At 45.9% G+C, this 144,179-nt stretch overlaps 2 protein-coding genes across 3 annotated transcripts; one reads left to right on the forward strand and one right to left on the reverse strand.

The window, feature by feature from the left end:
* Nucleotides 1–4,477: 4,477 nt before the first annotated feature.
* SYN2 (synapsin II) lies at nucleotides 4,478–116,640 on the reverse strand (the record flags this gene model as incomplete). Its single annotated transcript, XM_080718030.1, has 13 exons — nucleotides 4,478–4,613; nucleotides 7,585–7,834; nucleotides 11,966–12,026; nucleotides 25,127–25,276; nucleotides 26,727–26,829; nucleotides 27,294–27,368; nucleotides 29,801–29,943; nucleotides 30,388–30,450; nucleotides 41,550–41,639; nucleotides 49,000–49,156; nucleotides 51,496–51,587; nucleotides 53,019–53,076; nucleotides 116,303–116,640. 13 exons carry the CDS (start codon nucleotides 116,638–116,640, stop codon nucleotides 4,478–4,480), a joined length of 1,716 nt encoding a protein of 571 aa, XP_080574156.1.
* On the forward strand, nucleotides 32,182–38,960 carry TIMP4 (TIMP metallopeptidase inhibitor 4; the record flags this gene model as incomplete). Of its 2 annotated transcripts, none has more annotated exons than XM_080718020.1 (5): nucleotides 32,182–32,320; nucleotides 33,394–33,491; nucleotides 33,856–33,970; nucleotides 37,707–37,831; nucleotides 38,763–38,960. In XM_080718020.1, the coding sequence occupies 5 exons, from the start codon at nucleotides 32,182–32,184 to the stop codon at nucleotides 38,958–38,960; spliced, it is 675 nt and encodes a 224-aa protein (XP_080574146.1). The 2 variants fall into 2 exon arrangements, with proteins under 2 accessions (XP_080574146.1, XP_080574147.1); XM_080718021.1 differs by having other exon boundaries at nucleotides 38,782–38,880.
* Nucleotides 116,641–144,179: the final 27,539 nt, after the last annotated feature.

A 144,179-nucleotide genomic window follows, 5' to 3' on the forward strand; every position in this document is an offset into this window, starting at 1 on the left:
TTCAAGAAGCAGAATTACATTTAATCAGAGTAAGATAGTGTATGTTACTCATAGTTTTAGGACAAGGGGTCAACACTGGTAACTGGTTCTCTAACCTTCTCCCATCCCTCCTTGCCCTGGGCCAGGGATAGATAGAGAGAAGGCCAAGGAAGGAAGCAGACACGAAAATGCAGAATTTTTATGTACACCTCTTTTTTGTGTGGTCATATTATGTAACATTCAATAACATCATATCCTTAACTGGGAGGCTAAGACAGGAGGATCTCAGATTCACGGGCAGCTTCAGCAACTTAGTGAAGGCCTCTGCAACTTAGTCAGACCGTGTTTCAAAATAAAAAATAAAATAGGGCTAAGGTGAGCCAGGCATGGTGGTACACGCTTTGTAATCCCAGTCCTTGGGAGGCTGAGACAGGAGGATCGCAGTTTCACAGCCATCCTCAGCTACTTAGTGTGGCCCTCCACAACTTAGTGAGACCCTGTTTTAAAAAGAAGAATTAAAAAAAAAAAAAAACAGGAAGAGCCAGGAGTGGTGGTGCACGCTTGTAATGCCAGTGCTTGGGAGGCTGAGACAGGAGGATCGCACAGGTTTGAAGCCAGCCTCAGCTACTTAGTGAGGCTCTCAGCAATTTAGTGAGACCCTGTCTCCAAATAAATTATAAAATAGGTCTGGGAGTATAGCGCGGAGGTAGAAAGCCCCTGAGTTCAACCCCCAGTACCACACACACACAAAAATAACAAAGAATAAAAAATAGGGCTGGAGGTGTAGCATGGAGGTAGAATGCCCCTGGGCTACATCCCTAGTACCGCAAAACAAAAACAAAACCTTTTAGAGCCAGGCGTGGCAGCACACGCTTGTAATCCCCGCGCTTGGGAGGCGGAGGCAGGAGGATCGCGCAGGTTCAAAGCCACCCTCCGCTACTCAGTGAGGCTCTCAGCAACTTAGACCCTGTTTCCAAATAAAATATAAAAATAGATGTGGAAGTATAGCCCAGAGGTAGAAAGCCCCTGGGTTCTACCCCCAGTACCACCAAAAAAAAAAAAAAAATAGGACTGGGAGTATAGCTCAGAAGTAGAATGCCCCCAGGTTCAATCCCCAGTACTAAAAAAATTACATATATATAAAATATATAATATATAATATATTGCCTCTGCTAAAATATATATTAATATGATTAATATAATTAATATAATATAATTAATATATTAATATATATTAATATATTCATATATATTGCCTCTGCTAGATTAAATAAAAGTAATATGGCACAGTAAGGCCATGAGTTTTGCTGCTAACCTGGCTTAGGGTTAAATTCTAGCGACGTCACTTGCACAGCTGGGTGACCGGAAGCAAGTTATTGAGCTCTGCTGTACGTCCATATCCGTACATGTAAAATAATAATAGTAACTGTCCTATCAGCTAATTGTAATAAATAATTAACTTGCTATATGTTAAGTGCTTATAATAGTACCTGGAACTTAATAGGCACTATGGAAACGTCTATAGGCTGGTGGTAAGAAATAATTAAGTTGCTATATGTTAAGTGCTTAAAAATGCCAGGTGTGGTGGTACATGTTTGTAATTCCAGTACTTGGGAGGCTGAGACAGGAAGATCGCAGGTTTGAGGTCAGCCTCAGCAACTTAGTGAGACCCTGTTCCTAAACAAAACATAAAACAGGGCTGGAGGTATAGCTCAGAGGTAGAATACCCCGGGTTCAATCCCTAGTACCACAAAAATAAATAAAAATAAAAGCAAACTGAGCATAGTAGCACATGCCTGTAACCCTAGTACTTGGGAAGGTGAGGAGAATCGCCGGCTTAAGGACAACCTCAGCAAGTGGTGAGATTCTCATCAACCTAGAGAGAGCCTTTTTCAAAATAAAAATAAAATTAGGCTGGGGGTGTAGCTTGGAGGTAGAAGGCTCCTAGGTTCAATCCTCAATGCCACAACATCAAAATAAATACGTAGGTAAGTAAATAAATAAATAAATAAATAAATAGGGTTGAGGTATAGCTCTCAGGTAGAATGCCCCTGAGTTCAATCCCTAGTACTCCTCAAAAGTGCTTAGAATACTGCCCGGAACTTAATAGGTACTATGGAAATAATAGTAAATATTTCTTTTAATCCATATCAGTATTTGTAAGTACTCAACGAATGCTTCTGAGTAAATGAGTGCATTTTATGAAAACATATTTGGAACTAAGTGGAGGACCCCTGGAAGCGAAGAAATAATTAAGTTGCTATATGCTAAGTGCTTACGATGGTGCTTGGAACTCAATCAGCAAAGTGCTTCTTTTTTTTTATTTTTATTTTTTATTTTTTGGTGGTACTGGGGTTCCTGGAAGCCCTTCTACCTCCGGGCTACACTCCCAGACCCATTTTTACATTTTTATTTGGAAACAGGGTCTCCTAAGCCAACGCGGGCGGCTGGCTTCGAACCTGCGCGATCCTCCTGTCTCTGCCTCCCAAGCGCGGAGATTACAAGCGTGCGCCACCACGCCCGGCAGCAAAGTGCTTCTGATCTGCTTGGAACTCAATGGTTTGTCTTCTCACGTTAGTTTGACTCTCAGCCCCAGCCACAGTATGTATATAAGGGTGGAAGGAAGCGTTGCTTCCCCTACCTCCCCTACCGCTGGAACTGGATAGAACCCTGAAGATCAATTACCTTGAGCCGTTTGGTGTGGTGGGTTCGATTGTTCCTTGGTTACATGTATTGTGCCAGGGCTACCACCCCTCGGGTGTGACTCCATGGGAGGTTCTACTTCCTGTATTACACGTCTCAATCCTTGATCCCTGGAAACATGGGATGAGTGTAACTTAGAAAGGAGATATGGTATCAGAGAAATTTGTCTCTGGCGTTATTATTATTATTATTACTGTTATTTTGGGGTCCTGGGGATTGAACTCAGGGGTGTTCTACCTCTGAGCTACACCCCCAGTCCTTTTTATTTTTTACTTTGAAATGGACTCTTTGCTGAGGCTGACCTTGAACCTGTGATCCCCCGGTCTCATAGCTCTGATTTGTTAGTACATACTCTTGTGAGGAGGGTAGGCGGATAGCAGCACTGGAGGAGTGTTGTCTTGTTGAGTTAGTAGAGGGAGTACCGTGTAGGAAATTATTTAGGTAAAATGTTAGTAGAATGATTTTTTATTAGTGTGGTGTGGTATTTAGCTCCAGATATTCGTGGTCTTTGGGAACATACCCTTAAGTATCAGGGAGTCATCATGAAAAAGACAGTACAACCCCCCTCGAAGACCACCCTCAACTCAGGCTTCTCCATGACACCGGGGTGGGGCTTGCGGGACCCCATCCATCAAAGCAGGCCGGCCTGCCGCGTTGGCATCACCAAGTGGACTTAAGCTGAGGAGCTTGACACATCAGAAAAGTGGCTCTAACTTGGCTGTCGCGGGAGAAGCGCTACGCTTATTGATGAGACTGCGAATTCATAAAACCAGGTAGGCATGCTGAGGTGCTGAAGGAAGACCAGCTGTCCCGGAGTAGACTGATTTGCTGAGGAGTGTCCAATTTGCTGAGGGAAGCCCAATATGAGTAGCACGTGAAAGAGGGACACATTCTCCACACATCCTTGCAAATTCACCCGGACACCTGCCAACACACACGCGCGCGCACACACCCACTCTAACACAGCGGCTTCGTCCTCCCGGACTTCGGTCCCCACACTCACACACACACATGCACATCTCACAGATACTCTCTCGGCCAAAAGGGTGGCTGAGGGGAGACCCCATGGCTGACTCAAATGCCGGTTAACGTCGCTGCTTTTATTACACCGAAGGTCTGACATTTATTAGGTGACGGACACAAAACTGGGCATACTGGCCATGCAATCTCTCCAGTACAGCTTTGGGGCTCAAGGTCACTGAGCTCAGACAACAGGACGGCTCTCCAGAGGGGAGAGAGCAGCTACCACAATCCTCGGGATATCACAGATTTACGGTGCGTCACTGCCCAGAGCAGCCTAGGGATGGTGGGCAGTGGGTGAGGGTTTGAGTAAGTTCCTAACACTTAGTAAGACGGTAAGTGTATACTTCCCACACTGGTGACACTGGCTACAGGGCATCATGCTTTGCACTGTTATCTGGCTAGGTAAAGTTGCCAGGAGTCCTCAACTAAAGCGATCCTGGCTTCACAGGGAAGAAAAAGACTTGACGGCGCTGTTGCGGTAAGGCCACTAAATGCACGGCAACGATGATGTCAGGAGGAGGCTGTCATGACTACAGGGAAGCAGCTCTTTCCTCTCTGGTGTGAGGTACCACACCTTCGGGGTGGGCACCTGCCCTGTGTCTGTCACATGGTCCTTTCTGGGCTGCACAGCGTCACTGAGCACAATGGAGCAGAGGAAGGGGCCACACATGTCAGAGTCACGGGACAACACCACCAAGCGTGGCTCACTGTTGCTGGTGAATGTCAAGATGCCTTTCCTGGCTGGGTCGGGTGCCCCCATGTGTCTGAAGAGCTAATCTGAAAAGAGGCTGGCAAAGGACTTCCTCAAGCTCCGGATGGTCTCCGCTTTGGCTTCGTCCTCATTGGCTGAAGACCGGAAGAAGGAGGACTCAGAGAAGCTGAAGGCATTTGTCAGAGACTGCGACTTGCTTGAAGATAAAAACCAGAGAGAACGTGAGAGGGCGGTGCTCCCGGGGAGGGCGAGGAAGGGCGGCGGCGTGAGGGCACCCGGCTGGAACCCCACTCCCACCCCAGGGAGAGCAGGGTGACAGAGGAGAAAGCTAGAAGCACCTGTACTACCCGGGAACTGAGAGCCCCCTGCTACTTCCTCACCTTCTGTGTTGCTAAAACAGGAAGGGATGGGGGGGGTGAGCAGCAAGGGCACAAGAGAAGGGAAAAAAGAGAGAAGGAAAAGAGAAAGTGACCCAAAGGCGCTTTTATTTGTTTATTTATTTATTTATTTAGCAGTACTGGGGATAGAACCCAGGGGCATTCTACCTCTGAGCTACACCCCCAGCCTTATTTTTTATTCTTTATTTTGAAACAGGGTCTCATTGAGTTGCAAAGGGCCTCACTAAGTAGTAGCTGAGGCTGGCCACAAACCGCCATCCTCCTGTCTCGGCCTCCCAAATGCTGGGATTACAAGCGTGTGCCACCATGCCTGGCTTCTTTTATTTCTTAACTTAAAAAAATATTTTGTAGTGCTAGGATGGAACCCAGGGACTCACACATGTGAGGCAAGCACTCTTCCCACTGAGTTACACTCCCATCCCTCTTTCTTTCATTTGATGATAAAACGCCCAAGGGCTAAATTTCAGAGGCCCTCAATTTCATAAGCACCAGTGTAGGAACCTCACACCCATCTCCTCTAATGAAAGGCAGAGACTAGGGGGCCTATGGGCTCTAGCACTCTCCCCCCAAACCCGACCACCACCCACTCAAGTGGTGAGCTCAGCATCAAAAACCCTGGCTCAAAGTTTTGGTTCTGCCACTTGCTCAAGTCTGACTTTGGGGCAAGACACAAGCCTCTCTGGGACTCGCTTTCATATGTGACATAAAGATGTTTGGGGAAAATGATAATCTCTAGTCCTATTGGTTCTTTCTTTTCTTTCTTCCTTCCTTTCTTTCTTTCTTCTTTCTTTTTTCGGTACTGGGGATAGAACCCAGGGGCATTCTACCTCTGAGTGACACCCCAGCCCTATTTTTTTGTTCTTTATTTTGAAACAGGGCCTCGCTGATTTGCAAAGGGCCTCACTAAGTAGCTGAGGCTGGCTTCGAACCTGTGCGATCCTCCTGTCTCAGCCTCCCAAGTGCTGGGATTACAAGCGTGCGCCACCGCGCCCGGCTTCCTGTTGGTTCTTTCTATTCCTCTCTGTGCTCCGATTCTAAGAAAACATCCTACTGCCTGCTCTTCAAATGGGTCATCACCCTTGCAGTCCTCCTCAGAGAAACCCTAATATGAGGTCTGTGGGGTTCAGGGTGTGAAGAAGCAAAAGAAAGAACTCATCAGGTCATGATTACTAGGCAGTTTTCTAATCACACACACACACACACACACACACACACACACACACACACCACATTTTAGGGACTTATTTTTCCTTTCTGGGAATAGTGAGTGATCCTGAGAAAAAACAGATGGTAAGAAACTAGGGGGGGTCAGGCCCATACTCTAGGAAAGGCTGTCAGGTCTGGCCTCTCCAGTGCCTGGCTATCTCCTTGACTGCCACCCGGTTTCTTCATGCTGCTTTCTGAATACAGAAGTGTTTTCCTGGTGTCTTGGGTCTCCTCTCCCTCTCCTAAGTGCTGGATGCAGCCCAAGAAAGTTGCTTCTACGGGACCACCTCGGGTAACTGAACAGATGCCCGGCCTTCTAGTAGGGCTGGGACGGGCCCCAGCGTGCTGGCCTTTTGAAGGAAAGACTCCTCTGCCTGACACAGGGGACAACCCTCCAGCCTGTCATCAAAGGCTGTGACAACCCAAAGACCTGCCCGCAGACTCCAGCTGCAGCTGGCCAACGAGAAGATCTAAGACTCAACGTGCAGAAAATGCCCACGTTGAGGGAGGTGACGGGCAGGCAAGATGGGAGCTGAGAACAGGAGTGGACGATGCCCATCCTATCACATAGGATCAGAAGGCCCAGAAAAAGTGACATCTAGACACTGGCTCTGCACTCCCGAGAGGAGTGGCTTGGAAAAAGAAAATTAATGGAGTCTCTGAGCAAGGCTTTCTCAACCTGTTCGCTGACGAGATGATCTCAAAGGGGTTCATTTGAACTCTAAAAATCTACAGTCCCCTTTTTGCCTTCCCCTCCCTCTGAGAAGTCCAGGTGGCTCACTCCCATCCCCTTAGGGCTAGGGCTGTCTCTGTGACAGTCTGTTTGGGGACACATAAATCAGCCATAGACGTGTCTGGTTCCAGAGCAGGGGGGCAGGAGGAACTGCCCACATCTACACCCAGCTGCGGCCCCTCCCAAGCACAGCTCTGCCATTCCCCAGGGGTCCTTGGGAGCTCTTCTGTACAGCAGAACAGGATGGGGGACTTCTGCGCTGACCGCTAGGAATGAGGGAACCCAAGAGAAGGGGCCTTCCTAAGGCGTCTCTGGGAACTCCTCTGCTGCCTACACCTCCTTTGGACAGAGATGGACTAGAGTTAACTACTTTCTCCTCTTCCTTTTGGGCGGCTTTACTGATTGCACACCCTGAGCTGTGAGTCAGAAGAAGGAAATCATGTCTTATTTTTAGGACAGAGATGCACACAGAGAAGAGAAATGAAAAAAAAAAGAGTGGGAGACGGGGTTAGAAGACAACAACAAAAACCCCAAACCCTAAGCTAATACTAGACTAGAGATGGGACCGCGACTCTGCCCGTAGGGTCTGAGCTTCTGGCTAGACCTGAGTCTTCCATTTCCCACTTTCCTCCCCTCCCTCGTCAATCCTAAACATTCCCCTCACCAAAACCAAAAGCAAACCCATGCCTAAAAAGCAAACACAAACAACCCCCCAAATCTGTGTAGGAGGCCTGCTTGAAGGAGCTTTCCAGCAGCTCTGGGGCCCAGGGTCCTCAAGAGGGGCAGGAAGAGGGGGAGAGGAGGGGAGGAGCTGCGGAGGTATCTCTTACTTGAGCTGTGGGTGAGGCTGGGGCTTCTGTGGCGGAGCGGCCGGGGATGGCTGGGCCTCTGCCAGGGAGTTGCTGCTGGAGGGTGCATCTCCGTGGGTGGTGGTGGGGCCGCCCGGCTGCTGAGGAGCCCAGGAGGAGGAGGAAGAGGAGGAGGAAGAGGAGGAAGGTGGCAGTGATGGTCCAGGGGAGAGCCGTCGTGGAGGCAGCACCTTGCCTGGGGGCTGCATTCCTTGGGATTGCCCAGGGCCCCCTAGGTTCAGTACAAGAAAAACTTCATAATTTAACCATATCAAAGGTTTCTTCAGTAGAATCTATGTCTCAAAGGGTGTGGTTAATTACTAAAAGGATATGCTCTATTGCAAGAAGCCACATGAGGCTCAGAAGGGCTTCAAAGGGAGTCCCTGCATCATACATCATCGGTTTCTGCTCTTCCTCTGAGGCCATGCAACTTACTGAGTCACAGCCGAAGTCAGGAGGACAGAGAGGAAAGCAGGGGCGATCAGGCCCCAGAACAGGGTGATTGCTTTTCCGGAAGAACCCCACCCCTTCCCTGGTAGTTCCTCAAGTACAAGCCACCCTGCTCCCAGCTGTACTAAGGATTCTCAAAATCTCCGCCTCACACACTAGGGAAGACAGTGGGAAGAGCCCTGGACTGCACATCAGAAAATCAAAGAGAAGAGTCTCTCGGTGATTCCCCGACCTTCTCTGGGCCTTGATTTTTCCAAACATAAAACCATTAAAGTTGGGCCTGGTGGCCTACATTTGTCATCTCAGTACCGGGGAGGCTGAGACAGGAGGATTGCAGGTTCGCAGCCAGCCTCAGCTACTTAGTGAGGCTTTGTTTTCAAACATAAAGAATAAAAAAATCAGGCTGGGGGTGTAGCTTGGGGGTAGAATGCCTCTGCGTTTGATCCCCAGTACTGCAAAAAATAAAAATAATATATATATATATATATATATATATATATATATATATCCTAGTCCTAGTTATCTTTTAAGAAAGTAGTGTTTTTCAAAGATGATAAGAGATGAGAGAGTGCTTTCAAAAGTATCTGCCTTGTTATCCTCCCCAATGATCACCGACTTGCATTGTGTTCAGGGAGACACCTGCTCAGAGCCTGCAGGTATCTGCCTGCCACACCCACCCCACCTGGAGCGCTGTCCCATCCCACCGCCAGGCTCAATCCTTCCTTCCTCCCCAGGTGCTCCTGCCTCTCAGCTCCATCCTTAGGACCTCCAGCATGAGGCACTTCTCAGGTGCGTGGGGAAATCCTCCAGACAGCCAAACCACCTTTCTCCCCCGGGGATATTGTGAGAAGCCACTGGCACAGAGCCCTCCTAAGAAGGAGACATAAAACCACCTGGTGGCTTTGAAAGGGGGCGGAGGGGAAAGCCCTCCTTTCTCTGGCATCAATAGGCAGTTAAGTGTGGCACCCATTTGCTCAGATTTTTGCTAAAGGGGGACAGTCTCTACACTCAGAAGTCAAGATGACCCCGGTGAGCAAACTCTGATCGGTGCAACTGGCCTGGAGAATCCAGTTTCTCCGTTTCTTAGCCTCAATACCTGAATCCACCATCCCTAGACCCGCCGGAAGGGGTGGCTTACAGAAACGCGACGGAAACTCAAAGTTGTATTGTGACTCGGTTTTCTAGGAACACCAGAACGCTTGCACCCTCTGGAGAGGCAGAACTGTGTGTCTGTGCTACCGCGCTCTCCTGATTGTCGGCCATGTCCCCACTCCAGGGCCTGGGCTCCCCTCTTATCGCCAACAGCCAATGAATACCAGGGTTAGTTACGCATAAATAAATACATAAATACGCGGAATTCTGCATGTGTAAGAAGTTCCAAGTTCAAATCAAACAACTAGTGAGGGCGATAGGTTAGAAGATTATTTCAGGTTAGCCAGCTTCTTCCCAAGTTCCCCATCGTTCGTATTAACATTTTCCTGTAGAGTAATTCAGGTTGATCTCAGCCTCTTGCACCAGAAACCTGAGTGCTTTCCCAAGACGTGCACAGAGTTATTTGCACAGCCAGAAACTTTACGACTTAACACTGAAAACAGATAGAACTTTTCCTTTATTGCACATTAAGCTGTACAAGAGTCACAAAAGAGAGGTACTCCAATCACACGTCCAACATTGGCTGAAGGTCTCCCAGTTGGATCAGTACAAAAAAAGGGGGGACGACATCAGAAAGGAAATGTGTACAAAACGCCTGAACAGCAAACCTATCCTGTGACACGGATGTCCCCCAGGCCACAGAGTTGCCCCTTAGCATGCTGCCTGAGGGCACGGGACAGTCCGGTGATGCTGTCTGCTTGCATTTGGCAGTGGGGGGCCCTCATCAGCTTCTCCCCTGACCTGAGAGGCCTTGGCTGACACCACCTTGCAAGCCTGACTGAATTAAAATGGCGACGTTGTACTCTGTATTCGTGGCTCACAAATGTCACGTGTAAAGCACCTGGATGTACCACTGGTAACATGCAGAGAAGCCACAACATCATCGGCTCATCACTTGGACAAACTTTAAACAACAACAACAACAACAACAACAAGAAAAGGAAAATGCGTTCCTCCATTGGGGGAAATGTCCCGTTCCATCATTCCATCGGATTGGGAGGTATTTAAGGGCCTGATTCTTAAGCAACCCCCCTGGAAGTGCACATATATGCATACTATGTACATATATTTACAACAGACGGACTACCATCATTATCTAAGGCAGGGATTACAGATGAGAACATTTGCACTCTGTACATCTCTCTAGGGCCTCAGAATTTGCCAGCAACCATAGGAGAAACCAGGGCACCTGCCCCTTGCCATATAGCTTATGCTATATATTACCAAGGCTACTCACGCCTCAGACCTGGGAGTCGCGAATGGGACCATCGCAATACAGAGGTGGGAAGGAATGTAAAAGTAGAGCCAGAAGCATCTCTTCTCCAAGGCACACTGCTGGCATGAACTCCCACGGGTCACGGTGCCAGAGAAGGCCACTCGGTACCCGTTCCCAGCCCCACCGGGGGTCACAAGAGGAGGCACTGACTCTGAGCCCTGCTTTAATTGATAGCACATCGTCTGCTCAGGTGAGGGGTCTTCAAGCAGTGAGCCTCTCTCTAAACACACGCACACAAAGCGACACCTGAGACCTGTCCTCGTTCTCGGGCCCCTGGAGGACAATTAGCAGCATCTGAGAGCTAAAACTGGCGTGGACCTCAGATTTCTGGAGGCGGAGTTCCCACTCGGGTCACGTGGGGTCCTTTATGATTTGGTCTCGTGTTATGATGCCTCGGAAACTGTCAAGTCCCTTCCAGACCTTCGGGAGCTCCCTTCCATCCTCTGTCCAACATTGCTAAAGAATCATCTCTGTACACAGGTCAAGCTTTGGGAAATCCACAGCAGCCCCGGGACCACAAAACGCACATATGGCCAGTTTCAGGAACAGCAGCAAGAAAGAAACAACTTCAGGGGACTGAGATGAACACACGGAAAATACAAGTTTACCTGGATATTGCACATTGGCGGCCTCATTTTTTTTTTGTTTTGTTTTTGTTTTTTGTTTCATCAAAGTGTACACTAGGATGTAAGCTACAGAACACATTCCTGGAAGTAGCTTGATTTTTTCTTTTTTTTTTTTTTGTTGTTTTATATTTCATCACTAAAAACACAAGCGTAGATCAGCCTAATTCACATAAACTCAAACTGCACCAAATTTTAGCAAATGGAGAAAAAAGCAAATGCCTTCGAATTCAATGGCTGAAGCTATGAAAATCAGACCTGGAAAATCTCTTAAAATTCTATTTACCCTAGTCATGCAGAAAGGAAGCAAAAGCACATTTCACTGAAGCTCCTAAGCATACTCCTGGAGATTAGGGGTGGGGAAGTTAGTGGGAGCCAGGAGGAGGAGAAGAGGAATTGGGTTTTACTCTCGCGTTTTCTGTGTGTCTCCCCTGCCCATCTCCGGCATCATGTAATACTTGAAAAGCTACTATCAAGCCACCCGGAAGATCGAGTCACGCTGGACTTGGGAGAGGCACCATTCTTTTGTACACTGTTGACAAACAGCCCTGGAATCACAAGTTATACAGAGAAACCGAAGTGAGCATCACAAGCACATACAGGAACAGGTAAACAACCAGACAGAAGAGCTGACACTGCATAGGAGAAACACAGTCCAGTCAGCAGCGGCGACGGCACCGGCGAGAGGGTCTGTCGTCTCCCTCCCTGCTTTTCTTTCCTTTCTTTATTTTTTGTTTGTTTGTGTTTGTTTTTGGCTTAAATTTTCTGCTTTGAGAAATTAACTGCCCATCGCTTTAAGAAGCTTGGGCTTGCTTAGGCCCTACCGCGATGCCATTACAGTCGAGAATATACTGTAAACAACCTTGGGGGGGTGGCCGCTGAGGTGGGTTCTTGCTGGGGTCCGGATCCTTAAGCGTTCCACTCTGGAAGAAAAAAAGGCAAATAGATAAAAACAAAACTCCAAGCCAATTCCAAAGAGAAACCCCGGGCTCCGCAGCAAGGCTGCGGGGGAATCCGTGGGAGCATGCGGGATGGTGGTGTGTTCAAAGGGACCCTCGGCCGCTGCACCGCTGCCGGGGCAGGCTGTGGGCCGAGGGGGCTGGTCCTTTCCGAGTGTGCTCTCTTCAATCCGCTCGCTCTGGGAGTCTCCTAACACCACCCGGTTCTTTCTCTGGTGCCTCTCTGAGGTCTGGCTCCGGCTTGCACTTACAAGTCTAGCTTCCCCAAGAAAAAGAGAGGCTCCGTACCCAACCCAGACCCTGGGTTGGGCTGGGGTGGCTCCAGGGGTGGGGGCCCGAGGGCGGTGGCTGGAACAGGTGACTAGCCTAGCCGAGACTGAGCTAGGACTTGTAGGAAGGGACAGTCCTGTGCTTCCCAGAACCCTTTTGGAATTCCAGAAGGAAGGAACAGGGCAAGAACGTTTGCGAAGTGCTCAAGGACAAACTGCCCTTCCTACTCAAACAGCACAACTACATTCTGCCCAACAAGAAGGCTCCACTCTTAAGCCTCTTCCCTATAATCTATAGGGATCAAAGACACTTGTGCCTTAGTCCGTCTCACAATCGTATCAAAGGAGCTTGATTTCAGTACAATGGAAACACCAGCTTGGGCATGATGGTGTACACCTGGTATCCCAGTACCTTGGGGGCCTGAGACAGGAGGATCGCAAGTTCAAGGCCAACCTGAGCAACCTAGTGAGACCCTGTTTCGAAATATAAAATAAAAAGGGGCTGGGGGGTCTAGCTCAGAGGTAGAACAGCCCTGGGTTCAATGCCCAAGACCACAGACATACACAAGGGCTTCCTCACGCTTCCTGTTCTAGTTCTCTGGTGTTCCTTTTCCCTCTGGACGTGCACCCAACTCTATTCCCACATTAACGCTGTTTCTTCTCCTGTTCCCCGTTCTCCTTCCCTGAGCCTTAGCTCTGGCCATCTATCTCAGCACCTGCCTATTATGGCCTGTTTTTGCCCTCACTGAAAAGAGAGTAGGAGTGTACCTTTCCCAATAGCAGTCTTTTGATAACAGCATTATCTCAAACTCTTTTTTTTTTTTTTTTTTTTTTTTTTTGGTGGTACTGAGGATTGAACTCAGGGGCATTCTTCCTCCAAACCACACCCCCAGCCCTACATTTTATTCTTTATTTTGAAACAGAGTCTCACTAAGTTGCAGACGGCCTCACTAAGAAGCGCAGGCTGGCTGTGAACCTGTGATCCTCCTGTCTCAGCCTCCCAAATGCTAGGATTACAAGTGTGCACCACCACGCCTGGCTTCTCAAACTCTTTTCTAAGAGGAGGATTTGGAGTAATAACAGGCAGGGGCCTTTTGAAATGTCTTTAGTGCCACCACATCAGAGAATGCCCATTCTACCTGTGACCCCCAACCACTCATAATCACAGAGAACACAATGCTTCCTTTCCTTTTTTTTTTTTTTTGGGACGGGGGGTGGTACTGGAGATTGAACCCAGGAGCATTTTATCTCTGAACTACACCCACAGCTCTATTTTGTCTACTTGAAACTGGGTCTCACTAAGTTGCTGAGGGCCTCGCTAAGTTGCTGAGGCTGGCCATGAATCTGTGATCCTCCTGTCTCTGCCTCCCATGTACTGGGATGGCAAGGGTGCGCCAGCACCCTTCCAAGCACTTGGGATTGCTGGGATGTGGTCTGATCCCTGATGCTGCAAAACCCACATTCAGTGAGCCAGCTGGACACCACTCTGTCCAGTCAGCCACTGAACTCCTCGGCTATTCCCTCTTGGCACCTAGGAGTCACCATCTTCTGTCTGCCAGCCTTGATCCGGCCTGTATCAAGTCTTGCTTAGACTAGAGCAGACTCCTAAGTCTTTCAGCTCTTCTCCTGCCTATTATCCTCCTAACGCTCTCCCCAGTTGTGCCACATTGCGTGTGTACGTAACGCAGACCTAACGCTCACTGAGCGCCGCCCGTGTGCCTGCTGCCATGAGGCACTTTTACGTAGCATCTCCCCCCACACCCTGCAAAGGCTTGGTGAGGTAGGTCCCATTTTATCAGCATCACTAATTGTATCAGCATGGCTGCAATGGCCTTTATTCTTCTTGATTCTCTGAACACACTGCCCCACCCAGTCCTGATCTTACTGTTTATTCTCTAGTTTAGGCCATTGGCGTCCATGCCCAGGCCTCTCACTGCCTGAGATGGATACTCAAGCGTGGGACAGCACGAGGCACAGAGCTTGTCTCCACAAGCTACACTGGCTCTTGCCAGCCTCGGTCCCTGCCCCAGAGCCTCACTCCAGGATCCACTGATGACTGTCAATGAATCACGGCAGACACGGTCAAGAGGACTTACATGTGCTCTAAGAACTGGTGTCCTGAGAGAGAGGGAGAGAGAAAAAGAGAAAGAGAGAGAGGTACAGAAGATGATGAAGTAAGAGAGAGGAACCAGGGCCAGGAGACCAAAGCTCCAGAAGGGCAGACTTTCACTCACAGGAAGAACTTTCTAGAGTAAAAATGGGGTAGGCTGTCTTGGGAGGTGGACGCTTTCATACAGAAGGTAGAGTATTATAGAGAAAATTCCCTCCATTTAATGAGATGGATTAAATGAACACTAAGGTTCCTTATAACCCTGATAACCTATGATTCCAGAAAGAAACTTTTACAATCCCATAGGTTAATCTTTAATGGGAGAACTTGGGCCACTCACAGAATGAACTCACAGGGGTGACGGTGCTACCATGCAGGCTGACTCTGGCTCTCCTCAGCCATGGAAATAGCCACGTGAGACACTCAGGGATGAACTGGGCCCAAAAGTGCCCTTTCCAAAGCTTTGGGGCAAAGCTCCCAGAGGCTGTCCTTTGGGCTGGATCCTGGGAATGTGCCTTGGCCGCCCTTGATGGCGCCTCGGGAGTTTCTCCTGTCCCTGGCTCCACCGAGGTTGTGGACTGAAGACTTCTCAGGGGCTGTGGGAGGCTGGGAGGAGAGTCCCCAAGGACAGTCCCTTGCCAGGCTGAGACACTCCGACTCCGCCCACGAGCCTGCTGTCTGCTAGGGGCTGAGGGCGCATTCCCTGTGGGGTTTGGCTACCATGGGATCTGTCTCCAGTCACCAACAACCTCCTGGGATGCTGAATTCCACAGAAGTCTGGCCACTCCGGCGTCACTGCCGAAGTCTGGCATGTAGCCAACCAGAGGCAGGAACTCGTGGTCAGCAGAGTTGGTCTCAGGAAGCCGGATTGACTCAAACAGGTAAGAATGTGAAGTCCAAGTGATGATGACCAACCGCACATAAAATAAACAAGGTGGGGCGGGGGGTGGCCTTATAGCTGCTTAAGAAAACAAAACAAAACAAAACAAAACCCCGGATTTACAGAATGGCTGCACGCTCAGAGTGTCAGTTTGTGATGCTGCTGTCAAAAGTGTGCTCTGGCTAGAGGTCCCCTCTTAGGGTCTTAATAAAAGGAGACAAAGGCCTCACGTTTTGTTAAGGCCTTGCGACCGCTGCTGGGACCTCCTTTAAGGGGCACACCGGCAGAATAAAACAGATCTGTGGAGCAGGTGAGAAGGTGGGAAGTCTGGAAACGACATCTTTCCTCATGTGACCTGGGGCAAGCTACTTCATCTCTGAATGTGTCTCCCAAACAGGCAGTTGGTAAGGATTAAAAGAGGTAATTGTTGGGGCACCTAGGGCTCACGGCGCATGGAGGAACGCAGCCCGGTGTAAATCTGAATCATGCCAAGGGCTGGCTAGGGCGGTAGTGGGCTTCCTGGCACGACAGAGCTGTGGGCTCAGCAGAGAAATCCTGCAGGCACAGGCCTTGAGGAGCCCATGCAGGAAGAGTGCGCTTCGGCTCTCCAGGGATCCCAGACCCTCTGTGCAGCATGCCTGGGTTTTAGTGATGGGAGAAGCCGGGGCACAGAACAGAGCTGGTGAAGCTTAGCCACGCCCCAGGTTGGTAGGTCCATATTCAGCCATCAGAGAAGGGGAGCAAGGGTTTTCCTTAGCCGGGACCACAAATGCCCGGCTCTTTCCACTCTCGCCCTCTTCTGTGTTCCAGGGGGAACACCAAAAGGGCAAAGTGTATGGTATTGAGTAGCACTCCTTGGTGTGGGGACCAGAAGATGCAGCCGTCTTCCTTGGTGGCCCTGTGACTTTGGGCAAGTCATTTCTATTCTTTCTCTCTGCTGATATGCAAACAAAGAATCACTAGCCCAATCCATCTCACAAAAGGGTTATGAGGCTTAGCATAATGAAATTGCTTTGCAAACTGTAAAGTGCTAGGCCAATAATGATGGAAGTTGGCATCACTATTATTATTTATTAATAAATTCAGATACGAGCCGGGCATGATGGTGCATGCTTCTAAATCCCAATACTCAGAAGGCTGAAGTAGGAGGATCACAGGTCTGTGGTCAGTCTCAGCTACTTCGTGAGACCCTCCGCAACTTAGTGAGACTCGTTTCAAAGAATAAAAAATAGGGCTGGGGGTGTAGTTCAGAGGCAAAATGCCCCTGGGTTCAATCCCCAGTTCTGAAAAAATAAAATAAAATAAAATAAAATGTGTGAGGGCTCATGCCGTAATCCCAATACTTGGAAGAGGCTGAGATGGAAGAATCATCACAGGTTTGAGGCCAGCCCCAGAAATTTAGTGAGGTCCTCAACAACTTAGCAAGACGCTGTTTCAAAATAAAAAATAAAGAGTCGAGCATGATGGCACATGCTTGTAATCCCCGTACTTGGGAGGCTGAGACAGGAGGATCGCACAGGTTCAAAGCGGACCTCAGCTACTTAGTGAGGCTCTCAGTAACTTAGTGAGACCCTGTTTCCAAATAAAATATAAAATGGGTCTGGGAGTGTAGCCTGGAAGTAGAAGGGCTCTGGGTTCCATCCCCAGTACCACAAAAATAAATAAATAAATAAATAAATAAATAAATAAAATAAAACAGAGTTGAGGATGTAGCTCAGAGGTAGAATGCCCCTGAGTTCAATTCCCAGAACTATAACAATGAATATATTATCATCCGAAAGAAAAGCTATAACTTAGAGTTGCATGTTTCAGTGGGTGGCTTCCTGTCATGTGGTGCATGGTAGTTTTGTATCTGTGTGGGTATGGACTGGGCCATACCTTGTCCTCTGTATAGCACCCACTTAGTTCCAGCAAGGTCCCTGCAGATGCAGAGAAGTCAGTTAAGAAAGAGTAAATATTAGCTCTTGAGGTGACCAAAAAGAAACTCGCTGGCCTGGAAGAGAAAGCCGGCCCACAGATGAGGGTCTGTGGGTCGCTGTCAAGGCACCTTTCATTTGCCACGTGGTGGCTTGTGGCAGGCGAGCTGAGCCAGAGGCCCCAGCAGGAGGAATGGCTGAGGAAGGAAAGACACGGAGTGACTCAACTCTTGAGAGCTGTTGGCCTGGGACCAGCTGCCCCCACCGAGGAGGAAGGCCTGTACTTGCTCAGCATATCTGAGACAGGAAATTGGGAAAGGGTCCCAGGGTCTGGCCCCAGGAAAGTGGCCAGGCCGAGCTCCTTGCCGGACACGCCGCAGAACTATTCTGATCAGCTCCCCGAGGCCCCGCTCCCCCGGTCCAGGACCCTTGGGAGCATGAAGCAGCAGGAAGGAATGTGGTCAGGAGGTTGTAGGTTTAGTCAGAGCAAAGGGGACTGTATTTTCAGCACCTTGGGACCTTTCCGGACTTACACTTGCAGTTACCAGCGCCCACCTTCCTTCCTCTAAAAGGTTATATAAAAGGTGCCGAAGAATGAGCTGCTCTTCTTTCCTTCTGAGGGGAGTCACTGCTCAGGGGAGAGCTCAGCTCCTGCATTGGGCCCTCCCATAACCTCGGGACACCAGAAATGCCCCATGGGGGCAGCCCACAAGTCCTACGGGGGCCCCGAGGGTCAGGTCACCCCAGGTCAGAATGTCAGCTTCAAGTGATTAAAGATGTCCCTGAAAGTCAAGCCAGTCCCAAAATAGTCAGTTTCTCTGAATAGTCTGTTAAGGGATCTAGTCACTAGTGGCTTTATCTGAACTTACCCCGAATCTCCTCATACTCTCAGCTTCTGCTCACTGGGGAGCGGAGTCTAAAGCCAGTCCTGCTGTGGGAAGCAGGAAGGCCTTTTGTTTATCCTAAATTTACCTCTTCTAAGCCCAAGTGAAGCCCAGTCCCATGTTTAGGATCTGAGGGAAAGTCGAGTCCTCTCCCTAAGCCCTCGGCCCCGTAGGTTCCTCTTCTCCAAGTGGAGAGATCCCTTCTCAGGCCTGGTCTCCTTACACTCAAGAGACCACAGCTTCTGGACCCTTGGTAGTTGCAAAGGCCTTGCTGGAAATATTTCAAGTCTCTCTTAACACAAGAGATCCAGTATAAAAAAAAAAAAAAAAAAAAAAAAGGTGGGCAGGATGTGTCACCAGGGGCCAGAGGTTACCTGGCGTCATCCTCCCATTCAGAACTCTCACCACACCCTCCCAGGTCCTGTGGACTGCACACGGCCTGGATCACAGCATCAGAGGTCAGAAGGAGGTTTCAAAAGGCACCTGTCAGCCGGGCGTGGTGGCGCACGCTTGTGATCCCAGCATCTGGGAGGCTGAGATAGGAGGACCGTGGTTCGCGGCCAGCCTCAGCTACTTAGTGAGGCCCTTTGCAACTCAGCGAGACCCTGTTTCAAAATAAAGAATAAAAAATAGGGCTGGGAGTGTAGCTCAGAGGTAGAATGCCCCTGGGTTTCATCCCCAGCATGCATAAATAAATAAATAAATAAATAAATAAATAAATAAATAAATATAAAAGGCACCTGTCCCCAAAGCTCAAGTCCTAGCCCACACTTTCATAATGTCCCCAACAAAGAGCTCATCCTGTCCTTGCCTGGACATCAGCAACCAAGTCACAGCTACACGCCACCTCCCAGAGCAGCCTTTTCCTCTCTCGGTGTTAGTAAGCTTGCTCCTTACACTGGGTCAAAACCTGTCCTCCAGCAGAGTGGCCTGGAACCATTTCTAACCCATGTCAGCATCTAAGGGACTAAGGCGTGGGCTCTTTGAAACGACTGCAGACCCACAGATCTGCCACATCCCCAACCTTCTGGTTTCTCTCCGCCAAGTACCTTCCAGTTAGTGTCTCCTGGTGGCAGGCAACCCTCAGACCAGAAACAACCTTCTAGGTGTGGCCCAGTCAGCTCAGGGAGGAAGAAGAGGTTCTTCCTCATGTTGGCACCAGATGAATAGTAACCTTCCGGAAGACTGGGTCTGAGACTCACTCTCTGTGGGTCTGACCACAAGCCAAATGGGAATCCAGCTGGGTGGCACAACTGAAGGGCACTTCAGAGAGCCCAGGCCCCAGGCCACCTAATAGCATCTGAAGTTCCTGCCCTACCAACTCAGCCTTTTGACTTTGGAAGATTTTGCAAGGAAAGAAAAAGAGTGGGACCCATGTCAAGAGAAATAAAAATCAATTCTCTACGTGAAGGAAGGGGCTAAGATGCCATCTCTCTGCTGGCATGAGCTGAGAGCTTTGTTCACCTGAAGCTCGCTCTCTGGCTGCTGGGAGTCTGCAGAGCAGCCTATATCCCACAGCCCTGCATGCAAAAGCTCATCTTAGACCAGGGTGACAGGCCCCAAGGCTCAGCAAGTACGCCACCGTGGGGATGGCTGAGCAGTGAAGAGGGGCACGAGGCTCTATGCCTACAGGGCCCCGAGGCTTTGGCCCTCGCTGGCCACCAGGTGTCACTACCACCCTGGGAACTCTGTCCTTCGAGCACTTCAGCGTCCACACGTATGGGGTCAGTGGGCCCGCAGGCCCAAGGACAGCTGTCGTCTGCCAAATCAGGCTCTGCCATTGACCTCCTGCTTTCAACGGCATGCCCAGGGCGTCGAGCCTTTGGAACGGTGCACAGCAGTCCGCTGCTGCTTCCCGTCCTCGGCGCAGGGCTGGCTGGTAATGATGCAAGCTGTCCCCTCTCCTGGCCTTCCTCACCCTCCCTGCTCACGGACAACCGACTGCACATAAGCAAACTACTCGACCGCCCTTCACAGAACACCTCTGACCTACAGTCACGTGCCACATGAGGATGTTAAGTCAGTGACTGACCACATATACAGTGGTGGTCCTGGGAGACCATGGTGCCTACTGGAATGTGCTAAGTACACTCAATGATCGTGAAACTGCCTAAAAATACAGTTCTCAGAATGTAGCCCAGTCGTTAAGAGACATACACCTGTCTTCAATGGCTACCAAGTGCTAAATACTTTACTAGGCCTTGGAGAGGAAATGGTGAGCAAATTCTTTCTCCTGAGAGGTTTAAATTCTAGTGGTAAACAAAAAGACAAGAATAATCTTAGCTGATAGAAGATGCTATGCATGGCCGGGCGTGGTGGCGCACGCTTGTAATCCCCGCGCTTGGGAGGCAGAGACAGGAGGATCGCGCAGGTTCGAAGCCAGCCCCGCGCGCTGGTTTAGGAGACCCTGTTTCAAAATAAAAAAATGTAAAAATAGGTCTGGGAGTGTAGCCCGGAGGTAGAAGGGCTTCCAGGAACCCCAGTACCACCAAAAAAAACAAAAAACAAACAAACAAAAAAAAGAAGATGCTATGCATAAAAAAAAATTAAAGAGGGGAAAGACGGTAGCAAGTGAGTAGATGCATGGTTGAGGAGATGCCGGTTACACAGTGGTGGAAGAGCCAGCCATGTAAAAGACAAAACGGGGGGGGGCGGGATTTCAGAGAGAGGACATAACCGATGCAAAGGCCCTGAACAGTGCAGCCAGGGCACAGTGAGCACGAGGTAGGATGGGCAAGAGCAAAATGGCAGGCGAGGCCTGCATGAACTGCTTGGAGAAAATGAGACAAGGGGGTAGGGACAGATTTAAATGGAAAAACCCCAAGAGTTCCGCTGTGGCCAGGCTGTATGCAGGATGCCTGTGAGATAGGCCAGTGCAGCCGCCAAGTGGGAGTTAAGGCGTGCGCATCCAGAGCTCAAAGCACTGGGCAGGCCGAGGCAGGCAGGCTGGCCGACGTCCCTGGGTCAGGTATGCTGGTCAAGTTCTCGGCACTGACAGTCAGGTTTACCACAAGGAGAGGGGTCCACCTTCGAAGGAGACTGAGAAGGGGAAGCTAAAAAGGTAAACTAAAAAATAAGCAAGGGCAGGTCACAGAAATCAAACGTGATGGCAGAGTAGGGAATGTGCCCTGAGCGTTCTGGTGTGCTTTCTACGATGCCCTGCCATGGTTTTGAATGTGAGGCTGAGCACAGAAAAAGCTTATCTGAAGTCAGACTGGCTACACCAGAAGGGAATTCTGCAGGAGCCCTTCTATCTAGGGAAGCTGATTTCTTGTTAGATTTCTTGTCTAGAGTTTGAGATATTAGGTATTTCCTTTTTGTGTGTGTGTGGTACTGAGGAATGAACCCAGGAGCAGTCTACCTCTGAGCTATACTCCTGATTTTAATTTTAATTTTGAAACAGGGTCTCACTAGGTTTATGAGAGCCTCACTACTTGCTAGGCCATCCTCAAAACTGCGATCCTGCTGTCTTGGCCTCCCAAGTACTGGGATCATAGGCATGCTCCACCATACCATGCTCCAAGATATTATATATTTCTCTTAAAATTATTTTAAATAGCCAGGCATGGTGGTGCATTCCTGTAATCCCAGTATGTGGGAGGCTGAGACAGAAGGATTGCAAGTTCAAGACCAGCCTAAAATAGGGTTGAGAGTGTAGTTCAGAGGTAGAATACCCCTGGGTTCAATCTCTAGTACCCCACCCCCCACACACACACACACATCTAATCACAGACTTGATTTTTTTAACCATCAAATCTATGATATTTATTTATAAGCCAGGCATGGTGGTATATGCTTGTAATCCTGGTACTTGGGAGGCTGAGGTAGGAGGATCACAGGTTTGTGGCCAGCCTCAGCTACTTAGTAAGGCCCTCCTCCTTAACTTAGTGAGACCCTGTTTCAAAATAAAAGAATAAAATAGGGTAGCTCGGAGGTCGAATGTCCCGGGTTCCACCCCTAGTACCACCAAAAAAAAAAAAAAAAAAAAAAAAAAAAAAAAAAAAATTTAGTAAGTTAGTTAGTTAGTTGTGCTGGGGATTGAACCCAGATCCCTGAGCACGCTAAGAATGAACTCTACTTCTGAGTTAAAGCTCCAGACTAGAAACAGATTCTTATACTTGCTCAGATGTCAGATAAAATGTGAGTCAGCTAATAAAGATGGTACACAACACAATAGGTAACGATAACATCCCACTCACTGGACAAGGCCTCTCTCTACTCGGCAAAAGAGTCAGAGTTGACATCTATTAGCTCAAAGGTTCTCGCTTGTCCAGCTCTGGTGAAAATAGAAGTATTTTACTCAAATACATTTTTACTTATTTGTTGTTGTGGTGGTGGTGATGTCTGTTTTGCACTGCTGGGGATGGAATCCAGGGCCTTGTGCATGAGAGGCCGGTGCTGTACCACTGGCCTCTGCCCCAGCCCCTCAAAGAAATTTTTAGAGCACAAAATTAGATTTTGTGTGTGTGTGGTACTGGGATTCCTGGAAACCCTTTTACCTCCGGGCTACACTCCCAGACCTAATATATATACATATATGCCAGTAAAGCAGCCAAGTGGAAGTTAAGGCGTGTGTATATATATATATATATATATATATATATATATATATATATATATTTTTTTTTTTTTTTGAAACAGGGTCTCTTAAGCCAGTGAGGCTGGCTCTGAACCAGAGTGATCCTCCTGTCTCCGCCTCCCAAGCACGGGGATTACAAGCGTGCACCACCACGCCCGGCAAAATTAGATATTTAGATATTGTCTCATATGACTGGTGGGAAAACTGAGACCGAGACGGCTTATCACATTGTTTTAATTCATTCTTTTTTAGAAATATTTATTTTGTTTCTTAGTTATCTCAAACAGAATATGAAATATATGGAATACTGACTAACATAGCAATATTCCTTTCTGTGTATATGTGGTACTGGGGATTAAACCTTAGGGCATTCTACCTCTGGGTTACATCCCCAGCCCGGTTTAACTTTTTATTTTATTTTTTATTTTATATTTATTATATTTTATATTTGTTATATACAGAGTCTCACTGCGTTGTGGAAGGCCTCCCTAAATTGCTGAGCAAGGCAGGCCTGGAAGCTGTGACCCTCTTGTCTCAGCCTCCTCAGTACCACAGTTACGGGCATGCACCGCCATGCCTTTCATTGATGATTCAAGTTCATTATTGTAAGTATCAACAACATTTATTTCAAATGTCTAGGGTAAATTGCTTCCATTCTAAATAATCCAGACTACTTATATTGGGTTGATTTCTTTTTTCTTCTTCCCATCCAGTGTAAGGCTGTCGGCCCTTTCCTCTGTCTTACTAAAGGATTTCCAGAGTCCAGCCACTTGGTTTCTAGTGCAGTGCAGTCTTAGTGAGGCACTCCTCCTCTTCGGAAGAGGGCGTGATGACCTCCAGTCTAAGGCTGTACGGATCCAAGTTCAGACTCCACTCGCTTATATCAGGACAACAGTTCACCTTCTCCCAGTGCCATCTTTTAGGTTCTCATAACAATCCTGTAAGATAGGTCCTTTGGTTGGCGCTCCAGAGCCATAGATAAGGACCTCGGTCAAGGTCACACCTCCAGTAAATGTAGGACCTAGAATGCAAACCTGGGTAGCTCTCTAGATCTCCTTTTGAATGGCTATTGTGTTCTTCTCCCTGTGTTTGAAGTTGGATTTGGAAGAGACCATTTTTGAGAGAATTCTCATTTGCAAATGAGAAAACTTGAGCTTCAAAAGGCTCATATCTTCCCTTAAAGTTAGACGGCGATTTAGGGAAAAAGCTAGATAGGACTCAGTTCTTTAAGTCATTGTCTTGAGGTCTTACCACTTCATTATATAAAAGTTCAGTGGAGAGAAGAGCTTGCGGATATTTTTGAAACATGAGATCTCCTTCATGGAATTAAAGACCTACAGGTCCAGGATCTCTTCCTTTCTTTGGCCCATTTAAGAGCTGCAGGGCCTGAAGTCCAACAAAAACTTCACGATGGATTTCCCAATAGAACTGGGACCCTATCGCTGTGCTGCGATTGGCCCTGAGTTATGTAAAGGCCACCTCCTCTTCCTCAGGAAGAAAAGGAGATTTCTAATTTGAGTTCTTCCTTGTCACTCTCTTCCAGAATAAGGGATATGATTCTTCCCTTTCTTCCAGACCAGCATCTTTCTCAGACCCTACCTTTCTTTCTTTCTTTCTTTCTTTCTTTCTTTTTTTTTTTTTTTTTTTTTGGTGGTACTGAGGATGGAAGCCCTTCTACCTCTGGGCTACACTCCCAGACCTATTTTATATTTTATTTAGAAATAGGATCTCTTAAGCCAGTGAGGCTGGCTTCGAACCTGCGTGATCCTCCTGCCTCCACCTCCCAAGCATGGGGATTACAAGCATGAGCCACGACGCCCAGCTCAGACCCTGCAGTGAAGAATCCAACCATGGTGGTACACACCTGTAATCCCTGTACCTGGGAAGCTGAGACAGGAGGATCACAGGTTTGAGGACAGCCGCAGCCAGTAGTGAAACCCTGTTTCTAAATAAAAATAGGGCTGGGGAATATAACTATGAGGTTGAATGCCCCCGGGTTCAATCCCCAGTGCCACCCAAAAAAAAAAATTAAAATTAAAAATTAATAGCTAAATTAATTAATTAAAATTAATAGCTAGTGAGAGACCAGACCCAACCTTTCCTCAGACACCTCCCAGTTTAAAAGTGGGAGTATCCTGAGTCCCACGGGAAGCAAGCTCTGGTTCCCTAGAGACTTCCAGTTCAGAAAGAAGAGATTCAGTTACTCTGCACCTGCACAGTTCTCTAGCTGATACTACAGACCGCCAAATGAGGGTGCCCTAGGAGAGGTGGAGGGAGATAATCAGGCCTCTAGAGGGGAAGGAAAGGGAAAAGACTCCTTGGATCCTTCCCAGAGCTGTGGTTATCTGACCTCTACTCCAAGCTACAGGCACCGAGGTGCAACGCAGCGGTTCTTGGCTCTGCTGTGTCTCTTCACAGCTGCTTACCTGCGGCTGCTGGGTGGTTAAGGGTCTCTGAGGAGACAGGACCGGAGTCCTGGACAGCAGCTGGTTCATCTTGCTGACGACTAGTTCAGTGATGAGCTGTCTATCCTCCACCTGGTGCTCCCCGATCAATGGCATGCTACAGTCCATGACCTGGAGGAAGATGTGGCCCAGATAAGGAAAGGGGCTGGAAATAGGAAAGGCCTGGCATGACCCTTCGGAACAGGTAGGATTTAGGCTGAGACGGGAGGATCTCAGATTCAAAGCCAGCAATGTAACGAGCCTCTTAGAAACCTAGTGAGACCCTGTCCTGTTTCCAAATAAGAAATTAAAAAACTGGACTGGAGGTATAGCTTGGAGATAGAACGTCTCTAGGTTCAACCCCAGTATCCTCCCGCCCCCCCCCAAAAAAAAAAGAAATAGGTAGGATTTAAGCCAGTAGTGATGGGTTAGGGATGAAGGTGGAATCAGAAGCATGCTCCTTGGCGGTAACAGGACCCTTCTCCCCTGCGCCTGCAAATCACTGCCTTGAGCTATTTCCCTTTCCCTTCGCCCTGGCCAGGGCTCAGTGAGATAGAGATTGCTGGCTGAAGGTAATGGGAGGAGAAAGAGAAGGAGAGGGGACCGCCCAGGGCTCAAAGTTTGTAGACAGGAGTAGAAGTCATGAAGAGCACTCCCCTAAGTCTCTGGTGAAGAACAGGAAGTTTTCATCCCTGTGAATTCCGCGCATACATGTCTCTAAATGTGCTCTGCCCACTAAATGACCAGACGCCTGCCTTTGCTCTCGACTCGGGGATGCCTTTCCTATGTGCCACCAATCCTGACTCTTCCTGTATCACAACGCCCACATGAGCATTTCCTCCTCTTCAGAGACGGCTGCCTTAGTGAAATCATAGACTCTATAGTCCAACTCTCTCATTTATGGAGGAGAAAACTGTGGCCCATTCAAAAGGGGCAGTGTGGCCACCAGAAGGGTCAGCAGGCCATGGTATAGATTCTGAATCTGAAACTCACACTGGGCTCCTAACCCTAGTCATCTGGAATAGCTCTTCCTGTTCTCCAGAAGACTGGGCAGCAATATGTGTGAAGAATTCACACTGTCATGGGCTTTTACTTCAATATAGGAAAAGGGATTGGACAGAGCTGAGTGAGAGGACCAGGATCAGTAAAGTGTATTCAAGGCTGAGACGAATGGTAAGAAGAATCTTGTGCATGCAGGTCCCCAGGGCTGAGACACCAATTAACCTGTGGCCTTGAGTATCTGTTCATGACTTGAGGCCTCTGTTTTCTTGCCTATAAAATGGGAAGGTTGGGCCAAAGGCAGTTCCTCAGACTAAGAATCATAAAATTGCTACAGTCTTCTCACAGAAATAGTGAGGCTAGGACCCCTGGAATCCTGGCCTCTGTTACCCATGGACCAGCCCAGCAATACTAGCTTCCCACTGGTCTTCTGCCATGCGGATCTACCATCAGGAACCTTCCAGTAACTCTGGAGACTCTACACTGAGTGCACTCTGGGCTGTCCACACAGTGTTGGCGTCAAGAGTTCGGCCTCCAGCCCCAGGTGCTGCTTCGTACTGAGCTACGTCTCCGCCACACTTACCTCAAAAATGTAGTCTTTCCCGTCTTTGCCATGTACAGCTTTGACAGCACAGATGTCTAGCCCGCCAAACATCTCAGAGCAGGTGTCCACCCACAGCTTGTACCTGGAAGGCATGAGAAAGTGTCCTGGGGCTGGGACGTTATTCATGTCAAGCCTGCGGGCTGGTCAGACGCTCCTACCTGCCTCCACCTCTCCCGTCCCTGCCCCATTCTGCCTCCCCTCTACCCTCAGAAGACTTGGTCCTTTATTTACTGTGCTAGCCCTGTCTAATCCCCTAACCCTGCCATCTTTCCAAGCCCAGCAGGTCTCGCCTCCTCTGGGAGATCCGCCTTGGCTCTTCCAGCCCACGCTAACTACTGCCCCTTCTCTGAAGTGTCTATGGTGTGCAGTCATTATCCCCTAATACAACATGACCCCGTCCTACCTGGTCTTGTTAACTGGGTGCTGGGGCCTTTGTGTTTCATCGGCCCTGTCTGCTCAGAGGCTCCTTGGGTGGGCTCCCTCCCTTCCCACACTTCTTCACCTGGGGTAGCCTCCCTCTCACTGGGGCCTGGGCTCCTCGCTCACCTGTCTGACATGGCAATTTGTTCCAGCATTGCAGAACCAGTGTTCGTCTTCCAGTTCCCCGAGATCGATGTTCTCCTGCAACGGGGGCCCAGCAGAATAAGACAGGCCATGAGTTGCACGGGCAAGAGGAGGGCAAGAACCTTCCAGAATTTCGGCCCACTGCTGTTCCCCACTTGCTTTTCCACTAAGAGCCTGGGGTCTGTCTGCTGAGTCTCGAGCCTGGATGCCTCTGCCAACCCCCCAGCTGTGATGCCCTCCTCTCTCTAGTCAGGAGGCTCTGGCTCTGAGTAGAAACTTAATGGCAAACGTCATAATAAAAACAACTCTGTCTTCCCTACAGGGGTTTACATGTATGTCCCTATAACAGATTCCTTAAGGCAGGGACAGAGAAGCACTTTTATTCATGCCCCCAGCAACGAGCCATGATGCATTATAGGGTCGCAGAAACTCTGAGTAAGGACGGACATTCTTTGTATCAGTACTGCCGTTTGCAGTTTGCCAGGTTCCCGAAGACTTCACATCCTCTGTAACAACAGGACACTGGGCCTAGATGCATCCAGGCTCTGTGAGGGATGGGGGCAGAGTGGACACTGAGTGACCACTCAGTGACAGCTCATCTGCCTGTGGACTTTGCAGGCCACGTGACCTCTGCAGAGGTTACCATGTCATGGCCTACTGAGAGTGGGAGCAGGATCAGTATCTTCTTTCCTCCGAACAGGGATATTTTGGCATCTCCAGGGGTAGAGATGGGGTGGGGGGAAGAAGTCCAAACCTCATCTTGGCTCCTGATAAGTCAAGTCCTTCTCTGGACAGCAGGGATATAGCCAAAGTCTGGGGAAGAGGTGTGAAGGCGAGAAGCTGAGAAGGCCTAAATGTTCTCCCAAATAAAACTGGTGGCTCCTTCCTTGCAAATAAAGAAGTAAACGCCATCTACAGCTTCTCTGGCTGCCCATCCTTCATGTGTGTTTGGGATTTCTCTTTAAATTCTAATGAGGAAAGTAAGAAATGGGATGCTCTTCCTGATCTGCAGAAGCTAGGGGGGGAAATGGGTCATAGGAGGAACTCTAGATGAAGAAGGAGAGCCTATAGATGAGCAAATAAGGCCACTTAACTGAGGGGAGGGGAGGGGGAAGAGGAAATTCCCTAATGTACACGATGTACATTCACAAACATATCAAAGTCAGTCACTAAACCAAACATGAGGAGGGAGGGGAGGGAATGGGGTGGGAATGGGGGAAGGGCTAAATGAGTGATGTGTGCATGTATGCCTCCGCCATCTTGTACCCTATTAAGATGTATGGCTACAATGCACCAATAAAAAATAAAAATAAATAAATACATAAATTCTAATGAGGGAGGCCAAGCACGCTGGTACATGCCTGTAACCCAAGTACTTGGGAGGCTGAGATAGGAGGATAAAAGGCTTGAAAACAGTTTCAGCAACGCAGAGCGACTCTCAGCAACCTAGAAAGACCCTGTTTCAAAACAAAAGTAAGAAAAGGCTGGGGCTATATCTTGGAGGTAGAATACCCTGGGTTCAATTTCTAGTACTACATACACAAAAAATTCTAATGAGGGAAAATTTAAACTTTCCATTCTGCTAAATAGATATAGTTATGTAGAGAAGTCTTTTACTTAATAACCACTAGGCTGTTAATGCTCTGTAGCATTTTCAGGACTGGATACTAAAAATGGTAGTTTGTTTTAACAGTTTGGTGAAACACATGGGCCCTTTCTTTTTTTTTGGGGGGGCAGTGGTACTGGGGGATGGCCCTTTCAATGTATAAAATATATAAGGTGTGCAAATGTATAAAATAAAGTATGTAAGATAGCAAAGGTACCCAAACACATCTTTGGTTAGTAAAATATATTTCTGTAAACAATAGGATGCAGTGGCAGGTGTAATAACTACCATGATTTTTACATAGTTAGAAGAATAACTGGTAGTTACAGATACATGTCACAACTGTAGTGTGATGGAGAATGCCCATGACGACGTTTGGTGACAAAACGTCCAATGTATTACACAACTGTTGTTTGTGGATTCCGCTCCTAACTGAGAAGAAAGCTAAGTTTCACTTAGAGTACAGTGAAAATTAATATTAATTTTATTTCTTATCTTGGTTCACAGGTTTCTGTTCTCCGACTTAAAAAGGACTTCAATTAGCCAGGTGTGGTGGTACACACCTGGAAATCTCAGTCCTTGGAAGGATCACGATTCTGAGGCCGGTTTCAGCAATCTCGCAGGTCCCACTCCGACTTAGTCAGGCTTTGTTTCGATATAAAAAAAATAAAATAGGGCTGGGAGTGTAGCTCTGAAATAGAATGCCTCTGGGTTCCTTATGCGGTATCACACAAAAAATTAAAAAGGAACCCGATTAAAAATTCCTGAGTGAAGTGATACGTTCTTTCTGTTCACTTGCCCTGCGAGCCAGCTGAAGTTCAACTGAGAGTTGGTTGCTAAGGAGAAACAGAGAGCGTGTGCTGGAACCCCCACTCCCACTCACATGTAGGCCTTATAGTTGCTGCCAATCTTCTGGACCCGGATGTCATACTTGGCATCAATGAAGGCCTCTGCTGAGGCATAGGTCTGGGTGAGGGCCACCACGCTAGCGATGTCCTGGAAGTCGTAGTGGTTTTCCACTTTGACCTAATGTTGGAGTGAGGCAAAGAGGAAAAACGGAGACATATACACACAGAGAAGTCACAAGAGCTAAGAGTATGACCATGATGTTTCCAATTCAGGCACAAACATCCAACCACATCTCTTCAAGAGGCCCCTTCTCTCTAGCTTCCCCTCACAGGGCTCTAGGGCCACACTGGCTACAAACAACCCAATGAACCAATCAGGTGGCCTTCACTTTGTTTGTTGAAAGTGGTATGGTGGAGCAACACTGGTGCCTTCTAAGGGGCCAGAATTATCTCTTCGAAAAGGATTCAGTAACAGAGGAAGAAGAGCCCGCCAATGGGCTTGCTGACAACTGGCCTTTGTGTCTTGGTTTTGCAGTCCTGGGGATGGAACCCAGGGCCCTGCACACGTGAGGCGAGCATCCCATCACTGAGCTCCGTCCTGCAAAATGCCCCCCAGCCTCACCTTGCCCATTCCAGAGTGAGCATGGCCAATCTTCACTACCACAGGGAATGTGGGCAGGGTCAGCTGAAAGAAAAGAAGAGAAATGGTCTGGGCACTGTGCGAAGAGCCCAGCTGAACACCGACTTGAACTTAGACTTTTTCTCTGACTCGGTTTCCTTTTCAGTTCACTTCTTTGTTGCTGTTGTCCTTGTTGGTTTTTTTTTTTTGGGGGGGGTGTTCTTTGGCTGAACTCAGGGGCATTCCACATCTAAGCTACACACCCCCAGCCTTATTTTAGTTTTTATTTGGAAGCATTGTCCTGCTAAGTTGCTGAGGGACCTAAGTTGCTACGGCTGGCCTTGGACCTTCAATCCTCCTGTCTCAGCCTCCCAGGTGCTGGGATTACACGCATGCGCCAGCATACCTAGCTGGTTTCCTTCTTTTTCAACATCACTGATCCTACCCAAGTGGAAGTTGTTCTCTGGAGAAAATAATGGTGACTCTGATGAAAAGTCAGATCTCCATGGTACCCAGGTGTGACCAGATACCAAGACTATCTGACCTGAGGATTTCAGGATTCTTGGCTAAAGCCAGTAGATGCTAAGAGCTTCAAAGGGCTTTAAAAATCACGCACTTCAGGCCTGGGGATGTAGCTCAATGGCAGAGCATTTGCCCAGCTTGTGCAAGGCTCTGGGTTTGATCCTTAACTCTGAAAAAAATGACAAAGGAAGAAATCATGTAGTTTGGTCCTCTTTAATGGAGAAGAAAAAAAATTGAGGCCATAAGAAACAAAGATCACCCAAAAACCACGTGGTGACAGAATCAGAACCCGGCCTCCTGCTTCCCAGTGTAGCATTTTATGAAAACACCTTCTGCAAGCTTTCTCTCCAAAGCCTTGGAACGCTGTGCTATCAAACAGTGGAGAAGGCTTGGGTTACGGTGACCCCCGTGCACTTTATTTTCAAAGCTGCCCCACCTTCTATAACATAGTCTCCACTGGAAGATTACACAGGATGAGAACCAGTGTAGTCCCGGGACACGGGGCTCTGAGGTCCAAAGTGTGGTGGGACATACTTGCTGGAGCCCCACCCAGGGAACTACCATGGCGATCCCCGAGGCTAAGGCTTTGGCTATGAACAAGGGTTTCTAAAACACAGGCCGCTTTCCCTGACATGGCTCCCCACCCCCCAGCCAACAGCGCCAAGACACACACACACACCCCAACTTTCTCTGCCCCAGTCCCCTCACTGTTTGCTGTTGCTTTGGAGCCTCATAAATAGGGCATTGAAAACACTTCCTGCAGCTGAAAGCGGCCCTGAGTAGCTTGTCTCATGCCCAGTGTGCAGCTCAGCAAGGGTCCGTCCTTCTCTGTCACTGTCTCTTTGGCCTGTTGTAATTCCGTCTGCCTCTCTCTGACTCTGCCTGTCTCGCCCTTTCTGTGTGCGCCTCTCCTCCTGCTTCCTTCGGCCTGAATCGCGGTCCCTGTATCTTTCTGCCCGCTTGCATTCGCCTTTGTTGCTTTCTGTTCCTGACTCCATCCCCTCTCCCAGTGCCTCCCTTCAATTTCCAGACGGCTTAATTACTCCAGCTCTCCGGGCTTCCCCCTTCATCTCGCAGTCTGTCAGTCCTGCGAGCCTTGGGTCCAGCAGCCACAGGTGGCCTGGAGCCAGAGGAGGGCGGAGCCCATGGGGCGGGACTGGCCCTAGGGCTACCGAATAAAGCCAGGAGGAGGGGGCGCTACGCCTTCTGGAGGCGCCCTGGAGGGGCAGCTCGGTCCAGCAGACCCCACAGACTCAGTCTGGGCTCGGCGGGGTCATGCGCCGCAGCCCCCGGGCTGCGCCACGCTGGGCGCTGCTCCTGCGGCTGCTGGCCCTGCTGCGGCCCGCGGGGCTGGGCGAGGCGTGCAGCTGCGCCCCCGCGCACCCGCAGGAGCACGTCTGCCGCTCAGCGCTGGGTGAGTCCGACCCCGGAGGGCCGCGGAGGGGGATGGTCATGGTCGGGGTGGGGATTGGTGTGGGGCTGCGCTGGAAAGGGGAGGAGCTCGAATCCTCGCACTGCGACCTCCGGCTGAGGGTGATGGGGGGGCAGCACCATAGCAACCTTGAAAGCCCAGAGCCTGGTTGGCAAGGAAATACAGTGTTGGGACCTCCGCAGGGACCTCTCACCTCCATCCTGGCGTTTCACTGGACAAGGTGTCACAGGCGCTACCTAGTCATTATTCTGCACCCTGGCTGGTGGGGAGGAGGAAAGGCAGGGTTTGTGATGACACCTCCCTCTGTGCAGGTTCATGACCCAGGTGGCCACCATGCCCCTACCCCAACACGTACCTTTTGCCCTTTCCCTCTACTTGGATGCCCTCCCCCACACGCTTAAGCTCCTGCAAACTCCTACTCAGCCTTCTAGAGATCTGGAACTCAGGCCCCTGGTCTGAAGGCCTCCAGACTCCCTGGTCACCACAGCCTTTCTATCAGATTGCCCTTCTCCCAGGCCATGATACTGTTTTTCTATGTGTGCCTCCACTGGACCAACAGTTCGGCACGTCGGGGGGACCCCATCCTCATCAGAGCTGTGGGCACTGTGCCTAGGGCAAGGCCAGGCATAGAGGAAGCCCTTCATGAAGTTTTTGATAAATGCCCCAATGGCCAGAGATGGAATTTCTCAGTGCAGAGTCAGAACAGTTATGAACTCAACAAACATTTAATAATGCCAACTCTGGAAGAGCTCTAATAAGATCCCTGAGCTATGTCAACAGACGAGCCTCACGGGGAAGGTCTTCAAGGAGCTCCCCCTCCCTCCAGCGCCTGGGCTCCTCCCCTCTTCCCAGGTACCCAGGCCTTTGGAGAACTAGAGTTCTTCAAACTACCAGGTTCCCAGGGGCGGAGAGAGCACCAAGGCTGAGCAAGTGCAGACCAGTTTCCGCCCCCCCCCCAGACATCCCACTGTTAAAGATCCAGTAGCACCCACACCAAGGATTCCCTAGGCACTTCTCCAGACACCCAGACCACCCAGGTCTCTCCTCCCATGCAGTGATCCGCGCCAAAATCTCCAGCGAGAAGGTCGTTCCTGCCAGCACAGACCCTGCTGATGCTCAGAAAATGATCCGGTATGAAATCAAACAGATAAAGGTACATGGGGTGAGAGCGGGCGTTTACGGGTGGTGGGCTGATGGGATGGGGTCTGTGTTCCAGGAGGGGCGGCCTGTGGGCATCAGGCGCAGTGAATCAGGGGCCCTGGCCCACAGAACTCTAGTGGAACTGCCTGAAATGTTGGTCTGGGGTCCACAGAATCCAGAGCTGCCTGTGTGTACCTGCCCTCGCACAGGAACAAAACAAAATTGACTTATTGACTTTGTAAGACCGAGACAACCCAGTAGGGTCATCCATGTGCACCAAATCTGAATTTTTAGACTGAGAAATGAGAAGGTGTTGCCTGTTGATACTCAGAGTCCATTTGTTAACTCAATGTTGCTTTATTATGATTGTCTTTCAGATGTTTAAAGGATTTGAAAAAATCAAGGATGTTCAATATATCTATACCCCTTTTGACTCCTCTCTGTGCGGTGTGAAATTAGAAGCCAACAGCCAGAAACAGTATCTTCTGACTGGTAAGTTAAAGCCCAGCAACTGGCCCTGAACGAATCTGTCCTATGGAAGGTAATAATGGAAGATGCAGGCCTTGCTTGGACAGCAGGCTGAGTCAGGTAGTACTTTCCATTTCCTTAGGGATAAAACAGAATTGTTGTACTTGGGAGGCTGAGACAGGAGGATCACAGACTCGAGGGCAGCCTCAACAACTTGGTGAAACCCTCAGTAACTTAGCAAGACCATGTTTCAAAAATAAAAAGGCCTGGGGGTATAGTTCATGCACACGCGCGCGTGCACACACACACACACACACACACACACACACACACACATACACATACACCGCAAAACAAAAGCTAACAGAATTGCAGAACTGTTATTAGTGACAAATAGCTCAGAGGTAGAAAGCCCATGGGTTCAATCACACACACACACACACACACACACACACACACACACACACACCTCAAAATAAAAGCTGCCAGAACTGTGGAATTGTCTTAGTGACAAATAGCCTGTTGGCTGGGAAGAGCCCTGGTACCCTCCCTTCCAGGGCAGAGTCCCCTTTATGGCGTCTTGGCCACTGCTTCATTATTTTAAGGATAGGCTGCTCTCCCAGCATAGAGCATCCAGTTCCATTTTGAAGCTCCCACACTGCTCCTTATGGGTTCATCTCTGCCCTTTTGCCTAGACCCTAAGGGGATCTTTGAGTCTAACACAGTTCTGTCTCCAGGAACCTGGACCCAAGCAAGTCTCCTCCACATTGAATTGGTTGGAATGGAACAATCAAAGAACCCTGCAAGAATATGATCCCATCCATGAATCAATACAACTCTAAATTATTGTGGAGTTCAGGGAAAGGAGGTAGTTGTGTGGTTGTGGACAACTGTGGAAGCTTTACTATGTGAGAAGGATCAAAACTGGCCCCTTTTTTGTAGAAAGATAAAAATATTTAGAAAGAAAGTGGTGCTTTCCTTTAAATAAAGAGCACCTCGGGCGGGGAATGGGTAGAAGAGTTCTAGCTACCCATTCAACAGTGCATGAGACGCTGCCAGGCCAAGGGAAAGAAAGTGGAGATTCAAAAGCAAGTCATAGCCAGGCACGGTGCTGCATGATTATAATTCCAGCACTTGGGAGGCTGAGACAGGAGGATTGCAGGTTCACGGCCAGCCTCAGCTACTTACTGAGACCCTCTGCAACTCAGTGAGACCCTGTTTTAAAATAAAGAATAAAAAATAGAACTGAGGTTGTAGCTCAGAGGTAGAATGCTCCTGGGTTCCATCCCTAGTACCACACACACACACACACACACACACACACACACACACACACACAGTCATCATCTTCAGAGTTCACAGTCCAAGTGGGCATAGCAGTTCATGGCTGTAATCCCAGTATTTGGGAGGCTGAGACTGAAGAATCATAGGTTTGAGGCCAGCCTGAGCATCTCAGTGAGAGCTTTAACAATTTAGCAAGACCCAGTTTCCAAAAACAAAAATAAAAAGGGCTGGGGTGTAGAAATAAAATAATAAAAAATATTTTCAAAAAATAAAAATAAAAAGGGCTCATAGAGGTAGAATGCCCCTGGATTCAATCCATGGCACCAAAAAAAAAAAAAAAAAAAGTCCACAGTCCAGACATAGCTCTTGAGGAGTGACTGCCATTGCAGGCAGCACTGACAGGGGCTTCCAGCTCTCAGGATATGAAATTGTGCTGACCAGGGGAGCTGCTGGATAGGAGAGGCAGAGACAGGACCGGACCTTTTCAATCTCTGCTATCCCGCTTCCTTCCTGAGCACCTGCCCTGTGTCTAGCCATCTGCTAGACTCTCACCTGCATCGGGGCTTTTTTCTGACCCTCAAGAAGGTCAGATGTAGCTGGGCATGGTGCTACACCCTTGTGATCTCAGTACTTGTGAGTCTGAAACAGGAGAATCGCAGGTTCGTGGCCAGCCGCAGCAACTTAGTAAGGCCCTCAATAATTTAGGAAGACCCTGGCACAAAATAAAAATTAAACTAGGATGAGGGGTATAGCTCCAGAGGTAGAGTGCCCCTAGGTCCAATCCCTAGTAGCACACACACACATACACACAAAAAGGTCAAGTGTAACCCAGGGTTATAAATGACATAGTACACAGAAGAGCCATCAGTGTTACCCATGCCCTGCAGGGGAAGGCAGACACTCTTCTACCAGTTAAGAAAGCCTATTGTGACCAGAACACTGGTGACCTCCGTAGCTCAGTCTCCTGCCACTGGTCAGTGACAGTTCTGTCCATTTCTTCCCCCTGCTTGTAGCTGCAGGTGGTGTGCTGCCGAGCTGACCTGCCTTTCACAGGATGGTCCCCATGCCCGGAAGCCCCTGGGTAGATGCATTCCCACCCAGGCCTCAAGGCACAATGCAAGCATCATCTTCTCTGAGACCTCTGCCTCTGTCCACATCTCTGCCTTACACAGAGATCACTGTACTTTCCTTGTTATTATTCTACATCTTGTGTGTAATCACACAACATGGTACTTTTTGGCTTTTTAAGCTGTCTGCCCCCCTCATTTTTCAGCATCTTGGAGGCCAAGATCATGTCATATTTATTTATTTTTATTTTTATTAACTAATTAATTTCGTATTCCTGGCACTGGATCACAGTAGTTGTTCATGACTGAATATTGAGTGACTCAAGTTCTAGAGGAGGTGAAGACTCGCATGGTCAGGATGGCTTTGAGGACAAAGGGTCTTTGAAATATAGGAAGGCACTTGATAAGAAAAGCAGGGGAATCTCCTACAGAAAAGACTCACCAAGACGGGTATCCAGGGTGCAGAAGCTGGCCTGGGTAAATAGGGAGAAAGACTGAAAAGAAGGAGGAAACCTGCTATTTCCTGAACATCTTTTGTGGGCCTACAACTGTACTGGCAACTCCACAGACATCATCTCATTAATCTCAACAACTGTGTTCTTCTTATCTTCTCGTTGGGAGGTTATGTGACTTTCTTTAAGGTCTCCTGGTTAGTAACAAAAGAAAATAAGGGGAGACCCCTTTCTCTTTTTTTGCAGTGCTGGGACCAAACCCCGGGGCCTCACACATGCCAGGCAAATGCTCTACTAGTGAGCTATACTCCCAGTACCCCCCCCAAGAGTGTGTGTGTGTGTGTGTGTGTGTGTGTGTGTGTGTGTGTGTGTGTGTATGTGTGTTTTGCTGGGAATCAAGCCCAGGGGCATTCTGCCTCTGAGTTACACCCCCAGCCCTATTTTATTTTTTTAATTTTGAAGCAGGGTCCCGTTTAGTCACAGAGGGTCTTGCTAAGTTGCTGAGGCTGGCTGCAAACCTGTAATCTGTCTCAGCCTCCCAAGTACTAAGATTATGGGTGTTCACCACCATGCCCGACTCAGAGTGTAACTGTAAAGCAAACCTTCTTCTCTCTGCACTAGGCTTAAAGAAATAGGTCTTTATCAGACCCCACAATTCTGCCTTAAACAAACACGTGTTACTCTCTTGCTATGAAGCTTATAGGATATTTTCTGGTTCCTTTGTTACATTTCACATTACCACTGCCACCAAAAAGGCATTGGAAGCTGGGGGTATAGCTCAGTGGCAAAGGATGTGTTTGAGATATGTAGAGCCTGGATTCAATCCCCAGCATCAAAATCAATAAATAAAATTTAAAAGCCGTCAGAGGGGCTGCAGTTTGGGGCTCCACAAGGACTCAGGCCTAGGGTCCCTGGAAGCAGATGCTAGCCTCCCTTCTGTATCCCCTCCTCTATCAGGCCAGGTCCTCAGTGATGGAAAAGTCTTCGTCCACCTGTGCAACTACATCGAGCCCTGGGAAGACCTGTCCTTGGTGCAGAGGGAAAGTCTGAATCATCACTACCACTTGAACTGCGGCTGCCAAGTAAGAGGATGTCCATTTCTAAGACGTTTGGGGGTGGCAGCAGGTCTTGAGCCTCGCAGCCTTGCCCTTCACGTGTTCCTTCATTTGTGCGTGCATTTCTTGGCTTGCTATATGATTGCTATTACTATCACTACTGCTCTGCCATGAGTCATGAAGTGGGGGAAGGGAGAGCAACAGAATCCAGTCTCTGCTCATTTTCGCTAGGAGAGCCATCTTCATATAAAGCAGACTGAAATGACATTTAAACCTCCGCCGCGTTGGGGAGGCGGAGACAGGAGGATCGCGCAGGTTCGAAGCCAGCCTCGCTGGCTTAAGAGACCCTGTTTCCAAATAAAAATATAAAATAGGTCTGGGAGCGTAGCCCAGAGGTAGAAGGTACTGGGGTTCCAGACCCCAGTACCACCAAAAATAAATAAATAAATAAATAAATAAATAAATAAATAAAGACAGGTTCGAAGCCAGCCTCGCTGGCTTAAGAGACCCTGTTTCCAAATAAAAATATAAAATAGGTCTGGGAGCGTAGCCCGGAGGTAGAAGGTACTGGGGTTCCAGACCCCAGTACCACCAAAAATAAATAAATAAATAAATAAAGACAGTCTAGGCTTTTCTAGGCGCTGTGATCATTGATTTATCTTAAGTATTTAATTTAGTCTCCATAATGAATTTCTGAAGAATTAAGATTTCCATTTTAAGGTAAAGAAACTAAAGTTTTGGGAAGTGAAATGACTTGCTCCAGGTCAGCGGCCAATTGCAGAAATGATACTCAAAAGGCAATATTTCCACAGGGAGCAGGGGCAAGGGAAACTCGGGGCAGTTTGGGAACTAGGAAAGGTTTCAGAAGATGGGGCAGCTGAGACAGGTTGTAGGAATCTGAGGTAGTGATGGGAAGAGAAAGACATCCCACTTACTGATGCTGTGATCATGGCTCTAGGTCACCACCTGCTACACGGTGCCCTGTACCATCTCAGCCCCCAACGAGTGCCTCTGGACAGACTGGCTGCTGGAGCGAAAGCTGTATGGGTACCAGGCCCAGCATTACGTCTGCATGAAGCACGTGGATGGCACCTGCAGCTGGTACCGGGGACGTCAGACCCTTAGGAAGGAGTTTGTTGACATCATCCAGCCCTAATGGGAACCAGTGAGCACCACATCTCCCCAAGAGTCCTGAAGACAAAGCCAGTTGTCCTGCCCTATGGAGCTTTGACTATCACCGCCTGCCCTGGTCCTGCCGGCCACTGGAAGGTGCCAAGTGGACGGGCTGGCCAGCATCATGGCAGGATAGGGCACCTAGGAGCTTGTATCAAAGGCCTCAGCCCTTCTCTCCCACGCCCCCAAACCCCATTAGTCTAGCTTCTACCTGTTCCTGAAAGTTCCCATTCTGGATTAGTTTGTTTTCCAAAGCCAGGACTATTCCTTTTTCACCCCAGGAAAATGTTTTCATTTACCTTAACTGATGTGACAGGAGGAAAATGGCAAGTGTTGTACAGATGAGAAGGTGTAGCCTTTTGATGTGTGACACCAGAAGGCGGGTGTACAGTTTCATAAACAGGTCCACTGGCAGGACTGGAATGAACAACATGCCATAGCTGTGTGTCCTCTATTCCTACTGTCTCAACACATCCTCAAGTGCACTCTCGTCTACCTGGGGGACACGGAGTCACTCCGTGTGACGGCTAGAACAGCCCAAGCTTCCTCCCTGTGCTGCAGTCCCTTGATACCATTCCTGGCAGCTCTGGCCCGTTAGCGCATCACTTTGGGTAAAACTAGATTTTTTTTTTCCCCTCTAGGTTAACTATTCCTGATGCCCTCAGCTAATATCCAGAGGGTTTCTCTCCTGTTTCTTTTAAGTTACTAATGTCTTCCTTCCTATTTAAAACTTTTTTTAGCCACAAAAGCCTTTCTCTTGCAGAGCAGAAAACCCCTCTTCTTTGGCCTTTGGCATCTCAAAGAGGTGATCTCCTGAGGGGAAATTTCAGGATGGAGGACAGGAGAGAAATAACACAAGGACCCTTGGGGGAAGGATGCTAGAGGAGGAGGACACCTTGCATTTGATGTGTTGTTTTCAGTGCTCAGCCCTGCCAGATTCCCTGCTAGCAAGAAGAAACCAGGTTCGATCCCCCAGAAAGCCCCTCCACCCTACAGCTCAGTCCCTTCACCACTGTGTCCTGGATTCCCGAGCTCTTCAGCCACAGGCTCCTAGGGTTCCTCAGTCTCTGCAAGCCTTCCTGGCTTGCCTTGATATTGGCCTCTAGGATTTCTTAAGGACTAGGGCTTAAAATTCCAGAGCATCTCCCTGGGGGAAACTCTGGCAAAGATGATGGAGATAGTTTTTTTGAGGCCCAAGGTTTTGTGTTTCTCCTCCTCCTCTCCCTCCCCCTCCTCGGCCTCCCTCTCCTCCTCCTCCTCATTTTTATGATATTGGAGACTGAACCCAGGGGCTTTCTACCTCTGAGCTATACCCCCAGCCCTATTTTATTTTTACTTTGAAGCAGGGTCTCATTAAGTTGCAGGAGGCCTTGCTAAATTGCCGAGACTGGTGAGAACCTGGAATCCTCCTGTCTCAGCTTCCCAGTGCTGGGATCACAGGTATGGGCCACCACGCCCCACTCCACTTTTTATTTTTTTCATTTCCTATGTACGATCTCCTGGTGAGCAGGGCTTCCTGTTCCAGAAGACAGCTCAGGAGCTATAAACGTGCTGGCAATGAGGATCCTTTTTGGAGTGGGGCAGGGGGAGACATGATCTCTGTCCTAGAAGGAAAAAGGCTTTGGCAGCGTGTCCACTGGTGGTTTAAGCAGAATCACCAAGTGACCACGTTCTCCTTGGGCGGAGGATACGGGGACAGAAAGAAGGATGGGAGTTTGTGGTCCAGGTTGCCCTGGAGGAAAACATCACCTAACCTGCCATCTCTCTGCTGCTGCTGCCCGCCTAGAAAGGCATGGTGTTTCCCCAGCCTCCCACCATCTGCGGGAGCCAAGGGAACAGAAGTTTGGTGAATAATCATAGGAGCCACATCTTTTATCTCCAGAGTGCTTCACACTTTAGCACAAGGCTAGGACTTAGAGAATCTCACTTAAATGTGACACATGCCATATTAGAGGTCTTGTCAGGGATAGTTATACCCACCTGACTGTCCAGTTGGGCAATGAGCAGTGAGGGAATGTAACTTGTCTTCCAACATATGGCAGAAACAGAGTCCTAACCCCAAGCCGTGAGACCGTGCTGCTGGTCCAAAGGTTTGTGACTCTCACAGATGGAATAAACTGCCCTTGTTTCTTTTTTTTTTTTTTTTTCTTTTCTTTTTTTTTTTTTTTGTGGGTCTGGGGATAAAACCCTGGGGCATTCTACCTCTGAGCTACACCCCTACCCTACTTTTTTTATTCTTTACTTTGAAACCGGGTCTCACTGAGTTGCGGAGGGCCTCACTAAGTAGCTGAGGCTGTCTGTGAACTGTGATCCTCCGGTCTCAGCCTCCCGAATGCTGGGATGACAAGCGTGCGCCACCACGCCCGGCTAACTGCCCTTGTTTCTGTTCTTCCCTGTTCTGTCTCCAGAATTTGAAAACAGGAGGCTGTCAGCTAATAGCCAGCTACTCTAGCCCCCCACAAAGAAGTCCACAGTTCCATCCCAGTGGAGTCCTTGGGGTTAAGAAAAGGAGTCCCACGTGGCCAAGCTCAGAGGGGCAACAGCAGAGGCCCAGCCCCTGATCAGCACATACCATCTCCTTGTGGTTGGGGTAGTATGTCTGCTCAATGAGCGGGAACTTCTCTCCTCCCAGCGTCTTATAGATGGCCACCATCTGGGCAAACTGCAAAAGAAAAGAAAATGTTTCGGCTCATCTGAGACAACTCTGATTATGGGCAGACTGAGTATCAACTTATCACACAAATGCCCAACATGCGCTCTGTGGAGGACTTGGTACTAAGCACACTGAAGACAGAAGTGTGCGTACAAGTACCAGTCTCAAGGAACAAATGCTTTCTCTGGGAAAGGGGAAGGGTTACCATTCACTGAGCACCTTCTCAACTGGAGAGGCCTGCACTTAATCCTCACATCAAACTGACGACGTAGGTACCTTGACATCTTCATTTTAAGTAAGAGGCCCCGAGGAGGTAGGAAACTTAACTAAAATCACAGAACTGAAAAGGAGTGAAGTTAGAATTAAGACTTGAGTCTCTAACTCCAAATACCTGCTCTTCTGAGCAGTGGCATGAGATAAAGCTGAGAATGTAACATGGGCTACGTCTTGGACGTTCAAATGCCAGGCAAAGAAGTGGAAGTTTTTCCCCGGGAGCTGCACAGAGTCCCCCAGAGTTTGAGCAAGGGATGTCATGAATAAAGCAGCTCTCCAGGAAGATTTAGAAAGATGGCCATGGTATGCATGCAGGGTAGACACGGTCTTTCTGGACTGACTCATCCCAAGACTCAACCTATTAGACCCTTCACCTATGAGAACTTGAGATAGCTTCAAGGGGAAGGGGCCAACCACACATACTTTCAGTGTCAGGGTTAAAAGGCTTTTGGTGCACATGTCCAGTACCCCTCTCTCTTTTATAAATAAAGCCCAGAGGGGTCACTTGCCCAAGGTCACAGTAGTTTAGCCAGATTGATAACCAGAGCCATTAATTCCCAGTTGGCAGTGCCACAGTTCCTTCAAATAGCTGCTGCTAAGGCCCTGAATTAACTACACTTCCCACAGAAATAAAGGACTTCCCTGCTCACACAAGCCTGCACCTCCACTCCCAGCATACGGGCAGCAGGGGAAACCTAGCATGACTCTTCTCTCTAGCATTACTATTAATTCGCACTCCAAGCTTCCAGAATCTGGAACGGCTAGGAGGGACAGTAATCTGATCAAACCTACCTTCTACTTATCAGAGAAAGGAAAGCAAGGGCATCTCTCCAGAGCTCAGTCCTATTCTCTGTATGCAATGTTGGCACGTGAGCCATGCAGAAGAGAGGGGCTGTGGAAGCAGTAACCTCTCAGAACTGGGTTACTAGGGAACTGAATCCTCTGGTTCTGTTTTGCCCATCAACTTGCTCAGTGTCTCAGAGCAAATGCTAGCTTTTTTGGGGGGAGGGTGCTGGGGATGAAATTCAGGGGCAAATCTACCTCCGGGGTATACTCCCAGATCTATTTTATACTTTATTTGGAAACAAAGTCCCACTAAGTTGCTGAGAGCCTCACTCAGAAGCAGAGACTGGCTTTGAACCTGTGCGATCCTCCTGTCTCGGCCTCCCAAGCACTGGGATTACAAGTGTGCGCCACCACGCCCAGCAAATGCTAGCTTCTCCAGGCCCTATTTTTTTTTCATATATAAATTGAAAGGATAAATTTAATTCCTTCTTCAAATTTTATACCATAAAGAATATCCCTTTATTATATTTCCCCCCAAACTCCACTAAAAAACTAGAGTTTAGGTGATCTTCTGTTGTGGACCTTCTGTGGGCAAAAATATGATTTTGTCTTATTTATTTATTTATTTATTTATTTATTTTGGTGGTACTGGGGTGGAACCCAGAGGATTTCTACCTCCGGGCTATACTCCCAGACCTATTTTATACTTTATTTGGAAACAGGGTCTCACTAAGTTGCTGAGAGCCTCACTAAGTAGCTGAGGCTGGCTTTGAACCCGTGTGATCCTCCTGTCTCAGCCTCCCAAGCGCGGGGATTACAAGCATGCGCCACCACGCCCGGCTTATTTATTTTTTTATTGGTATACTATAGTTGTCATTTTTTAAATACTAGAAATCCAGGCATGGAGGCACATGCTTATAATCCCAGTACTTGGGAGGCTGAGACAGAAGGATCCCGGTTCACGGAAAACCTCAGCTGGTTAGGCCCTTTGCAACTCAGTGAGACACTATTTTAAAAATAAAGAATAAAAAATAGGGCTGGGGGTGTAGCTCAGAGGTAGAATGCCCCTGGGTTCCATCCCCAATACCACGCACACACACACACACACACACACACACACACACACACACACACACACACAAAAAAAAAAAAAAACCTAGAAAATATTGGAGTTCCTGGACCATGCCCTTTAATGACACAAAATCAGTAACTCTAGGGCTCTAAGGTCTTCCCAGGACTGAAAGTATGACTCACAGATTCTCAATCCCCTAAAATTTTATTGTTAAAAGAGACTTCAGACAGGCACAGTGGGCACACCTGTAATCCCAGTACTTGGGAGATTGAGACAGGAGAATCGCAGGTTTGTGGCCAGCCTCAGAAACTTAGTAAGCCCGTTTTCAAATAAAAAATAAAATCGGTCCGGTAGTGTAGCTCAGAGGTGGAATGTCCCTGAGCTCAGTCCCCAAGGCCCCCCAAAATAATAAACAAATCAAAGAGACGTCAGTCTTCAGACCAGGCCTCCCATTCCACAAGCGAGATGGGGGCTAAAGAAGCAGAGCGTAGCGCAGGCTCCCAGATCACACCTGGAGTCGGGGCTGCCCTGGGAGCGTGCCCGGGGCTCTTACCCTTTTGCCCAGTGTAGCCTCGGCTGTGCCCTGCGGTGCTCGCCATTTTTGGGCTCAGTGTGCTGTGACTGTCAAGACTGCCCCTCAGACCCCTCCTTTGTCTGCTCCCTGCATCACCCCCCTGGCCTTCCAGACCCGCCTGCCCACCCAGGCCTGCCGGGATCCCTGCTCTGCCTGCGCTTCGGAGGCTCTCCAGCGTCCCCAGCGAGCAGATGCCAGCTGCGCAAAGGACCTCTGTCCTGCTGCAGCCCACGCTCTGGCATGGCACCAAGGCATGCGGGGCCCTGTCTTCCCTGGTGTGGGGGAGTTACACAGACATCGCGCCGATGCCAGCAAGGCCTGCGGCAGACTCCCAGGGCCCTGGGATAGCCAAGACCAAAGTGACAGCCAGTTCCCAGGCTTCAGCTGCGTCCCGGGAGCTCACTCCACCCGCCTCACCTGACTGCCAGCAGTTCCTGGGCTTGGCATCTAACCTCTGCCTCCCTGGAAACCTAAGTCACAGGTACACACTTACAAATTAAACAGAGTAATATCTGATAAAGGCTATTTCCTCTGTGCAGAGATAAAGGAATGAACTGGGGAGCTGGGGGTGCTACTGACAATGAACAGCAAGATATGCTCATTATAAGCACTTAGCCAGTGAATCAAGAAACAATTCACGGGAGAAATGGATATCAGTTTGAATAATATGTTATCCTGCTCTCTCCTGGAAGTTAAATGCTTTAATTTAACCCTGATTCCAAGAAAACCAGAAAGACGGACAGGAATTCAGATAATTGATAGCAATTCTTACTTCCCTTGAAATACTGCTTTCATGAACAGGCTTACTTCTACTTCTGAAATTCCAGTGGCCTTCCTGACCAATTTTAGAGCTAGCTGATACACTCAGAGACATGCTAGTGCTGGGAAACCAAAGGCTTTTCCAACCCACTGGAGGCCTCTCCTCACATCAAGAGCGGCCACAGTAAGAAACTGGGAACCCGGGCATGGCAGCGCAGGCCTGTAATCCCAGGATCTGGGAGACTGAGACAGGAGGATCGCAGGTTCGTGGACAGCCTCGGCAAGGAGTAAGATCCTCCACAACTCAGTGAGACCCTGTTTCAAAAAATAATAATACACCAGGCGTGGTGGCGCACACTTGTAATCCCCGTGCTTGGGAGGCGGAGACAGGAGGATCGCACAGGTTCAAAGCCCCCCGGTGAGCCGGGCATTGTGGCGCACGCTTTTAATCCCCGTGCTTGGGAGGCTGAGACAGGAGGATCGCACAGGTTCAAAGCCAGCCTCAGGTACTTAGTGAGGCTCTCAGCAACTTAGTGAGACCCTGTTTCCAAATTAAAAAAATATATATATATTTTAAAAATAGGTCTGGGAGTATAGCCCAGAGGTAGAAGGCCTCTGGGTTCCAACCCCAGTACCACCAAAAAAAAAAAAAAAGCACCCCGGTGGCTTAAGAGATCCTGTTTCTAAATAAAAATATAAAATAGGTCTGGGAACATAGCCCGGAGGTAGAAGGGTTCTATCCCCAGTACAACCAAAAAATAATAATAATAATAAGCCGGGCGTGGTGGTGTACGCTTGTAATCCCAACATTCAAGAGGCTGAGACCGGAGAATCACAGTTTGTGGACAGCCTCAGCTACTTAGTGAGAACCTCCGCAACTTAGTGCGACCCTGTTTCAAAATAATAAAGAATAAAAAATAGGGCAGGGGGTATAGCTCAGAGGTCACATGCCCCTGAGTTCCATCCCCAGACCAGCAAAAAAATTAATAATAATAATAATAATAATAATAATAATAATAATGCTGGGGGTGTAGCTCAGAGGTAGATTGGCCCTGGGGTTCAGTTCCCAGTACCAAAAAAAAATTGTCCATTACCAGGGAGAGAACAATATGTACAATGTGATTTGTGTGGCAGCTGCTTCATGAAACTGAGGAAGCACTTGACGTGTGGCCAGGGATCCCTGCTGTGCTCGTGTGATGCCAGGGGCAGTGTGCTGGGTCTGGGAGTGGATGAGAGTGTGACCCCTTACCAGATCCCAGGTCCCACAAGGGGCAAAGCCCTAGGCATGAGCTTTCCCTGCTCCTCCCCTCCTTGGCCTCTGCCACAGTTTGGGAACAGAAAACAGGGAACTTGTTTAAAAGATTTCAGATACGAAGGGGCTGTAATAACTAGGCTGGCAACCTGGTGGCAGGTAATACCATTAATCCCAGTTTGTAGGCAAAGAAACCAGGACATAGAAAGGTTTAGTCATGAGCCGGGTGAGGTGGCACATGCTTTATAATCCCAGCATTTGGGAGGCTGAGACAGAAGGATCCGGGTTCGTGGCCAGCCTCAACTATTTAGTGAGACCCTGTTTCAAAATAAAGAGTAAACAATCCAGCTGGGGGTGTAGCTCACAGGTAAAATGGCCCTGGGGTTCAATTCCCAGCACCCCCCCCCACACACACACACGGTTTAGTCATAAAATCACCCAGGGGAAAAAACTGCTAAAAGTGGCGTCATCCATTGTGGCTAAAAGGGAGTCAGATTCTATCACTGGACTGAGGCTGGGTTAGGGTGTGTGTACAGGAGGAAAGCCATGTAACTAAGGAGAAAGGGGAGGTATCCAGAGAAAACACTTGCAAAGGGCCTCATCTGTGCACTTCTGGGATGGGGGACACACTCAGATGACACAGTCTGTTTAGCCTGTGTCTACAGAACTCTAGAATCCCAGACACTTCAAGCCACACACAGAGAAAGGCTACATAATAGAGATGAGGAGGCCCCATAGTTCCACTATGTAGCTGGTGAGACCCTTTTATGTTTTGTGTGGTACTGCGGATGGAACTCAGTGGCATGAGACCTCTGAGCTATACCCCCAGCCCTATTTTTTTATTCTTAATTTTGAAGCAGGGTCTCACTAAGTTGCAGAGGGCCTCACTAAGTAGCTGAGGCTGTCCGTGAACCGCGATCCTCCAGTTTCAGCCTCCCAAGTACTGGGATTACAAGCGTGCGCCACCACGCCCGGCTGGTGAAACCCTTTTGAAACCTGCTCCTTAGCCACAGCAGCTCTGGACCTTCATTACTCTTCCTCTTACACTGTAAGGATTCCCAGGCATCCAGGGCAACAGGAAAGTTATTGGTTCAGGTGTGAAAATAAGATCAAGAGTAGAACCTTGCTAGATCCTTTTGGTTAAAAAAAAAAAAAAAAATCACCCACTCCAGCTCCCTAAGAGGCGAAGAAGATTGGAGTTCAGAAAGCTCCCAGTTGGTCACCAATGTCGGGAACCCTGGGAGTCCGTCGTATTTGGTAGCTGGAATTTGATTTTGGCAAAACAACAATTGAAGAGGATGTGATGGGGGCAGGTGTTTCCTCCAGCGAGGGCCAGGCTGGAGCAGAGCTAGCAGAAGAGCCGCGGCCCCGGCCCCTCCGTGGTCAGGGTGGCCAGAGCACCCCAGGTGCAGCTGCAGGACACTTTCCCTCCTACAGTCATTCCTTTTTCTGCCTACACATTTCCTGTGCCTGCCCAGATTTCCCGATGGGCTAAGACAGGGGAAAATAGACCAGCTTTTCCTCACCAGTAGGCCAACCTACTTGAGATCAATTCTGGCTCTATAACATGGGCAAGTTACTTAATCCCTCCTGGGTCTTGTTTTTCTGTAAAAAGTGACAATAAGCTCTTCTCTATAAGGTTATCGTAGAGATTAAATGATATTAATGTGGGAAACTGCCAGAGGTTGGCAGCTTAGAGTAAATGGCTTTATATTCTGTCTTTCATTTTCACATCTATACTGAAGGGGTGAGATTTGATGATCTCAAAAGGAACTTTCAGGTCACAGAGGTATCTGATTCATATGCATGTAGACAAATTGCACTTAAAGGTTATTGAAACACTCAACAGAACTCTGCCACTAACGCCCCTCTAGCTGGATCGTTCCCAATGGCCTCGGGCCTTTCCAATAGTCAGATCATCCGTGTGTTTGTTTGTTTTTTGTGGTACTGGGAACAAAATGCAGGGGCCTTCTACCTCCAGGCTATACTCGCAGACCTATTTTATATTTTATTTGGAAACAGGGTCTCACTGCATTGCTGAGAGCCTAAGTAGCTGAGGCTGGCTTTGAACCCGCAGGATCCTCCTGTCTCAGCCTCCCAAGTACTGGGATTATGAGCTTGTGCCACCATGCCTGGCTACAGATCATCCATTGAAAAGACAAGAGCCAAGTGTGGTGATGCACACACCTGTAATCCCAATACTTAGGAGGCTGAGACAGGAGGATCGCGGGTTAGAAGCCAGCCTCATCAAATAGTGAGACTCCTCAACCTAGCAAGACCCTGTCTCAAAATAAAAAATAGAACAGGGCTAGGGATGTAGCTCGGAGGTAGAATGCCTCTGGGTTCAATCCTTAATCCCAAAATAAAAAATAAAAAAATGAAAAGACCAGAAAGAGGCATTTTTATCACGGCCGTCCAGACCAAGAGCAGAGCCTACAAGACCTCCAAGGACTTCTTCAAAGAATATTTGTACCACTCTGTCGAGAAAGCAAAGGTCCCAACCATGGGTTGCCGCAGAGGCACCCAACCATGCCAGGTGATAATGTACCACTGTGCTGACCTGCCTACCCTAGGCCCAACTGAAGCTCCTCTAAACCTCATCTCAGCCAGTGCCCACCAGTAGGGTCCCCGGGGGAAGGGGTGCCTCACTCACCACCCATGGCTTGTCGCAGAAGTTATAAATGGATTCCAGCGAGTTGATGCTGGGGAGGCCTGCGTACTGCATGCCGATAATCAGGTGGCGGAAGTCCTCGTTCTCAGCCATGCCAAACGCATGCTGCCGGATGAGCACAAAGTCCGGCCGGAAGGACCTGGTGAGAAGTAGAGGTGGGTTTTCCATTAGCCAGCAACCCAGCTCAGGTATCATCCTGCCTTCCATTTCCAAAGCCCTGGTCAGAGAAATAGTGTCACGGTCAGCTAGCACAGGGACCTCACTTGAGTATTTATTTTTCCCTTCTTGACTGGGAAATGAAATATGATGGCACTTTCCAAAGGAGATTTGGGGAACAGATTTCTAACATTTTCCTCCTGCTTTGTGCTAAGCATTGTCTTTTTCTAAGGTGCACATAAACTCGGGAGGAAAGAAACCCTTTCCGATTCTCACAACTTCCGTGAAAAAGGTTTCTTTGGGGGGGGGGTATTTTGTTTTTGTTTTTTTTTTGTGTGTGTGTGGTACTGGGGATGGAACCCTGGGGCATTCTACCTCCAACCTACACCCCCAGCCCTATTTTTTATTCTTTATTTTAAAACAGGGTCTCAATGAGTTGCGAAGGGCCTCACTAAGTAGCTGAGGCTGGCTATGAACCCGGGTCCTCCTGTCTTGGCCTCCCAAATGCTGGGATTACAAGCGTGCGCCCCTACGCCGGGCTCAGTGAAAAAGATTTTTGCTTGTTCTCAGGGAGCATTTGGAAGCCTTAAAAGTTCCTTGCAGCTCCAGAGTTGGTGCTCAGAGCAAGTCCTGGAAGCCGACGTAACAGGCTGCCTCCACCATGCTACCAAGAGGTATCTGATCTCAGCGTCCTGTTCTGACTCCTTAGAGCAAGCAACGCCCTCAGCAGGCCCCAGGAGAGCAGGGCCCGGGCCGGCGGAGAGCAGATGCCAAACTTCCCAATGTTACTCTTCCAAAGCGGACGCTAGGGAGGGGTACAAATATTTTTCGCAGAATTGGGGTTGAGCAACGGCTGCAGGAAGTGCTGAGAATACAGAATGTTCCCAGGCATGGGAAAGCTCCCCACATTTCAGCCCTAGCCAGCAAAGCACGTGGCCGCGGCGGCTCGCAGGCCTGGGCCCCTGTCTAAAGCTCAGCAGTGTCACACCGCGTGCAATGACCTACCTGGTCCTCTGCCCAGGCAGCCAGCCAGCCCCACCTACAGCCCCAGCCACACCCAGGCTCAAAGACTGGGCTCTTCTAGGGGGCTCAAAGGGCTCCCCTCAGTTACTGAGGGACTTAGCATCAAGTCAGCCTGACATCTGCTTGGGCTACGCTGCCTCGGGCTCAGTTCTGGGACCTATTGTCCCAGACATCCCCAGTCAGGCTTGTTTTGTCTTGGATCCAGCTCTTGTTGGACACTGGAAGCCGTAGGCCTGAGATGAAACTCCAAACTTTTAAATGCCAGTTAGAGGAACAGAGCTCTAGACTTGAGGCCAGCAGCTGCATTCCTACACCGGCACTTGGAAGGACCCTGCCTGGTTCTTGCCAGATCCCTCCTGGGCCTGCTGCTGGACCTTTCTGTCATTACCTCCTCTGTGTGTGCGTCTCTGTGACTCGTCCTACCTCTAGCCTCTGTTGGGGACCTGTGTGAGCTCACTTCCGACCTGAATGGGCATCTCCTTTCTGTCTAGTTCCCGGCATCGACGAACTCACATCTCCTGAGTTGAGGTTCCAGGCACACTCTGTCTGGCCTCTCCTGTCTCTGACCCAGGTCCTCTTGGACACTAGGAGCCTTAGAGTCAGGGTCCTGAAGATTGAAGCGGGAACAGGGCGAGGTGGGGACGCCTGGAACAAGACTGAGATCTGAAAACCTGAAGTCACGTTGCGCTCCTGGGAAGAATGACACTGTGGAAACCATTTCCCCTATCTGGAATTCTCATTACTTCCCTCAAAGAACTGTTGTACAGATATTACATAACACCACCATGTCACCTGCCAAGGTGGTGTCCAATAATTGCCGATGCTTTTTTAGACCCATCATGTCTGTCCCAATCCTAAGTTTCCCAGTCAGACTTAGGTGTTCCTTAGAGTGAGGGATATAGAAAGAATACAGAGCTGAGAGTCAGGAGAACTAACGAAGAGCACAGGGCTCTGCCACCGACTCACAGGGTCAATCTAGCACCTCAACATGAAACTGAACGTTGAACCCGATATGTTGTCTTCCAACTTTTTGAAAAACAATAGAACCTGGTTTGTCGGAGGAGATGCACAAGGAGATAAGAGCACCAACCCTCACTGATGGAAGGGACGGTGCAAGAGCCCTCGCAGGAATCCAGTTACCGCTGAGCGAGCTCTGCACCCCATCTTTCCCACCTAACCTCACTAAGTGCTCCACCCACACACAGCCCTGCCGTGCTGCTCCAACACCTGACTTTGAACCCGCCCCTCAGGCCAGGGGTGGAGGCAGCGACAGTGACCCGAGGACAGCGAGGCCTTTACCGGACAACCTTCGTGCCATTCCGGAGCACCTGCATATCCACCGCATACGTTCCATTTGCATGGGCCACCAGGTTGAGCTCGGAAAATTCCGCCTGAAAAATAAGAGTCGGGGAATAAGCCCACAGTCCTAGCTTGTCTAAGTCTTGCTGACAGCAGCAGCCCCAGAGCCAAACATTTATTTACAGTTTTCTGAGCATTTTCATATCCTGAATTTGGCCTGATTCTCCCAATAACCCAATGGGGAAGGTGGGACAAGGATAATTACCCTTATTGACCCAAGGAGGGAACTGGACAAACTAATCACTGGGACACACAGGAGCAAAGCTTGGGTCTTCGGACTGCCAGCCTCGTGTCCTTTGTGCGGCCTCCATAGTGAGGATATGAACCAGGACAAATAGCTCCTTTCTCAGTTCCAACATAAAAACACTAGCGTTTAGTTTAGGTGACTGGGCTTTAGTTCTGCTCCGCCTCCAACTAGCTGCAGAACATGGTTTTTTTTGTTGTTGCCTTTTTCTTTTCTCTTCTTTTCTTTTCTTTTCCTTTCACGTGTGTGGAACTGGGGATTAAAACCAAGGGCATTCTGCCTCCAAGCCACACCCCTAGCCCTTTTTTTTTTTTAATTTTAAACAGGATCTCACTAGGTTACCGAGAGTCTCGCTACATTGCTGAGGCTGTCCTCAAACCTGTGATCCTCCTGTCTCATCCTCCCAAGTACTGGGATTACAGAGACGCACCACCACATCCACTGCTGCATAAAATGTTAAGTGAGTTACCTGTTCTCCCTGGGTTTCAGTTTTTAAATCCACAAAATGAGGATGATTTTTTTTTAACAACCTTGCCTATGTAACAAGCTGTCTGAAGAACTGAATGTAATAATGGATTGGAAAATACTCTGAAAAATCATAACATACTGCAAAATGGGTGAGGGACAATTTCTAGGACTACAGAGAAGACATATACATTACTTAAGCTAGACTTCTCCCTCCTCCCAAACAGACCTAACCGTCTACTTTCCATCAAGGAAGGGACAGAGGAAGTTAAAAAAAAAAAAAAGTACTCTTTCAGGACTTCACTATATTAAAGCAAAAGGGTGTTGTGGGGTGGGTACTAGGGGCTGAGTCCAAGGTGCTCTACCTCTGGGCTTTATAAAAAGGTGTTCTTTTCTAAGTTCTGAGGCCCAGGGCCGGCAGCACACCTCCACAGCAGACGTGTGTCTGCCCGGAAACACACTGCTCCCAGCAACACGGAGATGCGGCCAGTGTCCTGAGAAGACATTCCTCTAAGGTCTTCCTCGGCCTGGAAACTTGCGCTGCAAGAGGGGCCCTAAGCCATACTGCGCACTTCTGTGCAGACCACAGAAAAGAAGCCAAGAAAATCACAAGCTGTAACCTTCAGGACCATGCCTCGCTAAGAGAAGAGCCCTGGGGAAAGGGCAGAAGAGGGGAGGCGGAGAGCCCAGAACCCAGTGTCAGGCTCTGGAGAAAGTGAAAAGAGAGAAGCCACTCGAGCCTTTGGCTCATTACCTGTTCCACCTTGATATCATAATCTCCAAGGACTTTTTTGCCTCGAAAGCACTTGGCCCTGGAAAAGTGAATAAAAACACACATGCACACAAATTAGTCTCGTTCAAGTGTTTGGAGTCAAACATTTGCTCTCGCAAAGGAGAGGACTACCACAGAAGAAACGTCCAAGTGTCGGGAGGCTTGGGTTCTGACACGCATCTGCCATCTCAAGCAAACCATTTTTCCTCGAGCCTCGACTTAAAACAATTTGGATTGCTTAAACTTGTAAAATAACTCACACCACCCTTCCACTCAGCTTTCGTGATCTCTATGGTTAATATCCCTGGTATTTGGCTACATAAAGCCTAAAAGTAGGAATCTCTTCAATATTATTCTCGCTAAAGACTAAGTCAATACAAGAGTGTTTGTGTGTGTGTGTGTGTGTGTGTGTGTGTGTGTGTGTGTGTGTGTGTGTAGGTACTGAGGATTAAACCCAGGGGTAATCTACTGGGCTATACCCCAGCACTATTTTTATTTTTTCTTTTCAGACAGGGTCTCACTTCTCGAACAGGATTACAGGTAAGGCTGGCTGCAAACTTGCGATCTTCCCAAATACTAGAATTATAGGCATGTGCCACCATGCCTAGCTCAACACTAGGCCAATCTTACACATTTCTATCAATACTTTATCTTCTATTTTATTTCATTTATGCAGTACTGGGGATTGAACCCAGGGGCATTCTATCCCCAAGACACATCCCCAGCCCTATTTTCTATTTTTTATTTTGAAACAGCGTCTCGCTAAGTTGCTGAGAGCCTCACTAAGTAGCTGAGGCTGGCTTCGAACCTGCGCGATCCTCCTGTCTCAGCCTCCCAAGCACTGGGATTACAAGCGTGCGCCACCACATCCGGCTCACAAGGATGTTTTACCACCGTACAACCCTCCCCTATCATATCGTATCTTTTGTTGTTTAACAGGGTCTTCTTAATTTGCAGAGCTCCTTGTTAAATTGCTGAGGCTGACTCCAAACCAGCAATCCTCCTATCTCAGCCTACCATGTAATGGGATGACAGGCGCACACCACCATGCCCAGCTCTATCTAGCTTTCATTATCCTGCCCTATAAGTTTTTCTCCTCTGCCCATTTAGGCTGGTTCTGCGTTTGTAGAGAGGACTTTCCCTACTCTACCGATCAGCTAGATCAGGCTCGCTTTTCTAATGGCTGAAATTTCCAGTGGACGTATTTCATTGGAGGTTTCCTGGGAATCTTTTCCCAAAATAAAGAAATACACTATTAATTGGGCACCGTATTCTAGGAATCATATGCTAGTTGCTTTTAAGAACATTTTATTTAATCCTTGTAACACCTTGTGACACAGGGAGACAGGTCTTCATTTTAGAAATAAGGAAACCAAGATGCACATAGTGGCCACGCTTGTAATCCCAGTATTTGAGAGGCTGAGGCAGGAGGACTGCAGGTTCGAAGCCAGCCTCAGCTACTTAGTGAAGCCCTCCGCAACTTAGTGAGGCCCTGTTTCAAAATAAAGAATAAAAAAGAGAGCTGGGGATATAGTTCAGAGATAAAGTGCTCCTGGGTTCCATCCCTGGTACTGAAAAAAAAATTTTAATAAAGAATAAAAACTGAGCCGGGCATTGTGGCTCATGCTTATAATCCCAGCATTTGGGAGGCTGAGACAGGAGGATCGCATATAGTTCAGGGCCACTTAGTGAGGCTCTTTGCAACTCAGTCAGACCCTGTTTCAAAATAAAGAATAAAATATAGGGCTGGGGGTGTAGCTCAGAGGTAGAATGCCCCTGGGTTCCATCCCTAGTACTGCAAAAAAGAAAAAGAAGGAGGAGGAGGAGGAGGAGGAGGAGGAGGAAGAGGAGGAGGAGGAGGAGGAGGAGGAGAAGGAGGAGGAGAAATAGGGCCGGGAGTGTAACTCAGAGGTAGAATGCCCCTAGGCTCAATTCCCAGTACCACAAAAATTAATTAATTAATTAATTAACCCAAAGTTGAGAGGAGGGAAATGGCACGGTCAGGGTCATTCTGTGAATCAGCGACAGAGCCAGCATTCACACCCAAGCCCGTAAGGACTCCGCTGCGCTCCAACCCGCACAGCAGGCTCCCTCTGCTGACTTATTCATTTCATTTTGCTGCGCTGGGATTTTCGTGTTTGTTTTTTTTCCATTTTCCTTCTTCCGGCTCCAGAGGATTTAATGATGTTATGAACATTAGACGTCCCACCACAAATGCTTCCTAGCCTGGTTCCTGTTCAGCTTCCCAGGACAAGGCCAGGCTATTTCCTTTCCTCCATGGATCTGGAACAGCCCGTTCTAGGAAGTTGTCGTTTGTCCTATCCAAGTCCCAGGCCACCCTGAAATGGCTCCTCTGAGGCCGTCCTGGAGCTGGAGCCCTGGAGTCCATCCCTCCCACCTCTGGCCCAGTTCCTTCCTGAGCTTACAGGCGCTTGCTCCTAGGATCCTGACACATCCACAGCTCAGCAAGCCCTCTGGCAGGGGCCTGCGGCACGTGCTACCCCTACCCTGTCTCTGCATGGCGCCATGGCTGTTCTGCAGTTTCCTGGACTCTGGCGGTCTTTGTCTAAGATCATAATAAGGAGGAACTGGAGTAAATGGCCTGCAAAGTCACTTGCGTTTACTGGTTGTCATTTGTCTACGCTGCCATCAGAGATGCTTTCTGAAATTTCCTATCTTCCCTTTCTCAAAACCCCTCCCCCGGGAGCGAAGTCCCGGAGACATTAACGATAGCATCTCTTTCTGTGTGACGCCTTGGTTTTTCAAAGCACATTCCTTGACCTGCCTCTCCTAACGGTGCAGAAGTCAGGAGAGACGGGGTGGTCCATCCGACTGCTGGGGATGCCGGAGTCATGGCGACACTCCTGGGTGTCGGCCCTCGCTCTAAGAGCTTACAGCTAGGGGCTCACGCGTTGCCAAGTTTTCCAAGTCTCTCGTTGATGTTGTGGGTTGTGAGCACTGATGCCGAGGTGTATTTATAGGTCCTGCCACTTCCTGCACCTGCCCATTGACCAAGTTGGCGAACGGAGCTGTTCTCGTGCCTTCTTTCCACCCCCGCCTCTCCCGCTATCCTAATGCCTTTTCCTTAAGGTCCTTTGAGCTGGTGGAAATCTTAGTCTGTGTTTCCTGGCCCGGGGTCACTGACCTCTCTTGGCTGAGTAACAATCTTAAGAGTTAAGGAGCCAAGGAGGCAGGCAGCTAGGACACAGAGCCCTCTTCTGGAGAATGGACATTTGGATTTCAGGTGTTTTCATGAAAAAATAAATAATAATTAACTTGCTAGCAAATGACAGAAACACTAAGAGAGCACTAGAAAGAGACAGTGTGCTACAGTCTGGGGTATGAATCCTGGCTGAGCCCTTGCCTTGCTATGTGACCTTAGGCAAGAGACTACATTTTTTAAGTTACTGCATCATTTAGCTAGATCTATATATCTATCTTCAAAAGTACGTAAAAAGACCTAGTCGTGATGGCACACACCTGTAATCCCAGTACTTGGGCGGTTGAGACAGGAGGATTGCAGATTCGAGGCCAGCCTCAGCAACTTAGGGAGGCCCTCAGCAACTTAGTGAGATTGTGTTTCAAAAAAAAAAAAAAATACGCCAGCCGTGATAGTGCATGCTTACAATCCCAGCATTCAGAGACCAGGGGATTGTGGTTCTCGGAGACCAGAGGATTGTGGTTCTCGGATAGCCTCAGCTACTACTTAGTGAGGTCCTTTGCAACTCAGTAAAACCCTGTTTCAAAATAAAGAGTAAAAAACAGGCCTGGGGTGTAGCTCAGAGGTAAAATGCCCCTGGGTCCCATCCCCAGTACTACAAAAAATATATTAAAAAATAAAAAATAAGTAAAAATAAAAAGGGTTGGGGGTATAGCTGGGAGGTAGAATGTCCCTAGGTTCAATCCCGTCTGCTCCCAAAAAAAGTACATAAATTTAAAAATAAAATATTCTCAAGCCAGGCGTGGTGGCCCATGCTTGTAATCTCCGCGCTTGGGAGGCAGAGACAGGAGGATCGCGCAGGTTCGAAGCCAGCCGTGCAGGCTTAAGAGGCCCTGTTTCCAAAAATAAAGATATAGCTGGGCGTGGTGGTGCCCGCTTGTAATCCCCGCTCTTAGGAGGCAGAGACGGGAGGATCGCTCAGGTTCGAAGCCAGCCGCGCTGGCTTACGAGACCCTGTTTCCAAATAAAAATATAAAAATGGTCTGGGAGTGTAGCCTGGAGGTAGAAGGGCTTCCAGGAACCCCAGTACCACCAAAAATAATAAAAAAATATAAAATATAAAAAGTAAAAATATAACATAGGTCTAGGAGTGTAGCCCGGAGATAGAAGGATTCCATCCCCAGTACCACCAAAATAAATAAATAAATAAATAAATAAATAAATAAATAAAATGTTCTCATTTCCCATTACTATCACACATACCCCCCACTATTAGCTACACCATAGCCTTTAGTAGGAGATCAGAAGTGTGGATACAACCACGCATATACGCTTTAGATATACACATATAGTATCATGCCACCAAAGCTTTTCTAGAACCTTATTTTTTGCACTTAAAAATATATCTTAGTTAGCCGGGCGTGGTGGCCCACGCTTGTAATCCCATTCGGGAGGCTGAGATCGGAGGATCACGGTTCGCGGACAGCCTCAGCTACTTAATGAGGCCCTTTGCAACTCAGTGAGACCCGGTTTCAAAATAAAGAATAAAATAAAGAATAAAAAGTAGGGCAGGGGGTGTAGCTCGGAGGTCGAATGCCCCTGGGTTCCATCCCCAGACCCGCAAAAAAAATATATAATATATATATATATATATATATATATATATATATATATATAATCTTAGTGTTATATTTTCAGCACATACCAATGGACCTCCTTCTTTGCAAGAGTTGCATGCAATTCCACTTGAAAAGCTAATGCTTATTGATGAGCATTTAGATTTCCAGATTCTTATTTTTACCATTACAGGTAGTGCTGTCATGTTTGCATTCTACAACAAATCTATAGGACACTTAACTTATTGCAGAATTACTGGTGCAGGGAATAAACTCAGTTACAGTTCCTACTAAGTTATTAGAAATTCAGTCCACAGAAGTTAAACCTAGAACTAAGAAAGAGATTATACAATTCTCATCAGTGCTTGTAAGTTTGGGAGACGCACTTCGCCTCCCTCGGCTTGCCCACACAGACCCTCGCATAAGACGGGAACACAGTAGGTGCTCAGTATAGACTCTGTGACTGGCAGTCTTGTAAAATAAATCTCAATTCATCCCCTGGCGCTCAATCCTAAACAGAACCCAAGATGTACATCCTTGAAACACAAACTAAAAATATCTTTGGAGCCTGTGTTGTCAATTTCCCCCTATTGTAACATTTTCTTAACAAGACTAGCAGCTGAGGATCTATGCAAGTTTAATGGCCTGCAGCTTCCTTGATGGACCATGTAATGAACCATCTCCCCTCATTGCGAAAATCAGTAGAGGCTTCTAGATTTAGCTCTTGTTACTCAAGGATGAGAATATCTTCCTCGTTTCCCAACTAGAGCTTGTGACGCTCAGGAGCCTGATTTCAGAAATTTCTGTGCTGATACCATCTCAAAACTTGGCCCAACTCAGATAAGCCTGGCTTAAGTGCTCCATGTTTTATGTGTGGGAGAAAGAAGAAAAAGCTCTAGAAATAGGAGCCAGGGAACCGAATTCAGGCCTACTCCTACCACTTCTCGGCTGTGTGACTTTGGACAGTCTGTGTAACTCTTAATGCATAAAATATTGACATGTCCCATGGTCCGGGGGCTCAGCTACTCCAGAGGCTGAGATGGGAGGATTCCTTGAGCCCAGGAATGAAAGGCTGGCCTAGGCAAAACTGCGGCCTCTTCTCCAAAACAAAGAAGAACAGAGAGGGGCTAATGAGAACTTGAGTAAAAAGAGTCAACACTCACTATGCACCGAACACTATTTTAAATGTTGTATGTCTTTTCCCTCATTTCGTAATATCTGGCCCATAGGTTTCTGTGAAGAAAATGAAGTTGGACGACATGAAAGTATTTTAGAAACTCTGAAATGCCATGGAAATATGATGTTAGCAAAATCGAGCACAGCGTTTATGCTGTCTTATCATTACTACAGAAAAGATGGCTCCTTCCTCTTCTGAAGTTTTATCACATTGTCTGCTTATGACATTTGGTTCATAGTGTGATCATCTGACACCAGCTTTCAAAGAAGGTTGTCTAATAATCTGACCACCTTCCCCAGCCACTGCCGCTTAGACCATCCCATGGTCTACAGTAGATCTTGGATTTTCCAGAATATTTTAGATTTTAAATACTGTTTATATTCTATTATTTGATGATGCTCTGAGCTTCGTTTTGTACAAATATAATGGTTGTTCTATCTATACATTTCCAAGTCCCTCACAAAGCTCTATACGCAGTAGGTTCATAACGAAGACTTATTTACTAAGGCCGGTTGTGGTGGCGCATGCTTATAATCCCAGCATTCCGGAGGCTGAGACAGGAGGACTGAGGTTCAAGGCCAGCCTCAGCTACTTAGTGAGGTCCTTTGCAGCTTGGTGAGAGCCTGTTTTAAAATAAAGAATAAAAAGTAAGTCTGGGGTTGTCGCTCAGAGGTGGAATGTCCCTGGGTTCCATCCCCAGTACCGCAAAAAAAAAAAAAAAAAGACTTATTTACTGACTGGAGATGTTAGGAGTGGTTCAGGCAGGACCAACACAGAAAGCCCAAAGAGGCCACCTTCAGGGCTGAGTGGACTGAGACTTCTGCGGGACCAGCCATCTTTTTTCTCCATGCAGGTACCAATCCCAGAGGGTCATGTGCTTTTCACCCTGTCCTTCCCAATAAGAATCTGTTCTCAGCCGGGCATTGTGACGGACGGGTATAATCCCAGCATTTGGGAGGCCAAGACTAGAGGGTCACGGTTCGTGGACAGCCTCAGCTACTTAGTGAGGCCCTCCGCAATTTAGTGAGACCCTGTTTCAAAAATAAAGAATAGAGCCGGGCGTGGTGATGCACGCTTGTAATCCCAGTGCTTGGGAGGCTGAGACAGGAGGATCGCACGGGTTCGAAGCCAGCCTCAGCTACTTAGTGAGGCTCTCGACAACTCAGTGAGACCCTGTTTCCAAATAAAATAGAAAATATCTCTGGGAGTATAGCCCGGAGGTAGAAAGGCCCTGGGTTCCACCCCCAGGACCACAAAAAAAAAAAAAAAGAAAAAAAGAAAAAAAAAGGGCAGTGGATGTAGCTCAGATGTCGAATGCCCCTGAGTTCCATTCCAGACCCACAAAGAAGAGGAAGGAAGGAAGGAAGGAAGGAGGGAAGGAAGGAGAAGAAATGAATCTGCTCTTAATCTCCAGCTACAGAGGCACCAAGGGGTTTTGAAACAGCCTAGACAGAGTACAGATCCTCCCGGATGACTGAAACGTGCCGACGGACCAAACCTCCAGCCCGAGTATGACAGCGCACTCACATACTCCTGAAGGCATTCTTAGAGCTTTGGAAGTCGCCCAGCACCTCGTAGATTCCTAGCGCTGCTCTAGACATTTATCTCTTAGCTTCTGGCTCTCACTAACTCCAACTCAGGCTCATTCTTTTTACCAAGCATCGCAAGGCTTTGAGGAGTTAAAAAAGAAACTAGAAATCGCAGCGGGGTTTCTGTTTCCCAGCCTAGGTTGGAAGGCGAAGAGCAAGCCTGTCTGTTTTGGGGAATTTGTGAGCTCCTGCTGCCACCCACTGGCAGGATGTGGACAGAAGACGCACAGAAGCACAGCGGCCCCCACTCACCCACACACTGAGCGCTGGGCTATCCTAGACAGATGCTCAGTCACTGCTCTGAAAAACCATGCTGAGAGACCCGTATGGGCAGGCAGATCGGCGATAGGGCACTTGGCCAGCATACATGCGCCCTGGGTTCGAGCCTTAGCACCACAAAAACAAAAATCCCATGACCAAAGTTTAACAGCGCCTTCTAAAAACTGTGGGTACACAGGCATGGAGACACATGCCAGGAATTCCGATACTTGGGAGGCTGAGACAGGATCTTAGGTTTGAGAGCAGGCTTAGCAACTTGGTGAGACCATGTTTCAAAATAACAAATAAGGGCCGGGATGTAGCTCAGTGGCAAAGCGCCTGCTTTGCAGGTGTGGCGCTCTGGGTTCGATCCCCGGTTCCAAAAAAGACAAAAAAAAAAAAAAAACCCTTAAAAAAAAAACAAAAACAAATAAGGTCAGTGTGGTGGCACACACTTGTAATCCCAGTTCTTGGGAGGCTGGGGAGGCTGAGACAGGATTGGGCAGGTTTGAAGCCATCCTCAGCTACTTAGTGAGGTTCTCAGCAACTTAATGAGACCCTGTTTCCAAATAAAATATAAAATAGGTCTGGGAGTGTAGCCCAAAGGTAAAAAGCCTCTGGGTTCCAGCACCACAATTAATAATAATAATAATAATAACAACAACAATAAAATTGGGTTGAGTGTGTAGCTCAGAGGTAGAATGCTCCAGTAACACAGAGGAAAACAAATGTGTACATACCCCACACTGGATTGCCAGCTTTCTGCAACCTGCAGAAAAAAGACTGTGGGTTGTCAGTAAATTCAGAAAAAAAAATTACTCAGTGGTGCACGCTTGTAATCTCCGTGCTTGGGAGACTGAGACAGGAGGATAACTCAGGTTTGAAGCCAGCCTCAGCTACTTAGTGAGGCTCTCAGCAAATTAGTGAGACCCTGTTTCCAAATAAAATATAAAAAAGGTCTGGGAGTATAGCCCGGAGGTAGAAAGCCTCTGGGTTCCACCGCAGCACCCCCCCAAAAAAAAAAATTTGCTATTTTAGCTGGGTGTGATGGTGCACACTTGTAACCCCAGTACTTGGGAGGCTGAGACAGGAGGATCTGGGTTTGTGGCCAGCTTCTGGGTTTGTGGCCAGCCTCAGCTACTTAATTAGGTCCTCCGCAACTTATTGAGACCCTGTTTCAAAATAAAGAATAAAAAATTGGCCGGGCATGGTGACACACGCTTGTAATCCCCACGCTTGGGAGGCAGAGACAGGAGGATCGTGCAGGTTTGAAGCCAGCCTCTCTGGCTTAAGAGACCCTGTTTCCAAATAAAAATATAAAAAATAGGTATCTGGGAGTGTAGCCTGGAGGTAGAAGGGTTTTCAGGAACCCCAGTACCACAATTAAATAAATAAATAAATAAATAAATAAATAAATAAATAAATAAATGGACTAGGGCTGTAGCTCAGAGGTAGAATGCCTCTGGGTTCAATTCCCAGTGCCACAAAAATAAAAAAAGAATTTTCTATTTTACTTGAACTTGGCAAACCAAGAGTTACTGGACAGCACTTAACCTGATAACTCAATCACATGAATGATTAGGTCTAAAACTTAGACACTAACTGAGATATGTCAGTAACATTAAAATAAAGAATTTAAGCTGAGTGTGGTGGCACATGCTTTTAATCCCAGCATTCGGGAGGCTGAGATAGGAGGATCACGGTTTAAAGACAGCCTCAGCTACTACTTAGTGAGGCCCTTTGCAACTCAGTGAGACCTTATTTCAAAATAAAGAATTAAAAATAGTGCTGGGGGTGTAGCTTGGAGGTAGAATGCCCCCTGGGTTCTATCCCTAGTACTGCAAGAAGATAAAAAAATAAAATAATAGAAGTTAGCCAGGTGTGGTAACACATGCTTGTAAGTCCCAAATACTTGAGAGGTTCAGAAGAATCCCAGGTTTGTGGCAGCCTCAGCAACGCAGGAAGCACTCTGCCACTCAGTGACACCTTGTTTCAAAATAAAAATAAAGTAAGCCAGCCATGGTGGCGCAGGCTTGTAATCCCAGTACTAGGGAGGCTGAGACAGGAGGATCGGGAGGGTTCGAAGCCAGCCTTAGCTACTTAGGCTCTCCGCAACTTTGTGAGACCCTGTTTCCAAATAAAATAGAAAATAGGTCTGGGTATGTAGCCAGAAGGTAGAAAGCCTCTGGGTTCCATCCCCAGTACCACTAAATAAATAAATAATAAATAAATAAAAATAAAGTAGAGATGGGAGTGTAGCTCAGAGGTAGAATGCCCCTGGATTAAATTCCCAGTATCACACACCACACACACACATACACATACATACATGTGCACGCACACACACACGATTTAATCAAATGATAGAAAAGCGCATAGGACTTCGCTGCAGATGTCCTGGAACAGAGATATAAATGAGACCTAAAGCAGAGAGGACATCACAATTGATAAGGGGCTCTCAGCTCAAATTTGCACTTATCTAATTCACAGAACATAAAAACTTTCTTCCAGTACATGGTGATATTTCTGCTATGGCTAATTGGGTTAGGAAGAAGCAAAGACTGGGAAGGCATTAGCACATGTCTGGATAAATGTGGTGTTCTGTGGCTGGTCCTTGATATTATTAATTCAGTGATTAAGTTGTTGCGTCGAGTGCTCTGTAACTGAGGCGCTGCTTAGATAGAGAGCAAGCCCCGCAGTATCTTCGTCAATATTCATACAAATGATCTGGAAGAGAGTACATGGGGAAACCGCCAAGCCTGCAGATGGCATTTGGCTCTTCCTGGGATTAAAATGCCAAGCTGATTAGGGATAAACTGGACGAAGATGTGGACGTGGGCAGAAAAGTGGCAAAGGAGTTTTAATGTAACTAAGTGTAAGAAAACATAGTCAGTGGAAATCATTTTCTCGGAGGATGATAAAGCAGCATCCTCATCTCTAACCCAGTAAAGGATCCAAAATGACAGAAAATTCTTCTCTTAGAATAAACAGTCCCGTGCGATACAACAGGCAAAACACCAAAAACACTGAGAGAGTGAAGGGGGGGGGGCTTAGTTATCAGCAACAAGTTTATTAGAAACCCAACACAGCCGGACGTGGTGACGAATGCTTGTAATCCCAGTACTTGGGAGGCTGAGACAGGAGGGGTGCACAGGTTCAAAGCCAGCCTCAGCTACTGAGTGAGGCTCTCAGCAACTTTGTGACCCTATTTCCAAATTATATATATATATAGGCTTGGGAGTGTAGCCTGGAGATAGAAAGCCCCTGGGTTCCATCCTCAGTATCGCAAACAAAACAAAACAAAAAACCCCAACATACAGAATTCCTCACTGCGACCCCATCTTATATAAGCTGTCGTGTTTTCATATTCGTGATCTAGTCTATCATGTCCACCCATCTAAACACAAATGAGATGATACAGTTAGAAGTGGTCCAGAGAAAAGCAGAAGCCAGCGACATGGCTCTGGTTTTAGGGAACCGCTAATGATGAGTCTGTCGGGGAAAAGACCAGAAGGTGACGTGCCGGTCTGAAGGGGAAGGGAAGGGAACACTCAGTGACTGCGTGCCGTGCCGCTCCCCTCACACAACCTAAATCCATCCCTCGCAATCCCGAGTGCCTCTTACAGGAACACCACCTCGATGCTACTGATTTTCTAGGAAAATGGGGCTCCAGTGAATGAACTGACTCACAGTAGGTAGCTTAGCTAGCAAATCCAGACTCCAGCTCCTCTGATGATCAAATTTAGAGATGTTATACTTCGTTACAGCCTTGCGCTCTACTCATTTTTGAGCCCCCAGGGCCTATTCCACTGTTTGACATAAAGCCAATGCTCGGTATGTTTACAGGGGTGCTGAACAGAGTACAGCTTAGACGTTTGGTGGTTTATAGCAGAGAGGACAAGCAGGATCAACCCCATACAGAGTGCTGGGCTAGAAGACCACTGAGGATATCCACTTGGTCCTTTTCTGAAGTTTATGAAATTCCTTTAAGAGATCTGCAGAGCTGGGCGTGGTGGCCCACACTTATAATCCTAGCATTCGGGAGACAGAGACCAGAGGATCGTGGTTCTCAGCCAGCCTCAGCTACTTAGCAAGGCCCTTTGCAACTCAGTGAGACCCTGTTTCAAACATTAAAAAAGACTAAAAATATAGGGCTGAGGTGTAGCTCAGAGATACAATATCCGTGGGTTCCATCCCCAGTACCACGAGAGAGAGAGAGAGAGAGAGAGAGAGAGAGAGAGAGAGAGAGAGAGATCTGCAGGAAGGCTCAAAAGCCTAGGGTGGCATATGAAACCTTTTGAGAAAAACAGCAATCCCCAAACTCTGAAAATAACTAATTTCTGTCAAACTCCCCAGCTGTGGCTTCAGTTGGGAGGAGCGAATCACTTTTTCTGAGCAGATTTTTTCTGAAGACATCTATTTTCGGGAGTAATTAAATGACGCAGCATCACAAGATAACAAGATTATCAAATACAGGAGAAAAAAAGAAATTTCCAACTCAGGAGGACACATGATGGGAAATTTTGGTGCATGTGCCTGTGATTATAGTGGAGTTACAGAACAGAATGCTTCGGAGTCGTGGGACAGATTCCCTTTCCATGACTGGTTTACAAAATCAAATCAGGCTGATTTGATATTGGAGCGAAGTGGGTCAATGATAAAGTATGCTTTGGAAAATAGAATTGTCAAAGCATATGGATGTAGTTTATGCAAGACGAACAGGCTCCTAGCAATGAAAAGTTCCAGGTTTGCCTCCACTGTAGGGTTCCAAATCGTACTAATAATTATCCACTACCACCAGCTGCACATCTACCCCATCCTTCTTTTCTTTCTTTTCTCTCTCTCTCTCTCTCTCTCTCTCTCTCTCTCTCTCTCTCTCTCTCCTCTCTCTCTCTCTGTGTGTGTGTGTGTGTGTGTGTGTGTGTGTGTGTGTGTGTGTGTGTGTGTGTATGAGCACTCATGCACGTGTGGTACTAGAGATTGAACTCAGGGGCACTCTACCTCCAAGCCCCCTCCCCATCCTTTTTATTTTTTGTTTTGAAACAGGGTCTCAATAGGTTGCTATGGCTGCCTCAAATCTGCAATTCTCCTGTCTCAGCCTCCCAAGTCCTGGGAGAGGTGAGCACTAACCCTCCAACCTTAAAAATAAGTTTTGAGTCAGTAGAGCAAGTAAAGCAGATTGCTCTCCTCAATGTGGCTGGCATCATTTAACACACTAAAGGCCAGAATAGGTTAAAACAATGCAGGGTTAGGAAGAATTTGCTGTTTGTTGTCGTGTGTGTGTGTGTGTGTGTGTGTGTGTGTGTGCGCATGGGGGGGGTACTGGGAATTGAACCCAGGGGCATTCTGCCTCCGAGCTACAGCCCCAGCCTGATTTTATTCTATTTATCTATTTATCTATTTATTTATTTATTTTTGTGGTACCCAGGGGTTTTTCTATCTCCAGGCTACACCCCCAGACCTATTTTATATTTTATTTGGAAACAGGGTCTCACTAAGCTGCTGAGAGCCTCACTTAGTAGCTTCGAATCTGCGTGATCCTCCTACTTCAGCCTCCCAAGTGCTGGGACTACAAGCGTGCGCCACCACACCTGGCTTATTCTTTTCTTTTGAAACAGGGTCTCACTCAGTTGCAGAGGGCCTCACTAAGTAGCTGAGGCTGGCCATGAACCTGCGATCCTGCTGTCTCAGCCTCCCAAGTCCTGGGATTACAAGTGTGTGGCACTACACTCAGCTCTTCTCTTGCCTTTAGAATTAGACTCAACCTTGTACCACTGGTTTACTTGGGTTTCCAATTTGCCAACTGCGAATCCTAGGACAAGTTCTCAGTCTTAATTAATTCTCTGTGTTCTCTCTCTCTCTTCTCTCTTCTCTCTTCTCTTCTTTCTCTCTCCCTCCTCTCTCTCTCTCTCTCTCTCTCTCTCTCTCTCTCTCTCTCTCTCTCTCTCGTTGGCATGCACAAGCACACACACAGAGATTAAAACCAAACACCGCTAGAGTAGGGACTCGCTGTTCTGGTAGCCTCTGTATCCACTCCACTTCCAGATCAAACAAAATGAATTTATTCTTTGAATGCTGATCAGACATTTAGAAATATAGACAAAAATATGATTATTTACTGCAACGTGGGATGGGCCATCCTCCATCTTTACGTACTAAGCAAGCACTCTGCCCCTGAGCTACAACTCAGCCTGTAATGTGTTCTAGGTATAAATCAACAGACCAGTTATTAAAGTGTTTGTGCATCTTGTTCTCATAATATGAAAAGTTAACAAGAATATAATATTCTCTTGTCCTTATTTGAAGGAAAATTTTGCTTAGAGGCCTTTTATTTTACATTTGGGGAAACAGACTCAAAGAGAGAAAATACTTATTTCAAGACATAACAACAGGGACAGATCATGTTCCCTTTCCATTCCACCACGGTGTCTCCTTGGAGCAATAAAGGCAACTCTCCCCCAAAAACCAGAGATTGGAATTCACAGGTACCTAAAGGATACAGTAGGATGTAGAAACTGAGGGCCCGATTTCCATTCCGAGTGGAAATGTGAGCTCAGACATGATAAGAAGTGTACACCCCTGAGCACTACAGAAGTGTAAGGCAGTTTTAGTGACTTTTTACACTTTGCTAATGAATTGATTCTGTTTGTGATACTACATCACCAGTACCTCATTCACAGGGGAAAAACTGCTGTAACATCATAAACGAGCTCCCCTCACATCCTGTTCTCGATAGGAAAGGAGACTTGATTCTCTTTTCCTGGTCCACGTGCAAACTGCCATGGCTGGTTTTATCAGCCCACTCACCACCATGGCTCAGCAGAAACATCCTTGTATCTCAAGGCAATAACTCTTTGGATTTCCAAATCCAGACCCAGGTGGCACATTCCATTCTACAATATTCCAACTGGCACCCATTCAGGGAGAGATATTATTCACCTGAACAGGTATTCAGGACTGAAATTTGGCAGGCCGAGAGGAGGACTGGCACTGTCCTACAGGAGTCATGCCACAGGTACCCAGATGCACCTGAGGTCAGCAGTGTGGAACCCCGTGGGTCTTAGTGGAGAAAGGGACCTTCAGGGTGGCTCTCCTCTGATTTTCAAAGGTGGGAAAACTGAAGCTTGAAGAGAGAAAGTGGCTAGGATATTTCTTCAGTCCAGCAGTCTGCTCCTTATACTGGGATGAGCCCAGAGGAGAAGCTCATGCCTTCATAACAAAGAGAAACGTCTGATGGTGGTATTCTGGCTCTCTCTCAATTTGTCCGTCCTTTTAGCCACCCCTCATGAGCCACTGAAATACATTTGTTATATACATATACATTCCATTACATGCATATATACATATATATATATATATAAATCACAATTTACCTGTTCTCCCAATGATAAATATTTAAATTACTATGAATGTTTGTTATGACAAAGTAACACTGAATTAATATTTCTATGGAGTCCCTTATACAACTCTTTTCTTTTGAATTGTCTTATAATTACACATTGTATGGTTACTCTGTGTGTGTGTGTGTGTGTGTGTGTGTGTGTGTGTGTGTGTGTGTAGTACTGGGTATTGAACCCAGGGGTGCTCTACCTCTGAGATACACTCCCAGTCCTATTTTATTATTTTAAAACTAAGTTTCTCACTAAGTTTCTAAGTTTCCTCTTTTATTATTTTGAAGCTAACACATATCCTAAAAGGCCTGGTACAAAATCCTCTGATAGGCTTACTATTCTGTCTTCCTTTTCAGCCTCCAGAGAGCCCCTCGCTTTCTTGCGAGCTCAGTTATGTAATTTCAAAGAACATTTTTTTTTTATCGAGCTGTTAAGAATTTAGTGGTTAGGGATTTTTTAGATTATGAAGTTCAAATCACTGCCGGCAACTGAAGTAAGATTTTTCTGGTTTTATTTTTTTTCCTGAGCCTTAGATTAAGAAGCTCAAAAGCATACCTCAATTCAGCAAGCATTCTTGGTCACTAACTACAATGATTAATTTTTATGAGCTGGGCATGGTGGCACATGCGTATAATCCAGTACTTGAGATGCTGAGACAGAAGGATCCGAGTTAGGAGGCCAGCCGTAGCAACTGAGCAAGTCTCTCAGAAACCCAGCAAGACCCTGTTTCAAAAGAGAAAATAAAAAGGGCTGGGGGTTTAGCTCAGAGCTAGAATGCCTCTGGATTCAACCCCTAGTACAAAATAAATAAATACATAAATTTTACGTGTCAATTTGGCTAGGCTATGGTGCCCATTTGTTTGGTCGAATACTAGTCTAGATGTTGCTGTGAAGGTATTTTGTCCATGTGATTAACGTCTGCAATTGCTTGACTTTAAGGCTGGGGGTACAGCTTGGAGGTAGAATGCCCCCGAGTTCCATCCCCACTACTACTACTACTACTACTACTACTACTACTACTACTACTACACACACACACACACACACACACACACACACACACACACACAAATCCTAAATAAATAAATATAGTAATTATTCGTTCCATAAGTATTTATTAAGTACCTACTATTAGTAAGATGCTGCTAAATGCTAGAAATAGAAAAGCAAGGTGTAGATGATCTATCTAGGAATATCAAAAGTGTGGGAATGGGCCGGGCGTGGTCCATTTCACGCACGCTTGTCATCCCAGCATTTGGGAGGCTGAGACAGGAGGATCGCGGTTCGTGGACAGTCTCAGCTACTTAGTGAGGCCCTCTGCAACTCAGTGAGACCCTGTTTCAAAATACAGAGTAAAAAATAGGTCTGGGGATGTGGCTCAGAGGTCAAATGCCCCTGAGTTCCATCCCCAGTACTGCAAAAAAAAAAAAAAAATCCAAATAAAAGAATAAAATAGGACTGGGAGTGTAACTCAGAGGTAGAATGCTCTGGAGTTCCATCCCCATTACCGCACACACACACACTAACAATCCTAAATAAATCAATATAATAATTATTCATTCCAAAAGTATTTTTTAAATACCAACTATGAGTAAGAGGCTGCTAGATGCTAGAAACAGAAAGACAAGATGTAGATGATCTATCTAGGAATATCAAAAGTGTGGAACTCAGATATAAGGAGACAATGTAAGCTTCATAAAGAGAAAGAGAGGGGCATTCTATTATGAGAGGAACCCAATGTGGCTGGGAGGGGTTAAGAGACAGGCTGGAAGAAATGATGCCTGGCCCTCTCCTACATTTATTTCTTTATTTTTCATGGTACTGGGGTAGAATCCAGGGGCTTTTCTACCTCCAGGCTATACTCCCAGACCTATTTTATACTTTATTTGGAAACAGGGTCTCACTAAGTTGCTGAGAGCCTCACTAAATAGCTGAGGCTGGCTTCGAACCTGTGCGATCCTCCTGTCTCCGCCTCCCAAGTGCTGGGATTACAAGCGTGCGCCACCACGCCCGGCTAAATTTAAACAGACAAAAGTGAAGTAAAAGGCAAATGCAAAAAATCTGCCCACGTGGACAGCATAAGCAAAGGCACGGGGAAGAGAAACAGCGTGGCTTGTGCAAAGTTGCTGTACATAAAATATGAGGCAGAGGATGATGGGAAGTGAGGATGAAATAATAAGATACTATAGCCGGGTGTGGTGGCGCACGCTTGTCATCCCAGCATTCGGGAGGCTGAGACAGGAGGATTGCAGTTCGCGGCCAGCTTTAGCTATATAGTGAGGTCCTTTGCAACCCTGTTTCAAAAATAAAGAATAAAAAATAGGGCTGGAGGTGTGAGCTCGGAGGTAGAATGCCCTGGGTTCCATCCCCAGTACCACACCAAAAAAAAAAAAAAAAAACTACAAAAGGGACTGCATAAAGCTGGAAATCGAGAAAGATTTCAAGAAGGTGGCATATATATATACTTGTTCTAGAAAAATGAGTAAGACTTTAACAGATAAAGATGAGGAAGAAGGGGGAGAGAATACCATACCCTGGGAGGACATAGACAACACACGAAGGGGGCCCTGGGAAATGAGTGTGCTGGCGTAGGCCACGGCCGGAGCACGGAGTCTGGGATGATGAGTGGCTCCCAGAGTAGAGGCTGAAATGTATCCCCTCAGGGAGTGGCTAGAGGCCTGCAAACACCAGAAGCTAATGAGGAAACTGCGGTTACAAACACCTAACACCTCCGAGGGCTTGGAAGGCCCTTAGAAACACACCTGGCCGTGGCATTCGGTTTGCTCAGTAACACAGCCAGACTGGCCAAGGAAAAGGAAACATCTGTGCCACCATGACCTGCCTGAATCCGCTCTCTCCCTATCCTTCTTGGCACCGCAAACACCGGGAACAGAACAAAGGCTGAGGCAAGCCCCAGCCTGGGTCCAGAGCAAAACAATAACAAGAGGGGGCCAACCTGATCCTCCGACGGGGAAGGAGAGGTGGACCCTGTCAGATTTCATCAAGGGAAGACAATAAAAGACTCATTGTTACCGTTTCCCCCCCTTGGGAAACGGAGCTCAGTAGTCAACTGGGGTTAAAAGAGCCAGGTCTAGTCCAGGGCCTGCCACTGGCTCGCCGTGGGCTCTGGGCCTGGCGTCTGGCTCCTCCAGGCCTCTGCTTCCCCTTTGAGAAGGAGCTGAACCATACTAGGGGCTCTCTAAACGTGTGCTGTGGAGCCCAGAGACCCTCTGGGAAGCCCCAAACCCATTCCAACCAAGGCAGCTCTGTGTTTACCAGTTTTGTATAGATTTTCCTGTCTAAAGCTTTGTATTAAAAAAAAAAACCCACAACTTTTTAATTGAAGTGTGTCAAAACCCTTGGACTTGAATCTCCAAGATTTAATGATTAGTTGCTATCAGCGGGCGCACACCTTGAGACCAATCAGGCTGATCCCATGTGACGACACTCAAGGTGAAGGGAAGGTCCAGGTAGAAAGAGCAAAGACAGGAATGAAGGGGAGAAGAGAGGAAATGTACCTGGAAGAAGCATCAGAAGCCGGGCCTGGTGGTGCACACTTGTAATTCCAGTTCTTGGGAGGCTAAGACAGGAGGATCACAGGTTCAAAGCCAGCCTTGGCAACTTAGCGAGGCCCTCTGCAATTTAGTGAGACCCTGTTTCAAAAAAAAAGAAATAAGCCGGGCGTGGTGGCGCACGCTTGCAATCCCAGCATTTGGAGACTGAGACCTGGAGGGTCGCGGTTCGCGGACAGCCTCGGCTACTTAGTGAGGCCCTCTGCAACTCAGGGAGACCCGGTTTCAAAATAAAGAATAAAAAATAGGGCAGGGGGTGTAGCCCGGAGGTCAAATGCCCCTGGGTTCCATCCCCAGACCCACAAAAAAATAAATAAATAAATAAATAAATAAATAAATAAATAAATAAATAAAATCAGGCTGGGGTTGTAACTTGGAGGTAGAATGCTTCTAAGTTCCATCCCCAGTACCAAGAGAGAAGGAGGAAAGAAGAAAAGAAAGAAAGAAAGAAAATCAGAAATCATAAAGTATGCAGTTAGGTAGCCGAACCTCAAAGTAGATGCCAAAGGCTTTCTTGACATAAGCAAATACAGACAACATGAAAAGTAGCTGAAGAGCTGGGCGTGGTGCGGCACGCTTGCAATCCCAGCATTCGGGAGGCTCAGACAGGAGGATCTGGGTTCACAGCCAGCCTCATCTACTTAGTGAGACCCTTTGCAACTCAGTGAGACCCTGGTTCAAGATAAAAGAAGGGCTGGGGCTGTCGCTCAAAGGTAGAATGCCCCTGGGTTCCATCCCCAGTACTGAAAAAAAAAAAAAAAAGTAACTGAAGAAGAAGCTCCCGGAAAGAACTGTGGGATAGGTTCAAAATTCTAGCTATATATTTTCCTGCAAATAATTAAAACTACAAATAACAGAAGTTCCCTGTATGTGCTACAGCACAGCACTATAGCAAAAATTATTGCTGGAGAGAAAAAGAGAAAAATCACTGTGGGTGTAGGGGAAGAGCTAGAAGAACAGTTTATCTCTTGGTTCAATTATTAAAAGATTATCAGATTTCTGCTAGGGGCCAGGAACTGTGCTATGTTGCTGGGCTTGTAGAAATGAATAGAACACTACCCTTGTCCTTAGGGACACAAAATTTAGTGGAAGAGACAGACAAATAAATAAAGTGAGACAGGAAACTCAGTTCAAAAGAACTTAATACTCACAGGAAAGAAAAAGGATAGTTGAGGGAAGGCTACCTGATTTCAACTAGAAGCTAGAGAGATGTTCGGATGGATGGATGGATGGATGGATGGACGGACGCATGCATGCATGCATGCATGGGTGCATGCATGGATAGATAGGTAGATAGATAGATAAGATAAATAGATAGATAATAATGGTGATGATGATGATGATAGATAGATAGATAGATAGATAGATAGAAATAGATAGTCTGATAGACGAACGAATGGATGGATGGATATAGCAATTGATAGAGAGGTCTATTTTTCTTAACCTGACCAAAAATAGAATACCTGGCACTTGGGCACAAAAGAATATTACTTCTCTAGGGATTAAAGGAGAGAAAAATAGGCCATTATGAGGGCAGGTATGAAGATAAGAGAGCCAGAACTGGAAAGGTGGGGGAAATGGAGATTGTAGAAGGTTGCACTTTGCAATATGGTAGCCATGAGCCACATTAGCTACTTATTGCCTTAAAAGTGAATAGTGCCAATGAGATATGCTGGGAAGGGAAATACATGGCCAATTTTGAAGATTTAGTATGAAAAAAGAATGTAAAATATCATCAATTTTTATGTTCATTGCATGTTAAAATGCGAATATTTTATACATCATGTGTGAAATAAAAATTATTTCACCTGTTTCTCTGCTTTCACTGTGGCTACTAGAAAATTTTAAATCTTACATTTGCTATTCATATTATATTTTTACTAGACAGGTCTGTGTTAAACCTTTGCCAATCCCGATGAGTAAGGAGAAAGTATATTCCTATAGCCAATATCCTTCGCATGAAATACAGACCCCTAATCTTCCCCACATTCTGCCAAAACATAATTATATGAAGCCAAGAGTCACCTGATCTCATAGAAAACACGGTCTATACAGGAGGGAGGAAAGAGTAGAAAACCGAGCTTTTTTGTGCTTAAACAGCAAATCGCTGTTGGATCACAGGCGTGGGGACTTCCAGCAAGCTTTCTCATCTCTTATGCCTGTTTCCTCCTCTGTAAAATGGGAAAGATCACTTGCCACCGACTTCTGTATTGGAATTTGTGTTTTCCAAAGTGTTCACGAAATATCTCGTTTGACCTGAGAGTCAGGCAGGGCCAAGATCATTGTGTCTTTTTTTTTTAAGATGGGTAAACTAAAGCAAAAGAAGATATGTCTGTAACCATATCATCTAACACTCTTCCCACGGTAAGGGCTCAGAATTAAGCCCAGGAAGAATGTGGTAGAGAGTTAGATTCAGAAGACACAGCAATCCCCATCTTCCAACTGAGTTCAGGTCGGCTGATTCCTGTCTCTTGGGAAGAGGCTGCTAACTTCAGGGCAAGGAAGTTCTCTCTTTTCCCAGAAGGGCAAAGGCAGGAAACATACAGAAACAGGGGAGAGGATTCAACACTTGATCAATCGCGCTGGGACCTCACGGGTGAGTTTTTAGCCGGTTATATCATAGATTCTGGAGCTTCCGCTTTCATCATCCAGGCTGCTGCTTGCTCTGGCTCCAGCTGTTAAGAGGGCGGGTGGGTGGGACGCCCTCCGCTGCTTCTCAGGGCCTCCTGCAGAGCGAATGATGAAATCGTACATGGGTAAAGCACTAAGTGGCACCAAATCTAGAGCAAGAGAACAAGCCATTGCCCGCAAATTAAAGACAAAACCGGGGACTGAGGCAGGCTTCTTGGGGGCATGTTGTATGGGAAAGATCCCGGGTTACAAGCTAGGAAGCGCCACAGGCTACAAGAGGAGTTGGGGGCCGTAGGAAGCGCCACACTAACGTGGAGACGCCGAGTTACCTCCTGCTGTAGTCATCCATTCTCTTGCTGTCCTACCTGTAGAAGGCAGGTAGGACAGGGAGCTCAAAGAGGAACCAGTAGGTTTCTAAATTTGCCTTTCTTCCCCCGTCTTCATTTTAGTATGGAAATTTACATATATCTGGCAATACTGAGAGTTGATTTGTGTGTGTGTGTGGTACTGGGGATGGAACCCAGGGGCATCCTACCTCTGAGCTATACCTCCAGTCCTATTTTTTTATTCTTTATTTGAAAACAAGGTCTCACTGAGTTGCAAAGGGCCTAAGTAGCTGAGGCCGTCCTCAAACCGGGATCCTCCTGTCTCAGCCTCCAAAATGTTGGGATGACAAGCGTGTGCCACCATGCCCGGCCAGGAAAAAATTATATAGAGGACCTACCACCTAGCCTCTATCACTAATATTATTACTCTATACAAAAATGAACAGGGTGGGTACTAGTTCCATCTTGAAACTGAGGCTCAGAGAGGTTACTTAACTTTCAATGGTAACACAAAAAAGGAAATGGCATAGAAGGTGATTTAATAGCAAATATGTATGGCTCCACCCTGACTTTGGAGCCTACTCACCCTTGCTGAGGCCAAGTCTCCGCAGGAATAAAATGGAGCTAATATTTCTTATCTTTAGATAAAGATTTTTAAATAAGCTGGATGTGGTGGGGAACCCCTGTAATTCCCATACTTGGGAAGCTGAGACGGGCCTATTGCAAGTTCAAGGCTAGCCGCAAAAATTTTGCAACTCTCGGCAACCTACTGAACTTTGTTTTCAAAACAAATAAAAATAAAAAGGGTTGTGGGCATAGCTCAGAGGTAGAATGCCCCTGGGTTCAATCTTTAGTACCGCCAAAAACAACCAAAAGTTTTTAAATAAACCATGAAGTACATATCATAATGGCTAGTAAAAAGTATGAATTCAATAAACATTAAGTCCCTTGCACTCTTTTATTTTTTCCTCTTGTGTTTCTGGGGCCAGGCCAGTGATACTAGAATTACAGAAATGAACAGAGACTGTTCTTTGCCCTCCAGAAGCAAATAGTGTGTGTGTGTGTGTGTGTGTGTGTGTGTGTGTGTGTGTGTGTGTGTTGCAAGGGGTTGAACCCAGGGGCATTCTACCTCTGAGCTATACCTCCATCCCTATTTTTTATTTTATTTGGAAACAGGGTTTCGTTAAGTTGCTGAGGCTGGCCTCAAACCTGCAATCCTCCAGTCTCAGCCTTCCAAGCAAATAATTTTTTTAAGGAGACAAAATGAATATCAGGGGGGGAAAAAAAACCAATCTGGTAATAGAAGAACCAAGCATTAAATTGCATAACAGATGCTTCTTAGAATTTTAAAGAAGAAAGGGTAGTCAAGAAATGGGCAAGGGAAAGGGCTTTTGAAAAGAACTAATTAGAATAGTTAGGATAAGCTGAGGGTGGTGGTGCAGGCTTGTCATCCCAGCACTGGGGAGGCTGAGACCGGAGGATCGAGGTCAGCGGACAGCCTCAGCTACTTAGTGAGGCCCTTTGCAACTCAGTGAGGCCCTGAGACCCTGCTTCAAAATAAAGAATAAAAATAGGGCTGGGGGTATAGCTCGGAGTTAGAATGTCCCTGGGTTCCACCCCCAGTACCCCCCCACACACACACACAATAGTTAGGAAAGCAGTAAATGAAAGCAGTGTACTCAGGGGGGGAAAAAAGACATTGATGTGGAGAGGAAAATGACAATGAAGACAGCAAATCTGATTTCAGCAAAAGGTGATTATTTTTTCCCACATCAAACTACTTTCACTACCTAGTTTCCTCATTAAAGTTGAAGTTCCCATTGAAGTAAAGAACAATGTGAGCCCATGATTAAGACCAAATGCCTTTAACAATGACAGAGCCACCATGATACTGTCTACTTGCCTTTGCAGGGGAGAGGACCATGCCTCAGACTCAGACGCACACAATACAAAAATAACTCAGATGCTGGGGCGTGCTTTGAGAATACTGCACTTGTCAAATGGGCCTACGGACATCACTGGCCTTTACCTTTCTCAAAGGTAGCTGCTAACACTGACAAATGCCACCATTTCTCTGTTCAAAGTTTCCTTTGATCAAAAGCACACAGAAACCTCCCATCCTGATAGGTCCACTAAGTCTGGGGTTTAGACAAAAGTTTTATTCTCCAGAACTTGTCCAATCAACCGATTTGGGTTTTTTGTCCAAAAAAAAAAAAATGTGATGCAGTTTGCCCCATCATTCAGCAGAGATTCTAGGTAATGTCATCATAGAATAGAGCTAGAAAGAAAGTTGGAGATAATTTGATATCGTTTTACTAATAAGGACACAGAAGCCCAAAGAAAGGAAGTATTTCCAGGTCAAAGAATTTCCAGGTAAAAGGGGCCCTACAGAAAAGAAAAGGTCATTAAGATGGCTACAGACCTTGGAAGAAAGGAGTACCTTTCTTTGGTGACAGCAGTAATGAGGAAAATGAAAAATTTTTATTGAACTACTCTCAGATCACCTATAATAGATAGCTCTTTGGTACAGATCAAGAAACCTAAAAAATTATTTCAAAGTCATCTCAAACTCCAGCTCAACAGTCCCTTCTTCCATCTCCCAAATGTTCCAGGCAGCTAATCCGCAAGCTACAGGTACCAACTATGTAAAAGAGTTTGCAACATTCCATGGTAGAGAATGCAGTTACAGAGCCGGGCATAGGGGCGCACGCTTGTCATCCCAGCATTCGGGAGGCTGAGACAGGAGGATGGCGGTCTGCGGACAGCCGCAGCTACTTAGTGAGGCCCTCTGCAACTCAGTGAGACCCTGTTTCAAAATAAAGAATAAAAAAAAATAGGGCTGGGCATGTAGCTCGGAGGTAGAATGCCCCTGGGTTCCATCCCCAGTACCGCAAAAAAAATAAACAAAATAAAAATACAAGTACAAGCTGGGCGTGGCGGCACATGCTTGTAATTCTAGTTCTTGGGAGGCTGAGATGGGAGGACCAAAGGTTTGCAGCCAACCTCTGCTACTTGTGAAGCCCTCTGCAACTTAGAGAGAGCTTGCTTCAAAATAAAAAATAAAATAGGGCTGGGGTATAGATCAGAGGTTGAAGACCCCTGAGTTCAATCCCCAGTACTGCAAAAAAAAAAAAAATGCAACAATGACATATAAAATATAGTCCCTGACCCCAACCAAGAAGTATAAAAAAATACATGAAATTAAATATGAATGACCGAGGAAGGGATGGCAAGTAAGTGGGATAGCTGGTAAGTGTCCTGAATTCAGAAGAGTCTGGACAGATCTCAAGAGAAAAGAGGCGCCTGGGAGTGCTGGCACACATCTGTAATCCCAGTACTTGGAAGGCTGAGATAGGAGGATGAAGGTTCAAGGCCAGCCTCAGCAACTTAGCTGGGGCATAGCTCAGAGGTAGACTAGCCCTGGGTTCCATCTCCAGTACCACAAAGAGAGAGAAGAGAGAAGAGACAGAGACAAAGAGACAGAGAGACAAAGAAAAATGCTTCTGGAATTCTGACCTTTTATTTTTCAAACATAGATACACATCATCAATTCAATTAAAAAACCTCCCTCGGCACAGAAATATACAGAACACATTCTCGGAGTCTATTATAAAGGACAGTTCACTTTGGAATCGCCTTCTCAAGTACTCTTTCCGAACCTGTGTAATTTGCATCGGTAACAACAAGAAATAAAAGTAAATTAAAGGAAAAAGTTGAAAGCTCAAATGTCTAAAGTGAACAACCTAAGAATGTGCACTAAAATTAGGAGTGCCCCCAAAATACCACTTCTTTTCAGCTACCTTTTTATTGTAGAAATACAAAATGACTAGAACAATAGCTCACTCCTTCAAAAACCAACAGAAGGTAATTACATATTCCATCTACCTTTCAAGTAGTTCTTTTTGTGATCTGATATTATGGATACACGTGTGGCATTATATTAAAAAAGACAATTGTGTATGCATACGTAAAAGGCATATTTTCACTTATGTATTCAATGAGCGTGTTCAAGCATTGATATGCCAACCGTTCTATGAGGCTAACGATTCAGATTGACCTTTGACTAAACATTGTCAGCTGTCTAAAAAAAAGTGCTAAGATCTAAACTCCAGATGTGATGAAATTCTCTCATCTGTGAAAATACATTAATAGATGATATTTACTTTCTTCATACTACTTAATGATATTTTTTTTCCGGTACTGGGAATTAAACCCAGGGGCATTCTACCTCCGAGCTATACCCTCAGCCCTGTTTCTATTCTTTATTTTGAAACAGGGTCTCACTAAGCTGCAGAGGGCCTCACAAGTTGCTTAGGCTAGCCACAAACCTGCAATCCTCTTGTCTCAGCCTCCCAAGTACTGGGATTACAAGCATGCGCCACCACGCCCAGCTTATACTATCTTTTTTTTTTTTTTTAAACCTTCAGCATTCAAATTCTGCTTCTACTTTTTCTTTTTTCTTTTTGGCAGTACTGGGGTTGAAACCCAGGGGCATTCTACCTCGGATCTATACCTCCAGCCCTATTTTTATTCTTTCTTTTGAGACAAGGTCTCATTAAGTTGCAGAGGGCCCCATTAAGTAGCTGAGGCTGGCCGTGAACCTGTGATCTTCTTGTCTCAGCCTCCCAAGTCCTGGGATTACAAGTGTGCACCACCACGCCCGGCTCGCTTCTAGTTTAAATCCATAGGATGTGACTTGAGCTTGTGCAGGAATTCATCTTGACATGATCACAACCATCTTGAGCTGTGACTGCCATGACTGCCCTTGAGTTCAGTAACCCTGGTGGGTTCCCCGCCCCCACTCTCTGCACACAATTTTCCTGGCATATTATAAATAAATAAAACTATTAGAGTACTAATGTGGAGCCTCACTACTAGACTCCGGTGCCATCGACACTGGGCCTGCGTCACTGGCCTGTGAGTGTCACACGTGTTTCTCGGCTTTTTCCCCTTCCCCGTTCTAAATAAGATAGCCTAGAGGGTGTGAGAGTCACGGAGTGCTCCTCTCTGGCTTTTTCTCTGCCTCTCTTCCTCCTCCTCCTCTTCTCACACTTCCTTTGTATTCCCCTGCCCCAGTGCTTTTCATCTTATGATGTGCTAGTGTCTACTATTATCAGCAGAGCTGACAGTAGAGGCTGTGAGTATAATAACAGAGGCAAAGTGTCCAGCTTTGGAAGAAAGAGTTTCCGTCAGAATTGAAACAATCACTTGTCAGGAAAAGAAATCAATCACTATTATCTTACATATAGGAAAGGTTAATGACTAGAAAACTGACACTCATTCTGGAAGAAAGCCTGCGTTCTGATTTCTCTTTTTAGGCTTCTATAATGCACAGCATAACAGCAAATCTGTTATTTGCTGTTTGACAGGCCTTTGACAATGCAGCTGGGCATCATTCAGAAATCGTCCACCATCATTAGACGGGTCATTAATTTGTGGGAAAGAAAATGTATTCATGCTCAACTATCAAATCTCCCAACTTATATCAGAAATCGGTTTCAAGCCGAGCATGGAGGCACACACTTGTAATCCCAGCGTTTGGGAGGCTGAGACAGGAGGATCGTGGCTCAAAGACAGCCTCAGCCTCAGCTGCTTAGTGAGGCCCTTTGCAACTCAGTGAGACTCGGTTTCAAAATAAAGAATGAAAAATAGGGTTGGGGGTGTAGCTCAGAGGTAGAATACCCCTGGGTTCTATCCCCAGTACCACCAAAAAAAAAAGAAAAGAAAAGAAATCTGTTTCAAAAACATGCAAATGTTCTACAAAATCAACCCAGATGGCATATTAATATCTACGATGTCCTTTTATAGTGATCAATTCTTATAGATACTGCAGATGAGAAACTCAGAGAGAAAAAGCAAATAGACATCAAAAACAATAAAGATTAAAAAATAGGTCTGGGAGTATAGCCTAGAGGTAGAAAGCCCCTGGGTTCTACCCCCCAGTACCACCAAAACAAAAACAACAATAACAAAAAAAAAGATCAAATTCTAGGCATGCACACTTTTTTAAAAATGTAGATTCTAGCCAAGTATGTGGGAGGCTAAAACATGAGGATCACAGGTTCAGAGTCAGTCTCAGCAACTTACTAAGGCTCTTAGAAATTTAGTTAAGACCCTGTTTCCAAATAAAATAAGGCTGGGGGTAGAGCCCAGATGTAGGAGGTCTTGGGTTCCACTCCCAATACAATAAATAAATAAATAAATTTTAAATAAATAAACAAAAAATGAATGAAAAGGGTTAGATTATAACCTAGAGAACATATTTGGGCGGGGGGGAGCGGGAGAGGAACTAGGGATTGAACCCAGGGGGCATTCAAACTCTGAGCTATACCCCCAGCCCGATTTTATTTCTCATTTGGAAATAGGATTTCACTATTAGTTGCAGAGGGCCTCACAAGGTTGCTAAGGGTAGCAGCAAACCTGTGAGATCCTCCTGTCTCTGCCTCCCAAGCGTGGGGATTACAAGCGTGTGCCACCACACCTGGCTGAGAATATGTTTTTAAAGTAAGCATCCTATGTGATTTTCATACAGGTAGTAGAAGACCAAACTTTGAAATACTATGATCTAATACAATCAAAATAAAGAATATATGCCGAGCATGGTAGTGCCCACCTGTAACACCAGCACTGGGAGGCGGAGACAGGAGGATTGCAAGTTTGAGGCTAGCCTCACCAAATTAGTGAGAGCCTGTTTTAAAATAAAAAAGTATATCCTGGCGTGGTGACTCACACTTATAATCCCAGTGCTTGGGAGGCTGAGACAGGAGGATCGCACAGGTTCAAAGCCAGCCTCAGCTACTCAGTGAGGCTCTCAGAAACTTAGTGAGACCCTGTTTCCAAATAAATTATAAAAATTGGTCTGGGAGTATAGCCCGGGGGTAGAAAAAGTACACACACACACACACACACACACACACACACACACACACACACACACATATTCCATCTTTTTATTTCTTTCCTTTTTTTTTTTTGTAATGGGGATAAAACCCAGTGACATTCTACCTCTGAACAACACCCCACCACTATTCTATTTTTTTTATTTTGAAACAGGGTCTTGCTAATTTTCTGAGGGCCCAAGTTGCTGAGGCTTGCCTCAACCTGCGATTCCAGTCTCTGCCTCTCAAGTGCCAGAACTGCAGGCACCAGCCACCATGCCTTCTCTTAATCCTTTTCCTATTTTACTTCTAGATCTCTTTTCTCTATGTTTAAAATGAAGAAATAAATGAGATAACCCCAACGATCCTTGTGAGCCTAGAAACCTAGAAAAATGATTTGAAACTAGAGTAAGCCCCTTCAAGGACATCTGATGAGGGGTAACTTAGGAACCTACTCTGATAAGCCCTACCGCTGTAATATTCTTGCAGAGAATGACACTGATGGCAAGCGCCGCCCGGCGCTCTCCAGGGTGCTGACTCCATCTCCAGCTCTTACAGCTTTGCTCCTTGGGACACAGCATGTTTCCAAGTCTATCCACCACCCAGGCAGAGACGGGTGGGCCCGATCGTAATGCCCCGCCCAGTGGCTATATGAATGAGCCAAAGAGAAGAGCGCCGTGACAGAGAACAGAGGACCCCAAAACAAAATAACGAAAGGTATTCCAAACCAGGGTTTTCATTGAGCCAGTCATGCTACAGGAATTCATTGTGTCGTATTCCATACAGCCCCCAAACCATTTATAGCCATTATACTCTGGTAACCACAGTAAAACCTACGTCTCTCAATATCCAATTTAATGGTTTTTTTTCCCACAACTCCACTCTGCTTTTCCTTTGAGCCTTAATGCTAACTGCCCCCAGATTAGGCTAAATCCATCATTATTCAAACTGTCTTACTTATGCATTTAGCACAATGGACTAGTATATGCTAAGTGTGCAATTAATGTTCATTCAGTGAATGAGAAAGGTGGGTCTGTGAGCGCTCCTAAAACTCAAGTGCTCTGCACACACCAGCGTGTTGACTGCTAAGAAGTACAGCGATTATCGGCAGGGTCTGGAATTCGAAAAGCATAAATTTGAATCCCAGTTATCATTTACTAGCTACATGACGTGGACATATTACTTGACTTTCTAAAGCCTTACTTCATATATTTTGTGTGTGTGTGTGTGTGTGTGTGTGTGTGTGTGTGTGTGTCATTGAACCTAAGGACATCCTACCTCTGAGCTACACTCCTCTTTTTTAATTTTTTTTTTACTTTGAAACAGTAAAATATTAACAAAGTAACATTACTATATTAAGTTGCTGAGATTGGTCTTGAACTTGAGATCTTCCTGTCTCAGCCTCCCAAGTACTGAAATTACAGGCATGTACCACTGTACTCGGCTCCACTTATTTTTTATTTATTGATTTGTGTGCGTGTGCGTGCACGCATGTGTGTATAATTGTGGACTGAACCCAGGGTTATTCTATCTCCAAACCCTACACCTAGCCCTATGTTTCACTCTTTATTTTGAAACAGGGTCTCACTAAGTTTGTGGAGGACCTCACTAAGTAGCTGAGGCTGGCTGTGAACCTGCGATCCTCTTGTCTCCGCTTCCCAAGTCCTGGAATTACAAGCATGCACCACCACGCCTGGCTCCATTTATTTTTTAAATCAAGGAAATATGGTATATACCCTCATAAGGGAGCCGGGCATGGTGGCACACACTTGTAACCCCAGCATTCGGGAGGCTGAGACCGGAGGATCCCGGTTCACAGACAGCCTCAGCTACTTAGTGAGGCCCTCTGCAACTCAGTGAGACCCTGTTTCAAAATAAAGAATAAAAAATAGGGCAGGGGGTGTAGCTCGGAGGTTGGATGCCCTGAGTTCGATTGACAGACCTGCAAAAAAAAAAAATTATATATATTATATATATATATTCCCTCATAAGGTCGCCAAGAAGAATAAATGAGATACTATATGAAAACCTCTAAGGAGGCATTCCTTAGAGTGCCTGGCATAATATTTGGCACATAAATCCTCAATAAATGTTAGCTATTGACACCATCTTTACAATAAATCATGGGGTTCTACAAAGCCCTAAGATTACAAGTGTGCACCATCACACCCGGCTACAATTTCAGTTTTTCTTTTCTTTTTTTTTTTTTTTTTTTTTTTTTGGTGGTACTGGGGTTCCTGGAAGCCCTTCTACCTCCGGGCTACACTCCCAGGCCTATTTTTAGGTTTTCATTTTGGAAACAGGGTCTCCTAAGCCAGTGCGCGTGGCTGGCTTCGAACCTGCGCGATCCTCCTGCCTCTGCCTCCCAAGCGTGATTACAAGCGTGCGCCACCACGCCCGGCTACAATTTCAGTTTTAACAAGCCCTCTTGATGATTTTGCTGTACACTGAAGTTTAATGATCTCAAACCCTCGTTTGCCTCTCTTGCTTTCTATTCCCTAATCATTGGGTTTCTACAAAAGACTATTTGTCTTTGGCAAATAGTCTCAAAAGAACTCAGAGAAGCCAGGTATGGGGGCACATGTCTGTAATCCCAGTACTTGTGAGGCTGAGACAAGAGGACCATAAATTCGAGGTCAGTGTCAGCAACTTGGCAAGGCCCTCAACAACTTAGCACGATGCTGTTGCAAAATAAAAAAATAAAGTAAGGCTGGGGGTGAATCTCAAGTGTAGAATGCTGCTAGATCCAACTCCCAGAACCAAATGAACTCAAAAGATTTCATAGTTTAAAAAACTGAAATCTGCCAGGCGTGGGGGCGCACGCTTGTAATCCCCGCGCTTGGGAGGCGAGACAGGAGGATCGCGCAGGTTCGAAGCCAGCCACGCGCGCTGGCTTAGGAGACCCTGTTTCCAAATAAAAATGTAAAAATAGGTCTGGGAGTGTAGCCCGGAGGTAGAAGGACTTCCAGGAACCCCAGAACCACCAAAAAAAAAAAAAAAAAAAAAAAACCCTGAAATCCTATGCTATCACTTTAGGAAAGCAAAATGTATAAACATGGATTGCCTCATTTTAAAGAGGCACAAAGGGGCTTTTTTCACAGACAACGTTCAAGTTACTGGAGACAAATAGTGGGCATTTGCCTGTAAATCAGAAGCAAAAAGTTGGAATATACAAAATCTGTAACTTGTAGAGGATCTTACAGCCAGGTTCTAAGGAGACCAAGGTGTTCTCACACCCAGCTTCCTGCTAATGTATTGAAGCACCTTAAACCCAAATGGCTTAGAGCAAAAGGCATGTGGATTTCTCTCCTCAAACTAAAATATGCATATGCTGTCTCTTTAATCTATACAAGATAGATGATACAGGTACTAGAAATTTTTTTTGTTTTACAAATGAAGGCAATCTGTGTGTGTGCATATGAGAAAGAGAGAGACAGAGATAGAGATAGATGGAGGGAGGGAGGGAGGGAGGGAGGGAGGGAGGGAGGGAGAGAGGATTGAACCGGGTTAGTACACCTCTGAGCTATACCTCAGCCCAATTTTATTTCTCCACCTGCAGTCCTCCTGTCTCCGCCTCTCAAGTCCTAGGATTACAAGTGTGCACCATCACAACCAGCTGCAATTTTAGTTTTAACAAACCCTCTTAATAATTCTGATGTACACTAAAGTTCAATAATCACTGTCTCAAATCCTCTTTTGCCTCTCTATTCCCTTAGAATAGTATTATCTAGTATTTCAATAACCTAACTTTCCTTTCCCTTTTAACTTCTCCTAAAAAAAACAACAACAACTTGATGAGCTCCGGAATCTACATTTAGCGCCCCCAAGCTGCTGCTGAAATACCAGAAAAAGTAGCACTATAGAGCCGCGCGTGGTGGTGCACACCTGCACTCCCAATACTGGGGAGGCTGAGACAGGAGGATTGCAGGTTCAGGGCCAGCCTTAGCAACTTAGGCCCTCTGCAACTTAGTGAGACCCTGTTTCAAAATAAATAAAATAGGGCAGGGGGTATAGTTCAGAGGTAGAACATCTGTGGGTTCAATCCCCAGTACCACAATCCTCTGCTAACAAAACAGAGCAGAGCATCACCTCACAAAGGCTTTCAATTCACAATAAATTGTGTGTTCCATCAAAAGACAATGACGATTTCAAATCTTATTCATTCCCCTCAAATAGCACCCTTTCCATCATCCTTTCTTCTTCTGGGTGGCTGACCTAGCCTCCTACGTAACAGGGAAAATAGAAGCCACCAGACGGATGCATTCCCAACTTCCCACCACCAATCTACACAACTTTCTATATCTACACCCATAGTCTCCTCCATCCCTTCTGTTAAAATAATAAGTGCCCTCCTTGTGTAAGACCAAAGCCACCTGTGAAGTGTGAGACCCTCATTCATTTCTTCCTTTTCTTAAAGGAATTCACAGGATCAGTAAGTATTCTACTCCCATATGATTCACCCTTCCCTTAGGTTTACTGTAGTACATCAATTGGTATCTTAGTATATACAAGGAAAGACCACTCAGTCATTAAAAAATAATAAGGGAGTCCTTTTCTGATATGGAATAGTCATGGAATATAATATACTGCCTCAAAATTCAGGCCCATATACCAAACTACCCATAGTCATCCTCCACTTGGGAGATTTTGTAGGCATTTCAAGCACAACATGTGTAAAAAAAAAAAAATCTCTTCCTCTCCCCCTGAAATAAGTACCTTCAAGTTCCTTCCGTGTCCCTCATCTCAGAACAAGGCACTCTACCCACCCAGCGGGGCAGTCAGAAACCCAACTGACATTCTTTTTTTTTTTTTTTTTTTTTTTTTTTTTTGGTGGTACTGGGGTTCCTGGAAGCCCTTCTACCACCGGGCTACACTCCCAGACCTATTTTATTTTTATTTGGAAACAGGGTCTCCTAAGCCAGTGCGGCTGGCTTCGAACCTGTGCGATCCTCCTGTCTCCGCCTCCCAAGCGCGGGGATTACAAGCGTGCCCACCACGCCCAGCTCCCAACTGACATTTTAATACCTTGTTCTCCTTCGCTTCCCCTCTTAAGTCCTGAAAACTTTAGGTATAGAGTATTTCTTATATTACCTCACCTCTATTCATATAAGATAAGCTATTTCTTATATTATCTCACCTCTCCCCCTACTCACTTTCACGATATTTGTCCAAAACACCATCTTCTCACTTGGGCTCTTGCAATAGCCTTTTAATCGTTTGCCAGTCTCCACTTTTCTCCTCCTCCAATCCAGTCTCCATTGTGGCCAGGGCGGTCATTTCCAACAGAACATCTAACTATGACTCTCCTTTACACCTGTAATCCCAGCAGCTCAGGGGTCTGAGACAGTAGGATCACAAACTCAAGGCCAATCTGGCAACTTAGCAAGACCCTGTCTCAAAATAAACAGGGTTAGAGATGTAAATCGGTAGTAGAGCAACTCTGGGGTCAATCCCCAGTACTGGAGGAGGAGGAGGAGGAGGAGGAGGAGGAGGAGGAGGAGGAGGAGGAGGAGGAGGACGAGGACGAGGAAAAGATTAGAATGCAAAATCCTACCAACACCTCTAAGTCTCTGCATGATCTAACCGCTATTTACTCCAGACTTGTTTTATACCACTCTCCCCCTCTCTATATTCTAGTCACATAGGAATGAATTTATTCGAACCAACAATGCTCTCTTCTTTTCAGGAATTTCCTATTCTTTCTCTCAGAATGCTTTTTTCCTTGTTTGCCTAACCAACTCCGAGTCATCCTTCAGTTCTCAATTTAGATTAATAGTCTCAGTGAAACCTCTTCAATCCCTCAGATTCAGTCAAACAGATTTTAGTTACTCAATCCAATTTACCAGACATTTGTTCATGTATTCATTCAACAAATATTTATTGAGCATATAAACTGCATCGGTTCCTGGGCTTGGTACTAAAACATAACTGTGAACAATTCTGACAATATTCTGTACTGATTAAACTTATATCCTAGTAGAAAATGCAATCATAAAAATAATTATTTTTTTACCGTTATAATAAATACTATAGGCAGGCATAGTGGTGCACGCTTGTAATTCCAGTACTTGGGAGGCTGAGACAGAAGGATCCGGGTTCTGAGCCAGCCTCAGCTACTTATGAGGTCCTCCGTAACTGAGACTCTATTTCAAAATAAAGAATAAAAAATTGGGTGAGGGGTATAACTGAGAGGTAGAATGCCCCTGGGTTCAATCCTCAGCACCATAAATAACAATAACAACAACAACAATAACAACAAATACTATAAAAGAGAAGCAAAGGGTTCTTTAAGAATGAATGACTGTGATAAATGAGAGAAGTAATTTAAATAGACTTTCTCTGCTAACTCCAAATCCCAGGCTTTCTGCTCACTATAGTAGGATATAAATTCAAGCTTCATTCTTGTTCCTATGCACCGCTTATTTTAACTTTTTTTCTTCTTAATGCCACCAGAATCTAATTCTATATAGTTCTCTCCGGTGCTTGGGGAGGGACACCTTCCTGTGTGCACTCCCACCCAACATGGCAATACTCAATTCCACAGTGCCCAGAAATCATTTCACCATAAGCACTGTTCTGGAAGACCCTGGTGGGGTAAGGATCCAGTACACAAAAGACAGGAAAAGTAATTTTATGTGAGGCTACAAAATAAGTAAAAATACTCTTTAAAATGCAAAGCACTAGCCAGGGATAATGGTACACAACTAGAATCCCAGTATTTAGGAGTCTGAGACCAGAGATAGGAGGTTTGAGGCCAGCCTCAGCAACTTAGTAAAACTCTATTTCAAATAAAAAATAAAATAGGGCTATGGGTATAAATCAGAGGTAGAATGCCCCTGGGTCCAATCGCTAGTAACACACACACACACACACACACACACACACACACACACACACAGAGTAAAACACTACTCAAGTGATTGTTTTTAGTGATGGCAATAGTGGTAGCAGTCTCTCTAAGTAATAGGCTTCTCCAAGCATGAAAAATCATTTATTCAAATTGAATCAGTAGAGTCATGTATTTATTTAGCCCGCAAAAAAATTGAAATGCATTTCTACTCATTCATTTCTTCTTTTTCTTGACAGCCTAAGTATTTTACTACAAATGAACGGTGATATTTTAATGATATCTTTAACTGCTCATGTAATGTAGCAACGACCTTGCCATTTAATTTTTTTCATGCGAGGCTTCTTTAACAATTGTTATACTATGACCTCACTAAATAGTTTTATTTTTTCATTTTTATTTTTTATTATTAATATTTTTAGAGGAGGGAGATATATTGGAACTCATGGCTGCAGAGGATTCAGTCCATGGGGCCAGCTCCAGAGCATGTCGGCGGCCGCGGTGGCAGGAAGTGGAGAAACGAAAGTCCAGAAACTGCTCCCACCACAGGGAGGACAGAAGTCGCTCTCCCCTGTTGGAGGACGGAAGTCACTTCCACATCATGGTGGACGAAATTCGCTCCCACATTATGGAGTCCAGAAGCTGCTCCCAAATCAGGGAGGATGAAAGTCGCTCTCACATCATGGACAGAAGATGCTCTGACATCATGACGGCCAGAAGTCGCTCCTACATCATGGAGGCCGAAGGCCGCTCCCACGTCATGACGGCCAGGAGTCACTCCCATATCATGGTGGCCGGAAGTCGCTCCTACATCATGGATGCTGAAAACCATTCTCACATTATGGCGGCCAGAAGTCTCTCCCACATCGTGGTGACTAGAAGTCGCTCCCACATCGTGGCAACCAGAAGCTGCTCCCACATCATGGTGGCTGGAAGTCGCTCCCATAAGATGGTGGCTGGAAGTCGCTCCTATATCATGGAGGCCAGAAGCTACTCCCACATGATGGTGGCCAGAAGATGCTCTTGCATCATGGTAGCCGGAAGTCTCTGCCACGTCAGGGAGGTCCGAAGATGCTCTCACATCATGGTGTACTCATTCATTTCCAGCATCCTATTTTTATTCATTTTACAAACAAAATTCCTACTTGGAGCCCAAGACAAATTAATTTATGTATTTTACTTTTAATCTGTCCCTTTTTCTTACATCAGAAAAACCTTAAAAGTCTGATTTCTCTTGATTATTATATCTCAGTCATTAAGCAATCACTGAAGTTAGAAAAAAAAACTAAAATATACAAAATGCAAGAAGGCTCACTTTCAAGATACACCATGTGTAGAACCCTCTGGGGATAACACAGTGAGATGACACTGAATTAAAAGTTAAAAAGACAATGGCTCTAGATTACTTTACCTGGAGAGCCCAGGATGGTTCGGAACCTCTGGACCACATAATATTTAAGGCACATACAATGAGACTGCGTGTGTGTGTGTGTGTGTGTGTGTGTGTGTGTGTGTGTGTGTTGCTAGGGATTGGACCCAGGGACATTCTACCTTCGAGCTATGCCCCCAGCCCTCTATCTTATTGTGTTTTGAAACGATCTCACTAAACAACGAGGCGTGAACCTGTGATCCTATCTCAGCCTCCCAAGTACTGGGATTACAAGTGTATGCCACCACATGCAGCTGCAGTCAGATTTTTTTCTTTTGCAGTACTGGGGATGGAACCCAGGGGCATTCTACCTCCAAGCTATACCCCCTGCCCTATTTTTTATTCTTTCTTTTGAAACAGGGTCTCACTGAGTTGCAGAGGGCCTCACCAAGTAGCTGAGGCTGTCTGTGAACTGAGATCCTTCTGTGCAGTCAGATTTTTAATGATGCCAGCAACGCTACTTGTTAGCTGCATGATCTTGGGTATGTTTCTTAAACTCTCTAGTCTTCAATTTCTTCATTCATAAAATAAAAATGGTAATTGCATGTATCTCATAGGGTCAATTGTGAGGATTTTTAAAAAGCATATATATAAAAATTAGCATCGTGTACAGCACACAAAAATCAAAATAAATTGTTGCTATATTCTTGTTCTCTTTCAACTTTGAGTCCAAGAATTCTACAAATACATTTCCACAAAGCACAATAAAATACAGAAAACCTGTACTACAGTAATGTTTATTCCACACCAGCAGAAATGTGCTGTAGTTCATAAAGACTGCCATTACCGTGAATACTGATGGTTAAAAGGAATGAAAATTGCAGCTCAGTGAGACCCTGTTTCAAAGTAAAAAATAAAAAATAGGGCTGGGGGTATAGCTCATAGGTAGAATGCCCCTGGGTTCCATCCCCAGTACTACAAAAAAAAGGGGGGGGGGATGAAAACTGGTGGATATGGTGGTGCATGCCTGTAATCCCAGTACTTGGGAGGCTGAGATAGGAAAAACGAAGGTTTAAGACCAGCCTCCGAAGTTTAATGAGACTCTCAGCAACCTAGAAAGATCCCGTTTTGCTAGGATAGCACAGAAGTAGAAAGTCTCTGGGTTCAATTTCTAGGACCACAAAAAGATAGAAGAGCTGGGGGGATGCACATTGCATCTCTAGACATCTCAATAGCACCATATACTTCTGTAAAACTAAATGACCATCACCCAAAATAAAAATGATTCCCCCTGTCCTGAAGAGCTCTATGTTTAATCAAATGCCCTCATCAGAATTCAAATATCTCAGAGCCATTATCCTAATCCTTTCTTCTGAAAGAATAGAAAATAGTTGCTCAGAACTATTTCGAACACCAAGTAAAATAATGTTTGACAGTTACTGAAAGTTACTAAGTTTTAAGTCATATTTTTGCAACCCTTCGATTCTCCACAAGCATCTTATTTCAAATCTTTCAATATCCTGTTTACTTATGAAGTAGGAAAGACCAAACAAAATACGACACTCTACCTGGCATCTGAACAAATTTCACTATAACAGAAAACCTCCCAGTCTTTTTTTGCCTTTATTCACGCTCAAATTCATACCTTACCTCTCCTCTTCTCATCTGAGTCCTTCCTATCCTTTGAGGCCCAGTTATACTTTTCTGCCGGCTCTTTTGATTTCACTTCACCATTTGACTTCGTGTGTTGAACAAGATGGCTGCCAGCATCAGCATCCTCTGAGCAGAGAGGAAGATTCAGAGGCTCAAGGATTTGGCCGAGTTTACAGAGCTGATAATGAGCACGCTGTGATTTTACAGACCCACTGAAGCATCCAGGCCTTGTTTCTTCCACTTCCTGGGGGCTATGCTTGCTTTCTCTGTGTTCTCTCTTATAAGAACACCAGTCATTGGATGTAGGGCCTGCCTTAAACCTAGGACAGTTTCATCTCAGCACCCTTGCTAATTATATCTTCAAAGGCCCTGTTTCCAAATAAGGTCACATTCTGAGGTACTGGGTGAGCAAGAATTTGAGGAAGGGGCATTATTCAATCCACGACACAATCCATTGGTGCTTGAACATTACAGACCCTTTCCATTGAGATCCCAGGATATTTCCATGGCTTTGAACAATATCTACTAATCCCTTACGGAACACTAGGACTTTAAGAAATCCCAGAACAAATCAAAATTTGCAGCTAACCCAACAGGTAGGTTCCAGTTCTGTCTATACCAGTTAGAAACTGTGAGAGCCTGGGTGAATTGTTTCAACTCTCTAAGATCCAATTTCTTTATCCTTAAATGGGAATATCACACAATTTGGTGGTTTAAATAGGATACAAAATGTAAAGGCATTCTGTGATCTCTAGTTGTTATTTTAATGTGTGTGTATGGTACTGGGGATGGAACCCAGAGACATTCTACCTCCGAGCTTTACCTCCAGTCCTATTTTATTCTTTTTAGTTTGAAACAGGGTCTCACTAAGTTACTGAGGCTGGCCGCAAACCTACAATCCTTCTGTCTCAGCCTCCCAAGCGCTGGGATTACAAGCGTGCGCCACCATGCCTAGCGGTTGTTATTTTTAAAACTCTCAATAATTACTTAACAAAATGTACTGGCAAGTGGGAGGCACCATTTTAAATACTTAAAAATATGAAACAATTTACCACTAAATTATTTGGCAAGTACTATATATATCTGAAAGGACGGCAAAGACTGTGATTGATACTAGCTTGAAGAGGGAAGAAATTGAGCTAAGTTTTGTAGGAAAGCGGAGATTTAGCTAGAGAGGAAATTTTTTGAGCAAGGGGTACAGGTAGAAATGAATACTTAAGCCAGGCGTGGTGATGCACGCTTGTAATCCCAGCATTCGGGAGGCTGAGACAGGAGGATGGCAGTTCACGGACAGCCTCAGCTACTTAGTGAGGCCCTCTGCAACTCAGTGAGACTCTGTTTCAAAAATAAAGAATAGGCTGGGTGTGGTGGCGCACGCTTGTAATCCCCGTGCTTGGGAGGCAGAGACAGAAGGATCACGCAGGTTCGAAGCCAGCCTCGCTGGCTTAAGAAACCCTGTTTCCAAATAAAAACATAAAAAATAGGTGTCTGGGAGTGTAGCCCAGAGTTAGAAGGGTTTCCAAGAACCCCAGTACCACCAAAAATAAAAAATAAAAAAAGAATTAAAAAATAGGGCTGGGGGTGTAGCTCAGAGGTAGAATGCCCCTGGGTTCCATCCCCAGTACCGCGAAAAAAAGAAAAGAAAAGAAAAGAAAGAAAGAAAGGAAGAAAGAAAGAAAGAAAGAAAGAAAGAAAGAAGGAGAAGGAAGGAGGGAAAGGAAGAAAGAAAGACAACTAACTCTTGGGGGAGAGTGGAAACCATCTTGCCCAGAAAAGATGGGGCATGCTGGGGTCAGAAGTAAGACAGGTTAGATGTAACAAATTCCACGGCAAAACAGTACGCCTAAACTTGATGCAGGGTCATAGTAGCCAGAGGCAGCTGAACTGAATTCCTGATAAAAGCAGGAATTTAAGGAGGGAAAAATCCTGACCGCACTTCTAACCTAGATTGGCAAGGGAGAGACTGAAGGCAAGAACACAGGCTGATCCAAAACATGCTCATCTTCCCCAGCTGCTCAAATCCTGACTGGCTGCAAGATCTGGCGTTTCTGGAAAGCGGCTTACTTCTTAGACAAAAATTCTAAGCCGTTCCCCGGGTTTTTCCTGTGGTGATCTCACTAAGCCAATCACTGGATCGCATGGAAGCTTCCATATCAGGTTTCTTAAAACCTGAGGGCAGAAAAGCAGCTTGCAGGAACACAGACAAGCGCCAATCCAATGCTATATAAGTCCTCTCTAAAGTGACATGAAGGTGGAGGGTCATAGAGCCTCCGTGTAACTACCGTGGCCTAAAAAAATGCCCATTTCACCGAAGCCACCATCCCTGAAAACAACCGAGGCCAAACATCTCAGCTCCCTCCGGGGACACACGGTCTGCCTGAGCCCCGGCCAGCTCTCCATGTGGGAAGGCTGGAGTTATCCACAGCGAGAGTAAAGGAGGAGAACACGCTGCAGCTTTTGACAGAGATGCAAGCCATTCCCCGGGGCGGGCTGGCTGCAGGGAGGCAGGTCTGAGTCAGTCTGTCAGGTAATGAAATCCTCACTCCATCTGCTCCGGGGAAGTTCTCTGCCAAGTTCTGATGCCTGGACATATGAGCTCCCACTCCCACGCCCATCATCCCTTTCTCCTCTGAGAAACAGAAACAGAATGTGTTTTACTGCTTCATCTTTTTTTCCTCTTTACAGGCTCCAGTTCTAAGAAATTGCTTCTCAGTTATAGATTACAGAGGTTAGAGAAGTGCGAGTTCCCCCTAAGAACTCCGCATGGGCACCAGGACTCTCATGCAACCCACACTGGGCATCCGCCTGACTTTTCTATCATTCGTTTCTTGCTGAGACTTGATTCTCTTCCTTCATCCCCTCATCTTTCTCTCTTTCATCTCCTCCTCTTTTTTTGTTTTGTTTTGTGTAAATTTCTGGATATACTTTTAAAATGTGATGTACATGGAAGACATCAAGATTAGTAATCAAAAGAACATGTAGGCCCTATCATTCGATTTAAGAAATGGAACTTGCCAATACCACTGAAGATTTCCACTCTCCTCTCCTACTTCGCCCTAGTTCTGTCAAACGTAGCCAGTAAACAGTATTTTATGTCAATCATTTTCTCCCACGCATCAGAACTAAATGACCTCAATAATCCCAAGGCCTCCGGCCTCCTGCTTTTCCACTTCAAAGTCCGCTTTCACTACCATTTCTGTCTGCAGCCTTGCTGGCCCCTCTCTCACCCAGTTCTGATCACTGGGAAGCTCAATCCAATCGCCACCAAAGCCTAAGTCGGGACAACGCAATGGCGGAACACCATGACATCTCTCATCCTCAGACGAATCTCCCAATTATGATCCAAACCAGCTCCCTCCTTCTTCCCTTTCTTCCTTCCTTCCCTCCCTCTGTTCCTTTTTCCCCTTCCTTCCTCCCCCCCCATTTCTTTCTTTCTTAGATGGGATCTTGCTATGTTGCCCAAACTCTGGTGCCCAAACATTCTTTCTCCCTGAGCCTCTTTGCTAGCCGTTCTTTCTAGTCCTTCCTAAGCTGGGACTACAAGTACAAGCCACCAAGCCTGGCTGTTTCAAACTGTACTATATACCTACTCACTATTGGTTTCATACTGAGTATTCCAGGCTCCCTAACACCCGTGCGCACTTGTCTTACGGAGGCCATTGTGACAGGCCCAAAACCTCACTGTACAACTTGAATGTCATTCATACTAGACCATCAGCTACTTACAGGTGGGAAATATACCTGAAAGCTCAGTGGTAGAATGCCCCTGGGCTCAAGACCCAGAACAAGAAGGAAGGAAGGAAGGAAGGAAGGAAGGAAGGAAGGAAGGAAGGAAGGAAGGGTGGGAGGGAGAAACAAAGGAAGACAGGGAATTTTATGGCATGCAAATAATATCTTGACTTTTTTTTTTAAGGAAAGCCCCAACCATGTAACCTAATAGTCTTTTGCATCCTACTCTGCTTCATACCTAAAAATTATCGAAACTCATATCATGTCACAGCTTAATGCATTTTATTTCCAAAGTGAAGGAAGTCCTAGAATTGCTTATAAAACTCTACTTGTTAGCTTCAAGAAAGTTACTCTTCTGATTAATTGCTGATTCTCCAAAACCCCTTTTCTGATATTAATGCCTAAAGCCCTCCCCCTAAACATTTTTCCACTGAGCTATGAAAATATACTTAATAAAATATACTTAATTAAAAAATTAAGAGTGCAATTATTTTGCTCTCAAAGTCATGAAGTAGAAGAAACACCGTTTTGTTTTGTTGGGTTTTTTTGTTTTGTTTTGTTTTGTTTTGTTTTTGCGGGTTTGGGGATGGAACCCAGGGGCATTTGACCTCTGAGTTACACCCCCCTGCCCTATTTTTTATTCTTTATTTTGAAACCGGGTCTCACTGAGTTGCAGAGGGCCTCACTAAGTAGCTGAGGCTGTCCAGGAACCGCGATCCTCCAGTCTCAGCCTCCCAAATGCTGGGATTACAAGCGCGCGCCACCACGCCAGGCAGAAGCACTAGTTTTGAATTCAGACACAGATTCAAGACCTCACCACTTCTAACAGTATGAGGGAAGTTATTTAATACATTAATCATATGTAAAATGGAGATCATACCTCTTTGAAGGTGTAAGGATTCAGGGAAATAACATCTATAAAATGCTTTTTAACAGAAACATTCTCAATACAAGTCAGCTCACGCCTCACTGTCTTATAAAAACAGATGGAGATGTTTGGCCCCAAATGACTCAGTACTGCGTCCCAGCCCCGTCTGAACCCTTTTGTTAACCAGGAGAGGCATCTCATGGGACCGAGGGCCATCTTAAGACCACAAACGACAAAAAGGAGGCTCACTGGTGAAACGTCTTTCTGTGTGTTTAACTGGAAACCCGATTCCCCACCTAGTGTAATTCACAGGCTCATTAATTACATTGGGCTCTGAAGCTCTCCAGGCAGGGAGAGGGTACTTGACAGACAAATGAAATCACCACAAACGGAAGGCCTGGCAAATAGACACATGTCGCTGGGGACAGGATACAGAGGTCCTTTATGGAGAAGAGGAGGAAACGCCAAGCCCAGAGGCCTCATCTAATTTTTCACACAGGAGGTAAAATGCCAATCTTGTCACCTCCAACTCTGCTAATGCACTTCAAACAGCATGGATATCACCCCTGGGTTTTTACTAGTGTGAGGCTCGCTGCCCATCAGCAGAGCCTCCCCTACTCCCTGCCCTTTGTTTTATACAGCCGTTCCACAGAGAGCCAATACCCTTGAGCCAATGGAGAAGTAACAGTTGGTGTAGACCCCACATCACCAAGGCTCTTTCTGAGCAGAATCACTTCTGAGCTGTGAGCACTGCTGCTGACTTAGCTAAGATCCAAACCCCGCTGTATGGATTAGGGGTCCTGAGTCAAAAGAAACTCAAAATACATTAGGTGAGGCTAGCTCAAAGGCCATTTGTAATTATTCATTAGTTTCACCACTGTAATATTCAAATCCTTTGATTATTGGTTGACTGACTGATTGATTGATTGATTGATTGATTGAGGTACTCGGGATTGAACCCAGGGGCATTCTATCTCCGAGCTATACCCCTATCCCTATTTTTTATTCCTTATTTTGAAACAGGGTCTCACTAAGTCGCAGAGGGCCTCACTGAGTAGCTAAGGCTGGCCTCGAACCTCTGATCTTCCTGTCTCAGCCTCCCAAACACTGGGATTACAAGCGTGTGCCACCAAGTCTGGCATCATTCGAGTCCTTTTAAAAACAAAGTGGGCCATGACCCTCCCAACCTCATCTCCTAGCATTCCTTACCCAATATTCATGTCAAGAAGAAAATGAATCCAAAACAGAAATGTCTCCCTGCCACATTCCTCTACCCCAAATGCCTTATTCCTCCTATCTCCCAATCTACTGGTGAACTTCTACTCTTCCAGCTCAGACGCCTCCTCTTTTATTAATCCTTCCCTAATCTCTTGCTGTAGACAAATTAGATGCCCGACTCTATTTCCGTATGGGGGTCAAAGGGTAGCAAGAAGGCCTGATGTGTATCTAAAAAAAAAATGGTAAAGGTAAAAATTTTGTTCATTTCAGTCTTGCCATTCAAAATCTTTCACAAAGTTGATGGGACCCTTAGTAGAGGTCCTCCAGTAGAGCAGATTTCTAGTATATTATTTGTCACGTAATCCTTTGTTTTAACTAAAACCTCAGGAATGGAACCACTGACTCCACTTCAACACCCTCTTTTCAGAAATTAGGAAACTTGGGCCAAGAGTAAGAAAAAGTGGTATTTAAGATGGCATAACAATTTAATTATGGGGCCATGATCAAGGTCTCCTGCCTCCTAGCTCTTTCTATCACGATATTCCTGCTTTTCTACTCTTGAGGTAAGTAAGACTACAAGGAGAAACCTGGTATAAGAAATAAGAGACGTGGCTAGATTTAAAAATTCAATAGGAACTTCTTCCATCAGATTACCAGCTGGGGCGAAGGATATGCCAGTGTAATATCTACTTTGGGACAATCTTAATGACTAGCTGCTAAGAAAGTCAGAGGGAGCAGAAAGGGCAGAGGGTTGGGGAGGGGGTGTCTGGTTCAGAGGCTCCTATTTGTAGAGCCAGCCAAGCCATGTTTCAGAAGGGTACCACTTACATGACAGGTTATCAGGGTTGTCAGAAAGAGGGCCCTTTATCCATCAAAACAAACAAAAAAAAAACAAGCCAGGCATGGTGGCCCACTCCTGTAATCCCAGTACTTGGGAGGCTGAGACAGGAGAATCGCAAATTCGTGGCCAGCCTCGGCGACTTAGTGAGGCCCTCCACAACCTAGTGAGACCCTATTTTAAAATAAAATATAAAACAGAGCTCAGAGGTAGAATGCTCCTGGGTGCCAGCCTCAGTACCTAGGAATAATTATCATCATCATCCTCACTGATAACTGCAGTTTCTATGTAACATGGTTAGTTTGGATTCAAGCAGATGTAGATTGGATGCTGGATGGCAAATACAAGCTGCCCAACTAACCTGTAGTCTCAATTTTCTGGCCTATAAAATCAACACAATAGCACTGATCCCACAGTTTACCTAAGTATCACCTTGATTAAATGAGACGATAAGCCGTTGGGCAGTATCTGGTATATAATAAACGTTCAACAACCAGCAGTTCCTCTCTTCCTTTATGTTGGGTACAGTCCTCTCTGCTCAAGTTTCTTATAACATAAAAGCCTTTGAAATTTAAAACACTGACAATACCAAGTTGCTATGGACTGGATGTTTGTGTTACTCCCAAATCCATATGTCAAAACACTAATTTCTAATTGTGACGCTTGGAGGTGGGGCCTTTGGTAAGTAATTAGTTTAAAAAGATCATGAGAGCAGACTCCCCAAGACAGGTTGGGTGCCCTTCTATGAGGATGCAGAGACCAGAGCCTGCTTTCTCCATCCTGTGAGGATACAGCAAAAGGCCCTGTTCACCAGGCAGAAAGGGAGCCCTCACAAGAGCCAGTTCCTGCTGGCACTTGATCTCAGACTTCCAGCCTCCAGAATTGTGAGAAATAAATATCTATGGTTTAAACTACCCAGTCCCAAGGTCTTTGTTATAGCAGCTCAAGCTGTCTGATACACACAGTGTTGGTGAAAAATCTCATACACTATTAGTGTGAATGTAAACTGGTATACTTTCTCTGTAAAATTGGTACTATCTACTAAAGTAGACATAAACATATATATGTTCTATAACCCAGCCAATTCCACTCAGGGAATATATCCAACAGAAATAAGAGATTATATCCACCAAAGCACATATATAAGAATTGTTCACAGCACCATTATTCTTAATTACTCCAAACAATTTAAGTATTCATCAATAGCAGAATGATAAATTGTGACATCGTCATACAATGGGTCAGCAATGAAAAAGAATAAACTAATGCTTACATAAAAGAAAACAGATCTCAAACTGGGCATGGTGGTGCACGCTTGTAATCCCAGCATTTGGGAGGCTGAGACAGGAGGATCTCGGTTTGCGGGCAGCCTCAGCTACTTAGTGAGGCCCTCTGCAACTTAGTGAGACCCTGTTTCAAAATAAAGAATAAAAACTAGATAGGAGGTAGAATGCCCCTGGGTTCCATCCTCATACCCATGAAAGAAGAAAGGAAGAAAGGAAGGAAGGGAGGGAGGGAGGGAGGGAGGGAGGAAGGAAGGAAGGAAGGAAGGAAGGAAGGAAGGAAGGAAGGAAGGGAACACAGCCAGGCATGGTGGCACAGGTTTGTAATCCCAAGACTTGGGAGCTGAAACAGGAAGATCACAGTTCATGGCCAGTGTCAGCTACTTAGGCTTCCGCAACTTAGTGAGACTATTTCAAAATAAAGAATGAAAGATATGGCTGGGGGTGTATCTCAGAGGTAGAATGCGCCTGGGTTCCATCCCCAGTAGCAAAAAAAAAAAAAATTTATGAGCCCAAAGTCAAACTAAAGAAAGAAGGCAAATGCAAAAAGAAATTATACTTCGCCAGGTGTGGTGCCACACACCTGTAATCCCCAGAACTTGGGAGGTTGAGACAGGAGGATTGCGGGTTTGCGGTCAGCCTCAGCACCTTAGTGAGACGCTGTTTCCAAATAAAAAATAAAAATAAGGCTGTGGGTGTAGCTCAGAGATAGAATGCCCCTGGGTTCTATCCAGACTACCACACACACAGAGAAGGTTATACCTAATGATTATTTTTATATAAAGCTAAGAAGCAAGCAAAAATAATATATGGTAAAGAAAGTAAAAATGTGGGTACCTATTGAAGGAGAAGTAATGATTGGAAGTGGTATTACAGAAGCTTAGATGACTTTGGTTGTGTTAAATATCTTGACTTGGGCTATACTTTGTAAACTGTACAATTATTATTTCTGTACTTTCATTTATGTCTGTTTTATACTCGCAATTTTAGAAAGCTTACAGAGAAAACAAACATCTAGCAGAAATAACAAAATGAGGGTCATCAGACCCAGAGCTCCTTCAGTCTGGGACTAAACTCTGGGCCACTTGTGTATCTACTCCTTCTCCACTGCTAAGGTTATTAGAGGACTGCGTGACCTGATGCTCCTGCATCTCTTCCTTCTCCACTGGTCAAGTTCTAGTTCAAGTTTCAGGTACCTCATACATGGACAACCAACACCTGCTCCTACTTGGCCTCCTACTTGGCTGCCCAATTCTTCTCATCCCTATTTTCTACACTGTCTTCTCAGAAGCCCTCCTAAGCATCACCCTGGTCAAGTCAGCCCCCTGACAAAATACATCCTACTTTCACTGTTCATAGGATCAAATAAAAATCTCTGAGCTATGCACTGAACATTCACTTTGTCGAACCCCAACCAACTCTTCCAGGATCAACTCCTGATTCCTCCTTATCTTGACCCACTACTCCAATAAAATAAAACAAAAAAGTCAAATAAAACACAGCCTCTGCTTTGCCTTTCTTTTTCTACTTACTAAAGAAAAAGAACTTGGGAGGAAAGAAGCTATTTTCTGACCTGACGAAAGGCTAACAATGTCTCTATACTCTCCAAACCTGTGTGTGTGTGTGTGTGTGTGTGTGTGTGTGTGTGTGTGTGTGTGTCTCAATACTGGGGATGGAACCCAGGGGCATTCTGCCTCTGAGCTACACCCCCAGCCCTATTTTTTATTCTTTATCTTGAAACAGGGTCTCACTGAGTTGCAAAGGGCTTCACTAAGTAGTAACTGAGGCTATCTTCGAACCCCGATCCTCCTGTCTCAGCCCCCCAAATGCTGGGATTACAAGCATGCACCACTACACCCGGCTCTAGCCCTCTCTTTCTCTCTCTCTTCCATTCTCCTTCAATATTTCCTTAGGTGTGGTGGGGGTCATACTTTAGAAACTTCAATTTCACTCTCAAATGGTAAATATTGGCTACAAAATACAGAGAATGAATATAGTTCCTGACAAATAATAAAAGTTATCTTACCACTCTATTCCTGGGCTTCCTTCAAGATAGTGATGGTGGAAAGGATGTTTATTTCTATAGCACTTGAGAGTTTTCAGAGCACTTTCATCCACTGATGGCCACCTGGTTGGTCCCATAGTTTGGCGACTGTGCTGCTATGAACATGGGTTATGTGTGTATTACTGTAGTTCTCTGGTTTCAACTCCTTTGGAAAGATACCCAGGAGTGGGATAGCTGTTCCAGAGCACTTTCATAATCTACTTTATTCCACTTAAGTCCCACAATTGTCCTAGAAAATAGGCATTCTCAGCCACACTTACACATGAGGACCCCGAGGCTCGGATGAACGATAAGGTTCCCTTCCAGTTCTCAGATCCCTGGGACTCCATCGATGAAGTGTGTTCCTGACATCTTCCTGCCACTCTTATGAGCATGTAACTCACCTGATCTCCACTTCTCCTCCACCACCACCTGTGTGTTCCTCCCTGCAGGTACTGCCCTCCTACTGTGGTTATAATCTCGATATGTTGACTGAGAGCGCGGTGCTTACCATCCCGCAAGTATGAATTTCCTAGGGGCTTCCAAGATTAGAAGGTCTTAAAGACTGAAAGAATAAACTTTCTTTGTGCAGTACTGGAGATTGAACCCAGCATTCTACCTCTGACCTACACTCCCAGCCCTTTTTATTTTTTGTTTGAAACAGGAACTCGGTAGGTTGCTGGGTCTCACTAAATTGCACAGACTGGCTTTCAGTCTGCGATCCTGCTGTCTCAGCCTGCCAAGCACTGGGAATACAAGTGTGTACCACCATGCCAGCAATAATAAATATAAATGGTGAAATTTTAGGCAATGTAAGATCATGTAGCAGTAGTGCTTGGAAAAACTATTCAGGGCCCCAAGAACTTCATATGCCTTCAAGATTTTTTTTTCCTTCTGGTACTAGGGATGGAACCCAGGGGCATTCTACCTCCGAGCCACACCCCCAGCCCTATTTTTTATTCTTTATTTTGAAACAGGGTCTCACTGAGTTGCAGAGGGCCTCACTAAGTAGCTGAGGCTGGCTGTAAACCATGATTCTCCTGTCTCAGCCTCCCAAATGCTGGAATTACAAGCGTGTGCCTCCACGCCCAGCAAGATTTTTTTTTTTTTTTTTGAGGTCTACTATCAATCAAGCTGCTAGGTGCTGAAGAAAAAAATAGAACATGGCCTTCACCCTAAGGGAACACACCACCTACCCCACAAGCGCCAAGCACCAGTCCTACCCATAGCACTGACATTAGCTTAAAGGATCATTTTCTGGACTCTACAACCAGATGTTTTTGCCCAGTTGAAACAAATACCCAAGAAAGTATTCTAGGCACTGCCACCCATTCTTCTCCATTGACAATGAGTGTCACACTCAAAAGCAAACCAACTAAATTCCCAAAAGATAAGGACAAAGATTTCATGTTTTTGTTTTTGCTGTGTGTGTGTGTGTGTGTGTGTGTGTGTGTGTGTGAATGGAGATTGAACTCAGTGGAATTCTACCTCTGAGCAACACCCCCAGTCCTGTTTTATATTTTTAGTTTGAAACAGGGTCTCACTAAGTTGCTAAGGCTGGCTGCAAACCTGTGATCTTTCTGTCTCAGCCTCCCGAATACTGGGATCATAGGCCTGTACAGTGGGATGCAAAATAATCTTGGATCAAGGAGTTTCTCTCCTGAAAATTGAGAATTCTTTGTAATTATGGTGAAAACTAGAAGCAAACACAGTTCTCTAATAGATACGTAATTGAAAAAATTATGGTGTACTGCATTAAAAGTTATTAAGACTATGTAAAATATAATTATTAATGTTTCACATATTAAAAAGATATGAAGTTATTTATAAGCTAAAAATGAAATAATAGCTATACAACAATCACAATTACGTAAAATATATTTGTATTTGGACAAATATTGGAAGAGAATATGGAAAAATGTGAAAGCAGCTGCTCTATTGCTATGGTGAAATTATGAGAGAAACATTTTCTATTTAAAATTTCCTTCAATCGTGTTATTATAACAGTAAATTACACTTTATCACATTGTCTGTTTAATGCCCTGTCTCCCCCACTGAACTAGAAGCTTTGTGAAGACAGACGGTATCTGTGTGTGTGTGTGTGTGTGTGTGTGTGTGTGTGTGCGTGCGAGAGATAGTGGGGATGGAACCCAGAGACTTTCTACCTCCAGGCTACCCTCCCAGACCTATTTTCTATTTTATTTGGAAACAGGGTCTCACTAAGTTGCTGAGAGCCTCACTCAGTAGCTGAAGCTGGTTTCGAACCTGTGGGATCCTCCTGTCTCAGCCTCCCAAGTACTGGGATTACAAGCGTGAATCACCACGCCCGGCTTCAATACAGCATCTCTTGTGCTCAGCATTACAGCACCAATTCCTACTGAATAGTTCTTGAAAGAATGAATGAAACACATGAGAAACTTCAAAATAAATAGCACCCAGAAAGAGAAAGAAGGTGAATTCATCTGTTTGTTTGTTTGTTATTGGGGATTGAACCCAGGGCATTCTACCTCGAAGCTATACCCTCAGCCATTTTTAATTTTTATTTTGAATCAAGGTCTCATTAAGGTGCTGAGGGTTTCACTAGCCTGCTGAGACTGGCCTCAAACCTGCAGTCCTATCTCAGCCGCCCAAGTATTGCAATTAGAGGCATGTACCAGCAAGAAGACAGATTATTAAAAACAAACAAAAACAGCATTTGGAAAGCTGAGACAGGAGGATTGTGGTTTGCAGATAGGGTTTGCAGATAGCCTCAGCTACTACTGAGGGAGGCCCTCTGCAACTCAGTGAGACCCTGTTTCAAAATAAAGAATAAGCCGGGCATGGTGGCACACACTTGTAATCCCCACGCTTGGGAGGTGGAGACAGGAGGATCGCACAGGTTCAAAGCCAGCCTCGCTGGCTTAAGAGACCCTGTTTCCAAATAAAAATATAAAATAGGTCTGGAAGTGTAGCCCGGAGGTAGAAGGGCTTCAGGAACCCCAGTACCACCAAAAACAAAAGACAAAAAACAAAATAAAGAATAAAAAATAAGGCTGGGGGTGTAGCTCAGAGGTAAAATGCCCTTGAGTTCCATCCCCAGTACCACCAAAAAAAAAAAAAAAAACTAATCTCTATGTGCTTGTTTCTAAGATTTAACTGGGGGTGGGGGGGGGTCAACCCACTGAAGAACCTCTGAGGAATCTTTCTTCCCTCCAAGTGACTGCCAAGATCTCTGCTCCTAATGCGTCTGAAGGCACAGTCTTCTGGAAGTTACAATCACAGCAGAGAGCATCCAAGGTTCCCAGGGCACAGGAGGAGTCAGGAGGAGCCGGGACTTCAGAGATCCTTTCCCTACCCCAAGCTCACCTTAGACCATCAGAACCTTCCCTATGACTACAGCAGAATTAACTGCAGAAGAGGATGTGGAACAAGGCTATGTGAAGAAGGAAGAGAGAGAGAGAGAGAGAGAGAGAGAGAGAGAGAGAGAGAGAGAAAAGAAAAAATAGATCAGACAACCTTTTAGCCGGACGACGTGGTGGTGCACACTTGTAATCCCCGCGCTTGGGAGGCGGGGACAGGAGGATCGCACAGGTTCAAAGCCAGCCGCACTGGCTTAAGAGACCCTGATGCCAAATAAAAAAGTATAAAAATAGGTCTGGGAGTGTAACCCGGAAGTAGAAGGGCTTCCAGGAACCCCAGTGCCACCAAAAAACAAAACAAAAACAACCTTTTTAGTAGGAACTTAAGTCTGATGCCACTCCGAGTTCTGGCTAATAAATAAAATTACTTACTGAGAGCCGGGCGTGGTGGAGCACGCTTGGGAGGCGGAGACAGGAGGATCGCGCTGGTTCGGAGCCAGCCTCGCTGGCTTAAAAGACCCTGTTTCCAAATAAAAAAATATATAAATAGGTCTGGGAGTGTAGCTCAGAGGTAAAAGGGCTTCCAGGAACCCCAGTACCACAAAAAAAAAAAAAAATTAAGACACTTTAAGGGAATTGCATTCTGGAGAGAAAATCCCCTTTTCTGACAACTTAAAATTGGTCTGAAATATACCAGAGGCGCCAGAAGGACTTCTAAGTCATAAAAGTATTATAAGCGTTAACAAAAGCACACAAGGAAAGGAGACAATCTTTAAGTTATTTTCCAACCAACCTACGCAGCACCTGGCACAAACCATACAGGCTCTTTCCAGTTTAAGCAATTTCTCATCCATCCTTGGCGACTCAATTGACTACCACGGAGCTCTGAGAGGAGTTCAGGAAAAAGGGCGCAGAGTAAAAAGGGTCTCAATTTTACTCATTTATTTATTTGTTTGTTTGTTTGTTTGTTTATTTATTTATTTTGGTGCTGGGGGTGGAACCCAGAGGCTTTCTACCTCCGGGCTATACTCCCAGACCTGTTTTCTATTTTATTTGGAAACAGGGTCTCACTAAGTTGCTGAGAGCCTCACTCAGTAGCTGAGGCTGCCTTCGAACCTGCACGATCCTCCTGTCTCAACCTATCAAGCGTGGGGATTACAAGCGTGCGCCACCACGCCCGGCAAAAGGGTCTCAATTTTAGTTGGCAGTCTACGGATTCCAGTACTGCAACTTTAAGCAAATCACAATCTCTCAGCCTTGATTTCCTAATCTAAATAGGAAATTATGCCAATTCATCACATGGTTAGGAAATAAAATCAACATACATACCAAATTATACAGCTTTACTTAAATATATAAACTTATTACAGAATTGCAAATGCTACAATTTCCTTCCAGGGTCATAGCTGAATGCATTTTTTTTTCCCAACCAAAACTGACTGCATACGTATCTGGAGGCTGCAGGAAAATGAGTCGCACCCTACTTTGCCACGTCAACTGAGAGTTTATTCTTTCAAGAGAAGACTTTTCATGCAGCTAGGTGGCAATAAAGAAGGGTTATCAGATGGGTGTGGAACATGCACCTGTAAACCCAGTACATGGGGAGGCCCAGTATAGGAGGATAGCAGGTTGAAGGCCAGCCTCAACAACTTAGCCAGACCCTGTTTCAAAATAAAAATTAAAGCCGGGCGTGGTGGCGCACACTTGTAATCCCCGCGCTTGGGAGTCGGAGACAGGAGGATCGCGCAGGTTCAAAGCCAGCTGCGCTGGCTTAAGAGACTCTGTTTCCAAATAAAAAAAGTATAAAAATAGGTCTGGAAGTATAGCCCGGAGGTAGAAGGGTTTCCAGGAACCCCAATACCACCAAAAACAGTTTTTTAAAGAGCTGGGGGTAAGCGGGGCATGGTGGCGCATGCTTGTAACGCCAGCATTTGGGAGGCTGAGGCAGGAAGATCCAGGTTCACAGACAGCCTCAGCTACTTAGGCCCTCCGCAACTTAGTAAGACCCTGTTTCAAGATAAAGAATAAAAAATTGGGTCGAGGGTGTAGTTCAGAGGTAGAATGCCCTTGGGTTCCATCCCCAGCACCACCACCAAAAAAAAAAAAAAAAAAAAGATAGAGGTGGGGGTGTAGCAGAGAGATAGATAGAATGGCCCCTGGATCCATGTCCATTACCACCAAAAAGGAGGAAGGAGTATGGCTCTGAGATAGAATGCCCCTGCGTTTAATCCCAAAAGCCGGGCGTGGTGGCGCACGCTTGTCATCCCCGCGCTTGGGAGGCGGAGACAGGAGAATGGCGCAGGTTCGAAGCCAGCCACGCACTGGCTTAGGAGACCCTGTTTCCAAATAAAAATGTAAAAATAGGTCTGGGAGTGTAGCCCGGAGGTAGAAGGGCTTCCAGGAACCCCAGTACCACCTAAATAAATAAATAAATAAATAAATAATCTCATACCAAAAAACAAAACAAAACAAAGAATGGTTCTCGTTCTCCCATAATCTTAGAGCTAAAATTCTACTACTCATGACTTAAGAGAAGTTTTTCTACTTCCCAGCTTTTTCTATGAAAATGCAAAAACCTGAAAAAGATTGCCAACAACCATGAACAGCCCATAGCTAATAATAACTGAACCTCCTGAGAACTAAGGGCCAGGAAATAGGGATGCCAACAGCAATGCCTATATTTCCCAAGAGTCTGCTGCTTTCAAATTTTCAGTCTCGTCATCTTCAATCACCATTATTTCCCCTAAATTTCAGCCTCTAACATTCCTCCAGACTATTTTCTGTCCCAGAAAATAAGAAATTTTGCGAAACTGCATGTCCCAATTTTGTTTCAGAAAATGTTCACCTCTGTAATGTGTCCTAGGGTATGAGACTAAGAGCACCAGTGGGGAGAGAAGGCACTCAGAACAAAATTCACAGGAAGGCCTGTGTTTGCCCCAAAATTCTTCCTCCAGTCATCAGAAAAACTTCTTGTGACCACACTTAAAGGAAATCAAATGGAGAATCCTTCCTTTTACCTACTCTCATTCCCACCTTTGGTTAGGATACACACACACACGCGCACACACACACACACACACACACACACACACACACACACACACTGGAACCCAGGGGCATTCTACCTCTAAACCACACATCCAAACACCCAGCCCTATTTTTATTTTTTATATTTCTGAAACAGAGTCTGAGGCTGGCCTCGAACCTGAGATTCTCCTGGCTCAGCCTCCCAAGTGCTAATTACAGGCATGGGCCACCATGCCCTGCTACACTTTCAACTGTATTGAAATCTGTTGTGTGCATTACAGTATGCCAAGTCCTTCTGTAGACATTATCTCATGAAGAAAGCAGGGCAGGTGCCACTATGCCATGTTCAAAGGTGAGGAAATTGAGATTCAGAGAATAGTATCTCTGGCCTGAATGAAACTGGTCTCCACCTTCCTGTCGCCTTTTATTTTATATGTGTGTGTGTGTGTGTGTGTGTGTGTGTGTGTGTGTGTGTGTGGTGAAGATGGAACCCAGGGGCTTTTCTACCTCCGGGCTATACTCCCAGACCTACTTTATACTTTATTTGGAAACAGGGTCTCACTGAGTTGCTAAGAGCCTCACTCAGTAGCTGAGGCTGGCTTCGAACCTGTGCGATCCTCCTGTCTCAGCTTCCCAAGCACTGAGATTACAAGCGTGCGCCACCACGCCCGGCCTATCGCCACCTTTCATGGTGCTGTTTACTGGCTTTCTGTGTCCGAATCTAGCAGTTTCTGTAAGAGAATTCCTAGCTAGCAACAAACAAAATTAAGCTACATGCCCTTGGAAGACAAAGAAGTCTAGAAAATGGCTTGAAGAACTGATATTTTTGCCCACTTAATACAAGTGTCCAACCAGATTAGCTAAACCCCTAGTTCTGTGGCACCTGAGACAGTCCAGGTAAATTATAAAGTCAAAGACCTTCGACTGAGTCCTAACTCCATCATTTCCTGGCCATTTGAGTTTGGGTAGTCCTCTTAACTTCCTTAGGCCTTAACTCCTTTGTTAGGTAAAATGATTAAGTAACATTAAGTAATATTACTTAATATTAATATTGATTACGGATAGTATTATCTAGACTAAATGAGGTATAAATGTGAAAGTACTCAGTGTATAAAGTTTTCACAAATAAGCCAGCTTATGTACATCTTCCCTGGTGACTGTGTGTGTGTGTGTGTGTGTGTGTGTGTGTGTGTGTCTCTAGGGATGGAACCCAGGGGCATTCGACCTCTAAGCTACACACACACACACACTCTGCCCTATTTTGTATTCTTTATTTTGAAACAGGGTCTCACTGAGTTGCAAAGGGCCTCACTAAGTAGCTGAGGCTGCCCGCAAACCCACGATCCTCTGGTCTCAGCCTCTCAAATGCTGGGATTACAAGCGTGCGCCACCACGCCCAGCTAGGTGACTGTTTTAAAACACTAGTAATTGGTGATTTCTAATATGTCATGCAACAAGCTACTCCAACAAAAAAAGAAGGAATATGCATCTGGGTTTGTTCTACTTTTCAAAAATTTTTTTAGTGTCACAGAAACCTGTCTACAAATGATGTTACCTGACTTGAAGGGGCCCATAAATACTCATGTAAAAAGCTGTTGTCTTAATTGTGTAATGAAAGCCTGCTTGTCCTTGTAAAATATTTATTGAGCATCTCCTATAGACCCACCGTGATGTTAGACAGTTTTGAAGTTTATTTCCACTGATTCTGATAAGACATCTATTTTATCTACTTACCATAGATGAAGAATCTGAAGTTCAGAAGGAATAGGAAATTGCCCAAGGTCAAACATGTGTCTGGCTCACTGCGGAAAAGAAATCTTAGTATTTGTAATCTTAGTATTTGGAAGGCTGAGCCAGGAGATCTCAGGTTGCGGTGGTCTCAGACTCTGTTTAAAAAATATAAAAAATAAAAAATAGGGCTGGGTGTTTGGATGTGTGGCTTAGAGGTAGAATGCCAAGGTGTTAAGGCAAGGAGAACTCTGGAACATTGCTACCAAGTAATCACAGAGTATGCCAGTTGGAAGCATGGGTGCAGGAGCTAGACCCCCAGTTCGAATCCTGTGATCTTTAGTTTCTTCATTTGTAAAAATCGGTTAATAATAGGAATCCACTTCATAATCTCATACATGAGTTAATATATATCTACTTTGTGGTACTGAGGATGGAACCCAGGGGTCTTCTACCTCTAAACTATACTCCCCCACCACAACTTTATTTATTTATTTATTTTGAAACAGGGTTATTCATTGGGTTGATGAGTGTCGCACTACTTGCTGAAGCTATTCTCGAATCTGCGATTCTCCTGTCTCTGGCTCCCAAGTCCTGGGTGTACCCACCACACCCAACTAGCTAATACATCTACCTGAAACAGTATCCGCCAGGTGCTGTGGTACATGCCTTCAATCCCAGTACTTGGGAGGATAAAACAGGACGACTCCAGGTTTGAGGACAGCCTCAGCAACTTAGCAAGACTCAGCAACCTAGTGAGACCCTGTTTCAAAACAAAAAATAAAATAGGGCTATGAGTATAACTTAGGGGTAGAAATCCTCTGGGTTCAATCCCTAGTACCCCAAACAAACAAAAAACAGCACCTAGCTGTAACATGACAGTGGATTATATATTATGATCATTTCACTCCACTTGTCCAATTTCTCCCTCTTTTCTCTGCCTGAAACCCTGACAAGAAGCAACCAAGATATGTTCTATATACTTCTGACTCACTACGGTCAGGTTTTTGTTCTTTATCTTCCTCTTAACTGAAATGCTTCTCTCCTTCCTCACCCATTCAAATCCCAATCATCCTTCAAAGCCCAGCTCAGATCCACCCCTTCTGTGAAGCATTTTCTAATTTCTCCCATCCACGGGGTGTTCTTCCTTTTCTGAACAATCCAACCTTTAGAAATGACTCAAGTTCAGCTAGGCGTGGTGGTGCGCGCTTGTAATCTCAGTACTTGGGAGGCCGAGACAGCAGGATCATAGGTTCTCAGCCCGCCTCAGCTACTCAGGCCCTCTACAACTCAGTGAGACCCTGTTTCAAAAGAAAGAATAAAAATTAGAATATTTAGCCTATATTCCTAATTTTTGTTGGGAGGGGCACTCGAGATTGAACCCAGAGGCATTCTATCTCCACGCTATACCCCAAGCACTTTTTTACTTTTCTTTTTTATTTTGAAACAGGGTCTCACTCGGTTGCTAAAAGTCTCAGTATGTTGCTGAGGCTGTCCTCAAATATACAGTCCTTCTGTCTCAGCCCTCCAAGGATAGAATAGAAAATAGGGCTGGGGGTGTAGCTCAAAGATAGAATGCCACTGGGTTCCATCCCCAGTACTTAAAATTCTTGATGTGTTCTCAAAGTTGAAAGCATATATTCTATATCTACCTGAATGCAAATATTTCACTGGTTTTATAGCCTTTATGGCAACTAACACACTGGTGTTAGTAGTTATGAGCTGGTTGGTCACTGATGTCCTCTTAGCTAACTCTTAACGTGTTAGTGAACACAGACTCTGTTGAACTTAAAAGTACTCATCAGAAGGAGACTGAGACCAGAGAGGACAATATGTTTGTATGAATCTCGAGGGTCACATCACAAGGTCCTAAAAAGAAAGGACTCACTCTACATGACTGGTACCTACAAGAATAAAAGAAAAACAGCTGTTACATTTTTATTAGTATTGGGGCCCTCCAAGGACTCAATCCCACAAGGCTGAAGCCTCTACATACAGGATTAAATGAGGCTGAAGAGCTGGCCATGGTGGTATACACTTGTAATGCCAGTACTTGGGAGACTGAGACAGGGGGATCACAGGTTTGAAGTCAGCCTCAGCTACTTAGTGAGGCTCTCAACAATTTAGTAAGACCCTGTTTCCAAATAAAAAATAAAATATGGCTGGGGGTATAGCCCAGAGGTAGAAGGCCCCTGGGTTCCACTCCTAATAACACACACACACACACACACACACACACACACACACACACGCATACACACATACACACACACACAGTCAACCTAATTTCCTGTTGAATTAATAAACATGTGACATTTAAGATAAATAAATAAGCCCCAAGTGGTGGCACACACTTGTATTCTCAGTACTTGGGAGGCTGAGACAGGAGGATCTCAAGTTCGAGCACAGCCTCAGCAATTTGTGAGGTCCTCTGCAACCTAGTGAGCCCCTGTTTAAAAATAAAGAATAAAAAAAGGTCTAGGTTGTAGCTCAGAGATAGAATGCCTCTAGTTTCCATCCCCAGTACCACAAAAAAAAATAAAATAAAAAAAAATAAATAAAATCAGGCTGAAGTTATTGTGTGAAGTAGTCAGGCCCCCTAAACAGAGAAAATAGATAATAGATAATCCTGGAAGAGGATGATAGTTGTACTTGGGAAGACTAGAATGAAAGAATAAGACTAGACAAGAGGACTAAAACAGACATTTCAACTTGACAAAGGTTCCAGTAATCAAAGACATCTCAGTGCATCCAGGGAGAGAGAATCAGAGGGGACAGCTCTTCTCCAGAAGAATCAAGCAAAAATGGACCGTTTATGTACACCAGGGGGGGCTGAATGAGACACAGGCAGACAGGTACACCGGCTTCATGTACGGGAAAGTACAGGCAACTCTAATCTAGTATCAATAATTAATACTGTTATAGCACTTTCTATAAAGACTTCCATATACACCACCTGTCATTGACAATGCACATCAGTTAATGTAGCTGTTGTTTATAGAGAACTGAAGAGTTTCTTTTCTCATTGTTGACATTTTCATGAGTCACTCACTGGACCAGTGATTTCCGAAAATCTTATTTTTTCCTACCAAAAACTGGGGATACTGAAGCCGGGCATGGTGGCGCACGCTTGTAATCTCAGCATTTGGGAGGCTGAGACTGGAGGACTGTGGTTCGTGGACAGCCTCAGCTAATTAGTGAGACCCTGTTTCAAAATAAAGAATAAAAAATAGGGCTTGGGTTTAGCTCAGAGGTAGAATTCCCCTGGGTTCCATCCCCAGTACTGCAAAAAAATAAAATAAAATCAATCTCTCCAATTACTTAAATACTTTTTAAACCCGTCTTTATTTTAGCATTCTACAAATTCAGAAGAGATCAATATTCTTAAGATTTACTGGGAGGCTGCACTACGACTTCCTATGGAAGCACCAGAGAAATTATACTGGACACTTGTGGCACCTGCTTACTGAATACTATCTAGCTATTTAGACTATCTATACTGCAAGACAAATTTAGCAAAATCAGCTTGAGAGCAAAACAGCACCTTTGTAAGTTACTATGCTTGTTCTAACAGGTTTCTGCTCCTTAATTCATAGAGGCCTTCCAATAAAACCATTCATCACTATTTAATGGAGATTTTTGTTGTTGTTTTTGTCTGTTTGTTTGTTTTTTTGTGAGTCTGGGGATGGAACCCAGGGGCATTTGACCTCCGAGCTACCTACACCCCCTGCCCTATTTTTTTTTTTTAATTCTTTATTTTGAAACCGGGTCTCACTGAGTTGTAGAGGGCCTCACTAAGTAGCTGAGGCTGTCCACGAACGGCGATCCTCCAGGTCTCAGCCTCCCAAATGCTGGGATTACAAGCATGTGCCACCACGCCTGGCTAACGGAGTTGTTTTTAACAAATTGAGACATATATTAGAAGAAAACAAAATTCTGCAATTCTGGGGATTGCTATTAAGCACAGAAACACAGAGGCACAGAAAGGCTGTCAAGCACTAGATTCAAACTGGGCTTATGAGTTTTAATAAATCAGTGTTACTACTTCAGAGAAAATCAGAAGGAAGTTGGGAATTAGCCCACAGAAAATTGGCTTCTATGACTCCCCTCAAAAGGCTAGTCTCGAAGGCATGGTAAATTCTCGGGTTTATGCCAGCCACTCTTCCTAGAAAATAGTATCCTCCAAGGAGAATTTCATATCTAATCCACGGAAGCATTTGTAACTAAACTCAGATCTGCAACAGCCTCAGCATATGCATACAAATAATAAATCTGCGCGCCTTTATGCACCTAACCAGCCCTTGGACTCAAACATCTTTAATAGAATAAGAAATGGAGACAGGGTGAGCAAGGGTCAGATCCTTGTGTATAAAAATGAAATAGCCATGTCATTCTCCCTTCTTCGCCCTTCTCCTGACCTACCTTCAAGACCCATCTTTTATGACATTTTCTCTTATAATTCTGGCTCTAATTACTGAAACACTAGTCTCATCCAGAGAGTCTAAATTCCTTGTCTTATGTACCCATTTGTCTCCCAGATGTGAGTATGAATTCCCCCAAAGGCCCCCACACTGCCTACCTCCTAGAAAATGATTAATACATTTTATTAATAATAATGACTATTAGTATAACTGCTAATAGTATAATATTATAGTAGTAAAATATAATAATATAATAATGAGGCAATATAACACAAGGGAGTGTCAACAGTTGAGTCAAAACAGGCTTAAATTTAAATCCTTTTACCATTTGCTGGTTATATGACGATGAATATATCACTTACCTTTTCTGTATGTGTGTGTGACACTGTGTGTGTGTGTGTGTGTGTGTGTGTGTGTGTGTGTGTGTGTGTGTGTGGCACTGGGAATTGAAGCCAGGGGCATTCTGCCTCCCAGCTACACCCTCATCCCTATTTTTTTATTCTTTTTTTATTCTTTAAGTTGCACAAGGCTCACTAAGTAGCTATGGCTGGCTTCGAACCTGCATTCTTCCTGTTTCAGCCTCCCAAGTCCTGGGACTACAAATATGCACCATCATGCTCGGCTTATTATTTTATTTTGAAACAGGGTCTCACCAGTTCATAAGAGTCTCACTACTTGCTTACCACTGACCTTTTCTGAGCCTGCTTTGTGGCCAGAATCCAATGGGGTTTCAAAATGACCATATGTGCTCCAAGGTTTGGCATATATAGTTAACCAGCCCTGTTGATTGAAACTAAGAGCACTTCTCCTAGTGAGGCTGCTAATGGCACTATACTATTCTCTTTTACCCTCCCTATTACTCTCTTGCATGTGACTTCGACATTTTCCTGGCAAAGGTCTTTTCTACTTTATCTTAAAGAGAAAAAAAGCCAATCACACAAGCCACCCAAATGACTTTTCAAAGTGGTGTCAGGATTGCAGGGCGTGGAGGTGCAGGCCTGTGACGCCAGTACTTGAGAGGCCAAGACAGGAAGATCACGGGTTCAATGCCAGCCTCAGCAACTTAGCAAGACCCTGTTTAAAAATAAACCTTAAAAGGGACTGGGAGTGTGGCTCAGAGATAGAATGCCCCTGGGATCAACCCCCAACACTCCCTCTCTTCAGGTCTACCAATGAAGAGAGAGAGAGACAGACAGACAGACAGGCAGGCAGGCAGGCAGAGAGAGAGAGAGGGAGAGAGAGTGAGGGAGGAAGAGGAAAGAGGCAGTTAAGAGGAAATAGAGGTAAACAGGTCTGCGGTCCCTCTGGGTTCCTCTGTGCCTCCCTCTCCAGAGGAACACACCAATCCAGGCTCCTTCCTCAAGCCCTTGGAGGATAAACAAAACAAGCAAACCAAAGCCCTTCCTCACATTCCTAAAGAAAAAAGCATCCCAGATTTCTGGCCTCTTGGTTTCTTCCCTTTACCAGTCCAATCTATCATCCCATCACCCGCCATAGGAAAACTTCCTGCTACAAACAGACCCCTCGATTAGTCCTAAATGGACCCCATTCATGCGTTTCCCAACTGGAGGTAACAGTTTTCCCAGTCTTCGCCATTCTAAGTTGAAAAAATAACACATATACCTTTAAAAAAAAAAAAAATCTTGAAGTTTCCCAGCTACTGCATAAAGGTGGATCTTTTTTATTTGTGCCCCTTTAAAAAAAAATCCAGAATATTTTATTTAGGTCTTTATCTTTCATCAGCAAAAAAAAAAAAAAAAACCACCATCACTTCAACACCCACCCCCTCCCTACACACACACACACACACACACACACACACACACACAATCAAAAACTAAAACAACAAAATACATCTACATCCCCTCCCTGCTGCACAAAATACAAAATTTTATTATTCTTAGATTTCAGCCCCGCTCTGATCGATACCTGGGCCACATCTGCATCTGAGCCACCTTGCTGCCAATCCAGAGTCCAATTTCCATTACCAATTCACTGCGTGCCTAAACCAAAAAAACCTTTTTTTTTTTTTTTTCCCTCCTCGGCCTTTTAAAAATGGCCATCTGGGACCATTTGCACCCAAGGGGTCAGGTCTGTCCCTTGCTCAGCACTCCTTCCCCCACCCCCAAGAAAAACTCTTTAAGCTCCTCAAAGAGATCGGGGGCTCCTGTCCCGTCCTGGGGGCAATCCGAGCCAACGCAGGGCGTCCTTCACCTCGGGGTCACCCTGCGGGGGCTCGCGAGCGTCCTCCCCCGCCCCCGCTGCGGGCCGCGGGACCCCCGCCCGGCCCCCGGGCTGCGCCTACCAGTCGGTGTGCGGCTCGTCCACCACCAGCAGCAGCTTGGCCTTCCTGGCGGCGGCGGGCGCGGGCGCGGGCGCGTCCACCAGGCCGGCCGAGGCGGCCGTCTGCTTCACGGCTTGGGACAGCGAGCTGAAGAAGCTGCTGCCCACCGACGGCGCGGGCTGCGGCTCGGGCCTGGGCGCGGGCGGCGGCCTCCGCTCGAGGCCCGGCGAGGCGGCCCCCGAGGGCGGCGGCGGCGGGGGCTGCTGGGGCTCCGGCCGCTGCAGGTCGGTCATGTAGCCATTGGGCAGGTTGGCGATGAAGCTGCTGTCCGACAGCCGGCGCCGCAGGAAGTTCATCATCTGGTTCGCGGGCTGGGGCGCGCGGGACGCGGCGGCGGCGGCGGCCGAGGATGGAGCCGAGGAGACAGCCGCGGCGCACTGGGCGAGCGAGCCCGCCGGCGTCGGGCTGGGGGCGTGGCCGGGGGCGTGGTCGGGGCTGGCCACGCCCCGCGCCGCCCAGCCAGGCAGCGGGGACCGGGGGCGTGGCTACGAGTGGTCACGCCCCGCGCCGCCCAGCCAGCCAGCGGGGACAAGGGGCGTGGCTACGGGTGGTCACGCCCCGTGCCGCAGAGCCAGCCAGCGGGGACCAGGGGCGTGGCTACGGGTGGTCACGCCCCGTGCCGCCGAGCCAGCCAGAGGGGACCAGGGGCGTGGCTACGGCTGGTCACGCCCCGTGCCGCCGAGCCAGCCAGAGGGGACCAGGGGCGTGGCTACGGATGTCCCCGCCCCGCGCCGCAGAGCCGGTCCCGCCCCCTCCTTGCCTCCCGCGCCTGCAGCCTGTGTGACTGACGGCGGCGTGGGGCGCGCGTGGGAGCCCCGGCTTCTCTGAGAGAGGAGGGAAGCCACAGCTTCTATCAGCTTTGGGGTTGCAGAGGAAAGAATCGCGTCCCAGCGAAGATGGAGGCGAAGGAAGCCAGCCATACTCACTCCCTCTGCAAAAAAAAAAAGAGAGAGGTGTCAGCCTCCCTACTGTGAGGTGAGAAAAAGAGGCCTCGCGCGTGTACACACACACACACACACACACACACACACACACACACACCCTGTAGTGAGAAAGCAAAGTCCCACCTCCTTCCCCAAAAGGTGCCATCTCCCCAGGCCGTCAGGTGAGGAAGAAAAGAATACGCTGCCCCCCACTAATACACACTCCACAAATGGAGAAGAGAAAAAAGAACAACTCCCTCCTCAGTGCGGAGAAAGGAAGACGACCCCTCACCCCAGACGAGGGAGTCAAGACCGCAGTGCGTTGGGAGGCTGAGACAGGAGGATAGCAGGTTTCAGGGCAGCCTCAGCAAGTTAGAGAGGCCCTCGGCAACTTAGCCCCTGTTTCAAAAGAAAGAATACAAAATAGAGCAGGGAGTGTATGTAGCTCGGAAGTAGAATGCCCCTGGGTTCCACAAAAATAAATAAATAAATAAATAAATAAATAAATAAATAAATAAGGTAAAACAATTGGGCTGGGGGTATAACTCTGAGGTAGAATGCCCCTGGGTTCAATCCCCAGTTCCGCAAAAAATAAAATAATTAATAATAACAACAACAACAACAATAATAATAATAATGATAATAATAATAATGGGCTGAGAGTGTAGGTCGGCAGTACAATGCTCCTAGGTTCAATCCCCAGTATCATAAAAAAAAAAAAAATCCACAGTGGGGAAGTAAAGACCTACCTCCTCTACTTTGAAGAAGAAGGAAGAGAAACACATCCTATCCAACCAGTCTTGGAAGGAGATGTGGGGTGTAGTTTCAGGGGCCCACCTAACAGCAGGCAGTTCTCTGTGACTCCTCCCCCACCTGAGAAAGGAAGCCAAAGGAAGGTTGGAGACCCTCTCTTCAGGACCCTATGTAATGTTCCTTCATTCTTTTTATTTATATTTCTTTTTTGTGATTCAAAAGGTTGAACCCAGAGGCATTTTACCTCTGAGCTTGCTTTTGTTTTGTTTTGTTTTTGCCTCAGCCTTTTCTTTATTTTTTTGTTTTGAAACAGGTTCTCACTTCGTTGCTAAGAGTCTTCCTAAATTGCTGAGGCTGGTCTCGAACCTGTGAGTTTCCTGTCTCAGCCTCCCAGGTACTGGGATTACAGGCATACGCCACCACCCCAGGCCAGGCTCCCCCATTCTTTCCGTCTGTTTCCCTGATACGCATTGGTGCATTTCATGCTGTGCAGAATTTTCTGGTTTTGTTTTTTCTGGTCCATTTGAAGATCAGGCCTGCCTTGACCTCCATGAAGAATTTTCTAACTGACCACCTTCCTGGGTGCATGTGTTCTCTAAACCTCTGACCTTCAGAGTTTTGTTTCCATCTTTCATCAGATTAGCATCTTTCCTGCACAGCACTGGAGCAGAACACAGCGGAAACACTTCTGTAGGCAGACCAGGGACAAATTACCCCTCTGAGCCTCTCTTCCCCAGCTAATCAAAGGGGATAAATAATACTTTTCGAGATTGTCAGAGGAAATGAGATCATGTATGCAAAACATCTGGTACATAGTAGATATTCCAGCAGTGGCGCCTAAATTATTATTATTTAAATTGGTTCTCAGGCAGTATTAACCGGGCTCAATGGAATCAGCAAGTAGCTTGTCACTAATATTGGCAGGCAGTACTTGCTTCCCACATCCCAGCTGGCACTCAGCTTGAGGCTTAGAGATGCACAATGCAGCTCTGAGCCAGGGGACCAGAGAGGTCTGCAGTCAACTGTAATAAGGCAGTGGTCTTTCCTGTCGCCATGTCCACTTTCAGGACATTTTCCATTGCTTTCAGATAGAAATGGAAAGTAAAATGATAAAATGAAAAGTGGCCCTTGTTAGGGGGAAGTTCAAATTTTCATGGGCTGGGGAATCAAGGGGAAACACAGGAATAGTAACCACAGTAAGATCAGAGAAATGCTACAAAATATTTTGGCAAAGGGGTCTAAGAGAAGAGATTCATTCTACCTGTGAGGCTCAGGAAAGGCTTCTCAGAAGAGGTGATACTGAGACGGGTTTTGAGGCATATGGAGGAGTGTACCAATAGAGAAGTAATGGAATCGCTCAGGTAGAGAAGGCAAGGAGATAATGCTACTGATGACCCCTCCGGATGGGCTGAGTGTTCCATATATTGGCTATGTTAGAGCTTTCTAAAGAAATGATAATAAAATGTTCTGGCGACTAGAATGTAAACTTTTCCTGCACAGAATTGTGTCTTAGTCATCTTTGGACCCCCAACACCGAGCACTGTCCCTAACACATGGTGCAGACTCAGAAATTTGAGAATTAAGCTGTCTCCTTACCCACTTCAGTTCTTGCCTATAAGCGAATAAAACTGATGTCACAGCCCAGCAAGGTGGCACACACTTATAACCCCAGTACTTGGAGGCTGAGACAGGAGGATCGCGATTCTCAGACAGACTCAGCTACCTAGTGAGGTTCTCTGCAACTTAGTGAGACCTGGTTTCAGAATAAAGAATAAAAAATAAGCCGGGCTGCTGGGCGTGGTGGCACACGCTTGTAATCCCCGCGCTTGGGAGGCAGAGGCAGGAGGATCGCGCAGGTTCGAAGCCAGCCGCGCACACTGGCTTAGGAGACCCTGTTTCCAAATAAAAATGTAAAAATAGGTCTGGGAGTGTAGCCCGGATGTAGAAGGGATTCCAGGAACCCCAGTACCACCAAAAAAATAAATAAATAAATAAATAAATAAAATAAGCCAGGCTTGGTGGTGTACGCTTGTAATCCCAGCATCTGGGAGTCTGAGACAGGAGGATCACGGGTTTGCAGCCAGCCTCGGCTACTTAGTGAGGTCCTTTGCAACTCAGTGAGACCCTGATGCAAAATAAAGAATAAAAAATAGGGCTGGGGGTGTAGCTCGGAGGCAGAATGCCCCTGTGTTCCATCCCCACTTCTGCAAAAATAAAAAAATAAAAAGACAGCTCATAAACATGGGAGCGCATAATTAGCAAGAGCAGAGCAGTCTATGAGTAACCAGCAAGTGGAGCAGGCGATGGATGTTCACGAGCAAGAGGAAGAAAAGAAAACCGAGCTACGACAAGATCTTACAGGGGAGGTCAGACTCAGGCCGTGGAAAACCGGTGGAATTCAGATCAGCAGGAAGGAGAGAGCAAGTACAAAATCCAGAGAGACTTGCTTGCCAGGCACAGTGGCACTCACCTGTTATCCCAGTACTTGGGAGGCTGAGACAGTAGGATTGCAGGTTAGAGGCCAGCCTTAACAAAATAGCAAAAGACTCTCAGCAACCTAGCAAAGTCCTGTTGCAAAAAAAAAAATTAAAAAGGGCCAGAAAGTGTAGCTCAGAACGTAGAATGCCTCTGGGTTTAATCCCCAGTAACACACACACACACACACACACACACACACACACACACGAATAAAATCACAGCCAGGTGTGGTGGTACACGCTTGTAATCCCAGTTTTTGGGAGGCTGAGACAGAAGGATCGTGGTTTGCAGCCAGCCTCATCTACTCAGTGAGACCCTGTTCCAAAATAGAGTTAAAAATAGGGCTGGGAGCCGGGCGTGGTGGCGCACACTTATAATCCCAGCATTTGGGAGGCTGAGACAAGAGAATTGCAGTTCGCGGACAGCTTCAGCTACTTAGTGAGGCCCTTTTGCAATATAGTGAGACCCTGTTTCAAAATAAAAAATGAAAAAATTAGGGCTGGGGGGATAGCTCAGAGGTAGAATCCCCTTGAGTTCCATCCCCACTATCACAAAAAATAAATAAATATATAAAAATCAGCCAGGCGTGGTGGCGCACGCTTATAATCCCAGCATTCAGGAAGCTGAGACTGAAGGATCACGGTTTGCGGACAGCCTCAGCTACTTAGTGAGGCCCTCTGCAACTTAGTGAAACCCTGTTTCAAAATAAAAGAATAAAAAATGGGGCAGAGGGTGTAGCTCGGAGGTCAAATGCCTCTGGGTTCCATCCCTCAAAAAAAAAAAAAAAATCAAGGAGGCTGGGATGATAAAATAAGATTGCTTAGATCTACTGGAAGCCAAAACCCTCGTCTGTATTACCACTCACTCCTTGTACCCTTGTATGGCCCATGGCATGTAAAGTGTCCTCCCATATTTGAAGGCAAGGCTCAGAGAGACTGTACTTGTGTCCAGTAGCCACCTCCCATACACTGTTTTACTCTCCATGGTTTGATTTACCTGCCGGCAGCTGCAGTCCAGAAACCTTAAATGGAAAATTCCAGGAACAAACAATTTGTAAGCGTTAAGCCGTGCACCGTTCTCAGCAGTGATAAAACCCTGCGCTGTCTTGTTCTGTGTCGCATGGGAAATGAATCATCCCTTTGTCTAGTGCATGCATACTGGACATAGTACCTACCTATTGGCCACTCAGTCACTTTCTCAACAAATGTCCCTGGTATCACATTGCTTGCATTCAGGGTGCCAAAGAAAAGCCACAATGTGCTTACTTCAAAGGTGAAAGTTCTCAGTTTATGATGGAAAGAAAAACATTTCCAGGTGGAGTAGCTCACACTTGTAATCCCAGTACTTAGGAGGATCCCAGGTTCTAGGACAGCCTCAGCAAGCAGTGAGACTCTCATCAACCTAGTGAGCCGAGCATGGTGACGCACACTTGTAATCCCAGTACTTGGGAGACTGAGACAGGAGGATCGCAGCCTCAGCTACTTAGTGAGGCCTCTGCAACTTAGTAAGACCGTGTTTCAAAGTAAAGAATAAAGAGTAGGGCTGGAAGTATAGCTCAGAGTTAGAATGGCCCTAGGTTCAATCTCTAGTATTGCAAAAAAATTAAAAATAAAAATAATAAAATAGGGTTAAGGGTATAGCTCAGACATAGAATGCTCCTGGTTTCAATCCCCAGTACATGTTGAGGTTGCTAAGATCTACAGTACAATAAAATATTTTGAAAGAAACCAACCACATTTACATAACTTTTATTATAATATATTGTTATAATTGTCCTATCTTATTATTAGTTTTTGCAGTGAATCTCTTGTCTAATTTATGTTAGACTTTGTAATAGGTATGTACATTTGTGTAGGAAAAAAATCTAGTATATAAAGAGTTCAGTACTGTCTGTGGTTTCAGGCATCCACTTGGGGTCTTGGAGTTTATTCCCTGCAGAAAATGGAGGATGGAGGCTACTGTATGTGTTTATCCCATTAGTATCTTTCCAGCTTGCTTTTTTACAAGGACCTCATGGTGAGGGATTCGACATTCTGCTTCTCTCACAAAGATCTCCAAAGCCTGATAAAACATCTAACAAACATCAGTGTCCCAATCATCCAATCATGGTAAATAGACCAGAATGTTCCCAGAGAACAGTTTTACGTTAGGTTCCTTCATTAAAATAATAGAGGCCCACAGGACCATCAAAAGATGGTTATCAAGTATTCTATTACTTTATTACATTATTTTCTGGTGGGGTTTTTTTTTCAATATTGGGGATTCTACCTCTGAGCTACACCCCCACCCCTATTTTTTAGTCTTTATTTTGAATCAGGGTCTCACTAAGTTGCATGGGCCTCACTAAGTAGCTGATCTGGTGGGTTTTAATGAGAATATTCTTATGGAAGAATAGACTTTTTCTTAGAATTGAGCACAGGGAGTCATTAGTTGTGTGTGATCAGAAGTTCTTTGTCAGTCCGTACAACTGAAAATCACCTCTGTTCAAACCAACATCCACGTTCCACTGGATTTTTTTATTCTTTATTTTGAAACAGGGTCTCACTAAGTTACAGAGGGCCTCACTAAGTAGCTGAGGCTGGCAGCAAACCCGGATCCTCCTGTCTCTGCCTCCCACATGCTGGGATTACAAGTGTGTGTCACCATGCCTAGCCTCCTCCTACCTTTAATTCCTCAGTGTCTGATTAAGCCAAGTATCAGAATCTCAGAGGTCTCTTCCAGTTATGGAAGCCCAGGAGAAAGAGACAGAGACAGAGATATTGTGTGTGTGTGTGTGTGTGTGTGTGTGTGTGTGTGTGTGTGTGTATGTGTGTGTGTATGTGTATGTCTGGGGATTGAACCCTGACATGAGGCATTCTACCTCTGAGCTATACCCCCAGCCCTATTTTGTTGTTGTTGTTGTCTTAAAACAAGGTCTCACTAGTTTGCTAACAGTCTCTGTACATTATTGAGGCTGTCCTTGAACCTGTGATCTTCCAGCCTCAGCCTCCCAAGTACTAGGATTACAGGTTGTGCGCCTCCAAGCCCAACTAGCTGCCCAGGACTCCTGGTGGTCCTCCCTTGTGTAATCTTTATCTTCCCACTGCATTATAAATACAAATAAACATCTGGCAACTACAGATGAAAAGACTCCTGCTAAAATCAAGAACCAATTTAACTGCTTTGTTGCAGCTCTGATTTCTCTTCCCCTGAGCAACAAAGCAGCAGAAGAGCTGAACAAATGACTGCAGAGCAATTGAAGTGCCTTAAGCAGGCAGAACTCAAAACCCTAGCTTAGTCAGGCGTGGTGGCGCACGCTTGTAATCCCAGGATTTGGGAGGCTGAGACAGGAGGATCGCAGGTTCATGGCCAGCCTCAGCTACTTAGCGAGGCCCTCCCAACTTAGAGAGGCCCTGATTCAAAATAAAGAATAAAAAATAGGAGCCGGGCGTGGTGGCGCATGCTTGTCATCCCTGCATTTGGGAGGCTGAGACAGAAGGATCACGGTTCACAGGCAGCCTTAGCTATTTAGTGAGGCCCTTTGCAACTCAGTGAGGCCCTGTTTCAAAGGAAAGAATTAAAAATAGAGCTGAGGGTGTAGCTGGAGGTAGAGTGCCCCTGGGTCCCATCCCCAGTACTACCAAAAAAAAAAAAAAAAGAATAAAAAGAATAAAAAATAGGCCTGGGGTTGTAGCTCGGAGGTAGAATGCCCCCTAGGGTACCGCAAAAAATAAAAATTAAAAATAACTAGTTTAAAGGAAAACCCGGTATACTAAGCTATTTGACCCATGTGTGTTGTCTGGGATTCTTCCCAAATAAGAAAGTTGACTGGACTGATGCGATCCTTCGCTTTTTTTTTCTTTTTCTTTTCTTTTTTTTTTGCGGTACCAGGGATGGAACCCAGGGGCAGGCATTGTACCTCCTACACCTCACCCCTATTTTTTAGTCTTTTTATTTTTGAAACAGGGTCTCACTGAGTTGCGAAGGGCCTCGCTAAGTAGCTGAGTCTGTCCAAGAACCACCTCCTGGAGGTCCCAAATACTAGAATTATAAGCGTGCGCCACCACGCCCAGCTTATCCTTCACTCTTCACCACTTCCCAGAATCAGGGACTCTACCTCCTTCTAAAGAAAAGAAGAAAGGGTATGACTCAGAAATTGTGCGTCCTGGTCTTGAGCCGTCAGTAATCGTCTGCAATTTGGGGCAGTTTGCATAGGTCTCTGGGACTCGTATGCACGCAGGGATTGGTAGTGTCTGCCTGCCTTGGGCCTCTCAGGAGGGTATTTGAGAGACTCTTTGGAAGTAGCAAAGAGGCATCTTTATTGCCTTCCACACCATCTTGTTACCTGTTGCTTGGGACAGCCCAATGATGGGATGCATCATCTCCGTTGAGGTACACCTTGACAATGATGGTATCAGCCCAGTGGACGCCTTCTCCTACCTCTGTCTAGGGTCAGCAAAGGTCAGCCATGCCCCAACATTCACTTCAACAAAGGGGGCCATGCTGGCTGGGCCAGTTTGCTATAATAAGGGATCCCACCGATACAAGCCAGTTCCTTCACCCACCGCAGGTTCATTGTGTATCTTCAAGCAAGTTACTTTCCGCCTCAGTTTCCTCCCCTGTAAAAGAATGGTGATAATTATGATCACTGCTTTGAAGGACTACTCGGAAGACTAAATAAGACTGCATCTGTGAGTGTATTTTATAAGCTCTAAAGCTCTGTGCAAATGTTAGCTATCAATATTTCTGGCTCCTGTGGAAACCCGGAGCTTGCCAGCACTACAAGTGAAAAGGAAGAAAAAGGATCCTCTCTGGACATGCTTATCCCAATGTTCAACACCCAAGAGAATCCAGGCAGGCGTGGGGCTGACCCCCTTGCAGTGACTCTCAGTCTTACTCATATGTGCTAAAGTAAATGCAGCAACCACTTCAACTAATGGCTTCTATTTTCCCTGGCGACCTTGGGGGGGGAAACAAAAACACTTCACTCTTCTCTCCAGGCTTTTCCCCAAGGTCTGGCTTTGTGAGATTCACTGGGCGGAGTCTCACCAGGAGAAACCGCCTCCTGATGTCATCAGGCTGAACCAGGGAATACAATCAGGCACCAGGTCTGGGGAGCAAACGTTAAACACTAGTAGATGGTTTTAGAGAGAACAAGAGAATCACCGGAGACCTGAATTCTAATTCCAAGTTTGCCCTGACTTTAAGAGAGTCAGACATGGTCCGCTTGCCAAGTCTCCATTTCTCTGACAATACTGGGAACTCAATAATAACTGTAATTGGATACTGAGCACATACCTAAAACTGCCCATGTATTATTTCATTTAACCCCCCACAAGGGAAGTGTAAATATGCCCCCTTTTACTGGTGAAGCAATTTAGACTCAGAGAGGTCATGCTAGCTAACCTAAGATCTTAGAACTAAAACGTTGCAGAGCTAGAAAGCAGGTCTGGCTGGCTGAAAGGCCCAAGAGATTCTCCATTAGGCTGTACTGACGACTGCCTAAGAAAGGTGCATCCATCAGCAGCTTGCCTAATAAACACACTTATCCAAGCCATAGGCAAAAATAACAGGTCCTCCTGGATTCTCCTCCTAAGCTTCCCTGACATCTCAGAGTCTTGCAGACACTGCAGTTCAGTGTACAAAGACCCTGTATAAACATCCCTACCCAAAAAAACAAGCTAGCTTCAAGTGTGAAGAATCTAGCCCCACTCCTGTTCTCACCCAGCTAGGACCACAGCTCCCCACAGAGCAGCTCTAGCCTCTTCCAGGATGCTGGTGTGTTGGCTGTTGCCATGGTGATGGAGGAGCATCTCTGTCACGCACACATGAGCAACGCAGAGTGGGTTTTCCCCCACCCCCGGGAAACTCAGAGGATTTATCCGCAGTTGTTTTCCAGCATCACCCTCACACTGCTTCACTGATGAGTGAAAGAGCATCCCTTCTACTTAGCATTCGCCCCACGCCAAAAGCTGCTCGGAGCTCTGTGCACCAAGTCCATGCAGTACGCAAGCCTCTCCCTATACTTCTGGTCCAGTTTCATTCAATGGAGGTGCTTTCCAGGGTGGAGTAGGTAGTGGTACTCACATGGTGCCAGCAAATGAGCTATTGTGTTTACAGTCAGTAGACAGCTCCTGGCTCCTCAGTCCTGCTTGGCCACTCCTAGATTGTGGAGCAATTAATTAGGTGTGTGTGTGTGTGTGTGTGTGTGTGTGTGTGTGTGTGTGTGTGAGAGAGAGAGAGAGAGAGAGACAGAGAGACAGAGAGACAGAGAGACAGAGAGACAGAGAAAGAGAGACAGAAACTGGAGATTTAACCCAGGGGTGCTCTACTTCTGAGCTATACCTCCAGCCCTATTCTTTTTTTTTTTTTTTTTTTTTTTTGTGGTACTGGGGTTCCTGGAAACCCTTCTACCTCTGAGCTACACTCCCAGACCTATTTTAACATTTTTATTTGGAAACAGGGTCTCCTAAGCCAGCGCGCATGGCTGGCTTTGAACCTGCGCGATCCTCCTGTCTCTGCCTCCCAAGCGCGGGGATTACAAGTGTGCGCCACCACGCCCGGCAGCCCTATTCTACTTTTCGTTTTGAAACAGGGTCTCACTAAATTGCCTTGAACCTGGGATCCTCCTGTCTTCACCTCCCAAGTATTGGGGATTACAGGCCTGTGTCATCATGCTCACTCCAATGAGATATTTGTTTGTTTGTTTGTTTAGGTACTGGGGATGGGACTCAGGGGCATTCTACCTCTGAGTTACGCCCCTAGCCCTATTTTTTTTTAATTCGCTATTTTTTAATTCTCTATTCTCATTGAGTTGTAAAAGGCCTCAGTAAGTAGCTGAGGCTTCTGCGAACCGTGATCCTCCGGTCTCAGCCCCCCAAATGCTGGGATTACAAGCGTGCGGCACCACACCCTGATTACTTATTTATTTTTGTGTGTATATGGTACTAGAGATTGAATCCAGGGACATTCTACCTCCAAGCTACACCCCCAGCCTGATTTTTTTATTCTTTATTTTTAAACAGTGTCTCACTAAGTTGTGGAGGCCCTCACTAAGTAGCTGAGGCTGCCCTCCAACTTGAAATCCTCCTGTCTCAGGCTCCCAGGCAGTAGGATTACAAGCATGCACCACCATCTCCAGCTTCCAACTAGATCTTTAGAGTCAGACCCACATAAATTTATCCTCTGCCTCAGCCACTTATTAGCAAAGAAATATCATGCAATTTCTTTAATAAGACTCAGTATATATCGCATGGGGTTAATTATTCTTTGCAGAGTTGTTGAAGAAAATTAAATGAGATTTTGCATATAAATAGGCTCCAATACCAAGTCTGGCCCATGGTAGGAGCATATTTATGGTAGCAGTTATTTTCAATAGAGTAACCTAATGAAACATATGTTCTTATTTGGAGATAGGAAGATATATGTTTGAATCCCTGGTCTGTCACTTAATAGTCCGATAACTAATATTCTGTAGTCAATCTTCTTTTGAGTCTCTCCATTTTCTCTTATGCGAAATGAAGAGGTTGAGATAAGCTTAAGAGAGTCCATGTGAAGATTTTATTTTATTTTGAAAGCATGGTTATAATATCTGGTGGGAATCTGAGGATTTGGACTAAAAGAGAAAACAAAAAGGCACCTCTGCTCTATTCATGAAATGGCCAATAACTGTCATGGCCACCTTTACTGAGCACTTGTCCAGGTACCAAGCACTGTGACAGATGCCGTGCATGTGCGTTCTCATTTAATCCTGGCAACAGCCATTAGGAGGTAGGACTCGGTTTGGGAAATTTGGAGTAGAGGAATATGAGCAACCTATTAGTAAGTTGCAAAATCAAAACGAGCAAATTCTAACTTTGCCCGTACAGTACCTGTACATTGAGAAGAAATTTTCCCTCCCTCCCCTGACAGCCCATGACACCGCATCATATGAGCTCCTTGCAAGGCTGTCCCCAAGAAAAGTTTCCTTCGTGCCAGGGCCAGCTCTGAGCAGATGGTCCCATTTCTCCTCTTGAAAACAGCCAGCTCCTGGGATCTGCAAAAACAGTCATAGTCTAAGATGTCACGCTTGCCTATTGTCTGAAAGCCCATCTGCACATTCTCCATCCCTTCCCCTTGAAGCCTGCACATATTAAGGTTCCACCAGCATGACAAAGGGTTAAGGATGCCGGACTACCTTGCCTGCCCCCTATTCCTGATCAGGAGTGAGTCAGGATTCCTGTTGCCTACTTTGTATCTCCTCCCTACACCACCAGTATCAAGAGAATGTCTTTTCTCATCTCCAAAATAGCAGCTGGTCCATTCGAAGCAGCTAGAAGTAGGCTGTCTGCCAGCACCCTCATTTCTTGGCAGATAAAAGGCATCCCCCATCCAATTATCTTAAAGTCTTCTTGCTTGATGATTCAGCCAACCCCTCCCTCATGAGCCAGACCTGGGCATCCTAAAGTCACCTTGAACAGATCAATACTCAGGATGGCTCGGTGCCTTGTCTTGAATTCTGGTAGCAGTGTTACTAGCTAGGAATCTCGCTCTGATTTCAACAAATGAGAAAGCAGGCTCAGAGACGGGGAGAGACTTCCCCAAGGTCACACAGAAGAGCTGAGAGTCAAACTCAAATTCCCAACTGTAGGAGGGAGAGTTGAACATTCCCTGGCCACTTGCTTTCTCTTCAGGTCATAATAAATTCTTGGCAAGTTCTGGGGACTAGAAAGCATTGGCCACCCCTGTACTACCTCTAGTGTGCCTTCAAGCCTTTGCCCAAGCGGTACCCCATGATTAGGAGCCCTTTGCCCCTGCCTTAAAGCCTGGTGCATATTCCCAAGGAACAACCACAGGCTGGGTGGTAGAAAGAGCTTTTCTGGAAGCCTGTCTGCACCATTTGTAGATTTATAATCAAAGGGCAATTTATCTAATGCCCAGGAAGTTTGGTTCTTCTGCAAAATAGAGCTGTCTGCCTGAGTGTTGTCATGACGATTTGAGCTTAAAGGGCCTACCATAGTGCCTCACAATTAGCAGGCACTCATTATTATAACCAGTTCTTCCAAGTGCAGCTATAGCCTGATAGCCTCCATGAAGCGCTGACTCCTCCTCCATCCTCTCACAGTTATTCACTGTGTATGTGCATGCTTGTGTGTGCATGCGTGCGTCCGTGTGTGTGTAAGAAAAAGACTGCAGAGAAAACCCAGGACCTATGAACTACAACCCCAGCCTTCTCTATTTTTTGTTTTGAAACTGAGTCTCGCTACATTGCTGAGAGGCTCACTAGGTTGCTGAGGCTGCTCTTGAACCTGCGATCCTCCTGTCTCAGCTTCCCAAGTACTGGGACTACAGGCTTGCACCACCACACCAAGCACTATTCACTACTTGCTTTCTTCATTCAACCAATACTTAAAACAAATGCATAATCCATCATAATGCCCAGAAAGCAGTGTTGTTAATTACTGAGGCATGTTCTATTTTCCCCATTAGACTAGATCTGTGTGTGTGTGTGTGTGTGTGTGTGTGTGTGTGTGTGTGTGAATGGGGATTGAACCCAGAAGCATTCTACCTTTTTCTGTGTGTGTGTGTGGTAATGGGGATAGAACCCAGGAGCTCTCTACCTCTGGGCTACACCCCCAACCTATTTTATATTTTTTATTTAGAAACAGGGTTTCACTAAGTTGCTGAGATACTCACTAAGTAGCTGAGGCTGGCTTCGAACCTGCACCATCCTCCTGTCTCAGCCTCCCAAGTACTGGAATTACAGAGTATGCCACCATACACAGCCAGCATTCAACCTTCGAACTACACCCCCAGACCCATTTTATTTCTTATTTGGAAACAGGGTCTTGCTAGGTTGATGAGAGTCTTACTACTTGCTGAGGCTGTCCTTGAACCTGCGATCCTTCTGTCTCAGCCTCCCAAGTACTAGGATTATAGGCATGTGTCACCACACCCGGCTAGACAAGGTAGGATCTTTCTGAGGCCACAATTTTTATCTCCATGAATCATCTCTGAATCTTGAATGCCTATTCGAGGGCCTAGCTGGAGAAAGGGAAAGAGAAAGGGGAAAAAAAGGTGGAGGTGGGGAGAAAGAATAAAAGTAAAAACAGAAGGAAAAGAAAACAAGACACAGGACTGCTTATAAAAACCTGTTTCAAAAACAAATGAAAAAACAAAACAATGAAAACAAAAAAGATCTCTGTATCCAGACAGATGAAAATGCACCTGTTTTTTTGCCCAGCCTCCTCTGCAAACGCCTCCCAATTTTCCCATCCACAGGGCCTGACAAGACAGGAATATCAATGGCCTGAATAGGAAGTCTCAGATGAAGGCCCCACTGCAGAAAGGAAAATTCCGTCCATCCGTGCAGCCTGATGGGGCACTGAGCAGCCCCAGGCCTGGTAACCAAGGTGCAGGCGGCTGTTGGGCGCTGAGCTCCACCCACCTCCTGCAACTGCAGCCCCAGCAATAGCTCAGCCCGGCAGGTGACGAAGGCAGCTACCAGCCCAGCAAGAAGGCAGGTGGCAAGCTGGGCGTGGTGGCACACCTTTGTAATCCCAGCATTTGGGAGGCTGAGACAGGAGATTCACGGTTCGCAGACAGCCTCAGCTACTTAGTGAGGCCCTTTGCAACTCAGTGAGACCCTGTTTCAAAATAAAGAATAAAAAAAAATGGGTTGGGGTGTAGCTCAGAGGTAGAATGGTAGAATGTCCCTGGGTTCTGTCACCAGTACCCCCCCCAAAAAAAAAAAGAAAAAAAAAAAGCGTTCCAAGACAGGTGGCTTGCTGAGCCGTGAGCCTGGACCCCCCGGTTCTACAGAGCTGGAGCTTGGAGCCCCAAGCCTTGGGCAAAAGTACCAGAGATGAAGAGAAGAATGTCTCCTTACTCTGGCTCCCCAGACATTGCCCCTGCCCACCACCAAACCTCCCGAGGGACTTTTTTAAAATTTTATACTAATTCTACCATCTCTCCGTTGAGGGGAAAACCAGTTCTAAGCAAAGCATCCATGACTCACCGTTCCACCTTCTGGATCATCTCCTAGCCTGTCTTGAGCTGCTCTGCAGCCAGACTCTCCCTCCTGTTCCCGAAACCAGGCAGCCTTATCTTCCATACCTCTGTGCATCTGCAAATGGTGGGCCTTCTTCCTGGAAGGTGCTCTACGCATGCTCTACTGTGTTGGGTCAGTGTCCTAGGTGCAGGCTAGGATTTGCATGCAGAGAGTTTGCTTAAGGCAACATCCTAGAGCCGGGCGTGGTGGCGCATGCTTGCAATCCCAGTATTTGGGAGGCTGAGACAGGAGGATTGCAGGTTCATGAACAGCCTCAGCTATTTAGTGAGCCCCTTTGCAACTCAGTGAAACCCTCTTTCAAAATAAAGAATTTTAGCCGGGCGTGGTGGCGCACGCTTGTAATCCCCGCGCTTGGGAGGCGGAGACAGGAGGATCGCGCAGGTTCGAAGCCAGCCACGCGCGCTGGCTTAGGAGACCCTGTTTCCAAAATGAAAATGTAAAAATAGGTCTGGGAGTGTAGCCCCGAGGTAGAAGGGCTTCCAGGAACCCCAGTACCACCTAAATAAATAAATAAATAAATAATAAAAAAATAAAGAATTTTAAAAATGGGCTGGAGTGTAGCTCGGAGGTAGAATGTCCCAGGGTTCTGTCCCCAGTACTGAAAAAAAAAAAGAGGACATCCTAGGAAGCACGAGTGGGAGCATGCACAAGGATGCAGAGACAGGAAAGGAGCTGAACAGGAAAAGGTACAGTAGTGGACAGATGGCCACTTTGGACAACTAGATTCCAACCCCACTAAGGAACCCTGGTAGACACTGTAGAACACATTTTGGAGACATCCTATTGGAGAGGTGAGAAATCTAGAGCATCCCATTCAGGGTGGCTAAGTCCTGTCTCTAGCACATCAACTCCCCCACAGCTCCCCTGTACACGAGCCAGGCACATCCTTGCACCAGAGCAGGTGGCAAACTAGAGAGTTACAAGGCACTGGTGCCATCTGCTAAACCTTGCCAATCTAGCTAACTACCGTTTTCAAGGCTCAACTCAAACGTCAATACCTCTAATCCTAAATAAATTCCACAGCGTTTTCTCTGTATTGCCAGAGCATGTTGAACACACTTTGTTGAGTACTTATCTTAGTGCATTAGAGTCGCTTCTACATAGCTCCCCACTGGACCATGGGCTTCTCCATCTCAGGAAGTATGCTTTTATTTATGTCTGTGTCTTAGCTCCCAGCAGAGAATGACACATAGGTAGCAGATGTTCCTTAAAGATTACGATGGTAGCCGGGCATGGTGGTGCATGCTTGTAATCCCAGTACTTGGAAGGCTGAGACAGAGGACCGCAGGTTCGAAACCAGCCTCGGCAGCTTAGAGAGGCTCTCAGCAACTCAGCAAGACCCTGTTTCCAAATAAAATATAAAATAGGCCTGAAGGTATAGCCCAGAGGTAGAAGGCCCATGGGTTCTATTCCAAGTTAAAAAAAAAAAAAAAAAAGATTAGTGATGGTTGAGAATGCTTGCAGATATTAATTAATCCCAATGTTGGCTGAAAACAAAGGGGTTTTCTTGAGGGCCCATGATTCCATTTTCCTAGGACACTGAATACCTTACTGATTTCCATTTTTGAGGATAATAGTGTATAATCTTCAGAACATATAATACTGGATGCTACCTGAATTTCCACAAGGTGATCAATTGTCAGGACACCAAAGATAAGTCTGACACAGAGAGTGTCAGACTGAAGTGACCTCAACTTTTACTTGCCATCTTTTGTCTTATAAGGGCATTAAAAGCCGGGCGTGGTGGCACACGCTTGTAATCCCAGTACTTAGGAGGCTGAGACAGGAGGAGAGAAGGTTCGCAGCCAGCCTCAGCTACTTAGTGAGGCCCTCTGCAACTTAGTGATTCCCTGTTTCAAATCAAAGAATAAAAACTATAGTGCTGGAAGTGTAGCTCGAAGGTAGAATGCCCCCAGGTTCAATCCCCAGAACCACAAAAAATAAAATAAAGGGCATAGAGCTCATATAGATTTGTAGTTGTTTACAATATACCTAACATCATCAATATGTTTTCATTATTCATGCCATCCATCCTAGAGGTACTTCAGAATCCTCAGAGAACATCCATCTTGAGGGCTCTGGGCCTTGCCTATGAGCTGGAGACCATAAGTGGTACCCAAGTCAAGTCAGAAGTGAAGTCTTCCAAGATCGCCTGAGACAAACAAAGCCAAAATCGAAGACTTTACACTGTTGCCAAAATAAGATTCACTTAGGCAATATGAGGGAAAGAAGAAATTATTTGTAATAGCAAAAAAAAAAAGATGAATTATCCATCAGTAAGTTTAGCAAATTTTCTTTTTGTTGGAAAAAAATAACATTGCTAAGAAACAAAGAACATTTGAATACAAAACAGATATATCATGTTCTTGGATAGAAAGACGAAACATCATAAATATGTCATTTCTCCCTAAATTAAACAGAAAAATGTAATGAAATTCAAAAAGAAAAAAAGCCTCCAGATTTTGGGGAGTAAATAGACAAAGTGATTCTGAAATCCATATGGAAAAAATAACCAAGCTGGAATAGCAAGAAGAATTCTAAAAAGAGACCATAGAAAAAGCGAGGCTGGTCCTACCACTGTTAAAACTGATTTTAAGGCCGGGCGTGGTGACGCAGGCTTGTAATTCCCGCGCTTGGGAGGCGGAGACAGGAGGATCGCGCAGGTCAGCTCAGCTGGCATAAAAGACCCTATTTCCAAATAAAAATATAAAAATAGGTCTGGGAGTGTATCCCAGAGGTAGAAGGGTTTCAAGGAAGCCCAGTACCACCAAAAAAAAAAAAAAACTGATTTTAAGCAGTAATGATGTAAGCAATGAGGTTCTGGTACATTGAGAGAGACATCAATAAATAGCAAACTCAGAAAGAAGCCTAAATGTATCTATAAATCAATAAACATGGCATTTCAAACCAGTGGAGAGCAAGATTGTTCAATAAACATTGGTGAAATAACTTGATTGCTCTCCTGAGAAAAACTTAAGTTAGGTCCATATCTCACACATTACATTAAAAAAAAAAATCCAGATGGATCAAAACCAAAATAGTAGTAGAAGAAAATGTGGGAAATTTTATTTTATTGCCTCAAAAGAAGGAAAAGCTGTCTAAGAATTATATATTGCAGGAGTCCCAATGTTTTTGTTTTTTTTTTTTTTACTGACAATAGAACCCAGGAGCATTATACCTCTATTATACCTCTGAACTATACCCCCAGCCCTATTTTTTATTCTTTATTGTGAAACAGGGTCTCACTGTCTCACTGAGTTGCAAAGGGCCTCACTAAGTAACTGAGGCTGTCCCCAAATCGTGATTCTCTGGTCTCAGTCACCCAAATGCTGGTATTAAAGCATGCACCACCACACCCGCCTCCTAATTTTTTAAATTGATAAATTTGACTACCATGATGTTTCTCCATGGGGAAAAACCTTTATAAACTCAGAAGGCAGAAGACAAACCGGAAAAAAATACTTGCAATCCATACCATAGGCAATAGGATAAATTTCTTTAATATATTAAAAGCTCATATACACCAAGAAGAACAAAACCCAATATACACATATATGCACATATGTATAAACACATACTCACACACGTATAGCAAAATATATAATAGACATAAAAGGAAGGAAATATAAATGACTTCTAAACCTCAACATAAAGAGAGAAATAAGGCTGGGCGTGGTGGCTCACACTTGTCATCCCAGCACTAGGGAGGCTGGGACAGGAGGATCGCACAGGTTCGAAGCCAGCCTCAGCTACTTAGTGAGGTTCTCAGCAACTTAGTGAGACCCTGTTTCCAAATAAAATAGAAAAAATAGGTCTGGGAGTAGCCCAGAGGTAGAAAGCCTCTGGGATCTATCCCTAGTACCACACAAAAAAATAAATAAATAAAAAATAAAGAATTAAAAAACAGTGTTGGATCCAGGTGTGGTGGCTCACACTTGTAATCCCAGCACTTGGGAGGCTGAGACAAGAGGATCGCGCAGGTTCGAAGCCAGCCTCAGCTACTTAGTGAGGCTCTCAGCAACTTAGTGAGACCCTGTTTCCAAATAAAATACAAAATAGGTCTGGGAGTGTACACAGTAGAAAGCCTCTGGGTTCCATCCCCAGCACCACAAAAAGAGAGGGGAAGGGGGGAGAGAAAGAGAAACAAGCCGGGCATGGTGGCGCACGCTTGTAATCCCAGCATTAGGGAGGCTGAGACTGGAGGATTGTAGTTCGCGGCCAGCCTCAGCTACTTAGTGAGGCCCTCTGCAACTTAGTGAGACCCTGTTTCAAAATAAAGAATAAAAAATAGGGCAGGGAGTGTAGCTCGGAGGTCAAATACCCCTGGGCTCCATACCCAGAAGCTAAATAAATAAATAAATAGAATAAAAAATCGAGCTGGTGGTGTGTCTCAGAGGTAGAATGACCCTGGGTTCTATCCCCAGTATTGCAAAAAAAATAAAATTAAAAAAAAAAAGAAGAGAGAACTAGATGTGATGGTTTGAATATGCTTTTTACCCCAAAGGTTCCTGTGCTGGAAGCTTAGACTCCATTGTTGAGTCGTTGAGGAGGTAGGACTTTTTTTTTAAAAGGCAGAAGCCGCCTGAAAAATAGATCACTGGAGAGCCAGCCTTTGGAAGAGATTAACAAAGGACCTGGTTAGTTCTCAACAGAGTTGTTTTTAAAAAGGGCTCTTAGCTGGGCCTTGTGGCATTGACCTGTATTCCTAGTACTTGGGAGGCTGAGACAGGAGGATCGCAGTTCACAGACAGCCTCAGCTACTTAGTGAGGCCCTTTGCAACTCAGTGAGACCCTGTTTCTAAATAAAGAATAAAAGCCAGGCGTGGTGGCGCAGGTTTGTAATCCCAGTGCTTGGGAGGCTGAGACAGGAGGATCGCGCAGGTTCGAAGCCAGCCTCAGCTACTGAGTGAGGCTCTCAGCAACTTAGTGAGACTCTGTTTCCAAATAAAGTATAAAATAGGTCTGGGAGTATAGCCCGGAGGTAGAAAGCCTCTGGGTTCCACCCCCAGTACCACAAAAAAGAAAGAAAGAATAAAAATATAGGTCTGGGGATGTAGCTTGGAGGTGAATGCTTCTGGGTTCCATCCCCAGTACTGAAAGAGAGAGAGGGGGAGGGGGGAGAGGGAGGGAGAGGGAGGGAGGTGATGCTCAGGAAGTGCTCAGCACAGAGTCTGCCATATGGGCAGCACGTGAAGGGCATCTTGCATGAGCCCAAAAGAGAATGGGCGGGACACCTTAGCGTCTGTGCAAGACAGACAACAGAGCCCTAGACCTCTGCCTTCTCCGGCCCAACTGTGACACGGCATCTACGCTTCCTATCTAGCCATCACAAAGCCACCTGCTTTAGCTCCATTGATGTGCAAGAAATAAATACCTGCCCGGGCGTGGTGGCGCACGCTTGTAATCCCAGTATTTGGGAGGCAGAGACAGGAGGACTGAGGTTCGAGGACAGCCTCAGCTACTTAGTGAGGCCCTTTGCAACTCAGTGAGACCCTGTTTCAAAATAAAGACTAAAAAATAGGGGCGGGGGTATAGCTTGGAGGTAGAATGCCTCCCCAATACTGGGGAAAAAAATAAAAAAAAAAAGAATTACAGATTCATATAGAGGTAAATAGGGCTGTCCAGCCTTGACTTTTGGAAGATTCCGTTGAGGTTCTAAAAATATTCATCTATAGTTGTGGTTCCATTTGGTTTGCATTCAAGGTTCAGTGTGTGCATTTTGTAGTGTACCAGGGCTGATTCACCCCTGGACCTGTCAAGGCGGTCCCACCCACTCATCACATTCCTACCAGACCTTAAAAGCAAGTTATAAATGGTAGCTGATACCGGGGGCCGTCCTCAAGGGAAGTGAGGATCCCCACTGCTATCTGATCCTAATTCACCCCAGTCGATACCGTGATCCTGAATCCCTGGTCCAAACTCCTCGCTCCATTCCTTGACTATAAGCAATATCTCTGGTCTCTTCTGGTTGATGGTCATAATAATGATGATTTTTATTCTTTTTTATTTTATCGTGTGTGTGTGTGTGTGTGTGTGTGTGTGTGTGTGTGTGTTGCTAGGGATGAAATCCAGGGGCCTTCTACTTCCAGGCTACAATCCCAGACCTATTTTATATTTTATTTGGAAACAGCTGCAGAGGGCCTCATTAAGTAGCTGAGGCTGTCTGTAAACTGTGATCCTCCTGTCTCCGCCTCCCAAATGCTGGGATTACAAAGGTGGGCCACCACGCCCGGTTTATCCTTTATTTTGAAACAGAGTACCTCACTATGTAGTTGAGGCTGGCCGCAAACTGGTGTGCGCCACCACACGGCTTTTTTACCCTTTTAAAATAAACAGTCTTCATTGGGTTCAGACCAGTAATCTGAGCGGGGAAGGAATTCGCAAAGTTCTCGGTAGCTACAGTTCTCTCGGGCATATTCTTAGAGCCATCTCAAGGAAATCCGGGTTGTACATTTACATAGCTCCCAACGGCACCACAGAGAGAAATTTAGCCTGCTGTAAGCACAACACCACGCTGGTGACAAGACAGATCAAAAGAGAATCTTGGCACGAAGCCCTGGTGCCATTTCCTCTTGAAAGCCAGCTCCCCCTGCCTTTCACATAATTTGGTTGTTCAGATGTTCCTTGCCAAGCCAATAAATTCCTCTTTTTTTTTTTTCTTATCAGGATTTGATCTGGGTTTCTTCACTTGCAACCCAAAGACTCCTGATGAGTACATTCCTAACAGAAACACTTGGACGGTGACATTTCAGCGTTATGAAAAAAACAGGGAAAGTATTTTGGTCAAGGAATTCAAATCGAGTCAATAATAAAAAAAAAAATAGAGCCTAGTACTGGTAATACACAAGAACTGATAAGAGTGTTCCTTATAACAACTGATGATTTGAATTGAGTATTTGTGGGTGTGTGGTACTGGGGATTGAATCAGGGGCAAGCTATACCCCTAGCCCTATTTTATTTTTTATTTTGAAACAAAGTCTTGATAAATTGCTAACACTGACTTCGATCCTCCTGTCTCAGCCTTACGAGTACTGAGATTATAGGTGTGTGCCACCACACCCGACTTTATTTTTCTTTCTTTTTTTTTTGGGGGGGGGTAGTATGGTAGAATTTGGGGTTTGAACCCAGGGACATTCTACCTCCAAGTTACACCCCCAGCCTATTTTACTTTTTTATTTTGAAACAAGGTCTCTAAGTTGAGGAAGGCCTCACAAAGTTCATGAGGCTATCCACAAACCTACAATACTGTCTCAGCTTCCCAAGCACGAGTTTTACAAATGTGGGTCACCACACCTGGTTTATAATTTTTTTTTTTTTTGTACTAGAGGCTGGACCCAAGGGCATTCTACTCCCTAGCTATACCCTGGCCCTATTTTATTTTTTATTTGTTCTTTTCTTTTTTTTTTTTTTTCCCTGGTTACTGGGTATTGAGCCTAGGGGCATTCTACCTCCGAACTACACCCTAGCCCTATTTTTTTTTTTAATTTTTATTTTGCAACAGAGCCTGGCTAAGTTGATGAGAGTCTCACTACTTGCTGAGGCTGTTCTCGAACCAGTGATTCTCCTGTCTCAGCCTCCCAAATACTCGAATTATGAGGATGTGCCACCATGCCTGGTTTACATAGGATTTTGAAGCTCAGAGAAGTTCAGGATTGTGCTTAAGGTCGTTTGTCTTGTTAGTAACAAAGCAAGGATTCTATCTTAGGTATTTCTGTGTGTGTGTGTGTGTGTGTGTGTGTGTGTGTGTGTGTGTGTGTGTTACTGAAGAGAGTACCCAGGAACATTCTACCACTGTGCTATTCCCCCTGCCCTATTTTATTTTATTTTATTTTATTATTTTAGTTTAGTTTTGAAACAGGGTCTCACTAAGTTGTTGAGATCTTCACTAAGTCACTGAGGCTGGCTTCAAACCTGCAATCCTCCTGTCTCAGCCTCCCAAGTACTGGAATTACAGGTGTGCATCACCACACTCTGCCTATTTCTGACTCTTAAATTCATGTTGTTAGCTGGGCGTGGTGGTGCACGATTGTAATCCCAGTACTTGGGAGACTGACACAGGAGGATCACAGGTTCACGGCCAGCCTCAGCTACTTAGTGAGGCTTTCTACAACTAGTGAAACCCTGCTTCAAAGTAAAGAATAGAAAAATAGGCCCAAGGGCATAGCTTGGAGGTAGAATCCCCCTGGGTTCCATCCCCAGTACCACAAAATAATAGTAGTAGTAATAGGAGGAGGAGGAGGAGGAGGAGGAGGAGGAGGAGGAGGAGGAGGAGGAGGGGAGGAGGAGGAGGAAGAAGAAGAAGAAGGAGAAGGAGAAGGAGAAGGAGAAGGAGAAGAAGAAGAAGAAGAAGAAGAAGAAGAAGAAGAAGAAGAAGAAGAAGAAGAAGAAGAAGAACTGGAGGTTTAGCGTTTAGCTCAGGTAGAATACCTCTGGATTCAGCCGGGCATAGTGGCACACGCTTGTAATCCCAGCATTTGGGAAGCTGAGACCGGAGGATGTTGGTTCACGAACAGCCTCAGTTACTTAGTGAGGCCCTCTGCAACTCAGTGAGAACCTGTTTCAAAATAAAGAATAAAAAATTGAGCAGCGGGTGTAGCTCGGAGGTCGAATGCCCTGGGTTCCATCCCTAGACCTGCCAAAAGGAAAAAAAATACCTCTGGATTCAATCTCAAGTACCACAAAAAATAAATAAATAAACAGTCATGGATAAGGCCGGGCATGGTGGCGCACGCTTGTAATCCCAGCATTCGGAAAGCTGAGACCGAAGGATTGCGGTTTGCAGACAGACTCAGCTACTTAGTGAGGCCCTTCAAAACTTAGTGAGACCCTGTTTCAAAATAAAGAATAAGCCGGGCGTGGTGGCGCACACTTGTAATCCCCACACTTGGGAGGCGGAGACAGGAGGATCACACAGGTTCGAAGCCAGCCTCGCTGGCTTAAGAGACCCTGTTTCCAAATAAAATATAAAATAGGTCTGGGAGTGTAGCCTGGAGGTAGAAGGGTTCCATCCCCAGTGCCACCAAAAAAATAAATATAATAAATAAAAATAAATAAAGAATAAAAAATGGGCCGGGGGTATAACTCGGAGGTAGAATGCCCCTGGGTTCTATCCCTAAACTCCAAAACAAAACAAAAAAAGAAGAAGAAGGTCATGGATGAGAAAGAAAAGCAAAGCAAAGTGAATAGAATAAAAACTAGAGAAAAAAGAAGAACACTTGGAGAGGAATTGGGAAAGTTGCCAAACATTAGCATCACTTGCTAGCTGTCCCAGCGGCGGGATAACCGTGTTTCCGTTCTCTATTATCAGTGAAAAAGCGCCCATTTATCTCTGTTTTACAACCCGAAGTTCTGTTTAAACGTGTTCTTTAAAGTTGTGCTCTGATAAATTGGGATCTATAACTGAAAGCTCTCTGGCTTAAAAAAAAAAAATGGTAACAACTTCTAAACTAGCTGTCGGGAAATGTGGTAATTGGAGGGAAAAAGTGTGGTTGAGGCATCGGGCGTGATCACACCATTATGGAAACTGTGTCTTTCTCCTTCTGATTCAGCCAGAGGTGAGAAATGACCCCTCTAGGAGAAAGAATGCGGCAGAGGCCTCTCTGGCAGACCGGAATGCTTGCTAGCAAGGCAACTGAGGCTGTTCCTCTAATGATTATCCCATAATGACTAATAGGAGACGGATATGAAACACAGAAACCACTAGGGGTCTCTGGGAAGATGTTTGATGTCCACCTTCTTTGAAACATGTCCGTCATGTATGAGCTCTAGGAGGATTTAATGAAATGAGATTCAGGCTGATTTTAAAATATCATCTGGCCAGGCGTGGTGACACACGCTTGTAATCCCAGCATTCGGGAGGCAGAGACCAGAGGATCGTGGTTTGAGGACAGCTTCAGCTACTTAGCGAGACCCTCGGCAACTCAGTGAGAACCTGTTTCAAAAATAAAAAGACGCCGGGCGTGGTGGCACACACTTGTAATCCCGGCATTTGGGAGGCTGAAACAGGAGGATCGCGGTTCGTGGACAGCCTCAGCTACTTAGTGAGGCCCTCCACAACTCAGAGAGACCCTGTTTCAAAATAAAGAATAAAAAATTGGACAGGTGGTGTAGCTCGGAGGTCAAATGTCTCTGGGTTCCATCCTCAAATCCCCCCACCCCCATACACAAAAAAAAGACTAAGAAATAGGGCTGGGGATGTCACTCAGAGGTATAATACCCCTGGGTTCCATTCCCAATATCAAACACACACACACAAAAATCTGTCCAGTAGCCCAATCTATTCTCAGTTCTGTCCCTAACTGACTTGCCCCATCTGACAAAATTCTTGATAAAAGTGTAAGGGGAAGCCGAGTGTGGTGGTGCACGCTGCTTGTAATCCCTGTGCTTGGGAGGCTGAGACAGGAGGATCGCACAGGTTCGAAGCCAGCCTTGGCTACTGAGTGAGGCTCTCAGCAACTTAGTGAGACCCTGTTTCCAAATAAAATATAAAATAGGGCGGGGAGTATAGCCTGGAGGTAGAAAGCCCCTGGGTTCTACCCCAGTACCACACACACACACACACACACACACACACACACACACACACACACAAAGCGTAAGAGGAGCCAAGCATGGTGGCCCAAGTTTGTAATCCCAGAACTTGGGAGGCTGAGACAGGAGAATCGCAGGTTCGCACGTGGCCAGCCTCAGAAACTCCATGACTGAGTGAGGCCCTGTTTGAAAATAAAAATATAAGCCGGGCATGGTGGTGCACGCTTGTCATCCCAGCATTCGAGAGGTAGAGACAGGAGGATCACGGTTCGCGGACAGCCTCAGCTACTTAGTGAGGCCCTTTGCAACTCAGTGAGACCCTGTTTCCAAATAAAGAATAAAAAATAGGGCTGGGGGTGTAGCTCGAAGGTAGAATGGCCCTGGGTTCTATCCCCAGAACTGCAATAAATAAATAAATAAATAAATAAATAAATAAATAAGGCTGCAGGTGTATCTCAGAGATGGAATGCCTTTGGGTTCATTCCCCAGTACCCCCAAAATAAATAAATAAATAAATAAATAAATAAATAAATAAATAGGGCTGGCTGTGTAGCTCAGAGGTAGAATGCCCTTGGGTTCAATTCCTAGCGCCACAAAAATAATCAAATAATAATAATAATAATTAATGGAAGAACTCCAGGGATCATCTGGGAGAGCAAAGTCTTGCCAGGGTCCCCAAGTCATCCCAGCCCCCTGTATGCATTACGAATCAGATCAATGCTGCCAACCTTATAGGTCTGGCCCAGTCTCGGCAAGTAAGAGGTAGCGTGTGTAGCACCAGAAACCACTTTGGACCAGTCATGTGGACTTTGTCTTCCTTACATGCAAGCTTTGGAGGTTGGCGCTTCCGATCTCCTGCTTAACACTGTAGTCGTTGAGTGATGGAGCTTTTGAGAGTCGTGGCTGTGCAAGCAGTCAGACCTGCCTCCCTTTGGGGAGAATTTAGCAAGTCATGCGCCTCACTAAGTTTTATCTTCCCCATCTGTACGGTGGTAAATAAAGTTACCTACCTCAGAGTACTACGAGAAATTCAACAAGCTGTTGGCCCAGAAAGGGCCCAGGAAGGCATGGTGCACACGCCTGTAATCCCAACGACTGGGAGGCTGAGAAAAGAGAATCAAAGGTTAGAGAACAGCCTCAACAACATAGCAAGATTCGCATCAACCTGTTGGGACTCTTTTTCAAAGCAAAACAAAATAAATTCAAATTTTTTTAAAAAGGAGGGTTTCGGGTGTAGCTCAGAAGTAGAATGCCCTCTTTGGGTTCAATCCCCAGAAGGAAGAGGAGGGGAGGGGAGGGAAGGGGAGGGGAGGGGAGGGGAGAGAAAGAAAGAAAGAAAGAAAGAAAGAAAGAAAGAAAGAAAGAAAGGGAGGAGGAGGAGGAGGAGGGGGAGGAGGAGGAGAAGAAGAAGAAGGAAGAAGAAGAAGAAGAAGAAGAAGAAGAAGAAGAAGAAGAAGAAGAAGAAGAAGAAGAAGAAGAAGAAAGGGGAGGAGGAGGAGGAGAAGGAAGGAAGGAAGGAAAGAAAGGAGGAGGAAGGGAAGGAAGTTAGGAAGAAAGGAAGGAAGGAAGGAAGGAAGGGAGGGAGGAGGAGGAGGAGGAGGAGGAGGAGGAGGAGGAGGAGAAAGGAAGGAAGGAAGGAAGGAAGGAAGGAAGGAAGGAAGGAAGGAAGGAATCATTGCCTCCTGTTACAGGGTGACCCACTCTTCCTCATACAGTAGCCTGTCTCCCATTAGTTTGCATATCCTTTCAAAAAAGTTAGAGGATGAACTTATTTTTCCCAGTTTCTGTAACCAATTTCAGAGAGACATTTATATCCAAAATAATAAGGAGTCTGTTGAGAAGAAAGAAAATTATTTCTTTCTTAAACAAATGGAGCTTTAATATTCTAACTTTTCACCCTAGCACTTATGAGTCACTGAAATTAATTGGGTTTGGTATTGAAAGAAGCAAATTATCCTCCTTATGTTTTCATAACCAGCTCCCTGGAAAGTATTTTTAAAGTGAAATCAGTATGTCACACCTGGTCAACATTATAAAACAATTAGTTCTTAAATTAACAAGAGGAAAAATTACATTATGTTAAAAGTCTTCTTGGAAATAAAGTTAGATTTCTAGCAGCTCAATA

Source organism: Muscardinus avellanarius (genome assembly GCF_963383645.1).
Source record: "Muscardinus avellanarius genome assembly, chromosome: 22".
In the NCBI taxonomy this organism is placed as follows: domain Eukaryota; kingdom Metazoa; phylum Chordata; class Mammalia; order Rodentia; family Gliridae; genus Muscardinus; species Muscardinus avellanarius.